The 144,179-nt window shown below is 37.1% G+C and overlaps 1 long non-coding RNA gene and 1 pseudogene across 1 annotated transcript; both read left to right on the top strand.

The window, feature by feature from the left end:
- The first annotated feature begins 56,756 nt into the window (after positions 1 to 56,756).
- LOC134730944 (uncharacterized) lies at positions 56,757 to 98,669 on the top strand. The gene is made up of 2 exons (XR_010112878.1): positions 56,757 to 56,883; positions 97,473 to 98,669. It is a non-coding gene; the product is annotated as an uncharacterized LOC134730944 (long non-coding RNA).
- LOC134731020 (large ribosomal subunit protein eL33-like) lies at positions 60,566 to 61,267 on the top strand (annotated as a pseudogene).
- Positions 98,670 to 144,179: the final 45,510 nt, after the last annotated feature.

Raw genomic sequence — 144,179 nt, 5'->3', positions numbered from 1 at the left:
TCTTAAAGGATTAGTTTCAACTCTTCTTTCCAAATTTTAGGAAAAGATAAAGAAATGCCACAGACCAGAAGAAAAAAATATTCGCAAATCACACATCTGATAAAGGATCATATCCAGTATATTTAAAGAGCTCCCTGAACTCAAAATTGAGAACAAATAATCCAATAAAAAATAGGTAAAACATTTGTACAGAAAGCTCACCCAAGATGTACTAATGGCAGTAAGCACCTTAAAGATGCTCAACATCATTGGTTATCAAAGAACTGGAAAGTTAAACCACAATGTGCCACCACTACACACCTACTAGAATAACTAAAATAAAAAGACTGACCATACTAAGTGTTGATGAGGATGTGCAAAACTTGAACACTTATACACTGTTTCTGGGAATGTAAAATGGTAGAGCCACTTTGGAAAACAGTTTGACAGTTTCTTAAAAACTCAAATAAACACCTCGCATATGATCCAGCCATTCCATTCCTAGGTATTTACTAAAGTAAAAGTATTTGTTCATACAAAGACATTTGCATGAATATACCTAACAGTTTATTTTGTCATAACCAAAAACTGGAAATGATTCCAATGTCCATCAACAGGTGAGTGGATAGCCAAATTGTACATATATGGAATGAATACTACTCAACAATAAAAAGAATGAATGCTTTACACATGAAACAACGTGGGTATATCTCAATATGATAGGAAAGAAACCAGGCCAAAAAGAGTCCATACTGTATATTTCCATTGGTATAAAATTCTAGAAAAATGCCAACTAATCTATAGTGACAGAAAGCAGATCAGTGGTTTCTGGGGAGGAGAAGGGCGAGGGACTACAAAGGATCACAAAGAAATTTTGGGGGTGATGGATATACTTACAATCTTGATTGTGGTGATGGAACACATGGGTATATGCATATGTCACAATTTTAAAAATTGTACACATATGTGCGCTTTAATGCAGGCCACTTATACCTGAATAAAGCAGTTAAAACAAATCTGTACTTGCTAACTATTAAATTATAACTTTTATATACACATATATGTATTTAGGGTAATATGTATCAACATATAGATTGTCTTTCTCTGATGTGTGGGAAGGTCTTTCTCTTTCCTTGAGTTCTTTAAAGGAAGAAACTTCTTTAAGACAATTTTTTCATAGGAGGAAACACTGTATCTTTTGCAATACTATTAGTAAAGACTGTTTTTCCACATTTGTTGGAGCTGACTTGGTATCTTGCTGAAATCTGTTGAAATCTGAGGGCGAATACAAAACTCTGATATTTGAAAATATCAGCTACCAAAAGCCTAGAGGGCATGTCATGACATAGCTTCATGATCTGTTATCAGAAGTAGAAAGCAACAACGTGAAACACCTGTGTGCCCCTATGGGACAGTCGCTAGTATCCTTGCAGTGTCTCGATAGAATCACATGTATGCTAAGGTAAAAGATTCATTCTTTAAGAAAATGTTATCAGACAATCTTATTGTCATAATTATTGACATAATTATTGTCATACATTAATAATCAGATGGGATAAAAATTCTGGATTTGCAAAACCTAAAAATGTAACTAAGAAAAAAATACGTAAAATATACATAAATATACATAAAACTTCTCCAATTTTACTAGTATCCGCAATATAAACATTTAGTGGTATTTATTACTATACATAAATATTAGTACATATATTACTAAAAATATTTATAACACTAACATATTACTAATGCAAATTAGTAATATATATTACTAATTGGTAATATGTTAGCAATATAGATATAGTAATATATATTGCCATTAACTAAATATATATTAACTAAATGCTAATTAGTAATATATTAGTAACATCAATAATGGGTTATTATGTGTATATAACAATATAATTATATCATAAACAATTTATATCATTAATATATTAGTTATTTTATATACTGGCTACTAATATTACTGTTAAATAATACTACTAATATTGATAAGAACAATAATAATAGCTACCATTTGATTATTACTATTTACAGAGTGTTATTATTCCTTTTATTTTATAAATGAGTGGGAAAGTACATTCAAAGAGTTACACAACTGTCTCAAAAACACACAGCTAGTAAGTAGTGGATTTGGGATGCAAATTCAAGAAGTCTGATTCCAGATCCCAAGGTTTTAGCCTCATATTTGTCTGATGTGTCACTTGCGTCAATAAATCTGAATTTCTGGACAGTGAGAAAAACTAAATACAAAGTCAAACTTAAAAGTAACAAGGGATCCCAAATACCAAGTACTACATTTTTACCTTGGTCAGAAGGAAAAAGTGAGTTTTCTTTTAGTCATAGGAGGTCACACTAACTGTTGAACACACACTCTCATGCCTCAATATAATTATGCCTAATGTTTTCACTTACTTTTTGGACCAGAGCATGTTGGAGCCAGGGCACCTGCCCCAGGCAGTCACTTAGAGGTAGAAGCTCCTTGCACTGAGTAATTCCCTTATCTCCGGTGTTCTCAGATTGTCTTCTGCATGGTCTACATCTGGCTGATAAATGAGAAAAGGTTGAGGGCAAAGAGGATTGCCTGGGTCTTCTTATGGGCCTGGCCTGGGTGTGACATTGATCACTCCTGTCCAGAAATCAGTTCCATAGTTCAACTGATTTTAAGGCCAGAGGGAAATGTGGTCTGTGTTTCTAGAGGGAAAATAAAATAGGACTTGGTAACTACACAGTAATTCTCTGCCATAAGTTTCTGTTGTATTTTCACATAGAATTGGATAGAGGACAAGCAGCTGACATCTGGAAGGACAAGAGCAGTTGAGTTCCTAAATGTTCAATGAGAACTGCTGAATCAGAGCCCCTGAGTGAGGGAAGGTAATAAGCCCTTTTAAACTAGCGTGCTGTGTGATTCTGTACACACACTGAAGATTGGGATCTATTGGCCTACAAGTTATCAGGGCCCAAGCCAACTAAGCGTAACTAGTTGAAGATGAAGATGTTCATGCTAATTCTGAACCTTTAGGCCCCCATAACTTATACCCAACCTGATCTATAGTCATAAAAGCAAGGTAGTACCTCTGCCTCTGCTGAGGGATTCTACTTCAGAACCCAGGATAGGATGAGGTGAATTAGGCAGCCAGGGTTGAAAATCTAAGGAGGGTTCCTCTTAAGTTCATTCAAGAGCAGACTTGGTATATGAAACATTACAAGAACCTTGCAGGAACTGAGAGTGAGTGTCTCCTTAAATTTTTTGTTCTAGGTAACACTTGCCTATCTTCATATCCAATCCAGTCCTCCTGACTTTGCTCCCAAGAGTTATCTTCTGCTCATGATATCATTCATTCAAACATGAATTTATTAAACAGATTATCTACTTATTTATCTATCTATTTCCAAAAAAAAATCAGTAGCTAGTGTGATCTAGTAATAGAATACAAGTTTAAAGCTGTATCTGTGTGTTTCCTTTACAGATTTCTATGGCTATATTTATAATGCCATTTGATGGGAATGTATGAATATGTATTGAGAACTTTGTAGTTGCCATTAAATATCTATATTGTGCTGAAGAATTCAGACAAAAGTGCAAGTAAATATATATTAATTAAATGATTATAAGTAGTGCCAAGTGATTGATGCTGGGAGAGAAAGTTGGGGATAGGGATTTACTTAGGTAGAGTGGCCCTGTAAGACTTTCCTGAGAAAGGGACACTTAAGCAGAGATCTGAAGCATGAGAATATTTAATAGATATCTTTTAATACTGATTGTCAATATTATAAGATATAGGATCATGTGAACACATTGCTAGGGTCACTTACAGTGCCCTAGAGTACATCTGCCTCTGGGTAGGGGAGGGGACATTTGCTTCTTTTCTGCTTAGAGGAGATGATTTTTCTAGACCTGGAAGATTTAATGGAGCAAAATATCATTTTGGAATCACAGGATGACACATCTTTGGGAGCACTGGGAAACTGTATTCTTGATATGGTAACCAGGCTTTCTCAGAAGTCACAAGCAACAAACAGTGTGACCTACCACCCTAAAGTGGTAACTGCATTGGCAGGGCATCTAGTGGAAGATGAGGGGCATTTACTGTGAAAGTGCATGAGTGAGTCATGAGAAGATTATAACAGAGATGAGACACCCCCTTCCTCCAGGCTTTCCCAGAAATTACTGGGGGACAGGTCTTTGTCCTCAACTATGAAATATGTTATTTCTGTTAATATCACTAAATTAATGCCTATGGGAAATTTGGGTAATGCCACTTTATTTTCAAATCCAAGAACCAATCTGCAGCTTGTACCAAATGAATATAGACAGTGACAAATGCCAGGAAGTTTCATTCACAACCCCATGTCAAACAGATGTTGTGCTCTGGATCCAATCATCTCCCAAAAGGCAGCCAGGCACCTGTCCAATGTTGGCCTTGGCCAAATATCGAACAAAGACCCAAACAAAGAATACGTAGTTGTGGCCTTATATATGACCAAGTTCTCATTCCTAAGTTCCTCAGCTACATGAAATGCTGCCTAAATTAGCAAAGTTTGCAGATATAGTACCCAAGAAGCAACTGTGAGGCCAAATGCATCCCATCTGAATCTCCTGGAAAAATAGTATGTATGTCTGGCCTTCAGAAAGACCTGTCTTTCCTATCCTATTACTCACCAATAAAACATGGTTCTGTTCTACTCTCTTTTCCTAAAAGGCAACCTAAAAATTATATTTCAAAATTTGTATTCTGCCAATCAAATTTTCATTGCCCTATCATTATTTACCAATCTATCCAATCCAACACTAGCCATTCCACCGTGAACTAGCCCCATTGTGTTTAGCTATTTGCCATTTTATTGGGTGAAGAACAAAGTTTCTACTTTTATATACACAGAGGTATCCCTAGAAATACTAAGAGGATAAAGAGGCAAGTGAGGGTGAAGAAAAGCAAAATTGTAGCAAGAGATATTTTTTTCCTTCAGACTGAATTTTGATCTCATATTTTCCTTTCCACCAAATAGTCTAAGTTTTTCATCATCACAGTGCAACTACATTATCATTTGGTTAGCATCTACTGTAGGCCAGTCGTGTCACTTATATCATACCATTTGGTTTTCAGGACAATCTTGCTAAATAAATATAATTATTATATCCATTTCAGGAGGCCGAGGCGGACTGATCACTTGAGGTCAGCAGTTCGAGACCAGCCTGGCCAACATGGTGAAACCCCATCTCTACTAAAATTCAAAAATTAGCTGGGCGTGGTGGCAGGCACCTGTAATCCCAGCTACTCGGGGGCTGAGGCAGGAGAATTGCTTGAACCCTGAAGATGGAGGTTGCAGTGAGCCGAGATGGCACCACTGCACTCCAGCCCAGCCTGGGTGACAGAGTGAGACTCCATTTCAAAAATAAATAAATAAACAAATAAATAAATAAACAAAAAGGCATAAAGTAAGGCTCAGTGATTTTAAAAATTAAAAAATATATACCTAGTAGGTTAGTAATGGTGGAGCTCCAGGGCTCTATACATACTGCAGCCTCTGGATTTTAATTCAGATAACTCAGCACTATCCAATGTTAGAATTGTTTGCTTTTTAATGTTGGCCAAGGGCAGGAAAAACATTTTAAAGAGATTTTAACTGAAAAGCAAGTATATAAATAAATAAGTTTCCTGCCTCATTCTGAGCCATATGCTGCCAGCACTAAGCTTCATTCTTTTTTATATTTCTTTAAAAAGGTCTTTCAAAAGCAGAAGAGACATGTGCAATCATAGATGTTCTGTAAAGATATACAATTTTAAGCTACCATTTATTTCTAGAGGACTTACTGAGTAATCTAAGCAATTTAAATATACTTCCTTCTCACAACAGCCCTATAAAATAAATATGACCTATTGTATAGAAGAAGGAATTGAGGTTTACAAACATTAAGTATTTTGTGCAAAGTAGCTAGAAGAAGGTTGAGAGAGTGAACTAATATTCGGGCCTGTCTGACCTGAAAATTTATTCACTGAACTATTACACTAAACTTCTTGCATTCATAAAATGACAGGCGTATCTTTCAAAGTTACTCTTTTTATTCTGGTTTAGAAGTTAAAACATTTCTCTCCTTTACTCACCTCCCAAACACTACCTAGTGCAGTATAGTCTGAGTATGGTGTTTGGAGCCAGGATGTGTGAATTTAATTCCCAGCTACAGCATTTACTAAATGCGTGAACTCAAACAACTGAATTAACCCCTCCGTCTCAGTTTTCTCTTCTGCAAAAGGGACATAGAACTAGTCATAAGTTACTGTCAGGTTTTAATGACCTAGTTAGTAGGTGGAAAGCACTAAGAAGAATGTATGATACATAGTAAGTACTATATTAATGTTTTTAGAGAAGAATGTATGATGCATAGTATTATGTTAGTGTGTATATATAGAAAAATACATGATGCGGCTGGGCGCAGTGGCTCACACCTGTAATCCCAGCACTTTGGGAGGCCGAGGCGGGTGAATCACCTGAGGTTGGGAGTTCGAGACCAGCCTGACCAACATGGGGAAACCCCGTCTCTACTAAAAATACAAAAATTAGCTGGGCGTGGTGGCACATGCCTGTAATCCCAGCTACTTTGGGGGCTGAGGCAGGAGGATCGCTTGAACCTGGGAGGCAGAGGTTGTAGTGAGCAGAGATTGTACCATTGCACTCCAGCCTGGGTGACAGAGTGAGACTCTGTCTCAAAAAAAAAAAAAAATGTAGATGATGTATTTCTTTAGAAAAGGAACAATAATGTAAAAAAACTCACTGATGGCAAACACTAAAAAAAAAAAAAAAAGAAATATATGATGCATAGTAACTACTATATTAGCGTTGTAAAGAATCTATCATACATAGTAAGGTCTGACTTCTTTTGCTTCCCCTCATCTCTCTTGGCATGCCCTACTCCATCTGTTACCTCAGTATCAGGTTGGTTTAGGCGTAGTCTGACAGTACCCACCTCAGCTATGACGTACATCTCTCACTTTCTGCCCTGGACATTCTCTGACATTATGGGGTGGTTCCGCTACTGGTACCTACCAGGAATTGTATCTGGAAGTGTGAGTGAATTATCTCCCCACGTGGCAACACCTAGCCAATGAGAAATGGGAGCAGGTGAATAAACGCCTCCCCTCTTCATCTCTCAAGAGAGACTCATTTCACGTTGGTCCTTGGGAGCTGAGGGGCATGGCAGTGAATAGAGCTCTTAGGATAATCAGTCCAAGCCTCTGGAACTTCATAAAGCGATATGCATTCCCATGCTTGCCCTGTGACAGTACTTTATTATTGATGCCAACATGCTTCTCACTCCATTTTGTGTATTATATGGAGCTAAGTAAAACAGAAAGGCACAGAAACTAACCCCATTGCATCACATATTATATAGATGGAATCTTGTTTGCTTTGGCCTAATAGGAGCTAAGTAATTTGCCTCCAGTAAGAAGTCAGCTCAATTCAACAAATAAAATATGATGCATGAGAACTCAGTTGATGTGGGCTCTATTTCACTTCTATGTTTAATTAGTTCTGAGATCCTAGGAAAGATACTAAATCACTTTAAGTCCCAAATATCTTATTACAAAAAAATTGGTAGATGTTAGTTGATTTTTAGATTCTTTTCTTGTAAGATTAAAATTCTAATTATCAGTGCCTTTTCACAGCACTTCCTACACTGTACAAGTGATTTGGAGCATATATAAAGAAAATAAATTCAAGATTATTAAAAATCTTATAGTCAATCTTATTTGAAATGGATTTGATAACACTTTTATTCATGTATTTGCAATTTTTGTAAATTTAAAATAAATTTAACATAATTACAATATAAAAATAATCTAACCATTATCTATATGGTATACAGGCTATAGTTTGAAAAATTCTTCTTATAACAGCATTCCTATAATTTGATTCTTATACACCTCATAGTATTAATACTATTCATAGTTCCTATTTGGGGAAAAAGAAACTAAATTCAAAGTGACCCTATGATTTTCTTGCAGCTACATGTTTAGTAACTAGTGGGCACAGAGCTCTTTTCATTGAGAAACTTGTCTTTATAAAAACCGGTTTTCTACTAGAACCATAAAAAATAAAAACAAATACTGAAAGCTAGGAATTTTAAATGTTTAACTAGACAGATGAAGATAAGATAAATATCAATATGGGAACCACTCTTATTTGTAGAAATATGCATGCTTCTTGCTTGTCTATTAAAATCCTTGAGGTCAGAAATAAGTGTCATATTTAATGTTTTGTGTTCTCACTTCTGACTTGCACACACTAAGTGCTAAATAATTAACAACCAGATATATGAATAATTAAGAGACAAATTGAGAATATGAGAATGAGAATTAAGTGTGTTTCCTTCAGGATTCCTTCTCTAACTCCCAAGCCCCAGTCAGGGCAAGGTGCTTCTCTGCTCTGACGATGCCGAGATCACGATGACATTTATCGTGGGATATTGGAATGCTCTCTTCTATGGCCATGTCTTGATAGCTTGAGAACTACATGAATGGAAGTATTGAGACTTAATTATCTATTTGTCCTGTGCCCCAAGCATGTGGTAAATACAAGAAATACGTGGTGAATCACCAAAGAAATGGACAAGAATAATTTGGAAGAGAGAGAACAATTTTGTAATTTGGGATTTATTAATATTGTGATGTTATTTGAAGCTGGGGAGAGGAGTGGCATTAAAAACACAGGAACTAGACCTCAGGGAATGTTCAAAGTTAGGAGGAGAATGGAGAGGAGTCACTGCAGATAAACTGGGAGAACCACAAAACGTGGGATTATGCAAATATAGAAAAAGGTGGTAAACCATTCTCGTGCTCTCTCCATTATGATGCACTTCTTTTACCTTATAAAAATTTATATTTGGCATGGATACTTAGAGTACAGCCTAAAGTTGTGATTTCATTTCATTTTGAGCTTGTATAGTCATAGCTGTCACCTCAGAGATGCTAAAGCAAGTGAGGCTCTGAAAATATGTAACTTTGAATCTGAAATTTCTAATCTTTGCTGTGTGGGCTGGAGCAAATGCTTAGCCTGAATATGCTTCAGTTTTGTTTGCGCAGTGAAAACATCACCATTTTCCCTCATTGGGCTGTTGTGTGCAGTCACTAATAAAACACTGTGATAAAGTCCTTTGCAAATATGAAGTGCTATTGAAATGTAGAGTAATACACTGGACATCTTTGTTTTCCATCAGACACATCCCACGAGACGTTTCCTTCCTTCCAGAACATGTACACTCAATGAAGTGTCCATCTGGCAAGTAAGACTCTGCCAAAAGTGGAAAGGCAAATTATTATAAGGTAAACAGCTGAGTGCTAGTGTGCAAAGGTGGTAAAAGACTTGTAGTCCTGCCTCTCTATAAGGGTTAAGATAGGGGTTAGGATGCACCAGAATGTACAATATACTCAGTATTTTCCCCAGGGAGAATGAAGGCAGGGAACATTTCTGGCTACCTGGGCCCCTTTGCCTTCCCTCTAAAAACATTACACTTGGCTAATGGAGCTGTAACTTTGTTTTGATTTCCTGAGTGGTCTTGAGTTACCTAATATCTGGCCTGCTTCCCTAGATGCATGCCTCTTAGATCTCTACAGTAAAATCATGCTTAAACCATTTTCATTAGGAACGGAATACTACACGATCATAAAGTACCCCATGAAATGCCTTGATTAGTAGAGATCAAAGGCTGAGCTTCATTAGTTTTGCTTTCTTTCCCCTCCTACTTTGCCTCTGTGTTAAACTGCATTAACCTGACTAAGCCAAGCTCTCCCAAGTTTGTACAATCTGGAAAAGATAACTTCTCCTGAGAAGTCTGGCTTTTCTTTGGAGCACATGGCTTGCAGGTTTTCTGCGGCTCAGGGTAGAGTCATCAAGCTGTCTATTTGGTGGAGGGAACCAGCCCCTACTCCAAAAGTAGCATGGCTGTGGTTTCTTCTGTAATACCTTCTCTGGTTCAAAAAGACTTGGATTAACACTATGGCCAAAGGTTAGGAGTCTGTGAACCTGGCTTTCCTCACCAACTGAGTCATTTCAAATGCAATCAAGGGCCAAATCCCTTAACAAAACTGTTCACCACAATGTGGCGGTAAAGGGTGCTCCGCTAAGGCAGACTTGAGTTTAAATTCTGGCTCCTTCACTTATCTCAGCTTCAGATTTCTCATATGTAAATTGGGATGTCAGTGCTGACTTCACAGGATTGTTGTAAAGACTAAGTGAGATAATGATTACAAAACACCGAGCACAGCGCCCAGCATACGAAAAGCACTCAAGAGATGGTGACTGTATATACCCACCAAGTCAATGCACCCTTACAGTTCTAGAGAGGAGAAGAGCTGATGCAAACACTGTGACACACTATTTTCTGGAAAGTGTTTCCAATTGCTCAGCTCCAGCAGCCTCCAAATTTCTTTTGGATAAATACCCAAAAGTGAGGAATGGAAGACGTTTCCTTGGATTAGCTATTTGGAGCCAGGCAAACCTCAAACTTTCCCACAAGCACATAGAAAAGGATGTGTACTCTTGGTGTAAGTGCAAGAGACACAGTGGAAAATCTGGCTTTCTGCACTGTGGGGCTGAGACACACAGCATAGAGGCATGGTAAGCTTTTTCTTTTACTCCATTTTTTAAACTCACAAATAAAAATTGCATATACTTGTTGTGTACAACATGGTATTTTGAAATATGTATAAGGATAAGGTTTTTTTTTCTATATAAATCTAAAGTAGAATTTGGCCATTTCACAGTGGAAAAGTGGAACCTCTTCGTGACATGTTGGATAAAGTCTCATTTAACAGTATCAGTTCTTTCCCCCATCTCTGTAGTAGTCATAAATTTTCTATATTATGATAATAGTACAACAAAATAAAAGCAGCTGCTCTTATTATATTACCCAAATTTACTCTCACGCACTTTGTTTACTCTCTAGAGTACTTACTACCCTGTACTATTGAAGTGGGCATTTTCATTTTATTATTTGAAAAGACGAACTAAATGTGTCTACTCCCTTCACTTCCCATTCCCACTGCCCTAGATACTTGTGGAGAAACTGAAGTGAAATCTTACGCTTATGCCTCCAAATCTCTCTCTCCCAGGAGGTAATTAACAACATATCCAGTGGGACATCATTGAAGAGACACACCTGTGGCATACACCCTACAGGAGATTCCAACAGAGAGAACCAAAGCTCCCAGAAGTTAACTAGTGCTTTTGTCCCTGGACTTCAAGACTTCACCTATAAAAATATAGCACAAGCTTGGCTTCCATTTATAAAGTGTAAGACCTTCATATTTTAAGCATATAAAACACTTAAGGTTTCAATTATTAAGGATGATAGACTGCTTTCTGAGAATTTTTTTATATTATATTATAGATAACAGTTGTTTATCCATCATTGCCCCAATAGACTTTGAACTTTTGAGGACCAGATGATATTTATCTTTGAATATTCAGCTTGCTATAGTGCCTAGCATATGAAAGGCAGTAAAATGTGTCCTGATCTACTGGCTGAATGAATACATGATTGAATGTAATCAATGTATAACTCAGCTACCTAAAGGCTTACTGTGAGGGTGAATTTTATGTGTCAACTTGACTGACCAACTGAGTGCCCAGATAATTTGGTTTAAACATGACCTCTGGATGTGTCTGTGAGGCCGTTTCTAAATGAGATTAACATTGGAATCAATAGGCTGAGTAAAGTAGATTGCTCTCTCCAAATGAGTGGTCTCCATCCAATGCACTGAAGGCTTGAATAGAAGAAAAGACTGAGTTTAAACAAAGTCCTTCTTTGTACTGACTGTCTTTGACCTGGGACATAGGTCATCTCTTGCCTCAGACTCAGACTTGAACTTTGACTGAAACTTACACTGTCAGCTCTCCTGGTTCACAGGTCTTCAAACCAGGGCTACAAATATACCATTGGTTCTTTTGGGTCTGGGCTTTGTAGCTTCAATAATTATGTGAGCCATTTTTTAATAATATCGAGAAGAGATTATAATATTATATAAAAAATTAATAACATATATTAATAACATGTAATATTATCATATTAATAATATATAATATGTTATGATAATGTATTATATATCATATTATATAATTATTATATATGATATAATATATAATTCTATAATATATAATTCTATATAACATTTTAGATTGATATTACTGACTATATATTACTCTATTTATAGGACTATATATTACTACTATATATAGTCCTATAGAGTATATAGTCCTATATAAAGAGTAAGTCAGTAATATTAATACTAATTAGCAATATATAGTACTAAATATTACTAATATATAATCAATAATGTTAATCTATATATAGCATTTATAATAAATTATTAACATTCTTTTTGTTAGGCTAAAATAAATTTTTATTAAATGTTAGAAGAGATTTATACACCGTTCACAAATTCTTTACAAAGAATTGCCAATCCTTGTCCAATTTTGTGGTAGTCTCTATACAGATTTGGAAATTCTGCTGTGAAATAGGGTTTATAAGATATTCCTTTTAGAAAGCATCACAATGCTAATTTTAGGCAAAACAGTGTTTAAGACTGAAGTCTGCATAGAAGTGAAGTCAAACACCATTAGCCTTTATCCCAGTGACAAAATAATATAAAATAAACATTAAGCTGACTTACTAAGAAAACAATGAATAAATATTCTGTAAACTTCTCAAATTCACCTACAATTTTTGATTACTTTTAGAAGCAGTACTACTGCAAGATATCAACAACCACACTATGTACCCAAATAAAATGAGTGTTAAGAATAAAATATTATATAATTCTTTAATAGAATTATATAAGGTGTATATAAGTCCTGTTGTTTCTGATTCTCTGAAGAATTCTAATACTGTAACTTTATTGATTTGTTTGTAAACAGAATCATCCATAAGCTTATGTAATAAATTCATAACATTGTTTATTATTATATTGTGACTAATATTACAAACTCAGGCATGCCTATATGTCTTTGAAAGATGATATTAGAGTTGATGGCAATTTAATTGGAATTGCAGATCGAAGTCTTCATTTTTGGTTTCCTAGAAATTTGCTTTCTTACAAGTCACAGATTCAAGCCAATGTTTCTGAATCCTGTGGTGTTGCTGTGGTGGTTGCTCAGACACGCAGACCACTCACTTTCACTAAAACAGACAGGAAGGAAGAAAGTCGCAGTCCTTATCAACAAGAGGGCTACATCTCTATAAGACAGACTGAAACAAATCTGAGTAAGCAAGTGAACTCCTGTTGTTTAAGAGAGAGGTGTGCACGGTTTGCTTTGAAATTAATGATCCTCCCGCTTGGGGCAGGCTTGCTAGCACAATGGGCAGTGGTAGTGGTGTCAGCTGCCTCTAAGCTTACCCCATTATGCAGAGAGGGTTGGAAGAAGAAAAATAAAGTTCTTGGAAGGTAATGTGTTAGGCAACGCTTACGCACCAGGTTCTATATAAAGCATTTGAAAACACACTAATTTATGTAAGCCTTCTGATAACTTGAATTGTCTTTTTTTGCAAATTAGAAAAATGAGATTGAGAGAGATTAATTATATAATCTCATGGATCTGAGAAGAGAACAAGCCAGATTCAAACTCAAGGTTGATACCAAAAGACAGATTCTTTCCACATCACCATTAAAGGGAGACAGGCAAGTGAAAGGGCCAAGGTACAACATTTAGAGTCAAAGACACCGAGGTTTAAATCCTGGCTCAACCAATTACTACCCAACGTATCTTTAGATAAGTTCTTGAGACACATCTTCTTCATCTGAAAATGCAAATAATGCTGTAAGTCATAGATCTGTTGGCAGAAAATAAGACATTTTCAAAGCACCATAAATACCAAATGATTTTGGCTTTAAAAGCGACCGCAGACTCAGCAATGACCTCAGCTGGACTGCTTTTCCCAGGTAGAGAGTATGCTGCCATGGAGTGACCTCATGCCTGATGCTCTAGCAGAGGCTGGTTGTGACAGAGTCAGTTTCTACACACCCCATGGTGTGTCAATAGCGCTGCTGTTGAAAGGAACATATTTGCAGGGGAATCTTGCCAAGAAGCAAACATTACAGTTTGTGCTCCTTGAAAACTGTAAAAATAAGATTAGATTAAAAGGACTCCAGGGGTTGTTTGGATCTCAGGAGGGAATGGAAGTTTGTAAGTATTTGAATGACTTAGTACATGTTCCACTATTGTCTTCTAAGACCTCTAAGGCTCCCTTTACCCCCATTGTCTTGATATCTTTTAGGATATCATAATAGGTGACCTACTTATTCATAAGTAATAATTTTTTTGTGTGTATACACAAAACTCTCTCCTCCAAAATTTATACATGTTAAGAAATATCAAGGGAAATCTGGTGGAGGGAGAAGGAAACAACAGAGAAATTACAGAAAATTTTTACTAGTTTGTGGATATTTAAAGAATGGGCACATTCTTTGTCTTCTTTCATGTATCTTCACAGTGACTGATTTTTGAATTTTAAAATTATGACTAACAATGATTGATAAATGTCCCTTTGAACATGATTGAATTTTATTGACTGCAGCTTCAAGCTACAATTCAGTAAACTGTTTCGGTAGCCAAGACTTCTTATTCCTAGGAGGTGTCACTTCTAGGAAATATAAACGGGAAAGCCAAGCCTCGTAAAGAAAAAAGAAAGAAAATACTAAAATATAAACTGCTCAAACATTAGATGCGATGAGAAGAAATCTTCCAGAAACTATCTCTTCTTTCACTGAATACTGATGGAACTAAATGTCTGTCTTACTCAATTACCAAATTATTTCAATTTAAATCCTCCATTATATTCAGAAAAAATATTAACATTGGTTATTCATGTAAACCTCACAACACCGTGAGAGCTTTTATTAACTCCCTTCTATGGATGAGGAATATGTGGTTCAGAGATTTTTAAAGATTTACCAAATCTACACTGGCAATAAATGTAAGGTTACAAACGTGCTTGTCAGTTTCCTAATTGCAAGTTCCCTTTCTTATTCCATGCCACCACCATTCTGTTGTAGGATCTCTCTTATTTGTGCTTGTTTCATTTCCTTATTTAGATTCTAAGCTCTCAGAAAGTAGGCCGAGTCTTCACTTTTGTTGTATCCTCCCAATTGTCCAAAGTGATTGCTTCATGAGTATCTGTTGACTGATTTGTTTGATTAAAAAAAAGTCTTGCTATTTTCATGGTACAGACACATGTTTTGTTAGATTCGTACCTAAGTATTTCATTTCCTTTAGAACAGTTGTAAATGGTCTTGTGTGTTTAATTTCAGTTCCACATGTTCGTTTCTATTATAAAGAAATATAATTGAATTTTATGTTTTGATCTTGTATCCTATGACCCTGTTGAATTACTGTAGTTCTAGGAGGTTTATTTGTAGGGGAGTAGATTCGTTGGGATTTTCTATGTAAAAAATCATGTTATTCACCAGTAGTGACAGTTTTATTTCTCCCTTTCCCATCTGTATGCATTTTATTTCTTTGCCTTCCTTATTCCAATGGCTAGAACTTTCAGTACTTTGTTGAGTAAGAGTGATGACAGCAGGTGTCATTGCCTTGTTCCTAATCTTCAAGGACAGCTTCCTATTTTTCACCATTAAGATCGATGTTCGCTGTAGGAATTTTGCAGATTCTCTTCATAAACTTTAAGAAGTTCCCTTCAATTCCTAGTTTGCAATTATTTTTTTCTACCATGAAATGGTGTTAGATTCTCTCAAATCCTTTTCCTGCATCAATTAATGTTATATTATTTTTCTTTTTAGCCTATTAATATGGCAGTATACATTGATAGATTTGTGAATGTTGATGGAGGCTTCATATTTAGAGAAAATCCCACTTAGTCATGGTGCATAATTCTTTTCATGCATTGCTGTATTTGGTTTGCTAATATTTTAAAGCATTTTGGGTCTAAGTGTATGAGATGTTGGTTGGTAGTTTTTGTTTCTTTTTTGACCATCCTTGTCTGCTTTTGATAATACTAGCCTTATTAAATGAAATGAGAAGTATTCCTACAGTTGATGATTTGTTGATTTGTATTCCCCTTCTCCTTCTCTCTATCAGTCTTATTGGATGTTAATCAATGCTGTTATTTTCAAGAACTGGATTTTTCCTTCATTGCTTTATTATTTTCATGTTTTCAACATCATTGGTTTCTGTTCTTATTTTTATTTCCTTCCTTCTGTTTCTTTTGGGTTCATTGTGCTCTTCCTTTTTTTCTTCCTTTTTTTTTAGTTTTTTTTTTTTTCAGGTAGGAACTTAGATTATTTATTTGAGATATCTCCTCATTCTAATGTAAGGATTTAGTATTATAAAATTACCATTCAACATTGTTTTACCTGCATCCCACATGTTTTGATAGTTGCACTTTTACTTTCATTCAGTGCTATGTGTTAACTGTTAATAGTTCCATTGAGATTTCTTTTTTGGTTATTTAGAACTGTGTCATTTAATTTATAAGTATATAGAGATTTTCCTGTAATCTTTCTGTTACTGACTTCTAGTTTGATTCCATCATGGTCAGATAATGTACTGAGTGTCGTTCAATTATTTTAAATATATTGAGGCTTGTTTTATGACTCAAGATATTGTCTATCCTGATGAACATTCCATTGGAGTGTAGAAAAAAAGTGTATTCTGTTTTTGTTGGATGGAGTATTCTATATATGCTAAGTAATTGATGTTGACTGACTCTTTTTTTCAGATCTTCTATATTCATGCTAATTATCTGTCTAATAATTCTCTAAGTTGTGGAGCAAGAGGTGTTGAGGTCCACCAGCTACTATTGTAGACTTTTCTGTATTTCTTTTCAGCTCCGTCAATTACTGCTTCATGTACTTTTGAGGCTCCATTGTTTAGTGCATACACATTTAGGATCATTATGTTTTCCCAGTGGATTACTTCTTTTTTTATTTTATTATTTTATTTTATTTTATTATTATTATACTTTAAGTTTTAGGGTACATGCGCACAATGTGCAGGTTAGTTACATATGCATACACGTGCCATGCTGGTGTGCTGCACCCATTAACTCGTCATTTGGCATTAGGTATATCTCCTAATGCTATCCCTCCCCCCTCCCCCCACCCCACAACAGTCCCCAGAGTGTGATGTTCCCCTTCCTGTGTCCATGTATTCTCATTGTTCAATTCCCACCTATGAGTGAGAACATGCGGTGTTTGGTTTTTTGTTCTTGCGATAGTTTACTGAGAATGATGATTTCCAATTTCATCCATGTCCCTACAAAGGACATGAACTCATCATTTTTTATGGCTGCATAGTATTCCATGGTGTATATGTGCCACATTTTCTTAATCCAGTCTATCATTGTTGGACATTGGGGTTGGTTCCAAGTCTTTGCTATTGTGAATAGTGCCACAATAAACATATGTGTGCATGTGTCTTTATAGCAGCATGATTTATAGTCCTTTGGGTATATACCCAGTAATGGGATGGCTGGGTCAAATGGTATTTCTAGTTCTAGATCCCTGAGGAATCGCCACACAGACTTCCACAAGGGTTGAACTAGTTTACCGTCCCACCAACAGTGTAAAAGTGTTCCTATTTCTCCACATCCTCTCCAGCACCTGTTGTTTCCTGACTTTTTAATGATTGCCATTCTAACTGGTGTGAGATGGTATCTCATTGTGGTTTTGATTTGCATTTCTCTGATGGCCAGTGATGGTGAGCATTTTTTCATGTGTTTTTTGGCTGCATAAATGTCTTCTTTCGAGAAGTGTCTGTTCATGTCCTTCGTCCACTTTTTGATGGGGTTGTTTTTTTCTTGTAAATTTGTTTGAGTTCATTGTAGATTATGGATATTAGCCCTTTGTCAGATGAGTAGGTTGCAAAAATTTTCTCCCATTTTGTAGGTTGCCTGTTCACTCTGATGGTAGTATCTTTTGCTGCACAGATGCTCTTTAGTTTAATTAGATCCCATTTGTCAATTTTGTCTTTTGTTGCCATTGCTTTTGGTGTTTTAGACATGAAGTCCTTGCCCATGCCTATGTCCTGAATGGTAATGCCTAGGTTTTCTTCTAAGGTTTGTATGGTTTTAGGTTTAACATTTAAGTCTTTAATCCATCTTGAATTAATTTTTGTATAAGGTGTAAGGAAGGGATCCAGTTTCAGCTTTCTACATATGACTAGCCAGTTTTCCCAGCACCATTTATTAAATAGGGAATCCCTTCCCCATTTCTTGTTTTTGTCAGGTTTGTCAAAGATCAGATAGTTGTAGATATGCGGCATTATTTCTGAGGGCTCTGTTCTGTTCCATTGATCTATATCTCTGTTTTGGTACCAGTACCATGCTGTTTCGGTTACTGTAGCCTTGTAGTATAGTTTGAAGTCAGGTAGCATGATGCCTCCAGCTTTGTTCTTTTGGCTTAGGATTGACTTGGGGATGCGGACTCTTTTTTGGTTCCATATGAACCTTAAAGTAGTTTTTTCCAATTCTGTGAAGAAAGTCATTGGTAGCTTGATGGGGATGGCATTGAATCTATACATTACCTTGGGCAGTATGGCCATTTTCATGATATTGATTCTTCCTACCCATGAGGATGGAATGTTCTTCCATTTGTTTGTATCCTCTTTTATTTCACTGAGCAATGGTTTGTAGTTCTCCTTGAAGAGGTCCTTCACATCCCTTGTAAGTTGGATTCCTAGGTATTTTATTCTCTTTGAAGCAATTGTGAATGGGAGTTCGCTCATGATTTGGCTCTCTGTTTGTCTGTTATTGGTGTATAAGAATGCTTGTGATTTTTGTACATTGACTTTGTATCCTGAGACTTTGCTGAAGTTGCTTATCAGCTTAAGGAGATTTTGGGCTGAGACAATGGGGTTTTCTAGATTTACAATCATGTCATCTGCAAACAGGGACAATTTGACTTCCTCTTTTTCTATGTGAATACCCTTTATTTCCTTCTCCTGCCTAATTGCCCTGGCCAGAACTTCCAACACTATGTTGAATAGGAGTGGTGAGAGAGGGCATCCCTGTCTTGTGCCAGTTTTCAAAGGGAATGCTTCCAGTTTTTGCCCATTCAGGATGATATTGGCTGTGGGTTTGTTATAGACAGCTCTTATTATTTTGAGATATGTCCCATCAATACCTAATTTATTGAGAGTTTTTAGCATGAAGGGTGTTGAATTTTGTCAAAGGCCTTTTCTGCATCTATTGAGATAATCATGTGGTTTTTGTCTTTGGTTCTGTTTATATGCTGGATTACATTTATTGATTTGCATATATTGAACCAGGCTTGCATCCCAGGGATGAAGCCCACTTGATCATGGTGGATAAGCTTTTTGATGTGCTGCTGGATTCGGTTTGCCAGTATTTTATTGAAGATTTTTGCATCAGTGTTCATCAAGGATATTGGTCTAAAATTCTCTTTTTTGGTTGTGTCTCTGCCTGGCTTTGGTATCAGGATGATGCTGGCCTCATAAAATGAGTTAGGGAGGATTCCCTCTTTTTCTATTGATTGGAATAGTTTCAGAAGGAATGGTACCAGTTCCTCCTTGTACCTCTGGGAGAATTCGGCTGTGAATCCATCTGGTCCTGGACTCTTTCTGGTTGGTAAGCTATTGATTATTGCCACAATTTCAGATCCTGTTATTGGTCTATTCAGAGATTCAACTTCTTCCTGGTTTAGTCTTGGGAGGGTGTATGTGTCGAGGAATTTATCCATTTCTTCTAGATTTTCTAGTTTATTTGCATAGGGGTGTTTGTAGTATTCTCTGATGGTAGTTTGTATTTCTGTGGGATTGGTGGTGATATCCCCTTTATCATTTTTTATTGCATCTATTTGATTCTTCTCTCTTTTCTTCTTTATGAGTCTTGCTAGTGGTCTATCAATTTTGTTGATCCTTTCAAAAAACCAGCTCCTGGATTCATTAATTTTTTGAAGGTTTTTTTTTGTCTCTATTTCCTTCAGGTCTGCTCTGATTTTAGTTATTTCTTGCCTTCTGCTAGCTTTTGAATGTGTTTGCTCTTGCTTTTCTAGTTCTTTTAATTGTGATGTTAGGGTGTCAATTTTGGATCTTTCCTGCTTTCTCTTGTGGGCATTTAGTGCTATAAATTTCCCTCTACACACTGCTTTGAATACGTCCCAGAGATTCTGGTATGTTGTGTCTTTGTTCTCGTTGGTTTCAAAGAACATCTTTATTTCTGCCTTCATTTCGTTATGTACCCAGTAGTCATTCAGGAGCAGGTTGTTCAGTTTCCATGTAGTTGAGCGGTTTTGAGGGAGTTTCTTAATCCTGAGTTCTAGTTTGATTGCACTGTGGTCTGAGAGATAGTTTGTTATAATTTCTGTTCTTTTACATTTGCTGAGGAGAACTTTACTTCCAACTATGTGGTCAATTTTGGAATAGGTGTGGTGTGGTGCTGAAAAAAATGTATATTCTGTTGATTTGGGGTGGAGAGTTCTGTAGATGTCTATTAGGTCCGCTTGGTGCAGAGCTGAGTTCAATTCCTGGGTATCCTTGTGAACTTTCTGTCTCATTGATCTGTCTAATGTTGACAGTGGGGTGTTAAAGTCTCCCATTATTATTGTGTGTGAGTCTAAGTTTCTTTGTAGGTCACTCAGGACTTGCTTTATGAATCTGGGTGCTCCTGTATTGGGTGCATATATATTTAGGATAGTTAGCTCTTCTTGTTGAATTGATCCCTTTACCATTATGTAATGGCCTTCTTTGTCTCTTTTGATCTTTGTTGGTTTAAAGTCTATTTTATCAGAGACTAGGATTGCAACCCCTCCCTTTTTTTGTTTTCCATTTGCTTAGTAGATCTTCCTCCATCCTTTTATTTTGAGCCTATGTGTGTCTCTGCACGTGAGATGGGTTTCCTGAATACAGCACACTGATGGGTCTTGACTCTTTATCCAATTTGCCAGTCTGTGTCTTTTAATTGGAGCATTTAGTCCATTTACATTTAAAGTTAATATTGTTATGTGTGAATTTGATCCTGTCATTATGACGTTAGCTGGTTATTTTGCTCGTTAGTTGATGCAGTTTCTTCCTAGCCTCAATGGTCTTTACAATTTGGCATGATTTTGCAGTGGCTGGTACTGGTTGTTCCTTTCCATGTTTAGTGCTTCCTTCAGGAGCTCTTTTAGGGCAGGCCTGGTGGTGACAAAATCTCTCAGCATTTGCTTGTCTGTAAAGTATTTTATTTCTCCTTCACTTATGAAGCTTAGTTTGGCTGAATATGAAATTCTGGGTTGAAAATTCGTTTCTTTAAGAATGTTGAATATTGGCCCCCACTCTCTTCTGGCTTGTAGAGTTTCTGCCGAGAGATCCGCTGTTAGTCTGATGGGCTTCCCTTTGAGGGTAACCCGACCTTTCTCTCTGGCTGCCCTTAACATTTTTCCTTCATTTCAACTTTGGTGAATCTGACAATTATGTGTCTTGGAGTTGCTCTTCTCGAGGAGTATCTTTGTGGTGTTCTCTGTATTTCCTGAATCTGAATGTTGGCCTGCCTTGCTAGATTGGGGAAGTTCTCTTGGATAATATCCTGCAGAGTGTTTTCCAACTTGGTTCCATTCTCCCCGTCACTTTCAGGTACACCAATCAGACGTAGATTTGGTCTTTTCACATAGTCCCATATTTCTTGGAGGCTTTGTTCATTTCTTTTTATTCTTTTTTCTCTAAACTTCCCTTCTCGCTTCACTTCATTCATTTCATCTTCCGTCACTGACACCCTTTCTTCCAGTTGATCGCATCGGCTCCTGAGGCTTCTGCATTCTTCAAGTAGTTCTCAAGCCTTGGCTTTCAGCTCCATCAGCTCCTTTCAGCACTTCTCTGCATTGGTTATTCTAGTTATACATACGTCTAAATTTTTTTCAACTTCTTTGCCTTTGGTTTGAATTTCCTCCTGTAGCTCAGAGTAGTTTGATCGTCTGAAGCCTTCTTCCCTCAACTCGTGAAAGTCATTCTCCGTCCAGCTTTGTTCCATTGCTGGTGAGGAGCTGCGTTCCTTTGGAGGAGGAGAGGCACTCTGCTTTTTAGAGTTTCTAGTTTTTCTGCTCTGTTTTTTCCCTATCTTTGTGGTTTTATCTACTTTTGGTCTTTGATGATGGTAATGTACAGATGGGTTTTTGGTGTGGATGTCCTTTCTGTTTGTTAGTTTTCCTTCTAACAGACAGGACCCTCAGCTGCAGGTCTGTTGGATTTTGCTAGAGGTCCACTCCAGACCCTGTTTGCCTGGGTACCAGCAGCGGTGGCTGCAGAACAGTGGATTTTCGTGAACCGCGAATGCTGCTGTCTGATCATTCCTCCGGAAGTTTTTGTCTCAGAAGAGTACCCGGCCGTGTGAGGTGTCAGTCTGCCCCAACTGGGGGGTGCCTCCCAGTTAGGCTGCTTGGGGGTCAGGGGTCAGGGACCCACTTGAGGAGGCAGTCTGCCCGTTCTCAGATCTCCAGCTGCGTGCTGGGAGAACCACTGCTGTCTTCAAAGCTGTCAGACAGGGACATTTAAGTCTGCAGAGTTTACTGCTGTCTTTTTGTCTGTACCCTGCCCCCAGAGGTGGATCCTACAGAGGCAGGCAGGCCTCCTTGAGCTGTGGTGGGCTCCACCCAGTTCGAGCTTCCCAGTTGCTTTGTTTACCTAAGCAAGCCTGGGCAATGGCGGGCACCCCTCCCCCAGCCTTGCTGCCACCTTGCAGTTTGATCTCAGACTGCTGTGCTAGCAGTCAGCGAGACTCCGAGACTCCGTGGGCATAGGACCCTCTGAGCCATGTGCGGGATATAATCTCCTGGTGCGCCGTTTTTTAAGCCCGTCGGAAAAGCGCAGTATTAGGGTGGGAGTGACCCGATTTTCCAGGTGCCATCTGTCACTCCTTTCTTTGACTAGGAAAGGGAACTCCCTGACCCCCTGCGCTTCCCGAGTGAGGCAATGCCTCGCCCTGCTTCAGCTCGCATACGGTGCACTGCACCCACTGTCCTGCGCCCACTGTCTGGCACTCCCTAGTGAGATGAACCCGGTACCTCAGATGGAAATACAGAAATCACCCATTTTCTGCATCGCTCATGCTGGGAGCTGTAGACCGGAGCTGTTCCTATTCAGCCATCTTGGCTCCCACCCCCAGTGGATTATTTCTGTTATCACTGTGTGATGGTTGTCTTTGTCTATAGCATTTTTTTTGGTTCTGAGTCTACTTTATCTGATATATTTATAGCCACTCCTGCTTTCTTTGATTAATGTTTGCATGATATATCTTTTTTCATCCATCCTTTGTCTTCAGCCTACCTATGTCATTGAATTTGAAGTGAGAACCTTTTAAACAGAATATAGTTTGGGGTCAAGTTTTTTTTAATCCACTCTCTTTTATCCCCTTTCCTTTACCCTGTAATTGGCATATGTGGACTATTTACATTTAAATTGATGTATTAGGGCTCAAGTCTGCTATTTTACTATTTGCTTTCTTTCTGTTTCTTATTCCTTTATTCCTGCCTTGTCTTTTGTTGCTGAGAAATTCCTGTAAATGACCAAAGTATTTTTTGAATCCCACTTAATCTGTTTATCTTATTTTTTAGTGTATTGCTTTGTGGTTGATTTTCTTGGTAGTTGCTCTGGGTATTACAATATGCCTATGTGACTTTGAATAAAGTATGAAAACCTTACATCTATTCAGGTACTTTTACCCTCCCATTTTAAAATATCACCGTTTTGAGTGTTACATGGTGCTATAATGTTTGTTTCAATCATCACATATGATCTGGAAAATTCATGAGGGAAAGGGTAGTCTATTGTGCTTACTCATATTTCTCAACTTTCTGTTATTCTTTCTTCATTCTAGATGCTCCAAATTATTTCTTTTATCATTTTTTTGTTTGAAGAATTTTCTTTTGTCATTTTTTTAAGGGTAGGTCTGCTAGTGACAATTTTTTTTTTTAGTTTTTATTAATCTGAGAATAATTTCATTTACTCTTCATTGTTGAAGGACATGTTTTCTTGGATATAAAATTCTCAGTTCACAGGAGTTTTGGGTTTGTTTTTTTCAGAAGTGGAAAAATATTGTGTCAATGCCTGCTGGCCTCTATCAGTTCAGAGGAGAAATCTGCTGTCACTTGAATTGGTGTTCCCTTATAGACAATATGTTGTTTTTCTCTGGTTACTTTTATTTCATTGCTTTTAGTTTTCAGAAATTTAATTATGATGTGTCTTGATGCTTCTTCAGATTTATCCTCTTTGGAGCTGTTTTTAGTCTTACCATTTCCATTTAATTCTTTATTATAACATAAATATTTGCTGAGATTTTATTACTCTTTTATGTGTTTAAGAGAATTAGTAACTGCTTGTTGAAACATTTTCATAAGAGGTGCTTTGAAATCCAAGTCAGATAATTTCAACATCTGATTTTTCTCACTATTTAATGTTATTTGATTGTGTTTTCTTATTAGGATTAGATTTTCCTGGTGCTTGATATAATGAGTAATGTCTTGGAACAGTTAAGCTACTATATATGTTAGGGGACTCTGTTAAAATTTTCATTTAGCAGTTAGTCACCCTGTTTTGGTTTAGCACATAAGCCCTGTTCTACTTTGTGAGCTATGGTTTCACGACAGCCTAATTTTCAGAGTCTTCTTGGTGCTATTTTGGTCTGCTTGTTTTATCCGGTGCCACTGTGGCTCCTACTGGTCCTTGCTGCTTTAGGAGAAGTTACTGGAAGTTACTGCTGGTTGGGCTGCCTGATGCCTCTAGGTTGGGGAAGGGAGTTTCTGTCCTGCAGGAACAAAGAGCCATTCCCAAGTGGGGTACTTGTTTTTGCTGACTCCCCATACTTGTGGGAGAAGAAAAATGTGTTTCCCAAGCTAGGGACATTTGTTGTGGCATAATTCCCATTGTCGATGCCCCTGGCTACAGAGTTCCTCTGGTTTGGGGAAGAGGTGTCAGGTCCAAGAGGAAGAAGTGTGCTTCCCAATGGCTGCTTATTGTCAGTGGAGCTTCCCATTCAGTCTCCTTGCCAGTTCTGCTAGATTCACCTGGTGTAGTTGGCAGAACTTGTATTCAGTAGGGTAAGAAACAGGCCTATCTCAACCACCTTGTGTTGCTATGTCGGTGGTTGTGAAATGTCCCGCCTGGATCACCTTCTGATATCATTTGGACAATTGCCCAAATTTCATGTTGAAATGTAATCCCTAAAGTGGAAGGTGGGGCCTGGTCAAAGGTGTTTGGAAAATGGGGCAGATCCCTCATGACTAGCTTGGGCCATCCCCTTGGTGATAAGTGAGCTCTCGCTCTAAATTCACGTGGAATTTGGTGATTTAAAAGTGTGTAGCATCTCCCCGTGAACTCTCTCTCTTACTTGCTCCAGTTCTCACCATATGATGTACCTGCTACCCCTTTGCCTTCTGCCATGAATGGAAGCTTCCTGAGGCCTCCTCAGAAACAGATGCCACTATGCTTCCTGTAAAGCCTGCAGAGCCTTGAGACAATGAAACCTATTTTCTTATAAATTACCCAGCCTCAGGTATTTCTGAGGCTGGTTATAGGACACTCTTCTGTGGTGCTGTTCTTCTCGTGCTGGGATCCCTACCCAGACTGTGCTCTCCTTTCCACCTTTGAAAATTCTCCTTTGGTGTCTCTTGCATTATTTTCTGGATTTAGGGTTGTACTTAATGGGGAAAAACAGAAAGAGACAAGTCTATACTATCTTAACATATAGCTTTATCTATGCTATATGTTAAGACTGGAAGTCTCACCTTCATTTTTAAAAACTTATTTTCACTGATGACACACATTTAGAATTTTATCGATTCTGACCAGAAGTCTGCTGCCATTCTTATCTTTGTCCTCTGTATGTTTAGCATGTCTTTTTCCCTCTGACTAATTTAAGACGGGTTGTTTATAACGAATTTTAAGTAACTTGATAATGATGTGCTTTGGTGCAGTTTTCTTCATGTTTCTTGTGATTGAAATTCATTGAATTTCTTGGATCTGTGGATTTTTACTTTTCATCGAATTTTGAGAAATTGTGGCCCCCTATGTATTTAAACAAATTTTCTGGTCTCCTTCACAGTCTCTTTTCTTTTGGGAACTACAATTACATTTTTGAGAGCCTGCTTGCAGTTGTCCCACATTTCACTAATGGCTTGTATTTTTGTTTGTGTTTCAGTCTCTACTTCTCTTTGTGTTTCATTTTTGATAGTCTATACTGTTGTATCTTTACATTCATTAATCTTCTCCTTATGGTGTCTAAATACTTAATTCCATCCTGTATATCATTCATCTTAGTCACTGTATATTTTATGTGTAGAATTTCTATTTGAGTCTTTTATATCATTCATGTATCTCCTTAACATGTTCATAATTTTCTCTGCTTTCTTAAACATATGAAATATATTTGGCCGGGTGCAGTGGCTCACACCTGTAATCCCAGCACTTTGGGAGGCTGAGGCTGGCAGATCATGAGGTCAGGAGATCGAGACCATTCTGGGTAACACGGTGAAACCCTGTCTCTACTAAAAATACAAAAAAAAAAAATCAGATGGGCATAGTGGCAGGTGCCTGTAGTCCCAGTTACTTGGGAGGCTGAGGCAGGAGAATGGCATGAACCTGGGGAGGAGGAGCTTTCGGTAAGCCCAGACCAGGGCACTGCACTCCAGCCTGGGTGACACAGCAAGACTCCATCTCCAAAAAAAAAAAAAGACATATATTCACAATAACTGTTTCAATCTCCTTATCCACTAATTTTATCATCTGTATAATTTTGGGGTATGTTTCTATTGGTTGAACTTTTCTCCTTGCTATGGGTTCTAATTTTTTTTTTTTCTGCTTCTGTGGATATCTAGTCATTTTTACTGATACATTTTACTTTGCTGGGAACTAAGTTTCGCACGAGCTTCTGTGTTTTTGAACTTTGTTCTGGGACACAGTTAAGTTACTTAAAATATTTTATTTCTTTGTTAGGTAGAAACAGAGCAGCCTTAGGTCCATGACTAATTTTGTCCCAACTACTGAGACGACATTTCTGAGTACCCTACGTGATGCCTATTAATTATAAATGGCTTTTCCACATTATCTACAGAAAACTTGAAATATCCTTGATCCCATTTGGGCTCCAGGGACTGTTTCTTTTAATTTTACCTGTGGTTCTTTCCCTAGTTGTTGGTAGTTTCCTTACACTTAAGCAATGATCAGCACTAAACTGAAGACTCAAATAACTCTGCAAATTTCTGATTCTCTATCTCTCCGCAACTCTCTCTTTACTGGTACTCTGCCCTGTGAATTTTAGGTACTTTATCCTGTGCTCTGAACTGTATTTAACCCAAGAAGACTTAATTCCAGTGCCTGTTTGGACACCCTTTCTTCCTGCATTCACTGGAAACTCTCCCATACATTAGAAAGGTAAGTTAGAGATGGTGCTCGTAGCCTCCCTTAAAGAGGAACAAGAAACTTGCCAAATAAATGGAGTGAACAAACTGCTCGACATTGCACAAATCTCATCTAGGACTTGTGGTTTAATTATCCCACAACAGGGAGGAAGAAGAGCAGAAGAGAAAATACCCAAACTCATGCAAGTGGAGAAACTCATGATTAGGTTGACCTCTATTTATCGTGATAGTAGAAGATACACCACTGGGTGGGAAGTTGAGATGGTAACGAGTCACATGATATATGTGCTAGCATGTACAGTCATTGCACATGTGCACTCAGGAGACCAACCACAACATGCTTAACAGCAATGCCCATCATCACCTTCTTATGAATAATCATATAAGCTTCCCATAAAGGAAATTTCCCCAGTGGCAGACGTGGCTGTCTCATTCTCCAGCAGCCTGCTCTGACCCACCTATCAGAGTATATTTTTGCTTTGCAATAAGCTCTTTCCCCTACTCTACTCTTACTTTGGACTCTCAAATTGTTTTTTGCAGCAAAGTCAAGAACCTGGACCAGCCTAAGGTACAAGATTAGGGCAATCAGCAGTCACCTTGTTTGTTTCCCTTTTTCCAGGGATCATTGTTCTGCGCAGCCTGCTGTAGGTCTGAAAATCATTCTTTTGTCTATCTTGACTATTTTCATAGTTGTTTAAGATAGAGGAAAAATATAGTTTCAGGTTTTTCTCATCCTGGTTGGATCTGGAAGTCCATTACTCTATATATGAATGGCATTGTGATGTTAAAAGTTGCATTCTGGTTATTATTTAATTGCTAAAAGTAGTTGGTTTCTTTTATTAATAAAATTAACAATATATTTTCTCTTTAACAGTGTTTTTAATGATGAAATAAGATACTCTTGTAAATTGCTAACCATTGTGTCTGATGTTTCAGTAAGAAGTAGACTTCATTCTGACACCAACAGGGACTATCTTTGTAATTTATTGTACACATAAAAATAACTAAAGTATAATTGGAATGTTTGTAACACGAAGAAATGATCCATGTTTGGCCGGGCGCAGTGGCTCACACCTGTAATCCCAGCACTTTGGGAGGCTGAGGTGGGCGGATCACAAGGTCAGGAGATCGAGACCATCCTGGCTAACGGTGAAACCCCGTCTCTACTAAAAAATACAAATAATTAGCTGGGCGTGGTGGCGGGCACCTGTAGTCCCAGCTACTCGGGAGGCTGAGGCAGGAGAATGGTGTGAACCCGGGAGGCGGAGCTTGCAGTGAGCCGAGATCGCGCCACTGGACTCCAGCCCGGGTGGCAGTGCGAGACTCCTTCTCAAAGAAAAAAAAAAAAGAAATGATCCACGTTTGAGGTGATGAACACCCCAGCCTTGCCTCAAACATGCTTCCACCTGTGTGCTTCCATCACTTTGAAGGGGGCAATCAGGGATACTTGTATTGCCATCAGGGAAGAATTCAGGAAGCAACCCAGGGAAGCTGCATGTGAAGTAAGTAATATAAAGATCTATAAGAAATTATGGTGGATGTTTGAAAGTCCACATAATCAAGTGGTTAAGATCGAACTCTGTTCAAGCAACCCAATAAGAAAATGTTAACTAATGTCAACGTTTTTCAGTGTCTCATTATAAATGAGCAAAAAATCTGAATAGATGTTTCTCAATAGAAGACATACAAATGGCAAACAGGTATATGAAAAGGTGCTCAACATCATGGATCATCAGAGAAAGGCAAATCAAAATTAAAATGAGATAACATCTCACCCCAGTGAAAATGACCTTTATCTAAAAGATAGGCAATAATGAATGCTAGAGAGGATCTTGAGAAAAGGGAAGCTTCATATACTGTTGGTAGGAATGTAAATTAGTGTAGCCACTAGAGAGAACAGTATGAATGTTTCTCAAAAAACTAAAAATAAAACTACCATATGATCCCAGTAATCCCACTGCTAGGTATAGACCCAAAAGAAAGGAAACAGTATATCAAAGAGATATCTGCAGTGCCCTCTCTATTGCAGCACTGTTCAGAATAGCCAAGACCTAGAAGCAACGTAAGTGTACATCAACAGATGAATGGGGCGGGGCATGGTGGCTCACGCCTGTAATCCCTGCACTTTGGGAAGCCGAGGCGGACGGATCACGAGGTCAGGAGATCGAGACAATCCTGGCTAACACGGTGAAACCCCGTCTCTACTAAAAATACAAAAAATTAGCCGGGAGTGGTGGCGGGCACCTGTCGTCCCAGCTACTCAGGAGGCTGAGGCAGGAGAATGGCATGAACCCGGGAGGCAGAGCTTGCAGTGAGCCGAGATCATGCCACTACACTCCAGCCTGGGCAACACAGCGAGACTCCGTCAAAAAAACAAAACAAAACAGATGAATGGATATGTAGTACATATATACGTAACGGAGTACGAATCAGCCATTAAAAAGTGAGATCCGGGCCAGGTGCGGTGGTTCACGCCTGTAATCCCAGCACTTTGGGTGGCTGAGATGGGTGGATCACGAGGTCAGAAGTTCGAGACCAGCCTGACCAACATGGTGAAACCCTGTCTCTACTAAAAATATAAAAATTAGCCGGGCGTGGTGGCATGCGCCTGTAATCCCAGCTGCTTGGGAGGCTGAGGCAGAAGAATCGCTTGAACCTGGGAGGTGGAGGTTGCAGTGAGCCAAGATCGCACCATTGCACTCCAGCCTGGCAACACAGCGAGACTCTTATCTAAAAAAAAAAAGTGAGATCCTGTCATGTACAACAACGTGGAGGAAACTGGATGACATTATGCTCTGTGAGATAAACCAGGAACAGAAGACAAACTTTGCATGTTCTCACTCATTTGTGGGAGCTAAACATTAAAACAGTTGAACTCGTCATGATAGAGAGTACAAGGATGGTCAACAGAGGCTGGGAAGGGTAGTGGGGGCAGTGGAGTGGGGATGGTTAATGGGCATAAAAGTATAGTTAGATAAAATGGGTAAGATCTAGTCTTTGATAGCACAACAGGGTGACTACCTTCAACAATAATTTTTTTGTACATTTTTAAATAACTAAATGAGTGTAACTGGAATGTTTGTAACACAAAGAAATGATACGTTTTTGAGGTAATGAATACCCCATTTACCCTGAGTGATTATTATGCATTGTATGCCTGTAACAAAATATCTTATGTACATCATAAATATATACACCTACTATGTACCCATAATTTTTCTTTTAAAGATTGAGCTCTGGAGTCAGATTATATAGGCCCATGTTTTACTAGTTGTGTGACTTTGTACAAATTGCTTGATTTCTGTCTCAGTTTTCTCACCTGTAAATAAAAATAGCATTAGTTTCCATTTCATAGGATTGCTTTAACAGTAAGAATTATTATAGTTTCTGTACCTGGAACATTTCTTACACATAGGAAGAGATGAATAAGACGAGACACCCAAGGCTTAGAAAAGTCAAGCAACTCGCCCATGATAACACACTTAGGGAGTGGAGGAAGTAGGCCTTGCACCCGGTTTTATTTGATTCCAAAGCCTGTGTTCTTTTTATTATTTTTATCAATTTTCAAACCTGAGTAATTAACAGATACCTTTTAAAAGAAACAAAAGTTATGTTTAATAAATACCAGTGTTGCCTTAAATGATTTTTATTAGCATGTTGCTAAAATATGTGCAAATCAAAACCTGCTTATAACTCCTTATGCATGTAAATGACTTAAGCTATAACATTCAAACACATTTACTAATTCAATGCAGGTGAAAGATGCAACACAGTTAAATTCCGTTTTCTAACATTTATTTAACGTGATGGATGTTGTTGTTCTCTTGAAACTAAAAACCACTCACAAGTGAACATCATACTCACAGCTAAGGTTCAAGTTCTCTTGCGGTCATCATACCCATACATCTGTGTGCCATGAGATCTGTCAATTTTTCCACCACTTTGCTCTGTTCCAACCACTGCAAAACCCTAACATGATGTCATTTGGCCCTCACTTAGCAGAAATTCACCGTTTACACAGTAATTCTTCCTCCATTTTTTTTTTCACTTAAGCCAATGATAAAGTAGAACTACTTGGGTATAACATACTGAAAAAAACAAACCAAAACACTATGAAGATTCTCCCATATAAGGGCAATGATTGATTTTGAGATTGCCATCGGGTGGTCAAAAATGTGCTTATGTAAATAGTTTTAGTTTACCATTGATATGAAATTCCTAAATTGAAAAATCTCATGAACCTTTGGGAATACGCCTGGGGATCCCCAGAGGACCAAAGATCCTAGTTTAGGAAATTCTGAGTTGTTCTATCTTGGCCTAACTGCTGTCTCCTCCTGCCTGGAAGAAGCTTTAGCTTATTCCACACACGAATTATTAATAAAATAATGCTTGTGTCATGATGCTACCAAGTGGAACTGGCTAGAAGGAGGTAAGAAGCAAGACTGAATTACCTTCTCAAACTTTTATTTATCTATTTTTTTGAGATGGAGTCTCCCTCTGTTGCCCAGGCTGGATGGAGTGCAGTGGCACAATCTCGACTCACCGCAACTTCCATCTCCTGGGTTCAAGCGATTCTTCTGCCTCAGCCTCCTGAGTAGCTGGGATTACAGGTGTGCACCACCACGCCTGACTAATTTTTGCATTTTTAGTAGAGACGGGGTTTCACCATGTTGGCCAGGCTGGTCTCAAGCTCCTGACGTCAACTGATCCACCTGCCTGGGGCTCGTGAAGTGCTGGGATTACAGGCATGAGCCACCATACCTGGCCTCAAACTTTTATATGACAGAAGGTGACAATGTTATTTCTGAAAACGTAGAGTTAATGATGTTAGAAAGGAATGATTTTCATTTATGGTTTCAGAAAAAGGTAGTCATGAACATGGATGACTCTTATTATTTCACTCACTTCAAGGACACAATCAATAACTGATGCTTATCTAGCATGTTTTCATTTACAGAGAGCTTTCCCTCACTTGATTATCTTCCGTCTTTAGCCACACACAGATGAAGACCCTTCTCAAAGCAATAACCATAACCTGGGGGTTCCTGTTTAAATTATGTGTTCTAAACTCTAAGTTCTCTACTTTCTGCTGTACACCAAACCATCTTCCACAAAGACTATTGCTGCATGAACTCTCACCTGAGCACAAACAGAAGAAAATGCACCGTATACTCTACGTCATCCTGAGTTTCTCCCTTAAACTAAAAATATTCTTTATTTGGAGGCAAGGATGCCTGCATTTTCACAAAAGTTGTAACAAAATGTTAGGAGCAGGGGGCTCTGGAATTACATTCCATGTTCATCATTTACCAGCTCTGTGACAGTGGGAAAGCAATGTAAACTCTATACTGCAGTATCCTCCTCTGTAAAATAAGGATGATAGTGACCTTCTCATGGATTTATTTTAAAGATTAAATGTGTGTGGGAGGCATGAAATCCTAGGTTACAATCCAAGTATCCAAGTGATGGATACACTAAAAGCCCACACTTCACTCCATTGCAATTATCCGTGTAACACAACTGCACTCATCCCACTAAATATATTTTAAAAATTAAAAAATTAAAAATGTATTCACACCCCCTCCCCACAAACAGTTTGCCATCATATCTCTGTGTAGCATTAATATGTTTACTCTTGGTCAGATACTGTCTTTCACATGTTTTACACATTAAAGCAATTAATCCTCATCTTTGCATTAATCTTTTTTTTCCCCATTTGACAGATGGGGAAACTAAGGGACAGAGTAATTAAGCGGGTTATCTATACTCACACAGCAGGTAAGTAATGGAGGTGGAATTTGAACGCTGACCCAAAGCCTGTGTTCCAGAGTCTGTGCTTATTGGAAGGCTGTATACTCTCTCCATGATTGTAAGCTATTATTATTGTAAGGAGAGCAAGAAATTCTCTTTAGTCTTCACATCTTGCCATATTTTCTCAACCACTGTGGCCACGTTTTCAGAACTTCATCAGTTCTTTTTTTGAATACTGCAATATCACTCAAACTTCTTACTCTGCGTGTAGGTTGAGCCCCATTTGATGCATTCTCCACATTGCAGTCAGCATGATACATATTAATAGTATAATCACTCATTTTCCTCATAACAATGTTTCTGAGGTTAATCATCGTTTTCAAAATACTGCCATGATCTAAGCCCCGCTTTCCTTTCCAACCTCATCCCCTTCCGATTCCTTTCAGGTTAGACATTTTGGAAATCCAGAATAGTTGAAATTTCCTAAGTATACCATGCATTTTTTTATGCTTTGAAGTATTTTTTTCTGTTGATTTGATCATGTTTTTATGCATGGCTAAATCCTTTATACCCTTTAAACTCATTGTAAGCATCCTCTTCTACAGAATATTTTCTGGTATCTTCACTTGTACCTCCTGGATTCTAGATGTGATTATATTCATAATTACTAAGCAAGAACGGTATAGAAAGTATTCTGATTAAAAAAAAAACTGCAGCCAAAGTCATATCAGTTACTATGCAGAACTGTCCTAGGGGGTCATGATATCAAACTTGCTTTGGGCAAATATTAAAGAGCAACTGAACCAAATATGGTCAGAATTCCTGCTGGAGTAATAGCAGTGCTGAGTGACCCCAGCTGTAGTTGTATTCATGTATTAAGAAATTTTTGTATAACGCTTTGTGATCAGCAAAACTCAGTAGATGTTTTCCTAAGACCTCCCCACCATTTTCTTCTCCCTAACCCCTATTTCTTGTTATTAAGCTCATGTTTGTCAAGAAAAATTTGGCCTCTGTGTATCTGATTCACTTAACAGTTGACTCATCAAAATATTTTGTAAGAGAGGTTTGAAGTCCAAGAAGCCTCTTGAGCCTCCTTTGTGGATCTTTAAGACATTCTTTTCTGAGAACCAAGAGGTTGTTTCTGGCCAAATCCAAGTAAATGGAAACTCCAAATGACTTAGAACTGTTAAAGGGGTCAAAATATATGCATGAACATGCTCCCTTGTCCTTAGGTGATGTATCCATGCATGAAGAAGGTTTTCAATTTCCCCTGAAGGTAAAGTTGAGGAAGTGAGTAGTTGCATAACATGACCCAAGAAACCCTCCTTAAAATATTACATATTTCCCTGTGCCCTACTGGGATTTCCTTGTCCTTGGTGTCTCTGACATTTCAAAATCAGAAGGCACCACCTGCCAGACAACAGCTAATCTGAATTAAGGATTTCTGTCAGAATGACACTTGGCTTACTGCCAGCTAAGGTAGATCAGAGTCTTTCCTGCCAAGCCACCTGGATTCCTGTTTCCCGGCTGTACCAAGTAGACAGGCCCAGTGTATGCAGGAGCAAGCGAGCCTTAGAAAAGATAATGCAATCCATGTGTCCCACCATAAATATCTCTGTTTTTACTACATGGCCACAAGTCATTTATTCAAAGATTGCAAATTTTATTTTAAAAGTACAACAAATAGTTCATTGTACAACTGACTTGGGCCCTTAATTAGAAACTGCAGTACTTCGCTCATTGTATATAATATTATAATGGCCCTTTTCTTCCATTATCCAAATGTTGTAGCTAATTTATTTTGTAAGATTGCTTATGCAGTACACTCAGAAGTACTGTGACTGTACAACTGACTGAACATAAACAATTATAGTCTCATTTGAGAAAAGAATTTTCAAGAGCATTTCATTAATAGTTCTTCTTGGCCACTTCCTCTAATCCGTACCAAACCACAGGATGTCCTAATTTGAAAACCTACCACAGCAAGAACAAAGCCCCTGTCTGGTAACTAAATGCTCTTGGAGGCTTCTTTTTTGGAAACTCATGATCAGTTCTCTGCCATTGCAAGTCACTAGAGGAAAATTATCTCACTGATTCAAAGCCAAAGAAATGGAATCCTCACCTCTTTAGATGTGCTGACACCACGACATCCTGATTTATCAACTCTGAGCCTTATTACCTTCTTGTACCATTTACTAACCCTTAAAAGAGAAAGATATGGCCACATATTCTCTGCCCTTAAATATCTGAAGGAGAACTAGAAATTCAGTTACCTAATGCCAAACAGCTGCATTTGTGATGTTTCCCTTCTTTATTTCATTTTCAGCCAGATGTTTGGAATCACATAGACAATAAGACAATACTTAATATTTCTAAAAAGAGTCTCAAAAATATCATGACTCTTCAGATTGGGACCATGAGAAGACAAAGACATAGAAAGATATAATTGGAGCTTATGCAATCATGAAGGGTCTAAATAAGTTGAATATAAACTCATTCATAACTTTTCAGAATACCAGAAACATTGTCTGAAATTTGAGAGAGACTTCAAGCTACAAACAAAAGGACAACTCAGTTGAGAACAAACATATGGAACTTGTTACCCCAGAGGTACAAAATGAAGATACACATACTAATTCGAAAATATTCATGTACGTTCACAGATGATTGACGGAGATATTAAAGGTAATGAAAATATTTTGGATACATTGCTAACTTTTTAATTTCTGTGTCAGAGAGGACAGTTCTGACTTTTAGAACACTTTCTGTATCCATACACAGTTTGTATCCATATGCTGGGTTGGTTGAAATCAGTGTGGCAATTGCTACTTGCATAGTATCTGCTTATAATTATTTGTTAAACGAATACTAATATTTAAAGTACATAAACTCTTGCATATGCATCCTTATTTTATCCTTTTTATAATCCTTTGATATTGAAATGAAGACGATTCCCAAGAAAACTGAAATGGAGGTAATATGTGTAGTGAGGGACCATGGGAGAATAATTACAAATTCAAACTCTGGAGCCAGATCTGTTCAGAATCCCAGCTCTACAAATCACAACGTTTAGCATTTTACACAAGTAAACTAAACCCTCCAAACCTTAGTTTCTTGATACGTAAAGTGAGACTAATGATAAAGTCTAAATCTAAGGTTGTCTGTGAGAATTAATGAGATATCTTATATAAAGTTTACTTACCAGTGCCCAGCACATAGCAAATGTTCAACAGTTGCTATTTAGAGTTAAGAAAAAAATTTGTTTGTCAATGTATTATGTTGTCTAATTATTCTACAATACATAGCTGGTTCATTCTAGTACTGAGAATCAAACAGCATTCTTCTGACTAAGCCTTATGTTCTTTCCATATGCAGGGTTAATGCTGTTTGGTCAAAGACAAGCAGACTAAGTAGACTAAGAGTAGACTAAGAAGAAAGAAGCCTGGCATTTGGGGTCTGAATGAGTTGTCCCATACAATCACAAATATAAAGTCTATAACTCATTAAGTATTGTGTGTTTTAAATGGGCTTTTGTTTTCTTTATGATAAACATAGCCAATTTATTTTTGATTGATGGAAGTCAGCTATGTTTGAATTTACGAGCTCACCACAATTTTCTTGGCAATGCCTGCCATTTATTAAATAGGGTCTATCCACAGTTATTAGTAATAACAAATATTTGCATTTATATTAGATGTTTTATGGTTAGAAGAGGATTAGACCAAATGATTTGGAGGAAGCATAATAGAAATGTTCCTTAATATCTATTCTTTAATGAGGCTTACATTGCCAAACAAGTTTAGCATGGGAAGTAATTAAGATTCTTTCCAAGAAGTTTTACAAAATAAGCTAGGCAGTATGTTTAAATAATAGAAGAAAAGATCTTCAATAACATTCTCTTCAGTAAAAAGCTGTCACCAAGAAATATTTTATCTACAACATAAATATTTGCTATTAAGTGTAGACTGTGTTTAGCCACAATTGATTTAATATTTCCTTCCCTCTCAATACAAAGTAAATAAGTTGATTGCGTAGTGCTGGGCAACTTGATCCCAATTGCTTGTCTTATCTTCACTACTACCACCTCCTTCTCTGCCATAACCATAGCACAGAACATGTATCCAGTGGTATAAAGCAAAAGAGAATATTATAGGGAAATCTCAAGTGGGAACTGTGTCAGTTAATTCTTGCTGTGTCGTGATCGCCCCAAAATATTTTGACTTAAACAACAAAATATGTTATTTTTGATAATTCTGAGTCAGCTGAGCGGTTCTAGTCTGGGCCCACTTAACTGCTCAGCTGGGTCAAAATGTCATTACTCCTAGGTCTGGTGGTTGATTCCATACCAGTGGTAAAAGGCCATATGTCTCCCATTATCTCACAGCGTTGCCCAGTCTTGTTCACTTGGTGATGGTTGCAGTATTCCCAAGAGCAACAACCAGACAATTTCTGACAAACAAGTGATTTTCAAGGCTTTGTGTCACATTGTCCATTGTCCTGTTGGTCAAACAGGTCATAAAAGCAAGGTCAGATTTGAGAAGTGGTTAAATAAACTTCAACTCGTAGTGAGTTGCAAGGCCTCAATGCAAAGAATGGGATATTGAGAGGTGTGAAGAGTTGAAGTGATGTTTCCTTCCTACTACAGATAATCTATGACACTGTTCTATGAGAATTCTCTACCAGAGGTTGTCCTGTACTTTATGAAGAAATTTCAAAATCTTTCTTTATTTCATTCTTTTAAAAATTCTCTGAGGAAGGTTAGCAATGAAGACATGTATTTAAATTCTAACCCTTATACAAATTAATTCCATGACTTTAGTCCAGTCGTTTAACATTTCATAATAGGTCAAATTAAATTATAACAGCTTCTATGTCATGGCACTGCTAAGAGAATTAAATTAGATAAAGTCATGTAAATTATTTATTAAAAATTCAAAATATTAGTTTTAAGCTTTAATTTATTCATTTAAAAATAATATTTGAGCACTTATTACATTCCTATTAATATAGGATATTTCTAAGAAGCAGTTAAGAGAACCATATGGAGCCAAATTATCCGCACCTTATTCTACCTTTTATTTTGGAGTAAGTTACTTACTGTTTTGAACACTCTGATTTTTCCGCACCTGTGAAATAAGCATAAAAATAATTTTATCTACCTCATAAAATTGCTGGGAGAATTACATACAAATGCCTAGATAAATGTCTGGCACATCATCAATGTCCAACAAATGATAACAATTATTATTATGTCACAGCACTGGAGTAGACATTAGATATATTAAAAATTCATTAAATGTGTCCTCATATATATTACAGTATATTGGAGGAGTAAGACACTGAAAAGGGAATAGGTCAATAAATAAAAAGTACAAATTGTGATTGGTGCAATGAATGAAAATAATACAGTGACAAGGTAACATAGAAATGAACTTCTGATCAAGTGGTAGCAGCAGTTCTCTCTGCAGGAATGATATACAAACTGGAAATTTAAGAATTCAAGAAATTTGAGATTTTTCAGAAAAGAAAAATTATGGTCAGAGGGGTAAAGCAACTTGCTCCAGGTTGTACAGAGGAGAAGTCAACAGCCCGGAAAGATTCTAAGCAATAATACAGCCTCTGCAAACCTTCCTGGCCCATGAGGACAGAAGTTGCTGGAATGAGTGAGCCTGACAGTCTCTCAGGATGCAAACTCCACTCCTCTGTGTGTTGCCCTCCTATTCAACTAATCCTATTTAGGAATCTTTAACCTGATGGCCAAACACAAGAAAACAAAACAAAACAAACAACAACAACAACAACAACAACAAAACCCAACTCATTGATTCTGGCTTTTGAAATTAAAAGTCAGTAATTCTGTTTTTTGTTTTGGTTCACAATTCTACCATGTTAAATTTAAAAATATTCTTCAGACAAACATCACAGGCCAGGATAGCTTTTGATTGCCTTTTTAATTACAAGTGCAATATTCTGTGATGTTTCCCTAAAGAATATTTTTAAATTTTGTAATTTTGTAATATCCTGTGGGATCGATCTTTTTTCTTTTTTTTTTTTTGAGACGGAGTCTAGGTCTCCTCACCCAGGCTGCAGTGCAGTGGCGTGATCTCGGCTCACTGCCACTGCCTCCTGGGTTCAAACAATTCTCCTGCCTCAGCCTCCTGAGTAGCTAGGATTACAGGCACGCGCCCTCACACCTGGCTAATTTTTGTATTTTTAGTAGAGACGGATCTAACTTTTTGTATTTTTAGTAGAGAAGAGGTTTCACCATGTTGGCCAGGCTGGTCTCGAATTCCTGGCCTCAAGTGATTGCCCACCTGGGCCTCCCAAAGTGCTGGGATTACAGGCGAGAGCCACAGTACCCAGCCCGGTGGGATCCTGGAACAAAAAAAAATAACATTAGGTAAAAACTAAGGAAACTTGAATAAAAGATTAACTTTAGCTAATAATAATGTATTGATAATTGTTCAATACTTGTAGCAAATTTACCTATTAACATAGATGTTAATATTAGGGAAAATTGGCTGTGGGTTATATAACTCTCTGTACTATCATCTTAATTTTTCTATAAATCAAAATTTTCCCAAAATAAAAAAATCATTTTTGAAAAACAAGAAAGTATTTTTTAACCAAACAATAGTGAAAACACACATCAAAATTTTGGGGCCTGGAGTGGTGGCTCACGCCTATAATCCCAGCACTTTGGGAGGCTGAGGTGGCTGGATGACTTGAGGTCAGGAGTTCGAGACCAGCCTGGCCAACATAGTGAAACCCCATCTCTACTAAAAATACAAAAATTAGCTGGACATGGTAGTGCGCACCTGTAATTTGGAGGGTGAGGCAGGAGAATCACTTGAACCCAAGAGGCGGAGGTTGCAGTGAGCCGAGATCACATCACTGCACTTCAGCCTGGATGACAGAGTGAGACTCCCTCTCAAAAAAAAAAAAAAAAAATTGTGGAATGTAGCTAGCTAAAGCAGTATTTAAAAGGAAGGAACCATATAGCTTTACAAACTTTTTAAAATAGAAAGATCTCAAATCAAAGACTTAAGATTCCACCCTAAGAAGCTAGAATTTAAAAAAAGGAGAATAACTCAAGGCAAGTAGAAGGAAGAAACTTACAAAGACAACAGCAAAAATCAATGAAAAAGAAAAGTCAGGACAAGTACGGGGGCTCATGCCTGTAATCCCAGCACTTTGGGAGGCTAAGGTGGGTGAATCACCTGAGGTCAGGAGTTCGAGACGAGCCTGGCCAAAGTGGCGAAACCCTGTCTCTACTAAAACTACAAAAATTAGCCTGGCATGGTGGTGGGCGCCTATAATCCCAGCTACTTGGGAGGCTGAGGCAGGAGAATTGTTTGCACCTGGGACATAGAGGGTGCAGTGAGCCGAGATAGTGCTACTGCACTCCAGCCTGGGTGACAAAGTGAGACTCTGTCTTGGGGGGAAAAAAAAGAAAAAAAGAAAAAAAGAAAAGAAAAGAAAAGAAAATTCATGTAATAGAGAAAATGAGAAAATTAACAAACTCGGCTGAACTCTCCTATCTTGTTTGTGGAAATACAAAATGAAGCAGCCTCTTTGGGAAAAGATCTGGCTATTTTTAGTTGTGTTAAGTATACACCTACCCTATAACTAAAACATTTTACTCCTAAATAGTTCCTCAAAAAATGCGAAATATATTTTCACAAAAAAGATTTGTAAAAAACTGTTCATTTCTATTTTATCATAGCCAAAAACTAGAAATGGCCTAAGTGCCAATCAATAGGTTAATGAATATAATGAATTATCACTAGGTAATGAGAAAGAATGGACTCAGGATACACACAATCTATGTTTCCATGTATTATCTCCTTCAATCTTCATAACAACTCTATGATGTATTATTATACCCCGCTATTTGAGATATGAGGAACAGAACCACAGAGTTGTATAACTTGGTGAGATAGCTATTGAGGGGTACCAGGACTCAAATAACTGGTGGTGTAGTGCAAAATGCTTGCTGTTAAGCAATATATTATACTTCCTTATGTTCACCTAAAACAATCAAATGTATGGAGTGGGTGTAGTATGAAATGGGTATCTTGGAAAACTGTGTTATAAAATTTCCATCATCTACACATTGCTTCCAAGCAATCATAAATGCAGGGTGAAGACAATTCTGTAGAATAGAACTTTTCCACTTGCTCATAAATGCACAGACCTAGTCAGCCAAGGAAATGCCTAAGAAAGATTGAAATACTGTCAGTTGTTTTAACTTTGCTGCTACAACTACCAGAAAAAGACTGCAGGAAGAAGATGTGCTGGCAGATTGGCAGATTAGATATCAGAAGCCCAAGTTCTTATACCAGCATTGTGACAAGGTATCCAAGAAAGAGAAGACATATCACCTCTCTGGACTGCATCAATTGATTAAGGAGGCTGGACCTAATAAGCTTAAACTTTCCATTAAATTAGATTCTGTGCCTGTCTTCCTAATAGATGGAATGCTACTTAAATTTTTAAAAAATTGTTATTGCCCATCTTTAATAACTCATTCATAATAAACTATCATCCACGAAAACATAGTTTACATAGAATATGAAGAGTTATTTACAATTCAATATCCAAGAAGTCTTTCCTTTATTGAGAGGTATTTGTTACCAGGAGGTGATAAAAATAAGGACTAGCTTGGGAATCAGATATACCTGGTTCAGATCCTAGTTCTGAACTGCCTAGTCATATGAACCTGAGCAATGCACTTCCTCACTGTAACTCAGTATCCTCATCTGTAAAATGGTAATATATAAATGCATATCTCGATGACCTGTTTCTCACTCTGCCTGGGCAGCCATTGCCAAAGTCTTTCTCTGACCCATCCTTTCCCAAAGTAACTCCCACTTGCTGCCAGGAAACTGCCCTTACTGTATCTTCAGTCCAGGTCCCAGCGCCTTCTATGTGCTTTAAGTTAGAAGGGTTCTAAGTGAGATGTAAAAGAACTTTATTAATAGTATGTATAAAACCAGGTAGGCATATTGAAAGCAGGGAGATACACTGCAAACCCAGCAGGTGCAATCGTATTTGTAGCATCACATCTTTAAGAGTTAATGAATAATTTTAATTTAAAAATAAAAGAAATAAGAAATGGAAAACTTGTGTGTCCCACTACTGTTTCAAAATTGAGTAGAAAACTATTGTATTGCTACCTATAAAACAGGTACTATATATTATATATTACCTATGAAATAGGTAGCTATAAATTAGGTTCAAGAAAAGAATCCTAGCTTTCAAATGCTTAAACTATTTAGCTCATATCTCCTCCTCTTCTGTTGCAATTTGTGTTTGTTCTGCTGTTATAATGTTTATCTCTGTGGAAGTCATTTGGGATCCCTCTCCCTCCCTATTTCTCTCTCCCTGACTCTCCCCTGCCCTCCCTCTCCTGCTCTTTATCTCTCTCTCTTTCTCTCTTTTTCTCCTTTCTCTACAACTGCAGTTTGAGCCTTTAAAAGGCTGATCCAATATTTGGTTCCTTGTTTTGTGTCCCACAAATTAGCACAGACTCAGTCATATAATAGGTGTTCAATCACTGTCCACTCATTTAAATTAATCATTATAAACAAACTTGCCACTGATATGGACCAAAGCCTTTTCCATCCAGAAGTTCCTTCTGAGAAACCCAGAGCATGGGGAAATGAGGACAGAGTAAGTAATCTAACCTAAAAGATTGTGAAGCTTCATGACACGCCCAGAATGCAACAGTCCAAATATGAATTCAGTCCTTTGTTTTTCTTTCTTTTTTTTTTAAAATTGGCTTCAAAACTGACCATGAGTCATAGGCCAGACTGTCATACAAAGAGAACAATTTTTCATTCTCATATTTTCTTTTTACATTCTATACTGAAATCCAGAATGTCATATCAATGGCTCACTGGAAAAAAATCATGCTAGAATATTATGGTAAAAAATCAAAATAAATAAATACATAAAAATACAAACATAAATGATGTTACTTAAAAAGTAAAACACTCCAGGGTCTTAGCAGAACCTTCCAACATCTTAACTGAGACCCACACTCTGACATCTATACCCTTACACTCAGATTTGTATAGTACAAGAGAGACAATAGATATCATTTGGGTTAGATAGAGGATTTCAGCATGAATGGCCTAAGAAAGAATCAGGACATTGAATTTTTTGAATAGAATAAAATTTGTGAATCTATCTATATGTATCTATGTATTTATGTATATTTTTCTACACTATTCAGTAGTACTAGTCATTAATAGCAATAATATAAGTAATATATTAGGTATACATTGTATGCAGGCACTGTACTCGGCCTTGCATATTATATTATTTAACCCTCAAAATGAATCTATGAACTAGAAAATTGAATCTAAAGAACACTAAATAAATTGTAAAAACTGTGCACATACAAAATAGGAAGGCAGTATTCAAACCTATAAATTCTAACTTCAGGGCCCCTGGTCTTAATCACAACAATATATTTAATAGATACAATAACATTTTACCCAAAGTATTGTAAAATCCAGATGCAAGTTTAGGAAATTCACTGTGTACATGAATACTATGAACATGGTTACTTCTTCTTTTTTAACATCAAGCTGGATGGACACTACAGCACAACACCGTACTTTTTTTTTTTTTTTTAACAAAATCTGCCCGCGAATGGGCAGTCAAAAGCTGAAGCAACCTTGATTTTGATACCTGGGCAGAAAATAGCCTTACTGGCCAACAACTGCCCCATGCTTTATCCCTTATGGTTCTTCTCACTCCCTCCCTTAAACTTTTCATTAAAGAGATAATTCACCCAGGCTAATATCTAGGGCCATATTAGGACTTGAGGATACTTAAATTCTGAAAGAGTTATGGTACACCATGTAGTGAAAATAGTATCAAACTGAAAAAATAATATTTACACATAGGCAACAACAAACCATTTGGTTTATTTTTCAAGCATTTCTGCATGAAATTTTTGGGATTAATCCATTGTAACATCTTTTATCCTTTCAGAGAGGTACCCATCTGCTGGTTCCTAAAGCTGAGTCCTCAACCGTGGGGTGTACATACTCAGAGAATGTTCAAGATGCCCCATTGAGTTAAAGGAAGAAAATGTTAGAACTTCTACTTGTATTTATTTGTAATTATAAGTCAATTATTTTATACACATTTAAAATATAGATGGACATGGAAGATCTCATCCTAGCCCCGTATCAGATGGTCACATATTATTCACTCAACATCTGGAGGGAAGATTGGGATGTCCAAAATGTCTAGGGATTGGAAGTCGAATTTTCCCTCATTTTTCTCTCTTGTAGTGTATAGCAATCATTTGTAGTTTACTTGTGTTCACCTGAGTGAATTTATAAATTATATTATCTAGTTTTAAACAATTTAACGATAATAAAATGTGTAAGTGGTTTAAAATGTTTCTATTAAGAAATTTCAGATTGAAGATAACATTAACAATGCAAGCCCAACCAAACTGAGAACATAGAGAATCTAACCATTTTAACAGAACAAGCTCCCTATTAGCCTTGCTGCAAAGTAAAAATAAGACGTTAACCTGAAAGCATTTAAAATTATTAGGGAGACTATTCAATCTATGGACTTATGTTTATTCTAATTAATTATGAACCTCTTCCTAAGGACATATTGTGCCTTGATGGTTTCTAAGTAAATAATAGTCTGATGCCATCATGACTAAGAGGTAATTATTTAATTTCTCTAACAATTGTTTTAAGATATAGTACTAAAACAAGTACTTTTCAAAATTTCCCTCAAGGTAAAATAAGTGCTTAGGAATCACTTTTGAAATTCCTTAATCTCAATTAGAGAAATACTTATTTTGCCTGCTGCCTACAAAAATATGGTCAGAAGCTAAAATACACTCCTTGGTTGGACAAAAGAATTTTAAGGCCCATAAAGCATAAAAAATATAGTTTTCAAATTATCTTCCCCCATTTGAATCTACATATCTTCATAAAGTAAATTTTTCAATAATCACAGCTTTTAAAGCCAGTTTTGAAATAAATAGAATTTAAACCCCGATCTTGGAATTTCTGTAATATAGTATATTAAACCAATATTTTTTAAAACCTTAAGCTTATTAATTTTTTTGCTCACACTAAGTTAAAAACATGTTAATAATATAGTAATAATATTTTCAAAGTGATGGTGTTTGTCTTATTATATCTTTTTCTTGGACACATAAAACATCATTTTTCAGCCTCATTTGCAGTAAGATCTGGATCATTTGACTGAATTCTATTGAAATGTAAGCTGAAATGTGGTGTATCATTTCTGAGCCTAGCTCTTAAAACTTCATGTGCAATATTTCAGATTTTACTTTCCTTTTTTAAAGTGACTTTGGAGGCAAATGTGGCAACATTATAAGATAAACTCATCCTGGAATTACATGAGAGAAAATAACCTATGGAAGCACAACCCACCTTGGACTCTAATGCGAACAAGAATAAACTTTACCATGATAAGCTAGTGAGAGCTCAGTATTGTTACCACAAGTGAGGCAATTCTACATAGACTAATGCAATTATTAATAGCATATTGAGACCCAATTTTTTTGTACCATTAAATATAATAAAAGTATTTATGTAATATTGTTTATTTCATCTTTTTGTCACAATTTTAAATTTCCATTTTCCATGTCTTATAATATATGTAATGTATTTCTACAGTAGTGTAACTATACATCTGTTTGGATTGCATGCTAAAGGTACTTTTTCTTGATAACCAAATAATAGAAAACATTTGGAGATAATTAACTTAAATATATGCTTTATAAACAAATTTTCATCACCAACTGCTTAAATAGCCGTAGGATACCTTTAGACTTATTCTCACAAAACTGTATAATATATTTAAGCTCTAAGCAACAAGAAGTGAATGTCATTTACATCTTACATCCACACACCTCTCCTAATCTTTAGTTGATATGGGTCACCACACCCCAAACCGATGATTTACTAAAAGTAGAAAGTATTAGTACCAAGGAATTAAACCAGTTACTCTTTGTAGCTGAAGAGAGTATTCTTTAGAGCAATATGTCTCAGAAATACAATGATTAAATTTCATAAGGAAAAAAGTTAAAAACAAGTAAACCCAAATTTTTATCTAGGATATATCTATGCATACACACACACACATGCATCTATATACATAGATAGATGTGCACATACACAAATGTGTGTATATGCTTAACATACATATATACGTACAGTGGGTATTTATTTTTTAGAGTCACACAAACTTTTTTAAATCTTAGAGCCTATTTGACTATCCAAACTGAAAGTAACTGGAAGTGAAATTAAAATAAACATTAACTACAGAACAAAATAAAGATCTTGGGTATCATTTTGTTGAATTAAATCAAGATCACATGTTCATTTCAATGTTTCAATAGAAATTTTCTGTTCTTAGGTACCAAAGCTAGAGAGTTAATTCTCTAGTTCTTAATACCTATACACATTGCAGATGTAGCTGGTAAACTCAAAGAGAATGTCTTCCTGTGGGTTGTCTTCAAAATGTACTAATTTTGAGAAGTTTGTGACACTTAAAAGTAGGATTAAAAGCAGTAGGAGGCGTGGCCTTTGAAATATTTGAAACTGTTGACAGCTATGAGCTCCCTGGGACCTCGTGGCCATAATATCTCCTGTGTGTGCTGTTGGCCACATATCATAGCATCTCTCACTCTATCATTCAATCAAAAGTTTAGTCTCTCAGATCACTTTGTGAGAGTTTCAAATGCTTTTTAGAAAGCCAAGGCCAACATTTCAACACCACAAAACCTCCACGAAAGTGGGGGAAGTGATGGCTCCTTCTCAACTCCAAGGAAAACCCTTCAAAATAGCTCATTTACTCATTATTTGTCAAAACAGTCATGCAATAGACAGAGTGTTTATGTTCCCCCAAATTTGTATGTGATCCCTAATCCCTAATGCAATGGTATTTGGATATAGGGCCTTTGGGAGGCAATTAGGTCATAAGGGTAGAAACTTCATGAATTGGGATTAGTGCTCTCATAAGAAGAGACACGAGAGAGATGATCTCTTTCTCCACCATGTGAAGATACAGCAAGTAGTTGACAGTCTGCAAACCAGGAAGAGGGCCCTCCCAGAAACCTCATTGACCAGCACTTTGATCTTGGACTTCCTAGCCTCCAGAACTGTGAGAAATAAATGTTTGATGCTTAATGTACATAGTTTGTGGTATTCAGCTGTAGCAGCCTGAACTAAGACAAGAGGTGATTAAGCAACCCAACTCTTTTAACATAGCAAGTTACATGGATATGAAATTTGTGTTGTAAATGTCCTAGGCCAATAGCACCGTGTTATGAAATCTATTTTGTAACTCTGCCGTCATTACTTCTTGGGGGTAATTCAGTCCATATCAATACTTCTGGCAAGGTGAACTCTAAATCTCCCCTTCATCTCTCTTGGTCAGTGGAGTTGCCTATTGATTAGAGAGATGACATTTAGGGATGTCATGTATTATTAGTCAATGTAGGAATCTTTGTAATGCATAATGTAACTCAGGTCAAGGAAGGGATAAATGCTCTCTTGGAATAATAAGGTCATGGCTAATCATTCATAAGAACAAGTAACAAGTTTTCACACTAGAGGGCATGTGAATTTTTTATATCTTAGATTATTAGGGAAGATGTATGCTGTTTCAGAAAGACGTGGCAAGATGTGCTTGATTTTAGGTACTCTATAAAATATCAGTTGTAGCCCCAAGTGACTATTCACCTCATTTCACACTTGCCCCTGTATACAGGAACAGGATTCACAAATCACTGAGTTCAGCATGCTTCTCTGGCACTTACAGAACTGTGATGATTAAGCCAGGAAGGAATAGCCAAGAAAGCCACCGAGGCTGTGGCATTCTCAAAACAGGAAAATGTGTGTTAACATGGACTGAGATGTTATTATTTGTATAAAAAAGAGGCATAGCCCTTAGGATTTGTCCTCCACACACCCCATACTTTGCCCCACTCCACATTCACACAACAGGTACAAGAGGGAGATTTAGTCAAAAGGAAAGAGAATTTCTGAACATGAGAATGATCCAGATAAACCTCTCAGACATATTTCCCACTCACACCAATCTCTCTAAGGTTGGGATCGGGGGAATACAGATATTCTCAGGGAACAGGAAAAGAAAGGATGGCCAGATGGCTACACAGTGCAATAGATCTCTCCTACTTTAAAGGATTGACTGCTGAAGAAAAATAAAAAGATACATTGGCCTACACAAACTGCTATAGCAGATTTCCACAGACTGGGTGGTTTAAACAATGGAGATTTATTATCTCACAGTTCTGTAGGCTGGAAGTCCATAACCAAGGTGGCAGGAGGCAGGATTGGTTTCTGGTGGGGTATTTTTTCTTTTCTTTCCTTTCTTTTTTAAAAAAATTTTACTTTAAGTTCTGGGGTACATGTGCAGAACGTGCAGGTTTGTTACACAGGTGTACATGAGCCATGGTGGTTTGCTGCACCTATCAACCTGTCATCTGGGTTTTAAGCCCCACATGCATTAGGTATTTGTCCTAATACTCTCTCTCCCTTTGCCTCCCACTCCCTGACTGGCCCGGGTGTGTGATGTTCCCCTCCCTGTGTCCATGTGTTCTCATTGTTCAACTCCCACTTATGTGTGAGAACATGTGGTGTTTGGTTTTCTGTTCCTGTCTTAGTTTGCTGAGAATGATGGTTTCCAGCTTCATCCATGTTCCTACAAAGGACATGAACTCATTCTTTTTTATGGCTGCATAGTTTTTCATGGTGTATATGTGCCACATTTTCTTTATCAAGTCTATCATTGATGGGCATCTGGGTTGGTTCCAAGTCTTTGCTATTGCGAATAGTGCTGCAATAAACATACGTGTGCATGTGTCTTTATAGTAGAATGATTTATAATCCTTTGGGTATATACCCAGTAATAGGATTGCTGGGTCAAATGGCATTTCTGGTAGTAGATCTTTGAGGAATCGCCACACTGTCTTCCTCATGGTTGAACTAATTTACACTCCCTGGTGGGGTAGTTTTTCTTGGCTTTCAGGGCACTGCCTTCTTGCTGTGTTCTCACATTGCCTTTCCTCTGTGTGAGTGCAGAGAGAGAGAGAAAGATCTCTGGTGTCTGTTTGTCTTCTTATAAGGGCATCAGCCCTATTGGATTAGGGCCCCACCCTATGACATCATTTACATTTAATTAGCCCTTTAGAGACTCTGTCTCCAAATACAGTCACTTTGATGGGTTAGGACTTTAACATATAAATTTTGAGGGGACTCAATTCTGTCCATAACAGGAGATATCATATGTAAAGAACCTAAAACCTTATAGAATAAAAGGGCAAAATAGCAAATGAAGCCAGGGGTGAAGTTATGCAAATACATGTATCTTGTAAGGTTCTGACCAAACCTACACTGGCTCAACTTTAATTCTGAACCCAATGGACAAAGCCAAGAGGTAAACATCATCAGTTATGGAGCCCACCATGTCAATAAACTCTTATTTGCTGCTCAGGAGAAACAAAGTTTTTCTTAGAGCCAAAGCCTGAAAGGTATTTTCTGTATTTCAATTATACCTTTAGAGTTAAAGTAAAGACTGGCTTAATAACATTGTGTCTAATTATATTTTTTATTAGAAGTTTAGAGAATAAATGCAAATCAATTATTTAGTAAAAGTGATTCTATGAAACATAACGTAGGCCAATCACATTTAATAAAACTTTCAATCAGTTAAACTTAACAATTTTTGTTTTGTTTCGTTTTGTTTTTTGGTTTTTTGTTTTTTGAGATGGAGTCTCACTCTGTCACCCGGGTTGGAGTGCAGTGGCAACCTCTGACTCCTGGGTTCAAGCGATTCTCCTGCCTCATCCTCCGGAGTAGCTGGGACTACAGGTGTGCGCCACTATGCTAAGTTTTGTATTTTTAGTAGAGACGGAGTTTCACCATGTTGGTTGGCCAGGATGGTCTTGATCTCTTGACCCCATGATCCACCTGCCTCGGCCTCCCAAAGTGCTGGGATTGCAGGCGTGAGCCACCGTGCTGGGTCGACAATTGTTATTTTATAGCTCTAAAATAAGTAATGAATAGTATGAAATTGATTTTCATTTTCTAACCTTTGCGTATTAGAAAGGTACATTACCATGCATACTTTTAACCAAAAGAAAATGCCAACATTTTCAGATAATATGGATACAAAGAGGCTTTTTCTTCGTATGTCTGTTCGCCATCCAAATGCTTAATTTTGTTTTTATTTACACATTTTAAAAGTTAGTTTGACACTTTGGGAGGCCGAGGCGGGCGGATCACGAGGTCAGGAGATCGAGACCATCCTGGCTAACACGGTGAAACCCCGTCTCTACTAAAAATACAAAAAATTAGCCGGGCGTGGTAGCGGGCGCCTGTAGTCCCAGCTACTCGGGAGGCTGAGGCAGGAGAATGGCGTGAACCCGGGAGGCGGAGCTTGCAGTGAGCCGAGATCGCACCACTGCACTCCAGCCTGGGCGACAGAGCGAGACTCCGTCTCAAAAAAAAAAAAAAAAAAAAAAGTTAGTTTGAGGACTTCAGAGCAACAACTGACTTACTTAAACCATATCTGAAATTCTTAGAGTTGTGTAAAAGGGTAAAGAAATAAATATATGGGTAAAATTATTTACCACAAACAGACTTCATCATAAGAAGGGATGACTGTATGGCCCACTAGTCCTGTTTGTAAATTAAAGCTTCTGAACTCAAGGATTGGTTACTGAAAAGAAAATGACTATTTCTGTGTTAGTTTAATAAACTCCAAATTAAAATGTTATGTCAGTTGTCATGTGTGCTTAAAACTTCAGTAACCAATAGGTACTGGTATAAAGGGTGATATTATGCACAAAATAGGCTTCTGAATATAACCCAGGGACCTCAGGAGGGTCTCTTTAACTTCAACATTTTACCATCTCTTTTTCAAAGGTAGTCATCTCAACATTTTACTACCTCTTTTTCAAAGGTATTCTTCTTCCCTGCCTATGAATGCTTTTATCAGTGAGTACATGGCTTCCTAGTCTTTTAACATTTAATTTCCATTTATTCAGCTAACAACTATCATCTTAAGATGCAGGGAAGTCGGCTGGGCACAGTGATGCATGCCTGTAATCCCAGCACTTTGGGAGGCCGAGGCAGGCGGATCACGAGGTCAAGAGGTCAAGACCATCCTGGCCAACATGGTGAAACCCTGACTCTACTAAAAATAGAAAAATTAGCTGGGCGTGGTGGCGGGTGCCTGTAGTCCCAGCTACTCAGGAGGCTGAGGCAGAAGGATCGCTTGAACCCGGGAGGCAGAGGTTGCTGTGAGTTGAGTTCATGCCACTGTACTCCAGCCTGGCGACAGAGCTGGACTCCGTCAAAAAAAAAAAAAAAAAAAAAAAAAAAAAAAAAAATTGCGGGGAAATCCTTGAGTGTAAGATGGGCAATGGAGAATATGCACAGATGGTTCCAAAGTACGTAAGCATTTCCCAAGTCGGCAGGATACACCCATCAGAAAATTCAGACCCGAAGTGATGGATCAAGGCTTTCTTCAGTCCAGTCCCAAACTTTCTCTTCTCTCTGTTCTCTCTAAGTGAAATATCAGTTAGGAATTAACCTATTTGAATTTTCACCTCCAGAACATATATTAAATATTTCCACAGTCAGAATTTTCTTTGAAATTTTGATGTTAAAGACACTACTGCTGCTTTGTTACATTTTAGACTATTTCAATATTTCGTTGTTATTTAATCAATATGTGTTTACGTCTTGTCTCCTGAATGAGAATGAAACTCCTTCAGGGCAGTCATCTAGCTCACACATCTTTTAACTTGCTGTAAAAACTAAGAATGTTGTCTTGTACATAGAGAAACAACATGGCAGACAGGAGTAGGCTTGGGTGTTGGGATAGATTCTAATCCTCAGTCTGTTAGTCCAATCTCTAGCTATATGATTTCTGGCCATTGATTTAACTCTCTTGAGACATAATTATTATTCTAAGGACATACTGGGGTGTGTGGGAGAGTGGAGGTAGCTGACTGGCTACTAGTGAGAAACAGGTTCAGAGCAAACAGCTGATCCCATTTACATGGGTTTGAAGTTTTAGTGTTCTTGGCCTTGTTTGCAGAAACCTTTCTTCAGAGAACTTCAGCTTTCAATACCTTTAAGAAAATGCATTGAGAAGATCAAGGGAAGGATCACTATTAAGCTGAGTGCAAAACCCAAAGCTCACTTAGATATCCCCAGCTTATTTCACTATTCGATAGACTTATGTTCTTGGGCAAACACGATTGTTTTTCCTGGCTCTCCCTCTCAAATATGCAGACAAATCCTCGATGGCAGTAACAGTTAGAGGAGAGTTTATAGCCAACACTGTTAAAGGGAAGTCAGCAATATGAGTCCTGTTTACTGGTGCCAAACTGCATAGTCTGTCCAATATTAGGAAAAAAAATAGTTCAGCATTCAAGGCTTGCTGTTGATCACCATGAGTGATTTTATTCTTCTATGAATTGAACTTGTTTGTTGCAATGGTTAGGGTAGGGTTTGTCCAGAGTAATTTTGAAAAAAATAATGAATAGAGGTTGTTTTGTTTGTTTGTTTTAAGAGCTGCTTGTGCAAAGAGAGCATTATAGCTACTAACACACAGAAAGAGATTCTGTTAGGTACATTGGCAGGGCTGCTGGAAAAGTTGCAGACATTAAAAATGAAAAAAAAAGTATAGAAGAGGTAGAATATGCTATACAATGGTACATTTTATATTGAACCGGTATAAATAACTGATAATAAATGGGAATTCTGTGGAAAATCTTTATTTTTGTCTTCTGGACCCAGTCTTCCATACTCTTTCAGCCTTGGTCTTACAAATTCTCCCTTCCCCCACCATCATTTCAGCTGTTGTTTCCTGTTATAACTATGAGGGTTCTGCAATTATAGGTTAAATATGTTATGGTAGTTTAAGATTGGATTTTTTTCTTTCTGTAACTATTATGTTGTCATAGCAAAAGTCTTGTGTAATATGAGAACCATAATTTCAATTTCACAAAGAAAATAATGACTCTTCAAGCTGACTTAAGAACTCCACAATTTAAATGAAGAGCAAGGAACCCCTCCCTACTTAGGTATGGAATACACCTGGAATATACTTGATTTGTATACATCTAAGGAAGTATGGATAAATGGTCATTAATCAATGTCCTATGTTATAATATAACCTCAGCAGCCTCAGCATTTGTGATGAAAGAATTTGTTCATCATTTCATATCATTAGATCTTTTAACAATATGGAGACTGTTTTATTAGGAAGTTCAGAACTTTCTCCAGGATTCATAGAAAAATGCATTTCTTAATGCCTTGGTTTTAAAATTTCTTATGGAATTGGAATCAGTGGAATTTTCATAGCTGAAGCAACTGTCGTAAAAGAAACATAGTATACTCCTTGATAATCAATCCACTTTGTGTGCTGGAGGAATGAAAAATTAATGACTTTAGTGACAAATTATCAAATTTGGAATTTATGGATATTTTGCCAAAAGTACTATCTATAGATGTAAAATAAAATAAAGTAAACATTGCTTTTATTATGCACAGGATAACAAGGTTCAAATAATTTTTTGCCTCCCGTTTGTTTGGGGTACACAGACTGCAAAGAGATCTATTCTTTGAAGAACAATTTATTTTTTCTCACAACTCTGTGAGCTGAAGCATGGTTCTCCTGGTCCTGCTTGGAATCACTAGGGTAGTTGCTATCAGATGGCAGCTGTATGGACTGGGCTGAAAGGTGCAAGGTAGCTTTATTCATATATCTGGTGGTTAATGCTCTCTGTCAGCTGAGGTACCTTAGGTCTTCTTATCTGGACTCCATCTGAAAGATCTCACTAGACAGTTGTCCGTCTTCCCATATCCTCTTCTTCTATATTATTTTGAAGTCTCTTATTCCTCAGGCTGCTTGGGATATTTTGTAACTTCTCTAGTCTGTTTCTTATCTAAAGGATGTAGATACCTAATCCTTTAAAAATTCTTTTCCTCTAGCACTATGCTAGAGCCATTCTGTTTTTTTTAGCTTTGTTTTTGTCACTTATTTTTATAACTTCTATCATTTTTGTGACCAGTTTGTATTTCTGGTTTGTGTATATTCATACTTTGGAGTTAATCTGCAAAACAGAGTAACATAGAATTCTCCATAACAAAGTGTTTAATTTACATAGTCCTGAATTATGCACTGTGATTCTTTGCAGACGAACTTTTTACTTCTGTGCCCTATAACGGACTCTCTTTTATTTTGTTTGTTTCTTTTTTAATGTCAAATACATCTGTCTATTTTATTTTTAAATGTATACTTCTTGATATCAACTAAAAACATCCTAGAGTTTTACTGTCTTCCTTATATGTTTTTTCCTCTCTTAATAGAGAAATATGATCCAATGATCCAACTCCAGAAAAACTCACTGGATCGAGGTGAACACAGCCTCTTTAAAGCTCTTGCCAATGAGCTGCTGGTTACTTTTTGCTGCTTGTCATTCAAGCACTTTGACACGGACCTGAAGCTATTATCACAAGTGCCTATTCCATACTTCATTCAACTTTTGGGAGTCTACCAATGGTGTACAGGACCGAATGTAATCAATATCCCAAGAAGCAAAAGAGATGCGCCTAGCAGAAACATCTTGAAGGTGTACTATATCTATCACCATGAAGTCTGCATTCTCATTTTTTTTTTTTTTTTTTTTTGGCTTGGGAAGATAACTGCAAAAGTTTTTTTTGTTTTTTTTTGTTTTTTTAAAGATCATGTTTCTAACTAGCAGGTATGAAAACCTCAAATTATTGAATAACAATAGAATTGTTAAACACTTTTTAAAAAGTCCTGTTAAGTAATATTTCCCCTAATCACAATTAAAGACAATAAATAAATGGAAATTACTTCTTTGAATTAATTGTAGTGAGATGTGGTTTATATGATCATCTTATCTGAACTTTATTGTTGCTATTTATCTTTAAATTTCCTTGAATACACTCTGTCCATTTTCTCTTAAGTATAATTCATTTCTCAATTCTCAGTGAAAAATTTGGTTTAATTTATGATTAAAATAGCATGGATAATTAAATATATGCTTTTCATCTAGGGTCAAAATAGGTTGAGGAACAGTAAAAGGGAGAAATTTTAAAACTTGACTTAGTTTTGGTCTATTGCTTGGAAACTGCAAAACAACTTTATCTGGGGAACTTACCAAGTATTTATTATTATTTATGTTTGTTTTTTTCGGAGTGACTTTTTTGAAGAGAAACACAAGGATCTTATAACAATTTTCATATTTTCTTTTCTTTCTTTTTTTTTTTTCTTAAGACGGAGTCTCACTCTGTCGCCCAGGCTGGAATGCAGTGGCGCAATCTCAGCTCACTGCAAGCTCCGCCTCCCGGGTTCAGGCCATTCTCCTGCCTCAGCCTCCTGAGTAGCTGGGACTACAGGCGCCCGCCACCATGCCTGGCTAATTTTTTTGTATTTTTAGTAGAAACGGGGTTTCACCGTGTTAGCCAGGATGGTCTCGATCTCCTGACCTTGTGATCCACCTGTCTCGGCCTCCCAAAGTGCTGGGATTACAGGAATGAGCCAGCGCGCCCGGCCAACAATTTTCATATTTTCTTAGTGAAAAAATATTAAATATGCTAGTCTTTGGTTTGTGCTGCTATAACAAAATAGCACAAACTGGATAATTTATGAACAATAAAATTTGATTTGACACATAATTCTGGAGGCTGGGAAGTTTAAGATAAAAGCGTTGCATCTGGTGAGAGCTTTCTTGCTATGTCATAACATGGTGGAAGACATCACAATGGCAAAAGAGAGTGTACAGGAGCTGAATTCATTTTTATAACAAACTCCCACCGTAATGTCATTAATCCATTCATGAGCACACAGCCCTCATGAACTAATCACCTCTTTAACAGTTCACACTGTTGCATTGGGGGTTTAGTTTCTAACACAAGAACTTTGTGGGACACATTCAAACCGTAGCAGTTAGGACAAGGAAACTGATAGAAGGAGACATTAAGAGTATAGGAGAAAAACCAAACCAAACCAGACGTCAGCAGGACAAAGAAGAGAGTTTGAAATTCACTGGTGATTGAGGTTGGAGGCTGCCCTAAGAATGAACAAAGCTCTGAGAGTGGATGGCCTCTCAGAGGTCACTTAGTCTCCAAATTGAGAACAAAAAAAGACCTTGGTTTCCTGAGGGATAATTGAACCGTTTCCACATCAGACTACACTGCCTCCTTGCAAGTTATATGACATTTTCATGCTAAGCACTGGCACACTTCTGAAGTCTAGGGTTGCCTTCAGGTCCTTAAATTTGGTGGGTGGTCAGTATTGTTTTACAGAAAGAGAAACAGAAGCTCCAAAGGGGTTAAGTGACTTGCAAAATGACAAGCAATACTTCAGAGGGCTGATTCTGAAACTCAGGGCTAATCTGCTTATTCAAATGTTCTTTAGAAAAAATAATTTTATTTATTTTCAAGAAAAATAGTTTTCTTATTTTCAAGAAATATTGTTAAGAAAAATAAATGTGAAAGAGTTAAGTTCTATGTTTACAAGGGATTATAAAACAGAGCAATGATGACTTTGCACATAACTTCTCTAATTTAAAACGTGTGGGGGTTGCACATTTTAAAAAGCCAAATTAATAGTTTTCTCAAGTTTTTGAGGAATGGTGTACTCACGTGGAGAAATTTACCTATGACAATCATCATTCCTATGACATCTGTTCTGGCCTGCAGAGCTGGTGAGTGGAGAAGACACATTACTTATTATTCTACAAGAAAATTGGAAATATCCTAGCTTTGAGTTCTAATATTTCCAGATGGTAGAAATCGAAAGCAGGCTTCCTCTCTTTGCCTGCTCCTCCAAAGTTTTATGCAGCAGTAAATAAACTCTTATTTGCTTGTGCTACGTTTTATTGCAGAGTACAGAAGGATTGAGGCAACCTATTTCTCAGGGAATGATTCTTGGCTGAGTGTACTTTTAATGTTGAGTTCTGTTTCTGTCTTAAAAAGGAAACACATAGCTCACAATTTTAGCCTCAAGAAAACTATAGAATTGTGTTGATTCTTTGGTTTTATTAACTTTTCCAATGAGACATTTCTAAAACTTGCAGAAAATGCTCTCAATTTCTATTTCCACAGAATATGGTAGAAAAGTACAATGATATTTCTTCCCCATAATCTTTAAATATTAAAATTGCACTCATGTAAGTAAAAACTTAGTACATTAATTTTTCTTGCATATTGAGTAATGAATCTCATGGCAATTTTGGGAAATATCCTTGGAAATCTAAATTAACTCCAAAAAATGCTGACTTCTAGTTGGGAATGTGATCATAAAGGAAACAAAATTGACAAATGAATTGGGGAGAAGTTTGTTTAGAAATATTTAATTTCAACTCATTTTCCCACCTGTAATTTCTATCACATGTATCAGTAGAAACTGTATTTCAGCCATGGTCTTTACTGGATAGTGTTCCTGGGCCTTTCTTAATATACTGAGAAGAGACTATGTCCTGTTTATTCAGAAGAGCTGAAAAGAATCTGCTTATTAAACACCCAGAATGTATGTAAAACCTGGTTCTAGAACATGATAAAATATAATAAAATTGTTTCATGCTGCATTATGTGTTCAACTCCTCCAACTTATCTTTGACATAAAAAATAGAAGGCAATATTGTTGCAGAATCATTTCAATGCTTTTTCCTTTTACCACTGTGCCTGCTGAAAGTAAAAAATTGTTTTCTGTATCTCCAAATGTGTGGATAATAAGTATTATAAAGAGCAAGAATATTCCCAGACCTGTGGGCTTGAGGTGCCTAATCTGGGGTGAAGCAAGAGTCAGTGTTTACCTGAGAATGGTACTTGGAAAAAATATTGATTATATTCATTAAGATTTAGCTATAAATATCCTCCTTCAGTAGGCAAGTGGGAGAGAAATGGGATAGGGACTACTGACTTGGGAGAGATGACAGAATCTGCTAACTTCTCTGGTTCGTTTCTGCAAATATATGCTGAGTGTCAATTGCATTCTAGGTATTGCCCTTGGCACCTCTATGCAGTGGTGAAAATAACACAAAGACACAATACTTGGTCAAGGAATGAAAACCCCAATGTGTTTGCTTTCAGTCCTTCTTAACTTGTGTCGGGGTTGTCCTCCTAGAAGCAGTGATTCTTGAAAGGTAAACATCAGACAGGAGATGAAGGGTGGAAGGGGTTCTAGTAGAGAGGGCAACCTGCACAAAGGCACAGAAGTAGGAACATGGTGTATGCATAGAAGAGTAGTGCCTACAGGGAAGTCTAATTAATGTGGCATAAAATCCAGAAGCAAAGAATATGGGAAGTAACTGAAGAGGGAAGTAGAAGCCAGTTACCAGGGAGCTTAGATTGACCTTATGAGTGATGGCACAGGGGCATGGGAGACTTTAAGCAAGATCATCAAATGGTCAGATTTGCTTTTGGATGGGTCAGACTGCATTTTGTGCTCAACAGATTGGCATGGAACAATACTAGAGGCAGGCAGATCAATGAAGAGGTTGTTACAGAAGTCTAGGCACAAGATGATAGTGGCATTTTCCCTCATAGCACTTGTCACTGTCAAATAATTATTTTCTTATTCTGTACATATGCATTCAATGTTGTCTTCCTTATGGAAATAATAAGCACCACTGTGGTGGTGAATGTGACTTCTTCACTGTGATGCCCTCCAACATCTCCCACATGCCTGATAGTGACTGATTACTGAATAATTGTTTACTAATGTAGGAGCTAGTGACCTGAATGAACACAATGGGACTAAGTTCAGAGCAAGGGTTAGGTTTTTTAAATATTCAAGAGGTAAATGTGCCAGGACTTGCCAACCCAAGTTGACAATGACATCTGGGTGCCCATATTTTTAAATTATTTATTTATTTATTTATTTATTTATTTATTTATTTTTGAGACAGGGTCTCACTCTTTCGCCCAGGCTGGAGTGCAGTGGCACAATCTCGGCTCACTGCAACCTCCACCTCCCAGTTCAAGTGATTTTCCCACCTCAGCCTCCCGAGTAGCTGGGATTACAGGCATGCACCACCACACCCAGCTAATTTTTGTATTTTTGGTGGAGATGGGGTTTCGCCATGTTTGTCAGCCTGGTCTCCAACTCCTGACCTCAAGTGATCTGCCTCCCTTGACCTCCCACAGTGTTGGGATTACAGGCATGAGCCACCGCGCCTGGCCCTGGGTGCCTGTATTAATTAGACTGCATGAATCTCCAGGGCTACGCATAGCATAGTGTTAAAAATATTAACTATGAACTTCCTTTAGTTCAAATCCCAGCACTTTGACTCCCTAGGCATGTGTTCCTGAGTCAATGATTTAATCCATTTTGGCATTCAATGTTCTTTGGTTGGCTCAAATGCAAGATGAGAATGAATATAGTACCTGCCTTATCATGTCGTTCTGAAAATCACAGGAGTTAATGCGTGTAAAGCACTTAGAACAAAGCCTGGCAGACAGCATATGCTCAATGAAAACCTCAGATTAAATTCTCATGAAGTCATTAGTCACTAGTGACGGTTTCATTGCAGGGAGGTGATTTTGCTTTTAAATCTCAACCATACCACTTCATTTGATCTGCACTCCTCCCTGAAAGGTTTTACTGTCTTTATTTAACAAACGGCAAGTCAGAAGCTCCAAACGAAGTGGTGTGATAAAGTTCACACCGATTGTTATCGCCCAAACTAGCCTCAGAGCAGGGAGGCTTTGATCCTCCAATAGCGCTTTCTACTGAATATCTCCAAGGGAGAACTTACTGCTGGCTGTGCAGTTGTAAAGAGCTTAAAAGTTAACTTTTACCTATCTATAAAAACAAGATCGATAAATCATATCACACCTAAGACCCATTTAGCTAGTGTAGACATGCCTAGTTACCCGATTAAAACACTAAAGCTTTAGGAAAGTTCTTCAGACATGGGATTTTTGTTACAGTCCATTGAAGATCTCTCTTCCACAAATTTTAGTGAAAATGTTTTATATCTAAAGTTAATTTTAGGTAATTAATTTTGCTAACTATGAGTTCCTCCTTTACTTAAGATTCTCATTTATAGAGGTTTTCATCAGTTTACAACTTCAACTGGGAGAGTTTTGTGTTCACTAGGTACTAATTTTTATGTTGCTTTTCTTGTAGAGCATTAGAAAAAAATGAGAATAAAATATTGGAGAGAGAAAAATGGAGGGAAAGAGAATAGAAGAGTGGGGGTAACGGTTTTACATTTCAACTTTGGGAAAAATAAAGGAAATTAAATAAAAATTGTCCTGAGTCCTAGAAATGCCATTGAGAGCCTGTCTGGGAAGATGAACTGGGTATGAATGGAGGGAGCCTGATAGGGCTGCGACGTGTGCTCTGTGGCTTTCCAAAATCTGCTGGTCAGCAGAGTCAAAATGGGGAAAAGCATTTACCAACTAAATTCCAGCTATTGGTTTAAATCAAGGTCATCCAAAGCTTTATCTATCACAAGTTACTTTGATTTTCTAGGACGAATAAAGAAAGAATTTAAACAGGGTCCCAAAAGTGACAGTCGAAACTTTATAGAAAGTCTAAAAGGAATGGAATATATGGACAAGGAATCAAGCTCTGGAAGATGCCTATGCTCTGTAGATCAGAACTGATTTCTAAAGGTTTGTTATCTGTCTGCTGGAGGAGAATAGACATTGAGAATAAGCTTTAAGAAAATTAATAGCTCGTCTTCCTCTTTCTGCCATCTTGGATCCTGTGGAGGCCTGCTGGGAACAGGACTTCTAAAAGGAAATATTATCTGGAAGCCTGTGGTCCAAGGCCATTTTTGCTGTCTATAAGTGGGGTCTCCAGAACCAAAGGGTGCACACATCTCTTCTTAAAATTGAAGGTGTTTATGCCTGAGATGAAACAGAATTCTATTTGGGCAAGAGATGTACTATGTATACAAAGCAAAGAACAACACAGTGACTCCTGGCAGCAAACCAAACAAAACCAGAGTAATCTGGGGAAAGGTAACTCAGGCCCATGGAAACAGTGGCATGGTTAGTGCCATATTCCGAAGCAATCTTCCTGCTTAGGCTATTGGACACAGAATCCAAGTGACGCTGTACCCCTCAAGGATTTAAACTAGTGAAAAGTCAACAAGTAAAAGTGGATTTGTGCTCTTGTAAAAAGAAAGAAAAAAATATATATATAACAGTTTGTTTCTTTTGATTATAAAACATATTGACATAATTTGTATGTCTTTTTCTTTGTTGTTTTGTACCTTTTATATTATACATTTCTAGTGATTCGTTCTTTTGTTTTACAAAAATATTGGTTAAGGATTGATTTGTGGATAAAAATGACCTTTTCCACAAATAGTTTGAGAAGTACTGAATGATTTTTTTTCCCTACAAAATGTACCAAATTTACAACCATCTCATTAAAACTGTAGGAGAAGGAAATAGAAAAGTTTCTTCAAAGTAAAGCATAATACATGAAAATAAATTTTATTTTGTCCAACATTCCTAATTTAAGATGGGCAAAATGTCATTGACAATTTTATTAGGTAATGTATTGAAAATGTATCCTTTTTATTTTGACATACATGAAATATATAAGGGCTTTCTTTGATAGTTGCAATTATGTTTCTATTTACTAATCATTGCTTTATCTTAAAATTATATAATTTTTAACAGCAATTTGTTTTGCAACAATATGTTTGGGAATATAGTCCCTCAGTTGAGAGGAATATATAGCATTTTGTATTATCAAACTGTACCCTTGGGATAAGAGGTCCCATATATTAATTACCTACAAAGTAGTAGCACACTAATCCATTTGGATTTTTTCTGAACTTACTGGCTTTAAAAAGTATAGTAATGTTCATATTAAAGAAGACATTTCCTTCATTCTCTCCAGTGTTTTCAATGTCTGTAAACATTACTGTTTTGTTTCTTGTTAGGAGCTGCGAGGGAACTAGGCTTGGTGCTCAGTGATTTATTTCAAAAGAAAGACATATATATGAAAAATGTTCACCTCAGCTTTGAGGAAAGAATCTAAAACACTTTCCAATATTAGTAGTATTGAAATTAGACTTGGCCAAGTAGGATCCCTGTTTTTGGCTACCTCCAGGCGATGTGCTCACCCAGGGGACACACAACACACACACACACACACACACACACACACACACACACACACACACACAAAACCTTTTAGATCACGCTCTGAATGAGGGACCCTGGGGTTCCCTGCCCCAAAGGCCAGAGCCTGCTTCCAGGCCTGTGTGGCCACCATCCCTGAGTCTGTCATCTAGCAGGCGACTGGGTCACCAGGATGAGCACCATAGTCCCGGGGGGGAGGCCAAGGAGCATCTGTGAGGCGAGGGAAGTTGTGAATAGGGATTTGAAGTGCTAGAGGTAAAGGACTTGGTTAGTGGGTGGGAAAAAGTTTCTGACCCTATAATATTTAGCGCAGAACTGCCTGTAGGATTGGCAAAGATCAAAAAGTGTTGTTACTGGTTGAAGGCTCACCAAAATATGTTACCGGTTGAAGGTGTCCAGGTTCTTGGCGTCTTGAACAAAGAACTGGACAAAATGCACAAACAAAGCAAGGAAAGAATGAAGCAACAAAAGCAGAGATTTATTGAAAATGAAAGTACACTCCATAAGGTGGGAGCAGGCCTCAGCGTAGGGGCTCACGAGCCCGGTTACAGAATTTCCTGGGGTCTAAATACCCTCTAGAGGTTTCCATCGGTTACTTGGTGTATGCCCTATGTAAATGAAAAGGATGAAGGAAAGTTACCAAGTCATTTACTCGGTGTACACCCTGTGTAAATGGAGAGGATATTTTCTGTCATAGCTGAAGTGTTTCCATTTGATTTAGTTCTAGTAAGTCAGCATGAATTGGCCTTATGTTCCCTGCCCACAGACCCTATTCTCCTGCTCAGTGTCACATAAGGGTTGAAAAAGATGACTGAAAACAAGCCTTCTCCAGCATTCATGGTAAACTATACATTGGCACAGCCTCTCTTAAGGGACACGTGGCAATACCAGGAAATGTTTTAAATTCACATCCCCGCTTATAGGACTTTATCCCACGGGTATACTCTAAATAATATATAAGAATGTCTTTCTTCATTGATTCATTTATTCAAAAAACTAACTTAATATATCCTATATTCCAGACACTATTTGGGTTTCCAGGAATATAGCAATGACAGAAAAATGAGGTTCCTGCCTTTAAGGAGATTATAGTTTAGTGGAGAAAGCAGATCATCAATAAATGAGTTAAGAAATAAATAGGGTGGGCATGGTGGCTCACACCTGTAATCCCAGCACTTTAAGAGACCCAGGAAGGAGGACTGCTTGAGCCCAGGAGTTTGAGACCAACCTAGGCAATGTCGCGAGACCCCATTTTGAAAAAGAAAAAAAAATAAAAATAAAAATTAGCTGGGCATGGTGGCATGCACCTGTCATCCCAGCTACTCAGGAGGCTGAGGTGGGAGAATTGCTTGAGCCTGGGAGGTCGAAGCTGCAGTGAGCCATGATGGTGCCACTGCACTCTAGCGTGGGTGACAGAAAAAGATGTTGTCTCAAAAAAAAAAAAAAAGAACTAAATGTAATTACATAAGCGTATAATATAAAGGGAATAGAGAGAAAGGAAATTGAAACACTGATTGGAGACATTATATGTATATACATATATATACACACACACTATATATATATAAAATATATTTACTAAAATAGTGATATCATAGCAAAAAAGCAACAAACAACTTAAATATCCATTAATATGGGATCTATTGAAAAACCTAGGGTACAGCTAGGTAAATAATGATCTTTAGATGGCTGTTAAAAAATGAGGTAGAGCTTTCTGCATATGCTAATAAGACAATAGCTCCAACACGAGAAAAAAAACACAAAATATTGTATATTGTGTATAATGTGCTTCATGTATTTAAAATAAAAGAATATACATGAATGAGTATATATGCGTACACACACAAACACAATACCCGTATGAGCAGGGAGAGCAGAAACAGTTCAAAGTGGCTTCTTTGGCCAAATGGAGTGGGAAGTATGCTATTCATTAAAACCCCTTTGTCCGGTTTTAACTTTTTACCATATTTATTTGCTGCTTTTTAAACAAATGGTTGCTTTAAAGCCTCAGATTAGGTTAAAAAAGGAAGTGCTGAAATGCAGACCAAGTGGAATGAAACTCCAATCTGGGCATGTGAGTTGGTTGCAGAAAATAAAATGCTTTCTCTGGGTGAGGGAAGTGTGAGTGAGGGAGAGAACCCTAGGAGGTTGATAGCGATGAAACTCAGTGAATGTATTTCCAGAGATACACCTGAAGTGTGGAGAAGCAGCTAAGCTAGTTTTAAAATAAGGATACTTGGTTTGGGATCTAATTAGAGTAAATTAAAATCACCCAAGGAGTCAGGATGGAGAAGTAGGACCGCTGTAGTGAAAGCCTGTGGTATGGTGCTGAGAATGGTTGGCATGGTCAAGGGCTGTTCAGCATCTTCTCAACAAGCCGTGAGCCCAGAAAATAAGAATTGGACAGAAGCTCTGTTTCTAAGTTGCTGGGCTAGGTAGGCTGAGTGAGGCGGCAGAGGAGAGACGTAAGCCTTAGGATCAAGAGCCAGGAGTCCTTTTGCAGGCAGCATCCAGAGACAGTCCCTTTGAAGAGGCAGGAGAAGGAAGCCAGGTAGAGAGAATAAGGGATGCCAAGCAGAGCCCCAAGTTCAGAATGGTGGGTAAAAGGCAGACATGGAGTGGACCCCTGGGCCTCTGGGAACCTAAAGACCTGCTTGTGGGAAGAGTGAAATATCCGGGTCCCACACTGGTGCAGACAAAAGCATATGTTAGGAGGCTATGATTCAGCACCTGAACAGGGGCTCAAGGTACCTTTCACTTTCTGAAACTCAAGGTTGTGCCACTTTCTAAGCGTGTTATCCAGGGTTAGGCCAAAAGCAGAACAGCTGTAGGATGCCACTTGACAGAGGATTCAGGGTACCTGTAACAGGAAAAACCTATAGTGTGTGATAAAACACATGGAGGCTGAAGTCAGTCTTCTAGAGATCCAGCATCACTTCCCAGGTTCAGACCTCAGGCGAGCTATTTAACCTGTATAATTCTTAGCATCTTCATCTGTAAAATGGGATAGTCATGCTACCTACCTTATAGGGTGCTTTTGTCAACATTGAGGTAATGTCCACAACATGTCTGGCATGTGGTAAGTGGTCAACAAATGTGATGGAAAGAAGAAGAAGGAGGGGTATGAGGGAGGAGGTTAGGAAGGGGCAGAGAAGGAGGATGAGGAAGAGCCACATTGTATAAGCCAGACAATATATGCATGATATCACTTGTTTAATGCTAGCATCAACGTGAAAGTGAAATGTATTGGTCTCAATTCCTTAGTCATCTGACAGAAGCAGAAAGTACTAGAACTGTGGGTGAGTGGCAAGAAGAGGAAGCCAGCTGGAGTTCTTGCAATCTAGCCATCTAGCCAGTAGAAAGAAGCCACAAAATTATTATTCCTAGCTCTTTTCGCCCCATCCCACCCTCTACACTCTTGTTTCCCCTGACTGGGAAACACCTGTTATGTAATAATTCTCATGAATGTGGGAATATAGCTGTAGTTTTATGCATTGTATCCTTATTATCTATGACTATACAGAGCAGAAAACTAGCTGTGAGCTATCTTGATTAATCTTGCTAATTAGATTTTCTATTTCCTTTGATTGATTCCTGCTTTCCATTCCTTCAGAGCTGACACTGGGAAGTTTAGACCAGGAAATTGCAGCTGTATTCACATGCTATCATGCTTCGGGTACAGAGAGGCCTTCTATGCTCCGTGAGTTCAGAAACCTAATTTCCATGTATATTAATCCTTACTTTGTACTGGAGGAAACTCAAGCTTTCTGCCTGTCTGCGTGTTCAGTGAGTACTCTGTTGCTTGTTGTGGTTTGAAGACACTGAGATAGGGTATTTTCTCATGGTACTCACTTGTCAAGACAAATTTCCTAGGGAATTATTCAATTGTAGGTTAGTTTTCTTTTGCGGCTGTAACAAATAACCACAAACTCATAAGTTTAAAAGAATGCAAATTTATTATTTCAGTTTCTGGTGGTCAAAATTTGGGTATAGTATGGGTTAGCTGGTTCTTTCCTCAGAGTCTCACAAGGCTGATTTCAAGGTATCAGCAGGGCTGTGATCCTTTCTGGAAACTCTGTAGATAAGTTCACTTCCAAATTAATTCACCGTGTTGGCAGAATACATGTAGTTGTAGAACTAAGAGGTTCCCATGATCTTGACAATTGTCAGCTGGGGACCATTCTCTTCTTTCAGGGGTGACACACACTCTTTGGCTTATGGCCCCTTACCACCACCTTCAAAGTCAGCAACGGCAAATCAGGTTAAGCTTCAGGTGTCTCTAAGCTCTCTCTCTGCCTCATCCCTCCTGCCTTCTTCTATCACATCTTTCTGCCCAGGCTTCAGTTCCACAGCTCAAAAATTTTAATTTTGCCATTTCTCCATACGTTCAAGATCCAACAAATTAACAAGAGACTAAAACAGATGTGCAACTAGTTTCATCTTCAACTCAGTGCTACAGGTCACTTAGCATGCTGTGTACAGAAAGATACAAGTCTACAATGAGATTCAAGTCTACAGTGAGATGTAACCCACTAGGAGTATGTAGTAATGCTGTCTATGTGTACTTGGGAGGAGCTAGAGTAGGTAGGTGAAGAAGGAGGTCTCAGCATGTGTGTCATGCAAAACCCACTAGGAGTATGTAGTCATGCTGTCTGTGTGTACTTGGGTGGAGCTAGAATCAGTGGGTGAAGGAGGTCTCAGCATGTGTGTCATGCATTTTCAGCACAGCACCTAACATACAACTATAATGTCCACAAATATCTCTGGAAACAGACCCAAATGTTTACGTTCATAAAGCTCTGAATTCTCTTCTATATTGGAGATTCTTAGAAAATTAAATCAAAATAAGAAGGTTTCTCTAGTGATGCTGAGCAGCTATATAGCTTTTCTCTTGTATCTCACTGTTAGATTGTTTAGGTTGACACTTTTTTTTTTATCATTGTCTGTGCTATATAGTTATATGATGCAGATATAACCAGCTCACTAAACTACATTATGGCACCTTGATTGCAACTTTGGTCTTCCCAGATCCCATTCTTAGAGTCACACTTGCATTTTACCCTTTTCTTCTGTGTACCCAACCAAAAGGTCTTCAGTTTTATTGTTCAGTCATCTATAATATATTTTACCCACACTTCCATCTGCTGTAATTCTTTAAGAGTTCATCTCAATGTCACCTTTTCTGAGAAGCTAGATGCAAATAATGGTAATAGTTACTATTTTTAAAATAAAGGGTAGGTCAGACACTAGTACCTTTACATGACGCATAGAATTTACTTTTTAATTAAGTTTATAAGGTATTATCATACCCATTTTTAATATTTATTTATTTATTTATTTATTTATTTATTTATTTATTTATTTATTTATTTATTTATTTTTGAGACAGTCTCGCTCTGTCACCCAGGCTGCAGTGCAGTAGCTTGCCCAGGCTGGAGTGCAGTGGCGCGATCTCGGCTCACTGCAAGCTCTGCCTCTCGGGTTCACGCCATTCTCCTGCCTCAGCCTCCTGAGTAGGTGGGACTACAGGCGGGCACCACCATGCCTGGCTAATTTTTTTTGTATTTTTAGTAGAGACGGGGTTTCACTGTGTTAGCCAGGTTGGTCTTGATCTCCTGACCTCGTGATCCATCCTTCTCGGCCTCCCAAAGTGCTGGGATTACGGGCGTGAGCCACTGTGCCCGGATTATTATACCCATTTTAAAGTGAAGAAACAGACTCAATGTGATTAACTCGTTTCTTAGAGAGCAAAGTTTGCAAATCCATGTTGGTTCAAACACAAATCTCTTGTTCTAAATTACGTTGCAATGATAAATTTCTCCGTGACTGTGGCTTCTTAGGTTTAAATCCATTCATTTCTTCATGACCCATCTCAAGGTCACTTTCTGCACAAACATTTGTAATTCCCCCAAGCACATCACTCCTAGATTTTAAACCTCTTCTTTCCTTATTTACTTCACTCCTGAAACCCTTGTCATTTCTCTTCTTGTATTATTTGCCCTTATTTTCTATATTCCTTGATGAGCTGTTTGTGACTTCCCTGAAGACCAGGACCAAGTCTCATTAACTTTATTTTGTTTAAAAGGCCCAGCATTCTACCTAATAAATGACCAATAAGTAACTGAATTGATTAACGCTTCTCTGAGTGGATTTTCAAAGAGCCTGACATGAGAATGGCTCTGCTTATACTAGAAGAGTGTAGGGAAGGATGACTTAAATCATGTTTCAGTTACCTTTAATCTCTCTAATTGAGGCTTCAGCTTTGAAGCTAAATTCCAAAATGTTTAAAAGTGCATTACTGACTTCACACACTATCTTGGCTGTACGTCAATGCTCACCCACTGGGAGTATCAACCTTCCAAAGGCTAAAGCTAATGTTTGAGGGAGGAGCACCAGCAGTTAGTGGTGCCAAAAGATTCAGGCCTTGGGGATCTTCATAAAACAATCCACCCCTTTCTTAACACAGTGATGTTACCACTTGCTAATCAGTCAACAACTGGCCTCTGTAACAGAACTTCTCTAGATTCACACAGTTCATAAAAGCAGAAGCATCCATGGACTTTCCTTTACTAAGAACCATCTAGTTCCATGAAACTGTTTAGCTTTACTACGGGAAATTATCACAGCCCTAAAGATGGGGAGATGGGGCTATGCTGCCATTTTCTTTTTATTATTGGAGGCAAAAATTGAGAAAATAATATACTTCCGGATGTCATTTCAAAAACCTTTTCATACTAGGCAAACATATTTAATGGCTTGTATAATAACTCTTTTTATATATTTAGAATAATTCACAAGATGTTCCCCAAACTCTGTCCAAAATAAGAGAAGGCTCAGCTAGAAGAGACTCAAACATCAAAGAAAATTTGTGATCTCGTGTAGCAGCATAGCCAATATACAGGGTCAGCGGTTCAACACCACCACCAAGGATTCAGGTTTTTAACAGCTCTTTACTCTACCTCTCTGAGCATGGTGGACTTTGTCCTCTAGCTCCTCTCCTGTAATCACAAGGTGAATCCTGCGACTTCCACCTTCATGTCTTCCTATAACCGAGTCAGAAAGGACGAAGGGGAAAAGAGGATATATCTTGTCTCTAAGTTCCTCATTAAAGGCAATGAATATTTTCTAGAAATGTACAGCAGAAGTCCTTCACTACTGAAGCCAGAGGAATTAATTACCATTATTGGAAGACTAATTGAGATTCACCTCCAGGAGCAAAAGATGATTTGTCTTCTCTAATCATATACCTGTATATACTGGAATAAATCCTGTTTCAGTAACTAGGCAGAGGGAATTAAATACATTATTCATTTTTACCCTTTACAATGGTCCAGCAAGGAAGGTTAGTGTGGTAGATATTGATGATGCTCACCAATATGTATGGTTCTCTTCCTTTTAGCCGCAGAAAGGGATTACAATTTCATGCCTCTTGAGTCAGGTCATGTACCTCCTTTTAGTCAGTGACATTTAAGTAAATATGACTACTCCTGGGAAGTGAGTATTTAATGATTAATTGATAGCGTTCTCTTAGCTTGATGACATGTGGTGGTAGCTGGTGTTGAAATGGAGATACGAAGCTGAGCCACCTTATGAAAGACATCTCCCTTGGAGAGTCTTCCAGATAGATATACAGCGGAACATAAGCAAGTGAGAAATAAACCTGCACTGCTTTGAGCCACTGAGATTGTGTTTTTACAGCATAACAGCTTATGATTGCTACAGGTGGTCAAGTAGAATTATCTCCAATTTGTTTTTCTGATTCAGTTGGCCACAGAAATGATGTAAGTTACTCAGTTCTGCCTACTAGTACAGCCCCATTCCAACTTATAATTATTTCAAGCACCATTAGTTCACACATCAGCTTTGAGTGTATTTGTCTAAATTCTTTAATATTATTTACTCTCACTCATGATATCTTTTAAAGTAGTATGTCATTTGGACCTACTTTCCTTTTAATGAATCTTTTTCTAAATGGGCACTTCCCCCTTAAATAGGTAAGATTACTTTTACTATAGAATATAGTAAGCTTGTCCAACCTGTGGCCTGTTGGTCTCATGTGCCCCAGGATAGCTTTGAATGTGGCCCAACACAAATTCGTAAACTTTCTTAAAACATTATGAGATTTTTGGGGTGATTTTATTTAGTTCATCAGCAGTCGTTAGTGTTAGTGTATTTTATGAGTGGCCCAAGACAATTCTTCCTCTTCCAGTGTGGCCCCAGGAAGCCAAAAGATTGAACACCCCTCTGGAAACTTCCTCCACTCACATCAGCAAAGGCCAAGTGGGAAATTTAAACTTCCACACTTGTGATGCTGTAATGAGTTACCCAGCAGCTCCACCAGTGTGGGGTCAGAGAATGCTGGGTAGGGACTGTCAGTGGAAACTCCTGGGGAACATGGATCCACTTGCACATCACAATCATGAGGCATCTTGCTGCTTAGCCACTGAGGTGGTGTCACATGAGGCCTAGTAAAGAGTCAAGATTTCCACTATCACCTAGTGGTCCCTCATGGCCACTACCATAGTGGTGTCAGTGGAGGCCAGATGGGAATCAGGAATCCTCACCTCCGACCAGCAGTCATGAGGAATCCTCCTTCTTATGTGTGAGGCTGAGTGAGGAAAATGGATTTCTATCTCCACCTGGAAGTAACCATGTGCCACTCCTCTTCTGCAGCCAGGGTGGTATCAGAAAATGCCAGGTAAAACCAACGCTTCATATGAAATCCAGAGTCTTATAATACAGACATTTTCAGATTCTAATACGAAATCATGGGGCATACTGAGAATCAGGAAGACCTGAAACCACGTGAAAAAAGACAACTAATAGAGGCCAAGATAGAGATTACACAGATGATAGAACTATCTGACAGATGTTAAAGCAGCTATCATAAAAATGTTTCAATGAACAATGATAAATATGCTTGAGATAGAAAGTGAAATCCTCAGCAAAGAAACTGATTAGATAAAGAAGAACCAAAGTAATATTAAAATTGATATTAAAATTGACATATATAATAAATTCCAAATGTCCTCACTTTATGATAGGGTCACATGCCAATAAACCTATCATAAGTCAGCTTGGGAATGGTTTATCAGAACCTAGCCCCTTTGTAAGTGGAGGAGCATACTAAATGTACATCATTTTGGCACAATTTAATCAAAAAATCCGAGACAGGAATTGTCTGTAAAGTATCAGTGGATGTGTTCTGCAACAGAATATAGGAGACAGAGGAAAAGAATCAGTAAACCGGAGGAAAGAACATTAGACATTACCTAATCTGAACAATAAATACATAGAAAATAGACTGAAAAGAAAATGAACATGGAGTCTCAAGGGTCTGTGGGACAATAGCAAAAGATAATACTGGCATCCCTGGAGTTTCAGAAAAAAAGGAAAAAGAGGGCATTATTTAAGAAGTACTAAAAGAAACTTCCCAAATTTGCCAAGACATAAACCAATAGACTCAAGAAACAAACGCCAAATAGAATAAACTCTGAGAAATCCATGCCTAGACACATTGTAATTAAACCTCTGGGAACTAAAGACAAGAAAATCTTGAAAGCAGTCAGAGAAAAATGACAACTTTCCTATAGGGAAAATAGAATTTGAATGACAGTGGAGCGGAATTCTCATGAGAAAGCATGGAGGTGACAAAGCCATGGCACAATGTTCTTCAAGTACTAAGAAATTCTGAATATGTCTTTCAGAAATGAAGTGGGAAATCAATACATTCTCAGACGAAGAAGAATAAGAGAATTTGTTACCAGTAGACCTGCAGAAGAAGAATGACTAAAGGATGGTATCTAAACAAAAACAAGCCAAAAGAGAAGAAACCTTGGAAGGGAGAAAGAACACTGTTAGCAAAACTATATGTAACTACAATAGATTTTTCTTCTCCTCTTGAATTTTCTAAAGTATGGTTTCTAAATTATGCTGGTTGAAGCAAAAATTATAAAACTCTCTGCTGTGGTTCTAAATGTATACAAAGGAAATATTTAAGGAAATTATTTTATAAATTGGGGAATTAAAGGTAAATAAAAGGATAATTTCACAGGATGTAAAATGATGACACAAGTAGACTGTGATAAATTCATGTGTGTGTGTGTATATATATATATATATATAGTAATACACAGATCAACCACTTAAAAATTGCACTATTTTGTGTATAAAAGATACATTCAAAAACAGTGTAGATGAATGAAAATGAGATTTTAGGAAATGTTCAGTTACTACAGGAAGATAGAAAAATTCAAACAGAGAAACACAAAAACAGAGAGAACAAACTGAAAACAAAAATAGTTGTGAATTACATTGTGAGACAATGATTCCCTTTTCAATTTCTTTCAAACTTCTGATCAAATCAGGCAGAAGCCTCAGTCTGGTGACAGGAGTCTTTCAAAATTCCCTGGCATTGCTAAACTCTCTTCTTTAACCCAGAGGAAGAAGATCTCAAATTCAGAGCCTGGGCAGGTGACAGCATTTAGCCAGAACTCTATAACACTGCTTGCACTGAGATTATTTTTAAAGTCACTTTTTTTGTGGCAATTGATATGTTTTCACACACAGGTGTTATACAATATTTCTTTTATGATAGAAAATACAAAATGATGGGTCAATATATGGAAAGAATGTTAAAGAAATTATAGTTCATATATCCAAAAAGAGCAAATATCAGGAAGATGGTATCCAAATGACTGAAATTGGTGAACTCATTTAGGCAAAGTGCCAGTCACTTTCCATCTTATCTACTTTAATGAAACATTTATTATACTAAATATTTATTATTATTATTATTATTACAATTTTGAGATGGAGTCTTGCTTTGTCTTGCTTTGTCACCGAGCCTGGAGTGCAGCGGCATAATCTCTGCTCACTGCAACCTCTGCCTCTCGGGTAAAAGCGATTCTCTGCCTCAGCTGGGAGTACAGGCGCCCACCACCACGTCCAGCTAATTTTTGTATCTTTAGTAGAGACGGGGTTTTGCCATGTTGGCCAGGCTGGTCTTGATCTCCTGGCCTCAAGTGATCCACCCGCCTTGGCCTCCCAAACTGCTGGGATTATACGCATGAGCCACCATGTCCAGCCTTATTATTTGTTGAAGTACTTATTTAGCCCACTATAATGTGAGCTCCTTAAAATCAGGAAAGATGTCGATTTTGTTTCTTTAGCATTTGGCACTATATTTGTCACAACATTCTCAATGTTTGGTGAATGTTTGATTGAACAGCTCTAAAGGGAAGGCATAGAGAAATGACTAAATTCGGCCCCTTTGTTACACATTGTTTATGGTGGGCCAGGGAAATAAAAGTTGCAAATAATGTATTTGGTTGAACTTTTTTCTAATCATGTGTTTATGAATGCATTGGGGTAGTGGATATAAAACTAAAGGATGTGAAAATGGGTGGTGTGATATCATTTCATCAAATTCAACAACAAATATATGAGACTGCTGCCAGATATTTCAAATTCAGTTTTCAGTAAACTACATTTTGCTTTCAGGAAGACTAAAATTTTAGCATAGGCATGTGCCTACTTATTTGTTCTTGGGTTTTTGTTTTGTTTTGTTTTGTTTTGTTTTTGGAGACAGAGTCTCACTCTATCGCCCAGGCTGGAGTGCCGGGGTGCAATCTCTGCTCACTGCAACCTCTGCCTCTGGGGTTCAAGTGATCCTCCTGTCTCAGCCTCCCAAGTAGCTGGAATTACAGGCATGCGCCACCATGTCTGGCTAATTTTTGTATTTTTGGTGACAGGGGTTTCACCATGTTGGCCAGGCTGGCCTTGAACCCCTGGCCTCAAGTGATCCGCCTGCTTTGGCCTCTCAAAGTGCTGGGATTACAGGCGTGTACCACTGCACATGGCCGTGCCCATTTACGTTACAATTTTTATCAACTACTTTACACCAGGATCTTAAATGTATTTTTTTGCCTTCAGATATGGGGTCTATTCTTGAGAAATACTGTCATAATTTTATAAAAATTATTATTAGCAAAGCTGAAAACAATTATTTATGTGTATGTTTGTATATATATTTGTATGCATGTATTTTATCTGTATACTTTAAGAATGTTAGAGCTCTTCTTTTAATCTTATTCTTTTTACCTACCTAACTAACTTGAAAAGCTGAAAGAAAATATCTCAAAGGCTTGGCTCCCATTTTTTCTGGAAATTACAGATTTTCTCGCACATGTAAAAAATGCTTGAGGAGGTGAATAGTCATTGTTTACGTGCACTCAATGAAACCTCACTTCTCTTGTGCATGTGTGTACATGTGTGTGTAAATAGCAAAGTTAAATTTATGACTTAGATTATATGGCAGGACTTTCTTACTTAAACTTATTATTACTCTCAGACAACAACAGTAACAGGGACTAATGATTAAATTTTCCAGATGTGTCCTGGACAGATATGCATTGGAAATAGATAAGAAACATAGAAGTTAGCATATTATCTTGCTGTACAAATAGCTATTGAGCAAGTGAAATCAGCTGCTTTTCCAAAATCTCCTATTTGAAATACTCCTGACATTGTTACATTTTTGGCAACCTCCTATTCAACAGATAAACACAAAGATAAATTTTGGGCTGTGCTTATTCAAATGATCACAGACTTGGAGTCTGTGGTCTCCCCGAAATTTACTGTATTGCTCTAAGAATTTTTGATGTCTTAGAGAAACAAAATTGGTATTTTTTAGTTTTTAAATATTTCTAATTGATAATAATTATACATATTTATGGCATACATGGAATATTTTGATACATGCACACAATATATTATGTAATAATTAAATCAAGGTACTTAGGTTACTCATCACCTCATATATTTATCATTCATTTTTTAAATTTATTTTTTATTTTTTAATTTTTGTGGATACATAGTAGGTGTATATGTTTATGAGGTATATGTGATGTTTTTATACAGGCATGCAATGTGAAATAAGAACATCATAAAGAATGGGGTATTCTTCCCCTCAAGCATTTTTCCTTTGAGTTACAAATAATCCAATTACATTCAAGTTATTTTCAAATATACAACTAAGTTATTATATTATTAACTTTAGTCACCCTAATGCTGTATCAAATAGTAGTTCTTATTCATTCTTTATTTTTTGCACCCATTAACCAACCTCACCTCTCCCCACTCCCCTCCACAGCCTCTGGTAACTATCCTCCTCTCTATGTCCACGATTTCAATTGATACGATTTTTAGAATATTTCAAATCTTCTCTTCTATCTATTTTGAAATATATAATACATTTTTATTAACTATAGTCACTCTACTCCACTATTTAATACTAGAACTTCTTCCTTTGGTCTATATTTATACTCATTCACTGACCTCTCTTCATCCCCTACTCCCTACTCCGTTCCCAGCCTCTGGTAACTATTTTGAATATTTTTGAAGAATAAATTAAGAAATTAGCAATTCTTATATTTCACTAGTTTGAACTTATAAAGAACAAGGAAATCTTGTGATACAATTTATATCAGGAAGAAAAATGGTTCATCATGCCCTCCATCACATATTCTGGCAATGTCATATCCTCTTACTTCAAGGAACAATAGTTTGTTTCATCTTTCACACTAATACCCATTTCAGAAGAATGAAAGGCCATATTCGTGGGAAATGACATTTGAAAACTGGAAAAAAGGGAAGAGCATATTCATGAGGAGAGAATGATTCATTTTAGGGGTGTTGTTCTTTCTGATGCACAATAAATCAAAGTTAAATATAATTCATTTCTTCATTCAATAAACACTGAGTGAGAGTCTAATGTGTGGCAAGCTTTGGGTTGTCATAATTACTTTGGTGAATACAGAAAAAGTGTCTCCTCTCATAGGAGTACTTATATTTTAGTCAGTGGAGTCAGATTATAAACAGGGAAAACTATAAGGTAATTTCACACGAGAAGTACTATAAGGACAATAAAAGAGAATGACAGAAAGTGACAAGGAGACAGAAGAAGTGACAGTTGTACTGAAGGTTAAGGAAGGTACTGTGGTCTGACTGTAGTAACTTATACCTGGGCGAGAGGACCCCCTGCCTTAGGCTCTGTGCTTTTGAGAGCCTGCATATTATAATACATATGCATACATACACGCATTTATTTAAAACACACAAAAATAAATGAATGCATGTCTAACTTTGCATCTATCATTGTAGGCACAGCATGGGCTTTAATTTTAAACTCCTACCCTCATGACTAATGACATTCAGTTTCTTTTCTTTTTCTTTTCTTTTTTTTTCTTTCTTTTTTTTTTTTTTTGAGACAGTCTTGCTCTGTAGGCCAAGCTGGAGTGCAGTGGCATGAACTGGGCTCACTGCAACCTCTGCCTTCCGGGCTGAAGCAGTTCTCCTGCCTCAGCCTCCCGAGTAGCTGGGATTACAGGCGTGTGCCACCACGCCCAGCTAATTTTTTTTTGTATTTTTAGTAGAGACAGGGTTTCACCATGTTGGCCAGGCTGGTCTCGAACTCCTGACCTCAGGTAATCTGCCCGCCTCAGCTTCCCAAACTGCTGGGATTACAAGCGTGAGCCACCGCGCCCGGCCAGCATTCAGTTTCTAGGAAAAGGGTTCTCTATCTCTTTTGGCCCCATGTCCTCAAAAAAAGACAGTGGAGATTTGTGCATTGCTCATTGTTGATTTCAGAAGTGGACACCGTGTTGGAGTCTATAAAATATTTGAGCAGCTGACTTGCTTAGGTAAGAAAAAAGACAAATTTTTGTCAGTTAAAAACAAATGTCCAAATTCTCTGCATAGAAAAAGAATTATTTCCCTATACTACAATAGGTCCATTTTCTTGCTATATTTTTCTTCTAAATTTTGGAGAGCTATTTGCAAAAGCTCTAGAAAATTTAGAAGAAATTAAGAATCAGGATGGTATTTTGCAATATATAACTCATAACTATATAACTCATATATATATGAATTACATAGATGAGTGTGTATTTATACGTGTGTGTGTGTGTGTGTGTGTATATATATGTAGGTTTAGATGTAATATGCATGGAATCTTATACCATTTCTTTATATTGGTAACTAGATGGTCATTGAACTTTAGAATTGCAAAAAGTTGTAGTTTTATTTAATATTTATTTAAATATATATTTAAAATACATGTGTTTATATAAATATATTTAAAATGTTATATAATTTTTATTTTAAATTGATCATTAGCCATTATTTGCTTCTTGTCTTTCTAATTTTAATAGATAATTTTAAATAGTGAAAAATCACTCTTTGAAAGCCTGACTATATTATTACCGATTTTTATTCTTTTTTACAAATTTGAAAGTATATTCACATATATTCAAATACTGTATAATTCAAAAAAATTGAATTTTATTTTTGATTCTTCTAATCATTACTATCAATATATTCCAAATTATGCAAACATATTAATTAAAACAATACAATGAATGATATTACTAAAGTGAAAGCAAGAAATTTAAATTTATGGAATTATTATACAAAAGTTTATAAAGTAGGTATGCCTTTATTCTATTACTCACCTAAACATTGTCAGCCCTTCATCTTGAACACTGTCACATGTGTAATAATAATTAGATTAGATTCACTTGTCTGATATTTCACCCACCTGAAATCAAATTAACTCTATAGGTCTACATATGCACAATTTAATTTCTTTGTTACAAAGCTATGTTTGGAAGATTAACATGATATAATACATTCCATTTAATAGTTTGTTAGCTGGTCATTTGGACATGATGTCTGTGGCTTTCCATGTATCCTCCTGTCCTAACCCCAAGGAATGCTTGGTGTGGGTCTGTCTGAAAGGCAATACATCAACCATGCCCTGTTTGAAGAGTGATGAGAGAAAGATGCTTGATATTAGAGAAACAGCAAGAATATGACTAAAGTCTGGATCACTGGGGAGAACAGAAAAAGGCCAAAATGAAATTATTATAATAATTCAGGTAAGATATGACAGCAGTTGGCACTGAAGTGGTAGCAATATACATGGAAAGAAGATAGAATTAGTAGGTATTTTGGAAATACTGTTAGCAGTATTGCTGAAAGATTCCATATGGGATATATATGAAGAACCAACTTGATTCTTAAGTACTGTTGTATGAATAAATGGGAAATAAACTAGAATAATGCATCCATTTACTGATACAGAAGAAATAATATGCTGAAGATTGTCTTACTATAACATGGGTATTACTGAGTAATATTTCATTATATAATTTTACTACAATTGGTTCATCCTTTGTCCTAATGGTAGGCATATGTTTCATTTCTCAAGAAATGGAATTTCTGAGTTAAAAGATTAATGCAATGAACTGTCAAAATAATTCTGCAAATTATTGTACAATTTAACTATCACATCAGTTGTTCCAAATTTTCACGAAGGCTTGATATTGCCAGTTTTTACTTTCAGCTATCCTGTTGGGTGTGAAATGGTTTATCGTTTTATTTTATTTATTTTAATTTTATTTATTTATTTATTTTGAGATGGAACCTTGCTCTGTCGCCCAGGCTGGAGTGCAGTGGTGCGACCTCCACTCACTGCAACCTCCACCTCCCAGGTTCAAGTGATTCTCCTGCCTCAGCCTCCCGAGTAGCTGGGACTACAGGCACGCACAACCATGCCCAGATAATTCTTGTATTTTTAGAAGAGACAGGGTTTCACCATGTTGGCTAGGCTGGTCTCATACTCCTGACCTCAGGTGATCTGCCCACCTTGGCCTCCCAAAGTGCTGGGATGCAGGTGTGAGCCACCATGCCCAGCCTATTGTTTTATTTTAATATGCATTTCCTAGATGATTAATAATGTTGAATACCTTTTTTTTTTGCAGTTATAGGACGTTCATGTATCCTCTCTGAGAAGTCATTCTTCAAGTATTTGGGCCAGTTTTTTTTTTTATTGAGTTATTCTTTCTATTGTTGGTTTGTAGGCATTCTTTACATTTTCTGGATATGATCCTTTATCACATATTTGTCTTGTACTTTTTCTTTGCCCCAATCTGTGTAATGTGTTCTCATTTTTAAGAGTGTCTTTTGATGAGCAAAACTTTTTAACTTAGATAAAATCCATCTTATCCTTTTAAAAAATACTTTATGCTTTTTATGTCCCATCTAATGAATATTTTCCAACTCCAAGGTCACAAATGCTTTCTCTCTCTTTCTTTTTCTTAGAAGCTTACAGTTTTGGCTTTTACACTTAGTTCTAGCATTTATTTCAAGTTAATTTTAATGTATTTTTGTAGTGGAGGTTGAAATATCTTATTTTTCCATATGGAGATTTATCCTTATTCCAGTAGCATTGGGTTGAGAAAACTATCATTTCCCTTTTAAATTTCTTGGCATCTTTCTCTTTTTTTTTGAGACAGAGTCTTGCTCTGTCGCCCAGGCTGGAGTGCAGTGGTGCAATCTCTACTTACTGCAAGCTCCGTCTCCCGGGTTCACGCCATTCTGTCTCAGTCTCCTAAGTAGCTGGGACTACAGGTGCCTGCCACCACTCCTGGCTAATTATTTTTGTATTTTTAGTAGAGACGGGGTTTCACCGTGTTAGCCAGGATGGTCTTGATCTTCTGACCTCGTGATCCACCTGCCTCTGCCTCCCAAAGTGCTGGGATTATAGGCGTGAGCCACCGTGCCCGGCCTCTTGGCATCTTTATAGAAATAAGTTGACCACATACATTGAGATCTATTTCTAAACTTTCTATTCTCTTCTATTAAGCTAAAATTCTATTGTCTTGATTACTATAACTATATACTAATTTTTGAAACCAGGTAGTGTGATACATCCAACCTTGTTCCTGTTTTCTGTTCTTTTGGTTATTCTCAAACCTGTTTTCCATATATATTTTTTTAATTGGCTTGTCAGTTCCTGCTTGTCAGTTCCTGGTACTGAATTGAATACTGAAAGATCTATCTGAAAAGGAATGACATCTTCATAATATTTAGTCTCCTGATCCACCAACATAGTATATTTTTCCATTCGTTTAAGTATTTTCAATTTTCTCTCAAAAAATGTGTTTTATAAGTTTCAGTGTTCTGGCCTTGCACATAGTCTTAAAATTTTATCCCTAAGTATTTTATACTTTTTCATGAAGTTGTGAATAACATTTAAAAATTTTGTTTTCTAATTGGTAACTATTATTATATAGAAATGCATTTGTTATTTTTTTTTTTGTATATTTACCTTGTATCCTGTAACATTAATAAATTTGCTTATTTGTTCTGGTAGATTGTATGTGGATTTCCGAGAATTTTCTCTACACAAGATTATTTCATCTATGAATAAAGTTTTAATTTTATCTTTCTAATCTTTATTTATTTTGCCTGTTATTCTTGTCCTATTACATTGGCTAAAATCTATAGTACAATGTTGAATAAAAATAGTGCAAACAAACATCATTGCTTTTTCCCAATCTTTTGGGAAAAACACTCTATCTTTTTCTCTATTAAGTATCATGTTAGCTTAAGATTCTTTTGCAGATCCCCTTTATAAGATTAATAAAGTTTCTCGTTAATTGGTCTTTGCTGAGATATTTTATCATGGGTAGATGTGGACATTTTAAAAATGCTTTTTCTTCATCCAGTTGAAATGGTCATTTTGTTTTTCTATTTTTTAACCCCCCTGTTATTTGGGGAGTTGCATTAATTAAATTTTGACTATTAAGCAAAACTTGCATCCCTGGAATAACCCCAATTTGGCTGTGATATATTCCCCTTTAAAATTATTGCTAGGATTAATATGTTCATATTTATTTAAGAATATTTGCAACTGAGCTCATTAGAAATACTGGTCTGTGATTTTTCTTGCTTGTAATATCCTTGTCAGATTTGGTAATCTAGATTTGGCTGGAATTTTAAAAACTAGTTGGAAAGCGTTCTGTACTGCTATATTTTCTAAAAGAATTTATCTAGAATTGATGTTATTTCTCCCTTAGATATTTTATAGAAAAACCAGAGAAACTCTCTGACATAGCAGTAGTAGCTTTATTTTAAAATCCCATTTTCAAAAATCAGAGGTAGAGCTATTCATATTTTTAATTTATTTTTGGATCAGGTTGGATGTCATATTCAAATAATTGCCTATTTAAACTAAGTTTTCAAGTGTATCAGCCTAAAGTTCTTTATAAAGTTATTTTAACTTTTAAATATCTATAGGATCTGTAGTGATGTCTTTTTTATTGCCAAAAGTAAACATTTGTCTTCTGTCTTTTAACTAGTCTTATTTATTAAGATTTTTAAAATTTTTCAAAAAACTAATTTTGCCTTTTCAAAATGTCTCTTATTATTCTACCACTTTATCAATTTTGCTATTTGTTTAAAAGTATATTCTTCAGCTTGTGTAATTTCTATTAATTTATCTTTAAGTTCAATGGTCTCTTCTTCTACAGTGGCCAATCTTCTGAAAATTCATCCAGTGAATTATTTATTTCTGATATTTTGTATTTTAATTTTATTGGTTTCACCAGATTGTTTTTCATACAAGCCTCCTTGTTTTCGACTACATCACAGCTAATTCTAGAATATATTACATGCCTTATCTATAAGAATTAACAGATAGTTGATATTGATTTAAGTCAGAAGTGGAGACGCTGACTGCTTTTATCAGTGTGTATTAGATATAAAACAAACAATAGTTCTTTTCTAATAATATATGTTATACTCTGTTCAGAAAGGAAGTGGGGCAAATAGCATTTTTACAATACTCATGTATTTTCAGGGTTGAATATACACAAACATATACCAAAAGGTGAAAAGCTAAATCAATTTTGAGAAAGAATAAAAATAAAACAACAAAAAAAGATCTTGCAGGATGTAAAAAACGTCTTTAGGCAATGATTTTTACAAACATCTGTTTCTAATATGAGATACAGCTTAAGAAATCACTTACATTAGCAACAAGAAGTTTTTTCAAAAAAAAACTTTTTGTGAAAAACTCATGTATGGCCCAACACATTACAAATAATGCAAGCCAGCCAGACCTAACATAAAGGGTAAGTATGCATTAAAGAGAAGATGATTAATTTCAATACAGGCTATAAATAAATAAAAACATCAAGATTTATTTAGTTTTTACCTAGTGGAACTCAAACTTGAATCCAGAGAAGTATCTGGAGAATTTATCATGCAGATTCCTGGGCCCCCTCAACACAGAGTATGATTCAGTGGTTCCAGAGAAAGTTCCAGGAATATTCACTTTTCACCAGCTCTCCAGGTTATTGTGAATCAGGGGTTCTCAAACCATATATCCTCCAACAATTGAGCCAGAGTAAATTGGTATAACTCCTTTTGGACAACTGTATGGCAGTATCTCCTAAAGCTAAATACACCACATACCTGACAATTCAGCAATTCCACTTGTGATAAAAGTCAATATAATGGTTACATTTGATGGGAGGAGTATTGATCACGAGGAGCATGAAAAAGCCTCTCTTGATTTGGGTGATGGCTACATGAATATATATATTTTTTAAATCACCAAGTTGTAAAAAGTTGCAGTGAACTATGGTAAAGCTAAAAATTATGCAATGAATAATATGTTTTTTAAAACTCTAGGAATATAAGGGTAAGATAGAAAATTCTAAATCACCCATCAGCATCTGGGAAAACCTTTATGATGAGTTTTAAGTCCTCGGTATGTGCTTATATAACTCCCTAAACTCTGCATTTATATTAGTTATCATTGGTATATTTATTTATTTATTTGTTTATTTTTTGAGACAGAGTCTTGCTCTGTTGCCCAGGCTGGAATGCAGTGGTGCAATCTCTGCTCACTGCAACCTCCACCTCCCTGGTTCAAGAGATTTTCCTGCCTCAGCCTCCCGAGTAGCTGGAATTACAGGTGTACTCCACCATGCCTGGCTAATTTTTGTAATTTTAGTATAGATGGGGTTTCACCATATTGGTCAGGCTGGTCTCGAACTCCTGACCTAGGTGATCCACCTGCCTCAGCCTCCCAAAGTGCTGGGATTACAGGAGTGAGCCACCGCGTCCAGCCATCATTGGTACATTTATATATAGCATATTATGTATGTAATTATTTATGTAATATTTCTTACTATCCAGCCTATACGCTATTAGGAATGAGACTGTGTTTTACTGTTCATGGCTTTGTTCCTATAATTGAGCCCAGTGTCTATCACATAGCATACATTCAAAAAATGTTTGAAGATGGGAGAGAGAAAAGGAGGGAGAGAGAGAAAAAGAGAGGGAGGGAGGGAGAGAGGGAGGCAGGTAGGAAGGAAAGGAAAGGAAAGGAGTCTGAATGGACTTTTCCACCAAATAATAGGGTGCTTAGGGATGGAAGTTGGAGGTTTGGGGGGAGTAAAGGGGATAAAGGTCTTATCAACTATTTCTAGATGGAAAAAAATAAACCAACATATCTCCATCTTTGTGCAAAATGTTAGTTCTTTTCTTTCAGAATAGGTCATTCATATTTACAAAAGTTGGTCATGCTTTTAAAATTTTTTTAAATTTTAATTTTTATGTCTGGGATCTAATCTGCCTACTTGCACATCGCTTAGAAATGGGTTGTGGGCAGCCATGGCTGAACAATAGCTGCTGGGATTTCTAAATGCACAGGCAAAAGGCTCTGAGGAAGTAAGAAGCATGAATTTTATTAACCTAGAGAAAGCGACACTAATATTATTAATTCCTTTTGCTTGTAAAATGGGAGGATATAAAGGTGGTAAAAAATAGTTTTGCCGGTCTATCTTCAAACGGGTAACTGGGAGGCTGGTAGGAATTTTCAATCATAATATAACAAAATCTAGAAACAAAAAAGTTCCTTTTCATTTGCACAGAGGCTCTGTTGAAGCTGAAATACTTGTGGGATATTAGGAATGAAAAATGTCAGCATGCACACTGCCCAGGCTTGCCTGGTTTATGGCTCCCACCTCGTGGCCGTCATTACTGCCCAGAAAAAGAAACTCTTTGTCCCTGGAGCATTACTTTTCAAAGACAAGAAACATCCAGAAGCGTCCTCTCACTTTGACATATAGGTCATGGCATTCAGAGAATAATGTGAGGAATCACCAAGTGCCAGCTCCTTGAATCATTGGGAGATGAAGCTATTTAGTGTGGGTCCTGCTAAGCTTTTTTGCTCCTATGAATTTCCTTCCTTAATGGAAAGTCACTTTTTGAGTGAACAAGATTTGGGTTCTTCAGTGGCTTGAAATGCAAGGCTTGTAAACAAATAAAAGGCCAAAAAGGGTGGTAGTTGGCAGGGGGAGAATATAGGAAATGAAGAGAGAGGGAAATGTCATTTAACATCTTAACCTAAAGCCTGTATTAGTGACCTGCATGTGTGTGTGTGTGTGTTTTGCAATCCACAAGAGAAATACCAATCCTCTAACTCAAAGCTGAAATGATCCAGACTTTACAATGAGTGCATTTCCTCATTTTCTAGTAGATTGAGAGGATTGTTGGATGGAGAAAGAACACCCACTAATTCCTACCCCAAACCCAAGAGAAAGACAAGACTGGCATGTGTATCCTGCCCTCTGTCAGGAATCCCCTTACATCTCCAGCCTCAAGTCAGGCCCAAGAGAGGAAAGATGAGTTTCTGGCACAGCTCTGGAAGCAGTGGTCTATTTCTTAGAGGTGAGGGTGCTGTAACCTCCGCTTTTTCAAAGCAAATCATTTTAAGCCCAACTTCGTGGTTTGTATTTATTAAAATAGTGGTACTGAAGGAGGACAATTGGTTCTTTTCCTGGATATCTTACATGAATTCCAGCCAAGTCATTTTGTTGAAGTCAGATCTAACCAGAGTTCCTGTGTACACTGTGCCTAAAATACACAGCAAATAAGAAAAGCAGATTGTTTTGCATGAGCTCAAGTCATGACTGACTCACATTGTCCGGCTTGAGGTGGCATGTACTTGTGACATGTGGTAGAGAATATGATCACCGTAAAACTTAAAAACTTTGAAATGAATTAAAGAGCTAATAAAGATACAGTGTGAGAACGAACAAGTGCGCCCTAGGCACAAGCCCTGAACTGCACTGGGCATTTTTGTATGAGTACCTTTAGACAGCCTCTTCTCCATGACTGAGCTTTTATGCCTTCTCTTTCCAAATATCTTGTTTTCTATGAGAACGTAGAGACCAGGGTTTCCTTTCTGTTATTCTTCACATTACCTAACGTATTAGCAAACATTGTGTACCAGCTATTGCTCTAAAATATTTAATGCCCCCTAAAACCTTATAAGGTGAAGTTCTTTGTTTAGTTTTATTTTTGATTGACAAACAATAATTGTGTATATTTATGGGGGACAAAGTGATATTTTAATACACATATACACCATGGAAAGAGCAAATCAGAGCAATAAAAATCAGGAAATTCTGTCATTGGCCACAACATGGATGAACCTAAAGGACGTTATATTAAGTGAAATACACCAGACACAAAGAGTCAAATGTCATATGATCTCACTTATATGTGGAATCTAAAAAAGATGAAGTCATAGAAGTAGAGAGTGGATGGTGACTGCCAGAGGCGGGGTGGGATGGTGGACTGGGAAAGGGGAAAATTTTCATCCATATGTACTAAGTTGCAGTTAGACAGGAGGAAGAATCTCTGGTGTTCTATTGCACAGCAGGATGACTAATGTATTGCATATTTCTAAATAGCAGGTTAATAATGTATTTGTATATTTTTAAATAGCTAAAAGATAGATGGTGAACTCTTGTTCCCTCTATCTAACAAGTTCATAGGACATAAATGGCAGAGCAAGTACTCAGCTCTAGGCACTCTGTCATCACAGTTTGCTCTAACAAATAAGCCATAACAAAGCTTGTCATCTTTTTCTATTAAAGCCACAATTACTTTTGCACTAACCTAATACTTTTCCCTTACTCATGTCATTAAAATCGCTCTTGAAAGTACAATGCATCTTCATATATATAGGCAAAGGGTATAGGTGTTGAGGTATCTTAAGTTACCTTTACCACCTCTCTGCCTAAGTGAAAATCATTCATTCATTCATTCATTCATTTGTTCATTCATATGCGAAGTCTTTTTGTAAAGAAGGTGTTACATGTTTTTCAGGTCTTATTAACTTGGGAAGTGAAGGAAAGATGACTGGATGACATTTAAATAAACAGCATTAAATCTGTTCTCTAAGTGGAAAAAAAGAATCGAAGTTGATAGGCTTAAGATAGCATAAGACATTCTGGGTTTAAATAAATAGTCCTGGTATCTCTAGCAGGATTGGGGAGGTTCCCAAGGAGGAGCTTCCACTGATCTACTAGGGTAGGGAAGAAGAGGATCATGCTAGGAGAGAGAACACTCCTCTTATTTTACCTAGTATCACAGGCAGAGAGAAGGTGGTATCTGGCTTTCAGAATATTCTCCTCCAGTGAAGCACTAAACAGAATGACTGGGGGTATCTGGTCTGGTGTAGTGCAACTTGGAGTTTTTCCATTCCTTAGAAGAGGTAGACATGTCCATGTAAAAGGAAGAGCACACTGCATGCTCACCATGCATAGATTTACATCCTGCTCACTTCTTCATGTATTAATTTCCCCTGTCTTTTTGCCTACTGACCTCACAGGCTATCTCACGTCTCCATTTTCTAAATATTATCTCACTTCTACATTTTCTCTTGGCTCTTTTGTCTACCAAACTCAGCAATCTTCTTAGACAGAGTTTTCTTCTTTCTTTTTCAGCTCTGTGGTTTTACCAGGGACCCCTTGGGCAATACCTTTCCTGCCTTGATCTGATTAATTCCTCAGGATCTCTCCTCTCTGACTCTGTAGATGACCCCATTTAGTTCAACCCTGACTTACGGGTAGTGCCTAGGCAGTAAAACCTTGGGTAGAGGTTGGCCAAAATATGCTCAGTATTTATCAATTTCTAAATTTCTTATACAGGAATAATAAAGAAAGTACTCTCTTACACATCTAATTGAAAGCATTCAACAAAAATTGTGCAACTATTATGTCCCAAGTACTACATAAAGCTATAGGTAAAAATACTGAACAGGTTCCAGTTGATGGGAAGCTTACAGACTAGTATACTTGATCACTAGCATTATCCAGTTACTTGCAACACTTTTAAACAATTTTTGAAAAGGCTTTATAAGAACTGGTGCTATAGAAACGACAACAATGTTATTTTTATTTTGTTAAATTTTCTTTAGATCCAGAGAGACAGACTGGAGACAACAAATTTAATAGTAGAAAACTATATGGCAGCTTTTACTTCTAGTCATTGTAAAAAATATTGTGAGGCTCCTCTAGTCTTAAAAGTCTCAAATTAGGCCGGGTGCAGTGGCTCATGACTGTAATCCCAGCACTTTGGGAGGCCAAGGTGGGCCGATCACCTGAGGTCAGGAGTTCGAGACCAGCCTGACCAACAAGGTGAAACCCCATCTCTACTAAAAATACAAAATTAGCTGGGCGTGGTGGCATATGCCTGTAATCCCAGCTACTTGGGAGGCTGAGGCAGGAGAATTGTTTGAACCCGGGAGGCAGAGGTTGCAGTGAGCTGAGATAGTGCCATTGCACTCCAGCCTGGGCAACAAGAGTGAAACACTGTCTCAAAAAAAAAAAAAAAAAAAAAGTCTCCAATCAACATATGGCTTTCTCCTTTCCTCCATCATATCCATGCCTTGAATTAAAATGTGTTTTAAAATGCCTGGTGAAAATACCTCTATTTACAGTTGGTTTAGTAAAGTTTAATTTTAACCAAATCTAATTTTACAAACCAAATTGAACTTTAAGTGGTTATTTTAGGTTTATAATTTTATTCCCAACATAACGGCATAGCTGTGCTATTTGCTAAACTAATGTAAAAAAATAGAAACCTACGTAGATTTGCCTTATGAACTATCTGTCTTGCCTTGCATATTTTCTTGAAAACAAACAAATAGACAAAAATGTAGGTCAGGGCATATAAAATGCTTAATTCCTTGACATTAGAAGTAGTTTTCAATTTTAGAAAAATCTATAGTTGTCATATAGGTTTTATGGAAATAGTGCAACATTTCTTTGACATTCTCAGTGAATCCAGTTTTTCTGCTAGGGTGAAGTGGGGGACACCTTGGTGTTTACTGAGTTTTTCATTTCTTTATCTCTGGCATGGAACAAGGTGACAGGCATGAGGCAGGTGTTCAGCAGATGCTGGCTTCCTTTCCCACCATCTGGTTAAGGCAGAAATTTTTTATGTTATACCTGCATATATCACAATACCATATTAAACACATTATACTAATACAGGTACTTTTGAGTTCTAGATTTCTTTAATTACCTTTATTCTGTTTCTAGCTTTTCTGCTATCTTTATTTGAACAGTGCTAGGACTATGAAGACAATGGTAAATATATCTAGGAATCCTGTTCATTCATTGTCCTGCACTAGAAAATCCAAAAGTAGAGAAGAGGACAAGGAGGAGTCAGTAAGGAATAGGTCTTCATTCACCTTTGCATACATCTCCTCTGAGTCCTGGGGCATACAATGGCAGGCTCGTTCTGTCTTGGATGAAATAATCAACATTTCTCTGGGATTTTGCCACTTCAGTTCTGGACTGCCTAATCTGTCATTTTCTCTCTCCCAAGCTCTTCCTTCATATTTCTACTCCAGTTCTGCTTTTTCTTACATTTCACCTTGGAATTTGTTTCCCACTAAGGAGCTTCTTACCCAATGTGTTTTTATAGCAATGCCGAAAGACCAATCAGATTCTTTCTAAAACTTGGTGCTCAGTAGCTATTAAACCCAATTTATCTCTGAAGAATTATGGTCTGCAGGGAAAAATCACACTGGATGCCTCTGCCTTTCCTTACTTCTGCATTTTTTGGAAGGCATATGGCCTGTTAGAGAGATAAAAAGAGAAGACTGAATTCAAATTGCGTTTCTCTCCTGAATTAGCTGGGCAAAGTCTAGGCAAGTTACCTAATGGCTTCTTGCATTCTTTTTTCAATAGTGCTGGTTCCTTGTGTCCCAAGATATGATTATTAAAATTTATAATATTGCATGGCTGTAAGATTCAAAGTGTGGTCTGGGCAGCCATATGTATCCTTGGGATCCTTTTATGGAAACTACAGGGACAAAAATATCTTTACAGTATTACTAAACCATGGTTTGCCTTTTCCACACTCATTCTCCTGTAAATGTACCAAGTATACAAAGTTCTTTAATTTCAGATTGCACATTGTAATTAACCTTTAAGAAAATAACATCTGTAGAGTTTTGATGTAGTACCAAGGAAGAACATCTACAGTCTTCTGAATGGGCTATTAAAATATTCTTTCCTTTTTCAACTATGTCTGTGTGGGGCCAGATTTTTTTCATATGCTTTAACCAAAACAACACCTTGCAACAGATTGAATACAGAAGCAGTTACAAGAATCCAGCTGTCTTCTATTAAACCAGGAATTAAAGACATTTGCAAAAATGTAAAACAATGCCACTCTTTTTACTAAACCTTTTTTGTTTTAAAAAATGTATTATTGATATATATGTTATTTATGTCCACATATAATAAACTAGTATTTTTATTAGAAATAGATGAAGAAAATTTTTTAAATCTCAGTTTTTAAAAATGTTGGGTATGCTAAATATCAATAGATACAATTTATATAAACAAACAATCTTTGGTTCCTTCATATTAAATATAGACGTAGTCCTGAACAAAAACCATGAGAACCACTGACATACGGAATAATTACATGTAATTTATAATTTACATCATCCTCACATAATTATTAAGCAAATATGAAAGACCTGAGCTAATATTTTGCCCTAGAGAGCAAAAGGAGTTATTTTAATCTCTTTTTCTAATATCCTTCTAATGTCTTTCTACCCCCTAATATTATCTAATATCATTGTATTCCTCATACCTTCTCATCTGTCGAATGTCTTCATTTAATTAAGTATATACGTGCAAACACACATAATAGGATTTTTGCCTGATTTGAATCTTTGTATGTTGTACCCCTAAATCTATTGAAATAAAAAAAAGGAAAAGTAAATTAAAAAATATATTTAGTGATTATTTCTTCCTTGGAGTCTAACTAGGAAATATTATTTTGAAAAACAGTAAGATTTGAATTTTTGTTCCTGGGCATTGAATTAGGCTTTTTATTCAGCTAACTTAGGAGGGCTGCTCACCATGCAGCAAAACTCACAATGAAAGTCATGCTTAAAAGCCCAATATGAGTAAATAAATAAATAAATCTTTATATGTAAAAAAACAAAATAAGCCAGTACAAAGACTCCAGATTTAATTACAAGAATAGGTCACTCAGTCTTTCTTGAGAAAAGCTCTGCAGCAAAAGAAAAAAAGAAAAGAGGTCACTCAGTTGTATTAAAAAAGGAGTTAGGGATAATTCTCTATAAATTCTCTGTCAATCTGATCTAATAATATATAATATATGTTATTAGTGAGATATTAATGAGATGAAATTACAAAACAGCTGTAGGAATAGGAAAAACTATCCCGTCACTTTTTAAAGGGAAATCCTTATATCGCCAATTCATTGGGAGAAATAAAACAGAGGGGATAAGATTAGAACATGTTCTATTTGTTTCTCTACTTTAAGTACTAAGCAAGTTCTGAAATAGCACCAGGTATTTGCAGAAGTAGAGTTCAGAAAAGAGGACCTTGGAGGAGGGAGATTTAAAAAGCACTGGAATTATAACAGAGGAATTTTACAGAACTGTAAAACCAGTCAGTAAAACTTTCTGAGAAGTCCTATTTGTCATATAAGCTAAGTGAAATGTAGTAAGGAACCTATTGGCATTCAGATGTCATGGATATGTTCTTGTTTTACACACACACACACACACACACACACACACACACACAGAGAGAGAGAGAGACATCCAAAAATTCCTACATCTTCATTGTTCAATTACTTATTTAGAAGTTATTGTATTCTCTCCTTCTATATAGCACAATGAAATTGATAGATGAAATATAGTACAAAATAGGAAAGTAGAATAGAACTGGAACCCAAAGTAGTGATCAAAGGACACAGCAGTTACCAGAATCCTAGGACTCAAGCCATTCGTCTATATTATTATAATATTGGCAACAGTTAACTGAGCAGCTGATATGTTTTAGGTACTTTGCACATGTTATCTTTCTTTATTCTTATAGCTGACAAGCATCAAGTTTAATTATCCCTATTTCTCAGGTGAGGAAACTGAGGAAAAGAAATCTTTTGTAGCTTGCAGCAGCTCAAAGCATAGCTGTAAAGTGTTGGCCGTGAGCACTTAGTCATTGTACTATGCTGTTCTTTATGGTCAAGTATCTGTAGCAGGAGCTGAGATGCAGTGGTAGGGGGTACCAGGGCCCTTACCTCAAAGAGCTCAGAGTCTCATATACTAGCCAGTTAACCAAATAACTGATACAGACTATAATTTGTCCTGTAATCAAACTATAAATAATGAGTTTTAGGAAGAATGAAAAGAGACTAAATAATCCTTTAAAGCACACTACGTTTTTATTTGTGTAGCTCGAGTACCTGCTATGAACGATGACAAGGCTATTGGAGAATATTCACAGCAATAGATATTTGAATTTGATTTTTATGAATAAATTCAATTTCCTTAGATAGAGAATGGGAGAGACCACTTCTTTTGGACATTAAGGATGGATAAAAATGCACATAACTACTACTAATAACCGAAAGGTAGTATTCACTGAGTCACGGCTATGTGTGCAATGCTGTCCTAAGCATTTTATTTCTATTTTCTCATTTAACACTCACAATAAGGTAGGTAAGTACTATCATCACTCTTCATTCATAGACAGGAAATCTCAGGCTTGGCAACAATTGTTCACAGCCCAGGCTGTTTGAATCCAGCATCCATACCCTTAGCCACAGTGCTATGCATTCTTTTGAGAACATCAAGTTTTCTATCATTTTCTCTTTTCCTATTGACCCTCTAACCTCAACTCCGAGGTCCCACCATAGGGTTAAGTTGAATCTTGGCATGCACAACCCCAGGAAGCACTAGTGCCCTCTCTTGCACATGGTATTAGATTTATTACACGTTAGTTATACTTTGGCTTGGATCCCTGCAGCTCTCCAACTGAAGGTGTTAGAATAGAATCAAGGATAGGGGAACCCCAGTAGTAGCAGGAGCAGAGCTGTTTAGTAACTGGAAACCAAACAAGCCATTTAGCTTTGAAGGCACAAGAAAGGCTTCATTTAGATACCAGGCAGAAAAGATCAAAGCTGAGGAATACAAACATGCCTGTTGTCTGAGTCAGGCAGCAAGTCACCAAAAGGGAGCCCACATCCTTTACTACAGAGCAGATGCAATACATCTGAGAGGTTACCATAAGCCAAATAAATACTGCCAGAGAACCTCCCCTTGAAGTCTCATGGAAACAAAAGCACGAGCTTTCACCTGAAACAGAGAAGGGCTTGCTCTCTCTACAGCTGGCACGTGGCCTTCTGCCCCATCATGTGTATCGTGTCTTAATGAAAATTGAACATCTACTAATAAAATTTCCTAAAAGCACCAAACCACTTTACATATGTCTTTGAAGAAAACAAAAAAAAATTCATTCAAAACATTCCCTGGGCAATGATATATAAAGACTTCTTTGCAAATCACAACGGTTTCAAGTTGATAGTGAGCAATAAAGCGAAATACTGTGCTCTATGTAAGTGAACCTATGGCTCTCATAAATGAACAAAGTGAAAGGAAGCAGTGTTTTCACTTTTCTAGTCAGGAAACTTCTTGATTTAAAAGGGAATCATAAATGCATTCAACAGCTACTATATGGCAAATGCTATTCTAGGTATTTTACATACGATGGTATCTGATTGCTATTACAATCCTTTAAATTTAGTCTTAGGTCCATAGATGAGAGAGTATATTGAGTCTTTTTAAGATCATATAGCGAGTGGCAGAACTAAAACATGAACTTTCTTCTTCATGGCAGTACTAGATTTTATTAAAAATTACTTCCTAATAAATTCTACCAGTTGACAAACTGAAACCTCCATCTGAGAATTCCGTAAAAATTTATAAAAGTGACACAAAAGAAATTAACTGTAGAAATAAACTATTTCATTTGTTAAATTTGAAGGAAAAAAAGAGATGGATTTAGGACCTTAATAATTAAGGATTGCTAACAAAAGCAGGAGATTGAGCAAAAGAGCTCTCTGCTCCTTAAACTTCATTTAAAAACCACATTTTTGAGTGCACACTAGAGTGACCAGCTCATCCTTACTTGCCCAAGATGGTTCCAATCAGACACTTTGTTTTGTGCTGGAGATACACACTGAATAGGAATAGTTTGTTAGTCTGTAATTAATTAGATGAGATGCAGGGGTGATGAGAGTGATGCAGTTGGTTATATGAGTTCATTAACAAGGGGCCTTTAATTGTCTTGGGAGTTTAGGGGCGCCATCCTATGGAAGTGACACATGAGAGGAAATGTGAAGGCTGAATAGATATCAGTCAGATATAAAGGGGGTTGAGGTAGGGGATCCCTACAGGCAGAGAAAGAAGCAGGTACAAAGCAAATGGCAGAAGAGGAGCGGCTTTGGCCCATAGAAGCAATTGGAGAAAATAATGATTGCAGGAATACAGAATGAGGATGAGCCAGTTGCTCAGGCGATACTCCCAGGTAGGCAGGGAAGACAATTCAAAGGCTTGCAGACTGAGTTAAAAGTTTGGGGTTTTGTCCTAAGAACAGAGACAAGTCTTCAAAGGGCATATTTCTGGGGTAAAAAGGTCACTGCACTGAGAGGAACAGAGTGAATGATAGGAGAACATTCAGCAGATGACTGCTGCAGGCCAGACGGAGGCCATAGTAGCCAGATTTGGTGGCCATAGGGGAGACTGAAAGAAGAGGGTGGACTATAAACACCTAGATAGGAAAACTGACGGCTTTCAGCAATAAATTCCACATGACCTGAAGTGGAGAAAAATGTCAAAGATAATGCCTGATGTTTCTAACTCTTGTATATAGATAGATGGCAGAAATTTATATAAGGTTTAGTTTTATAGCTTAATAATTTCTATGTCAGCTGTTTCAATAAAGATGCTCTTGCTTTTGTAATAATACCAGAAAATGAATGGATCTTTTCCCTTACAAAAGATTTGTAGGCCCCTGCTACCACCTGTTGACTGCGTACCTTAATGGTGGAGAGACAACACAGAAGGCTGAGGGACCTTAACTCATCAAACATCAAGTTATAAATTATAGTGCACACCACACATGAATGAGGATAAGTAAAGTACAAGGGGATAATTAACTTCAAAGTCCACTCAAGCTGAGTCTGGAGGCAGATCCATATGAATAAAAACTTTTAGAACAAATTCGTTTTAACTAATCTTCATGACTTTGTAAGTGATAGGAATTATAGAAGCCCAATCTTTTTATTTATTTATTTATGGTTGGCATTTTACTGTTATTTTGCATATGCTTTGAAGACATGTTCTTTTTAAAAATTTTTTATTTCCATCGATTTTTGGGGAACAGGTGGTATTTGGTTACATGAATAAGTTCTTGAGTGGTGATCTGTAGATTGTGATGCAACTATCACCTGAGTGGTATACACTGAACCCAATTTGTAGACTGAAGCACACTCTTTTTAGAATATTACTTTTTGAATAGTTTTCATAAGATACAACAAAATGATTCTGCAAATCTCTCTGCTCATCAGACTCTGCTACCATTAGTAAAATTATATGTTCACACAGCTTATAAAAGTATTTGCTTATGCTCACTAAGTTTTTATCTCAACAATAGTATTATTATTTTTTTCTATTACTGTAGTTTATTTCATGAAAAGTATAACTTACCACTATGTCTTTTTTTATTATTATACTTTAAGTTTTAGGGTACATGTGCACAATGTGCAGGTTTGTTACACATGTATACATGTGCCATGTTGGTGTGCTGCACCCATTAACTCATCATTTACATTAGGTATATCTCCTAATGCTATCCCTCCCCGCTCCCCCCACCCCATAACAGGCCCTGGTGTGTGATGTTCCCCTTCCTGTGTCCATGTGTTCTCATTGTTCAATTCCCACCTATGAGTGAGAACATGCGGTGTTTGGTTTTTTGTCCTTGCGATAGTTTGCTGAGAAATAGTATTATTATTTTAAAAAGTAAAAGCTACTTTAAAATCATTTTCCCTCATCTCATGGTCAGATTGCCTGAAAAATATACTATAATTATATCAAATAACAACAATAAAAGTAACCATGCATATATAATATGCCCTCATATATAATAGATAATACATTAATAAAATATAATAAATAATATATTATAGGTATCAATGTATAATATATAACGTATAATATATGGCACATAATATATATCTACTATATAACAGAACACATAATATATAATTATTCATATGTTTTAAGATATTAAAGTACTAATAACACTCGTGATATATGCCTCATTTTATAATTTACAAAGTGATTTTACATGGAGCCTTTCACTGAGTCTTTAATTAGATGTAACTATCAGTGTGCCTTCTAACATAAGGAAGGAAATGGTGGCTAGGATTAGGTGGTCATAGTGAGTTTGAGAGTGAAAGATGGATGATGTAATATTTCTATAATGTATAATACATAGTACATAATATAGGATACATTATACATTGTATATTACATCATATGCATTCCCTTGTATTCTCCCACTGAATGTGCCTTCACACTGTGATGGAAGTATTACTGTGCCCTTTGAACAGAGGAAGAAAATGAAGTGGCTCAGTAACATGCCCAAATTCTCTCAACTAAATTATTGGGCAGGTTTAGGACTCACAACCAGCTTTTTAAAACTGCAATTCCAGTACTCTTTCTACCACATCACAGCTGCGTTAGATAACTGACTTTTGCTTTATAGTGTCTAACCAGTTTCTAACTGGCAGAGTGATGGTAATATGCCTGCCAATATCTGATTAAAAACGATTCAGCTAATAACATCCAGAAGCAGTCAAAAAGACATCAAAAGTGGTTCACGTGTAAGCCCTGAACAGGGAGATTGAAAAGTCCAGTAAGCATTTGCATGCAGAATCTTCCAGGCAAGGACCAGACTCCATAAGCCAGATTGTCAGGGCTGAACTGCATCTGGTACAAGCGGTTTTCGTCATTCTTTCCCTTTCAAGTAATATAAGGAGCAGCTATGTACTCCAGGCTCATGGAACCAGGACTGTCCTTGCAGATGGGAAGCAAGGAAGCAAGTGTTCTGGTCTCACAGCCTGGCAGGGTATACTCTTCTATGGGAAGCAAAGGTCACTAAGGTTTAATGACCTCCAAGGAGCCCACCCACTCAGAAGAACAAAGGCTTCTCTAGGTTCCCGACAGATGAGAGGAGAGGAATCACGTGCACACTGGGTTTTTGTATGTGTGTTGGGGTGAGGGGAGTGGGCTTAGCGTGACATCATTCCCTGACTTCACAGTTTAAGCACGGCTAACCCTCAAGAACGCTAAAAGGTGTATTGAAGCACCCAGCAAATTCATGGGCCATAAAGGAAACATCATTTTTAACCTTGGTCCTTACTTTCACCCATGTGGTGCCCCCTTCTAACAGTAAAAAAGAAAAAGAAAAAAAAAAGGAAAAACGAATTGAATACACACACACACATATGTTTATATGCATGTTTTTTGAAAAAAATTCCCCTCTTACTCTAACCTCTAAAAATGTAGATGATGGGCCAGGCGCAGTGGCTCACGCCTGTTATCCCAGCACTTTGGGAGGCCAAGGCGAGCAGATCACCTGAGGTCAGGAGTTTGAGATCAGCCTGGTCAACATGGCGAAACCCCATCTCTACTAAAAATACAAAAATTAGCCGGGTATGGTGATGGGCGCCTGGGGCACCTGTAATCCCCACTACTAGGGAGGCTGAGACAGGGAGAATCGCTTGAGCCCAGGAGGCAGAGGTTGTAGTGAGCAGAGATAGCACCATTGCACTCCAGCCTGGGTGACAGAGTGAGCCTCCGTCTCAAAAAGAAAAGTAGATGATGTATTTCTTTAGAAAAGGAACAATAATGTAAAAAAACTCACTGATGGCAAACACTAACTTTGTTAAAGGTTATTGAGAGGATTAAGTAAACATTTTCTATAAAAAGGAGAGATGACTTTGAGTTATAGCCTCTGGTTTGGTCCTGCCTGCCTCCATTCTATTTTCTTTCCCAGGAGTTCTCAAGGTATAGTCCCGAGATGTGCAACATCAGCATCACCTGAGAACTTGTTACAAATTGTTTTCTCAGGTCTCATCCAGACACAGCGAATCAGAAATCCTGGGAGTAAGGCTCAGCAAACCCTGGGTTAGCTAGCCCTTCCGGTGGTTCGGATGCATACTACAGTTTGAGAACTATTACGGTGAGTACTTTGTCTGAGTGTTTCTGCAAAAATATATATTTATATTACTTCCCTGCTCAGAACTAGATTTTAGCTACCCATTACTTTTAGGAAAAATTTTGAACTTTTAATGTGGCCTATCTTTTTTTTCTTTCTGACATAAAACCTACATAACTCCCCTGTAATTATACAGAACTACTTACAGGTTCCTTAGACCTTTGGAAAGTCTAATCTTTCTGTTCACAATGCTTTTCATTCCTGTCAGCTAGAAGAGTTGTACCCTTCTACATGAGGAAATAAGCATTACCACCTATGTGAAGACTGCTCTGAATCTGTAAGCACACATAAGCGCTACCAGTGACCTTGTTTCATACCTCCATTGTATTTTTTTATTATTTTAGCAATTTGTATAGGTCTCCTTCCCACTCCTTGAACTCTTTTAGGGCAGAGAGGGCATGTTTCATACATAACTATGACATCAGAGCTTTTCACTCTCCTTAGCACACAGTCAGTGATCAATAGTCATTGCATAACTCAATAGATAATTGAATCGAAGCTAAGTGTGAAACACTAAAATTTCCACTAGGTAATTTATGGTTCTGGTGACATTAAGTTACACCTAATGAAATTATTGAACATTTATTTCCACCAAGGATTACAGATCCTCTGTTTTTTCCAATTTTCTCAATCCCTTTTTATTCTTATTATTTATTTATTTATTTTTACAAATAACTCTCCTTTTTAACTATGCCTTGGGCTTGCCAATTACACATAAAGGCTGTGATATCACCCATAAAGAGAGGTTATTTCTCTGAACCAGATTTTTTCCAACTACCAAATCCCTGTTTTTTATCCCCCCTTTGCCCCCTGCTGTTAATGTTTTCATGTAATCTTATACCACCAAAGTAGAATCATGAGACTAATTACTTTAGGAAAATGGAGGGCTGGGACTGCCTAGAACAAGTGTTCCTTCATCAGCTTTGAGTCTTAAATTCTCTAGATTCTAAGCTACATGCGAGGGGTGACCTTGTTTTTATGTTCACTGCTCTGTCTTTGCAAGTAGAAGAGTGTCCAGCACATGGTATGTGCCTAAAACTTATTAAATGGATGAATGAATGCATGAAAGGTGATATCCTTGATTTCTTTAGCATGACAAAAGTAATGATGTCTGAACTGTGTTGAGGAAGAAAGGATTTTCTAAACTTTCTTCTACTTTCTTTTGAATGCAACAAAAAGGCAGGCTCATTAGCCAGATTATAGTGCCAGGTATAAGAAGAAATTGATGATGACATACAGGAAATAGCTTAAAGCCTACACTTTGTGATCCCAATAAATTGTTTGGAAGACAAGGGAGAGAAAACAAAGGGAGATAGGTGATTGGAAGTTTTTTCCCAGGCTCCCTTGTGCTGGACAAAATCAGAGAGAGAAAAAATAGGCTAGAAAGGTTGGTGGTCATCCCAAAGGCAAAAGAGCCTCTGCCTTCCTTCTTTTTGGATGTTGGAAGGCAATCTTCTGGTAAGCTCTCCCCTCAGCAACCTGGAAGTAGTTGAACCAAATAGAGTGATTCACTGTGATTAGGGAAAGAGAAAATCTGAGCTTAGTTATACAGAACTATTTTCTAGGGTTGCCAGATTTAGCAAATGAAAATATAGAGCACCAGTTAGATTTGAGTTTTAGATCAATCAATGAGCCCTTTTTGGTTTGTTTGTTTGTTTGGTGCAAATATATCTCATGGAACATTTGGAACAGGTTTGCAGTAAAAAAAAGTTCAATGCACTTGCACCAAAAAAAAAGTTCAAAAAAGAACTCTAACATATTGCATACTACCTGAGCCACCTTAGTAGATAAATCATTTATTTTTCAACTATTTTTCATGCCAAGAAAAAGTTTACATACATAATACATTCCATAGATAATGAATTCATGGCTTTCCATGGGGTCCCCATGAGGGTATGTAAAAGTTAGCTGAGATCTCTCTGGGGATCTCACCAGAGCATGACACAGCATACTGAGAGCCAAGGTAGGGCCAAATTCCTAGGAAAGATCAGTAAGTCCTGACCAAGACAAAGGAGAAAAGATCCCAAGTTATGCCAGCCTCATTAAGAAAGAGCAGTAGACTTCCTAAGAATGCTACCAGTTGCCCCTCAGCAGTGTCATCTGTTAAAGGAAAAACAACTGAAGCAGAGAACAATAAAAACCCAAGAGTCCAAAGAACCTGTGATAGCAACCTACCTTCAAGAAAGAACTCTCCATTTTGAAACAGTGTGGAGATTCCTTTAAAAAATTTAAAATAGAATTTCCATATGATCTAGCAATCTCACTTACTACTGAGTATATATCCCACGGAAATGAAATCAGTATGTTGTATGAGTATCTGCCCCCGCGCACCCCATATTCATTGCAGCATTACTCACAATAGCCAAAATATGGAATCAACTTGTCTCCGTGAGTGGATAAAGAAAACATGGTATACATGCACAATGAAATACTATTCAGACTCGTAAAAGAAGACGATTCTGTTATTTGTGTTAACATAGATGAATCTGGAGGACATTATGTTAAGTGAAATACACCAGAAACAAAAAGACAAATACAATATCATCTCTCTTAAGTGTATCTAAAAATGTTGAATTCACAGAAGTGGGAAGTAGAATGGTGGTTTCCAGGAGCTTTGGGAGAGGGAAAGGAATGGGGAGATGTTGGTCAAAGGGTAGAAAATTTCAGTTATACAGGAGAAATAAGTTCCGGAGGTCTATTGTACAGCATGGTGACTATAATTAATAATAAGGTATAATATACTTAAAAATTGTTACGAGTAGATTTCAAATGTTTTTATCACAAATAAGTATGTGAAATGATGGATATGTTAGTTAACTTGATTTAATCATTCTACAAGGTAGATACGTATCAAAACATCAAGATGTATGCCACAAATGTATACATTTTTGCATCTGTCAACTTAGAAAATGAACCAAACTAAAATAAAACGTGCTTATTAAGCCATCAAATAAAAAAGAATTCTCCATTCAGTTGCAATAAGTGCAGTTAACTGACAGCTTTCATAATGGATTAGGTATCACCTTTTTGAAACAAGAGAACACTCTTCCTGGGTAGCCCCTAGCAATGACTGAATGCAGCAGGGACTGGTTATTTCTGCCAAATGTGGGATCCTTCTAACAATCATTCTTTTCTCAAAAACTTGCTGTTGAATTGGCAGAGCCTTTGTCTTCCTGCCCAGGCCTGCTTCCTTCCATCTTTCTTTTCAAGGTGTCATATGTCCAATCCTGCTTCCTCCACCTTTTCGTTTTCAACGGCTTTGCCTTGCAATAAATCCCTCGAACTCCTACTCTGGTTCAGCATCTACTTCCCAAAGGTTTCAACTAACACAATCATGTTATTTGCTGTGATGCTATTTAAATTTTCATCCTCCCATAATCACAATTGACTCCATGGAGAGAAAGAGAAGAACTCTAACATATTGCATATTACTTGTGTCACCTTAGTAGATAAATAGTTTATTTTTCAACTAATCAGACTGAGAATACCTGGCTGGAATAAATCTACCTGGAATAAATTGATCTCTCCAAGTCATCTACTCAACAGAATTTGGACTCATGGAGATCAGACTAGTTATACAGAAATTTTAAACTCACATTTTCTTTGTATATTTGATTGCAGTGTTGGGGAATTTACAACCTTGCCCCATCTACTTAAGATAGGGTCATAAAAGATTAATGAGATAGGAAAACAGAGGTTAGGGAGAGGTGGAAGAAGGAGATGAGTTACAGGGAGGAGAAGATAGGCAAACTTCATAAACATTTGAAATTTCAGTGTCTTTCAGGGGAGGATGCTTTACCTCTGACCCTTCATTAACTTCAGTGCTAATTTCTTATCTTGGGAAAACACTGATCAGGTTGAGTTAAAAATCCCATCCTGTACTTTGTTCTGGGAAAATGACCAAATGTTATTTCCTAGCAGGTACCTAAAAAGGAGGAGGGGACTAACTTCCTGGTAGCTCTTAGAGTGTGAAGGCTCATTTTCCTTCTGTCAACTAAACTTCTTAGAAGTGTAATATCCTCCCAGTAGCAATTTACTGGGGCTGGGTTGCTACCCTTTCAAAAAGTTTTAGTTTCATCCCACCCAAAACAAGGCAAATGTCTTGAAACCAAAAAGATTCTAGAATCTGAGCTCTTTAGCTAGCATCTCAGGGCACTTCATAAGCTTAACCTAACCCATCTTTGTCCCTAAAGGCTGGTTAAAGTGATTTCATACCTGTATTAAACCCTGTCTAAATCTCAAGTATATGACAAAGCTGCTTCAATATTTATATCTTCCTTGGTCAAATAGTCACAGATTCATCTCTCTGTTTGTATCATTATTGTATTTATTTTCTATTTTTTTCATTTATTATATACCTCCTTATATTTTGTAAGCACTTTTTCTGCATAAGTATCTTATCTCATCAATACATATTAGATTTATGAAGGAAAGATCACATACTTTTTTCTAATGTCTAGTAAATGCTTTAAAGTAACTGTCAGGTGATGCTGGAAGTACTCTTGCCATCAAAACAATTATTGCAGGAAAATTGTAGGCATGAACGATCAAACTGGGGTCAAAGTTAAATAATGTCATTTTGTAATATATGAATACTGTGCTCCTGTGCTCTTATTCTTCAAATCAAAGAAGTTTAGAAAATGGACTTTAGCCAACTTGATTATGAACAACACTCTGGTCTCTGCTAGTGACTAACAATGAATATGAGGTGAGTCAGAGCTAGTTACTTCACCTATAACCTTACTCCAGTTATAATGAAACAGGGTCTCAGTCTAAATTCTGCGTCACATACAAAACAATCCTTAGAAAGCAAGAACACAAACCACTCATACAACCTATTCTGTTGTCTCAGGGAAATCTCAGCTCACTGTTCTTTTAGGCACTATGATCACAAATTGTGAGAAAAGTTCCCTTAAAGCAGACAGCAATATTCTAGAAGCAGACATAACAACATTCCAGAAGCAGGACTCTGTCACCATGACAGCTGAATCAGACAACCAGAATCCTCCCGAATCCAAGGCTGGACACGGGAATCTTTGGGGATTTAGATTAGGACATCTTTTCCAAGGGTGTAGGCCACAAACCCTCCCTGAATTTCTATTCATGCATGCGTGGGAAGTATCTTCTAAATAGGTTAGCCAGTACACATAGATTGAATATTTCTTATTTCCCTAAAAAGGACCCATTTTTGACATTGATCATTCTTGTCAGTAATCCACTATTTTTATCAATAAATGTCCCATTTCCAACATCCAGTCTATTAATTAGTGAAGTAGCAGTTATAGATCCAGATACAAGTAAAGCAGTTGAAGGAGCCACTTGTGAAGGCTAGGCTTCCTGAGGGTCAGGACCCAGCTCTGGATCTTGAAGAGCACATTCATTGACAATCTCTGGATTGTGCATTCTTTATTAAATACTAGAATCATTGTGTTACAGGCTAAACTAAATAATATGCATGTTCTTACACATAAGATCTGCTGAAGTACTTTAAAATAATTTACAGATATCATAACATTTCTGCTAATGTTTTTTTTTCAAACTAGGTCCTCCAGTGCCCTAGTTTAAGCTCCCCATCCTTACCCACTTGGGAGCCACTGTATCCTTAAAACAAAGCTACTTTTAAAAAAATTATTTGACTCTTTTTATTGGGCCTTCATGTAAGATTTTATTTGAAGGGCCAAAATGGTTACTGAAAAAAAAAATTTTAGAACTAATTACTCTTCTATCCAGTACTGTTTTTTCTCGATGAGAGAACTGCCACCCAGAAGGTGTAGAGATAAACTTTGAGGTCAACTATGTGGTAGCAGAGATAGGCCCAGAATAGCATTTATAGTAGGAAAAAAATGGTACATAAGTACACAAGCGGCTGGGTGCAGTGGCTCATGCCTGTAATCCCACACTTTGGGAGGCCCAGGCAGAGGGATCGCTTGAACCTCAGAGGTCAAGGCTCCAGTGGGCTCTGATTGAGCCACTGCACTCCTACCTGGGAAACAGAGTGAGACCCTGTCTCACTAAAAAAAAAAAAAAAAAGAAAGAAAGAAAAAGAGACACGAGAGTAGACACAAGATGTTTTAATAAAAGATAAAAGACCAGCAAAGTAAATGGTTTGCTGAATCAAAGTCTGTTAGTAAAGTGGGCCTGAAGGACCAACTGTGGTGTGTCTCTAGTATTTTGATACATCTTAAATTAGGTATATGTACAGCATCCGTTCCATAATTGTAACTGACCTGTATGATCATCTAAGTCGAGATGATGTGTTTACAAGAATAAATTCTCTGTCCTTGGTGCATGCAGAAGACTATATACTACAAGAAGCAAGGCTAGGACCACCTGGAAAGCAAGATTTGAAGACATATTCTCTCAGTGACACCACCGCAGTTCCGTTTGACTAATTGGGTCACGGGCCTTTGACATTTTGGTAGGCTGAGGGAGCAAGGGGTACTCTGGCGATATCTTTCTTCCCTTGCCCAGGGGTTCTTAAACCTCTGCTTTGGTGGACGCTTAGGAAAGGGAGAGGTTTCTGTAGTGGAAACTGCTGATTCCTTCTCTACTTTTCTTTGTATCCTGGAGGGTTTCCTACATGTCAAAAAATGTGAAAAGCCACAGACATTAAACTTGGACAGACAGTGGTATACAAACTTTTGTTTAGTGTAGTTAATAATCTTTGCCATCCCACTAATATTTTTCAATTGGCAAGTACTTCTATGGCACACAATCTAAACAACTTGTTAGATGTGGGGCAAAGAAGTAACTCAACATACAAAATTTGAGGACCTTGTACTATGTGTCAAACTAGTGGTTAGCTCTATCTAAGCAAGAGTTCTTAACTTTTTCTAAGCTATGTTTTTGAGGACTAGTAAAACCCTCAGCTGTTTCCCCAGGACAATGCACACATGCTTCCAATTTTACCAACTATTCAGTTACATGTTGACCTCTCCAAAGTCCATCCACAGATAGTTCTCCCTCCCTCAGGTGGCCTCATTCTAAAGAATAGGCAGCCTGAGGCTACATGTCCACCAGGAATTCAGATGTTGTAGGTGGTAAGTAAATTCATTGAAAGGATTGAAATTAAAGGTATTATTGGAACAACAACAAAAAATAAATATGATGGTTGACTCGCTGAAAGTGCTCTGTTAGAAGTTTCTTCTCTCCCACTTCCCATTGTGTTCCTGTGTAAAACTGCAAAGACTAAGAACACCCTACTACCTCTCAGTTAAAATTTCCTTGAGTTGTCCAGGCGCGGTGGCTCATGCCGGTAATCCTAGCACTTTGAGAGGCCAAGGGGGGTGGATCACCTGAGGTCAGGAGTTCAAGACTAGCCTGGCCAACATGGCAAAATCCTGTCTCTACTAAGAATACAAAGATTAGCTGGGCCTGGTGGTGGGTGCCTGTAATCCCAGCTACTCCTGAGGCTGAGGCAGGAGAATTGCTTGAACCTGTGAGGCGGAGGTTGCGTGAGCCAAGATTGTGCCACTGCACTCCAGCCTGGGTGACAGAGGAGACAGTCTCAAAAAAAAAAAAAAAAAATTCCTTGAATTAGCCCTCAGGCATATTTTGGCTTACATAAGGCTATTCTGATAATATAAAATAAACCACATGAAAGTAAAGTTATAAAGCTATTTGAATCACTTAATGACATATTTGTTTCTAGATTTCATTTTGAGTTTACCACAACCTTTCTCAGATTATGTAAAATGCTTTCCTAAAAAATGGTTGTAATTTACCACTTTACTAGGATTATAGTATTTTTCTTTTACTGTGTGATGTTGGTAAATTTTAGCAACCCCGAAGTCAGCTCATTATCATGTTGCCAATTTAGATTTTAAAGGAGTACCTAGTGTAGGTTTCTTTGAGATCTCTAACACATAATCGACTATATTGTTTAACATTTCCACCTCTATGATGAAATGAGTGCACAAGGGAGAAGGTGAAAGTGAGAAAGGTCAGGGGAATAACGTTGAATCCATCTTACCACCAAATTACATCCATGTCTTAAGAAGCCTTGTTCCAATGTGGATTGGGTTTCCTCTGACCTACGGAGAAAAAATAAACAGAAATGTTTTTCAAAGAAAAGGAAAAAATTTCCAAGCTGTAAACATTTAATTGTAATACAATAACACAAGTTAATTTGCAAGTAAAAAACACATTTTAGTGATTTAAAAAAAAAAATCGAACCTGGGAAACCACCCAAAGCTTTCCTCCAAAGAAAGTATTCTAGTGAAGCCTGGACGGCGCAAACACACCCTGTGATTATCACCAACTGGGAACTGTGGAAGCCCCTTAATGCCAAAGCATGAAAAAGCATTTTAGCAACACATGCCAGCTACTTGTTCCAAGCTATTTCACAAATTCAAAGAGGGCAGTTTACAAAAAGCATAGTACATACAGTGTTTGTTTCAATGTCATTTATTCTTTTAGATATTTATTTGAGCTCAAACCCACTGTGCTTATTGGATATAGCAGAAGCAGGGAAGGGACAGTTGTAACCTTTCCTTCTCAAAGCCATTATAAGGTCAGTTTTACCAAACCAGTTGTCTCTTATAAGAATAATTGACTTGAATGGTTTTACCCACTTTAAAAAATTTAACATAATGGCAGGACCCCCAAACTTACCTTGACGAACACTCTATTCCAGTGGAGAACATCCTATATGCCAGCTGGCTCAGGTCTGTTAAATTGTATACCATTATTACAATGCCTAGTTCTTTATAAGACCAAATAAAGATCCTGGTTCTAAATTATTATAGGTAAATATATGGACCATGCAGCATGAAGCCTGTATGTAGTTATAAATAAGAGGACAATAGTACAATCTACAAAGCCCCAAACTCAAGATTTTATAGAACAGTCCTCATAATTAAGCTCAAATATTATTATTTATTGGTAGATGAAGTGCACCATCCTTGGCTTTCTTTGGTCAGTATTGGCCCGGCAGGAATGAAAAAAGAAATTGTTCTGGTAACATATAAAAATCTGACATCTTAAATCAACCTTTTAACTTCCCTAATCTTGAAAATAAATTTTTTTGGTGGGTAAGGAAGATGGCCGAATAGGAACAGCTCCGGTCTACAGCTCCCAGCGTGAGCGACGCAGAAGACGGGTGATTTCTGCATTTCCATCTGAGGTACCGGGTTCATCTCACTAGGGAGTGCCAGACAGTGGGCGCAGGTCAGTGGGTGCGTGCACCGTGTGTGAGCCGAAGCAGGGCGAGGCATCGCCTCACTCGGGAAGTGCAAGGGGTCAGGGAGTTTCCCTTTCCTAGTCAAAGAAAGGGGTGACAGATGGCACCTGGAAAATCGGGTCACTCCCACCCAAATACTGAGCTTTTCCGACGGGCTTAAAAAACGGCGCACCAGGAGATTATATCCCGCACATGGCTCAGAGGGTCCTATGCCCACGGAGTCTCACTGATTGCTAGCACAGCAGTCTGAGATCAAACTGCAAGGCGGCAGTGAGGCTGGGGAAGGGGCGCCCACCATTGCCCAGGCTTGCTTAGGTAAACAAAGCAGCCCGGAAGCTGGAACTGGGTGGAGCCCACCACAGCTCAAGGAGGCCTGCATGCCTCTGCAGGCTCCACCTCTGGGGGCAGGGCACAGACAAACAAAAAGACAGCAGTAACCTCTGCAGACTTAAATGTCCCTGTCTGACAGCTTTGAAGAGAGCAGTGGTTCTCCCAGCACGCAGCTGGAGATCTGAGAATGGGCAGACTGCCTCCTCAAGTGGGTCCCTGACCCCTGACCCCCGAGCAGCCTAACTGGGAGGCACCCCCCAGCAGGGGCACACTGACACCTCACACAGCCGGCCTGGTACTCCAACAGACCTGCAGCTGAGGGTCCTGTCTGTTAGAAGGAAAACTAACAAACAGAAAGGACATCCACACCAAAAACCCATCTGTACATCACCATCATCAAAGACCAAAAGTAGATAAAACCACAAAGATGGGGAAAAAACAGAACAGAAAAACTGGAAACTCTAAAAAGCAGAGTGCCTCTCCTCCTCCAAAGGAACGCAGTTCCTCACCAGCAATGGAACAAAGCTGGATGGAGAATGACTTTGACGAGCTGAGAGAAGAAGGCTTCAGACGATCAAATTACTCCGAGCTATGGGAGGACATTCAAACCAAAGGCAAAGAAGTTGAAAACTTTGAAAAAAATTTAGACGAATGTATAACTAGAATAACCAATACAGAGAAGTGCTTAAAGGAGCTGATGGAGCTGAAAACCAAGGCTCGAGAACTACGTGAAGAATGCAGAAGCCTCAAGAGCCGATGCGATCAACTGGAAGAAAGGGTATCAGCTATGGAAGATGAAATGAATGAAATGAAGTGAGAAGGGAAGTTTAGAGAAAAAAGAATAAAAAGAAACGAGCAAAGCCTCCAAGAAATATGGGACTATGTGAAAAGACCAAATCTATGTCTGATTGGTGTACCTGAAAGTGACGGGGAGAATGGAACCAAGTTGGAAAACACTCTGCAGGATATTATCCAGAAGAACTTCCCCAATCTAGCAAGGCAGGACAACATTCAGATTCAGGAAATACAGAGAACACCACAAAGATACTCCTCGAGAAGAGCAACTCCAAGACACATAATTGTCAGATTCACCAAAGTTGAAATGAAGGAAAAAATGTTAAGGGCAGCCAGACAGAAAGGTCGGGTTACCCTCAAAGGGAAGCCCATTAGACTAACAGCGGATCTCTCAGAAGAAACTCTACAAGCCAGAAGAGAGTGGGGGCCAATATTCAACATTCTTAAAGAAACGAATTTTCAACCCAGAATTTCATATCCAGCCAAACTAAGTTTCATAAGTGAAGGAGAAATAAAATACTTTACAGACAAGAAAATGCTGAGAGATTTTGTCACCACCAGGCCTGCCCTAAAAGAGCTCCTGAAGGAAGCGCTAAACATGGAAAGGAACAACCAGCACCAGCCACTGCAAAATCATGCCAAAATGTAAAGACCATCGAGACTAGGAAGAAACTGCATCAACAAATGAGCAAAATAACCAGCTAACATCATAATGACAGGATCGAATTCACACATAACAATATTAACTTTAAATGTAAATGGACTAAATGCTCCAATTAAAAGACACAGACTGGCAAATTGGATAAAGAGTCAAGACCCATCAGTGTGCTGTATTCAGGAAACCCATCTCACGTGCAGAGACACACATAGGCTCAAAATAAAAGGATGGAGAAAGATCTACCAAGCAAATGGAAAACAAAAACAGGCAGGGGTTGCAATCCTAGTCTCTGATAAAACAGACTTTAAACCATCAAAGATCAAAAGAGACAAAGAAGGCAATTATATAATGGTAAACGGATCAATTCAACAAGAAGAGCTAACTATCCTAAATATATATGCACCCAATACAGGAACACCCAGATTCATAAAGCAAGTCCTGAGTGACCTACAAAGAGACTTAGACTCCCACACATTAATAATGGGAAACTTTAACACCCCACTGTCAACATTAGACAGATCAATGAGACAGAAAGTCAACAATGATACCCAGGAATTGAACTCAGCTCTGCACCAAGTGGACCTAATAGACATCTACAGAACTCTCCACCCCAAATCAACAGAATATACATTTTTTTCAGCACCACACCACACCTATTCCAAAATTGACCACATAATTGGAAGTAAAGCTCTCCTCAGCAAATGTAAAAGAACAGAAATTATAACAAACTATCTCTCAGACCACAGTGCAATCAAACTAGAACTGAGGATTAAGAATCTCACTCAAAACCACTCAACTACATGAAAACTGAACAACCTGCTCCTGAATGACTACTGGGTACATAACAAAATGAAGGCAGAAATAAAGATGTTCTTCAAAACCAACGAGAACAAAGACACAACATAACAGAATCTCTGGGATGCATTCAGAGCAGTGCATAGAGGGAAATTTATAGCACTAAATGCCCACAAGAGAAAGCAGGAAAGATCCAAAATTGACACCCTAACATCACAATTAAAAGAACTAGGAAAGCAAGAGCAAACACATTCAAAAGCCAGCAGAAGGCAAGAAATAACTAAAATCAGAGCAGACCTGAAGGAAATAGAGACACAAAAAACCCTTCAAAAATTAATGAATCCAGGAGCTGGTTTTTTGAAAGGATCAACAAAATTGATAAACCGCTAGCAAGACTAATAAAAAGAGAGAGAAGAATCGAATAGATGCAATAAAAAATGATAAAGGGGATATCACCACCTATCCCAGAGAAATACAAACTACCATCAGAGAATACTACAAACACCTCTATGCAAATAAACTGGAAAATCTAGAAGAAATGGATAAATTCCTCGACACATACACCCTCCCAAGACTAAACCAGGAAGAAGTTGAATCTCTGAATAGACCAATAACAGGATCTGAAATTGTGGCAATAATCAATAGCTTACCAACCAAAAAGAGTCCAGGATCAGATGGATTCACAGCCGAATTCTACCAGAAGTACAAGGAGGAACTGGTACCATTCCTTCTGAAACTATTCCAATCAATAGAAAAAGAAGGAATCCTCCCTAACTCATTTTATGAGGCCAGCATCATCCTGATACCGAAGCTGGGCAGAGACACAACCAAAAAAGAGAATTTTAGACCAATATCCTTGATGAACATTGATGCAAAAATCCTCAATAAAATACTGGCAAATCGAATCCAGCAGCACATCAAAAAGCTTATCCACCATGATCAAGTGGGCTTCATCCCTGGGATGCAAGGCTGGTTCAATATACACAAATCAATAAATGTATTCCAGCATATAAACAGAACCAAAGACAAAAACCACGTGATTATCTCAATAGATGCAGAAAAGGCCTTTGACAAAATTCAACAACCTTTCATGCTAAAAACTCTCAATAAATTAGGTGTTGATGGGACGTATCTCAAAATAATAAGCGCTATCTATGACAAACCCACAGCCAATATCATCCTGAATGGGCAAAAACTGGAAGCATTCCCTTTGAAAACTGGCACAAGACAGGGATGCCCTCTCTCACCACTCCTGTTCAACATAGTGTTGGAAGTTCTGGCCAGGGCAATTAGGCAGGAGAAGGAAATAAAGGGTATTCAATTACAAAAAGAGGAAGTCAAATTGTCCCTGTTTGCAGACGACATGATTGTATATCTAGAAAACCCCATTGTCTCAGCCCAAAATCTCCTTAAGCTGATAAGCAACTTCAGCAAAGTCTCAGGATACAAAATCAATGTACAAAAATCACAAGTATTCTTATACACCAACAACAGACAAACAGAGAGCCAAATCATAAGTGAACTCCCATTCACAATTGCTTCAAAGAGAATAAAATACCTAGGAATCCAACTTACAAGGGATGTGAAGGTCCTCTTCAAGGAGAACTACAAACCACTGCTCAAGGAAATAAAAGAGGATACAAACAAATGGAAGAACATTCCATGCTCATGGGTAGGAAGAATCAATATCGTGAAAATGGCCATACTGCCCAAAGTAATTTACACATTCAATGCCATCCCCATCAAGCTACCAATGACTTTCTTCACAGAATTGGAAAAAACTACTTTAAAGTTCATATGGAACCAAAAAAGAGCCCACATCGCCAACTCAATCCTAAGCCAAAAGAACAAAGCTGGAGGCATCACACTACCTGACTTCAAACTATACTACAAGGCTACAGTAACCAAAACAGCATGGTACTGGTACCAAAACAGAGATATAGATCAATGGAACAGAACAGAGCCCTCAGAAATAATGCCACATATCTACAACTATCTGATCTTTGACAAACCTGAGAAAAACAAGCAGTGGGGAAAGGATTCCCTATTTAATAAATGGTTCTGGGAAAACTGGCTAGCCATATGTAGAAAGCTGAAACTGTATTCGTTCCTTACACCTTATGCAAAAATCAATTCAAGATGGATTAAAGACTTAAACGTTAGACCTAAAACCATAAAAACTCCAGAAGAAAACCTAGGCATTACCATTCAGGACATAGGCATGGGCAAGGACTTCATGTCTAAAACACCAAAAGCAATGGCAACAAAAGACAAAATTGACAAATGGGATCCAATTAAACTAAAGAGCTTCTGCACAGCAAAAGAAACTACCATCAGAGTGAACAGGCAACCTACAAAATGGGAGAAAATTTTCGCAACCTACTCATGTGACAAAGGGCTAACATCCAGAATCTACAATGAATTCAAACAAATTTACAAGAAAAAAACAAACAACCCCATCAAAAAGTGGACGAAGGACATGAACAGACACTTCTCAAAAGAAGACATTTATGCAGCCAAAAAACACATGAAAAAGTGCTCACCAACACTGGCCATCAGAGAAATGCAAATCAAAACCACAATGAGATACCATCTCACACCAGTTAGAATGGCAATCATTAAAAACTCAGGAAACAACAGGTGCTGGAGAGGATGTGGAGAAATACGACACTTTTACACTGTTGGTGGGACTGTAAACTAGTTCAACCATTGTGGAAGTCAGTGTGGCGATTCCTCAGGGATCTAGAACTAGAAATACCATTTGACCCAGCCATCCCATTACTGGGTATATACCCAAAGGACTATAAATCAGGCTGCTATAAGGACACATGCACACATATATTTATTGTAGCATTATTCACAATAGCAAAGACTTGGAACCAACCCCAATGTCCAACAATGATAGACTGGATTAAGAAAATGTGGCACATATACACCATGGAATACTATGCAGCCATAAAAAATGATGAGTTCACATCCTTTGTAGGGACATGGATGAAATTGGAAATCATCATTCTCAGTAAACTATCGCAAGAACAAAAAACCAAACACCGCATATTCTCACTCATAGGTGGGAATTGAACAGTGAGAACACATGGACACAGGAAGGGGAACATGACACTCTGGGGACTGTGGTGGGGTGGGGGGAGGGGGGAGGGATAGCATTGGGAGATATACCTAATGCTAGATGACGAGTTAGTGGGTGCAGCGCACCAGCATGGCACATGTATACATATGTAACTAACCTGCACAATGTGCACAGGTACCCTAAAACTTAATGTATAATAATAATAAAATAAAATAAAGAAAATAAATTTTTTTATTTTGCTATATATATATGTGTGTATATATATATATATTTGTGTGTGTGTGTGTGTGTGTGTGATGAGACAAGCCAATACACTCTAAGAACTTAAAAGTCTCCATCTTTTAAAAAAGACTCTGAAGACCAAAAAGGTTAAATACATTGTCTGAGGTTACATTCTTAATTAGTGGAACAACCAGGGTCAGGATTTAGGTCTTCCGATTCCAAGTTTAGAAATCCTTCTACATATCAAATACTAAGCTATATTTTGTATTCCTAATGAGTTCAATTTTCTAAAACCTCTCAAAAGACATGGCCATATTTAACAGCAGTACTATCACATAAAGAAAAAAAGTATTTTCTTGCATATTGAAATTTTTTTTGTCCCTGCAAATGAAATAATTGTCAAGCAAAAAATAAGCTCATAGAAGTAAATATCACATGAGACAATGTAAAAGCCTAATGGATTCGATTCGAACTGCAAAAGTGAGGAATGAGGTATATGTATATTTAAGGAAGAATAAAAACAATTTTCTTACTCATAAGTTCCAAGTTACCACATTCTAATGACTGGAGTGTGAAAATCTTGGGTATCTGGGAAGGAACGGAATAGTGGTGAGAAAGGACAGCTCATTTCCTAATATAATCCTCTTCCATGCAAATGCATGACTACAGTCAATGAAGAACACCCATCTGCAGTTACTGCTTTATATAATAAGGTTTTTTGTTTTGTTTTGTCTTGCTTTGCTTAATAAAAATTCCAGTGACAGTTTCAAGCATCTTATTCTCCCTTTTTACTGGACTATTTCTCCCGTGTGTCTATAATCACTGAATAAAGGGCAGACAGAGTCTCTTACAAAGAAGCATCCATTAGAGATATTCTAAGAGGCACTACTATCTATGTCTTACACTTTTTTTGTGCCTAACAAAAGAAAGGAGAATAGTCAGGGACCACCTTGCTTTTCCAGGTCTTATAAAATTGGCCTTGCCATAACAATATGAGCTGTTCATTCATCCTGTAAAAATGCCTCATATTAGAAAGCTGCTTGGCTTTTGCTGAGCTTTGGAATTGGGAGCATGGTATTTACACTGTGCCCTACTATAAGCTAAATAGGCTCACACCTGAGAAACAGTTATTGCTTAATGAAAGTAATATGTTTTAACCAAGACTATATTAGTATTTGACAATCAGACATCCCTTGTACTAAAATGTGTCTATTCTAATACAAGTATCTGCAAATTTAATTCTATTTTTCTGGTTTTACTCCTGGGCAGTATATATACCATCACTCTTTTTCATACCTTTCGTCCGAAATCAAGAACAAAGCATCTGATGATCTTTCAGAATGTTCCCTGGTTTGGAAGGAAGCCATAGTCTTTAGTAGCAGACAGAGCTGGGTGAGGATTTGAACTGTACACTTAGTTGCTGTATCATTGTATAAAAAATTATTTAACTTCTGTCGGACATAGTTTTCTCATTTTATCGTACATACCACGTGGTATTTTTATGAGACTTTAAGGCAATATCAAGTACCTAGCTCAGGACTAGAAAAATAATGGGTATTCAATGTGGTATCATGGTAAATATCAAAGGTTTGGGAATCAGTTTAAGTTCAAAGTCTTGTTCCACTATAAGTGTGTCTAAATCTTTGATTTTATAAATTGGGCATACTAGTAATAGACATTGAATGGGTTTCATTAGAAGGATTGAGTAAGATAATCTACATACAGCAGTTAGAAGAAACCTAGCACATAATAAATACTCTACTCATTAACTCAACAAGCATTTACTGAGCATCTACTACATGTGAGACAATTTTTGAAGAGCTGGGTATTAAACAGTGAAAGAGTAAAAAAAAAAAATCTTTATCTGTATAAGCATAATAATTTCCTATAAAGAAATACTACAAACAAGATAAGTAAAATTACTATTATGTAAAATACTAAAAAATTCTTATGGGCCGGGCACAGTGGCTCATGTTTGTAATCCTAGCATTTTGGGAGGCCAAGGCAGGCAGATCACGAGGTCAGGAGTTTGAGACCAGCCTGGCCAATATGGTGAAACCCCATCTCTACTAAAAAATACAAAAATTAGCCAGGCTTGGTGGCACGCACCTGTAGTCCCAGCTACTCGGGAGGCTGAGGCAGGAGAATCCTTAGAACCTGGGAGGCAGGGGTTGCAGTGAGCTGAGATTGTGCCACTGCACTCCAGCCTGGCCACAAGAGCGAGCCTCCGTCTCAAAAAAAAAAAAAAAAAAAATGCTTATGGGGACATTTTAAAATGGAGGCAAAGATAAGATAGTCAGAAGGCACTTACTAAAAGATGTCATTTGAGGAAAGAACTAAATGTTCACAGTTATTAATACTATTACTTTCCTTTATTTTTTATTTACTAATTTGTAATAGAATCCAGTAATCAGAACGAGAAGGAGAAAAATATATCAGCTACGATTAGTCAAGAAAATAGAAACCACTCAAGCTAGAAGGCACTTAATTCAGGGAACTAATTAGGTGCTTACGAAACCACTGACAGTATGAAGAAGTGAAGTTTAAGTTAAATTACTGTGTTTTTTTTTCTTCAAGAAATTTGGATATTACAAGATTTTCTGGAAACCACTGCCAATGATCTCAGCTACCTACCATCCCAAAATGATAATTTTAGGGAGAACTCCTGGAAGTCACTGACAAAATCTCCTATTTGTCCACTACCTGCTAGTAGTAGGTAGTAAATGCAGGAGTAGTAACTGCTCCTACCTGCCCCTGGGAGAGGAGTTATATTAACTTCTCTTCTACCTTCAAAATTTAATGCAAATGAGTCTCACTAAAGGAATTTAAATCGGAGAACAGGCAGCAAGGGATTCGTAGTTTCTAGGCTTCCAGACCCTGCGACACAAAGGTGGCATAGGATGGAGTCTATGTAGATATCTATCAAAGAGAAAGAGAAGAAAAAACTGAAGGACAAACAAAACTGTTTATTATGCATTGGGCATTGTGCTAAATGTTCATTTACTCCCCACAAAAGCGTTTTATTGTTGGTAAGTATATTATCTTCCTCTTTTCACAGATGAGGAAACTGGAACTTGAGTGGATTAATTTGTCCGAAGTCACACACTAAATAAGTTACAGAGCTAAATTTTATTCCTGGGAAATATGATTTTAGGGCCTGCACTTTTAATCCTTTTGCTTTTATTTACCTATGTTCTTTATTCCTAGAGAAAGGGATAAAGAGTGTGGCTAATTATACAGTGGTCTAGATTAAATAACTAATTGTATTCATAGTATTTGTTGAGAAGGAGTTAGGGAAATTGCAATTTGAAAGGAAAAAGAGCTGGTTTTGAGGGTTACAAAGGAAGAGACAGAACTCAGTAAATATTGCCAAGAGGACAAGTGAAGAGACACACAAGGACATCCTGCTATGTATTTCTACTAATATTTTGAACTGTTCTTATTTTCAGACAGGACCCATTTTCCAAAGTAAGGTCCACAGACACTTAGAATATCAGATCTAGAGGGAATCTTAGAAATCAATTCACCCTGAGAAATGAGACCACCAAGAGTTTCAAAGTACAGAAACTTGTTCCAGTTCTCACACATGCTGACATTAGTCAAGAGCTTTTTCTTTTAGACCACATTTTAGTCTGTTTTTAAAAAAATTGTTTAATATCTATAAATTTTTGTGTGTCTGTTGGTTAAAACGGTATAGCAGAAATCTTTTTGGCTATTCTTGGCTCATCCGCAAATTTGCTGGCAGCCGTGGCACGTCTCATTCACTTCATCCAAGGTTCCAGAAACTCCATGTTCCCATGTGCGGAGTAGGAGTCTTACTAATCTTCATTCAGAATTTTAAAGGGACTGGATCATGAGTTAATTTGTGCAAAGCACTCTGAGATTCTGGGATAAAATCCACTGCATAGGCAAAGAAAAGGGGCTTTTTTTTTCTGAATTATCAACCAATATTTGGAGAATGGTGGAGTCTAGATTCAACAAGGAATGCAAATGTTCTTCCTCGAAATCTTGCAGTCAATATTGGGACAATTTCAATATCCATGAAATTTTAAATATAATCATAAAGTGAGTTTGCCTCCAAAATTTTCCCAAGTAAGAAGCATTTTAAAAGTACTTTTGGGATATTCTTATCTTGAGGCTGTGCTCTCCACTTAACTACATATTTCCATGCCGTCTTTGGAAAACTAAATACTATAATTTGCTTCAGCCATGTTGTATTAAAATTTATTATTCAAAGAATAAGAACAAATAATCACTAAATATTCTTTCTTCTTTCAGAAGCACTGTGTTTCTTAAATTTATGGGTGGAAATCTAAGTGTGTGTTTAGTTTTGTTTACTCATCTTTGTCAATCTCCAGAGACTGAATATATTTATATTTATTCTGTTAGAGTAAACTCCATATTGGTCATTGCACTTCAGAATTAAATATGTTATTTTAGTTAGAGAAAAACACTTATCCTTAATAGAAAAAAAAACATTTATTTTTCTGCTCAGGAAAATAATCCAGAGGCCTAGAAACAAATGATTTTATGTAAGGTGGAATTTAGCAAATGCCCACATTAAAAATCAGAGCAAAATTCTTAATTAGCTATCCTATGGTCCTCACCAGATTGTATTAGAAAATGTTCAAATAATTAAAATAACCTAATCTTAATAAACTATAATTGAAAAGGAGAGGCCGGGCGTGGTGGCTCATGCCTGTAATCCCAGCACTTTGGGAGGCCAAGGCAGGCAGATCACCTGAGGTCAGGAGCTCCAGACCAGCCTGACCAATATGATGAAACCCCGTCTCTACTAAAAATACAAAAATTAGCCAGATGTGGTGGCATGCACCTGTAATCCCAGCTACTTGGGAGGCTGAGACAGGAGAGTCGCTTGAACCTGGGAGGTGGAGGTTGCAGTGAGTTGAGATCACACCACTGCACTCCAGCCTGGGCAACAAGAGCAAAAGTCCGTCTCAAAAAAGAAAAAGAGAGAATGACATTTTTGCTTTAAATACAAATGATACTGGCTAACCTATCCCAAAACAACTTGGAGAATTCAGTTACTTGTGATTAAATTTGCCCGAAACATCTGCATAAATCAACCCATGGATATTACATCTTATTGGGCTTACTGGGCATCAACATCTAGCCATCTGGGTTCTTTTCTCACTGTGCCACTAAAACTGATTTTGTCAAAGTCATCAACAGCATCTTGGAAAGTAATGGCTATCTTCTCACGAAAGGAACTCTCTCTTTGGTATTTCTCAGGATTCTGTCCTAAGCTCTCTTCTCAATTTATAAATTCTCCCTGGGCAAATTCATATATTCCTTTCACTTCAATCATGTATATTTCTCCAAATTTATTTATAGTACAGATATCTCTCCTGAGCATAAGACCTTTATATTCAAATATGTGTTATATATCTCCATTTGGATATCTGTGAAGAATCTCATATTCATTATATCCAAAATTGAACTCATTACTATCCCCCACAAACTGCCTCTTCTGTGTTCTGATTATCAGTGAATGCCATCCATCAATCTGTCAGTTGCTTAAGCCATAAATCTTGCTGTTTTCATTACTACCTTTTGCTCCTTTCTCAACACCTAAAACCAATTACTGCATCCTCCCAATGCTGTCTTCTAAACACTTTTTTAGTCTGTTCATGATTTCTACTACTTTTATTGTTCAGACCACAATCACCTCTTCCTTGGAGTATGACAAAAAAAATTCCCAGTTGTACTTTCCGTATTCAATCTCATCTTTCTCTGATTCATTCTTATAGTGAATTAAAATTATAATGTGGGCATGGATTTTTCCTGGTTAAAATTTCAAGTCTATAAACTTCAAGATAAATTCCAAATTATTTAACATGGCATAGACTGTGTGAAAGGTGTAGTCAAACTGAATTTCCTTTTGGTTATTGATCAAGCCACACATGCTCTCTTGCACACTCCCTCTCTTCATCTGTCTATCTCTGGCACTCTGTCTCTTCCTCTCTTCTCTGAATAGTATGAGGCATCTTTGATTTCTCTTTTCTCTTCCTTCTCCAAACCCAAGTCCCATTGACTCAACATTTCAAATGATCATAAATATTACTACTTCTGTCTGTGCCAAGTCTGTGTTAAGTGTCCTTGCTTGAGTACTTCCATAGCATACTTCACTTCTACTAAAAGTGGTAGTGGTAAATATCACTCTTTGGTAAATATCCCTTTACTTTTCTGTGATCTCTAACTCACTGTAAACTCTTTAAGGCTTAGGGCCTTGTCTTGTTCAATGTTATTTACTTAGCACCTAGCTCTTTGCCAAGGCATACAATACGTTAATAGGCATATTAACCATTAATATGTGGTTTAAAAATGGAAGGAGGAATAAAAGGAAGGAAGGGAGGAAGGGAGAAAGGGAGGAAGGGAGGAAGGGAGGGAGAGAAAGAGGGAGGGAGGGAAGATGACAATTAGCAAAGTCATATTGTTTATTTTTTAGAAAAACAAGTTATATTTTTCAACTTGAAAGATTCAAGAAAAAAGTTATTTCTGATATGAGTAGATACAAAGTTGGATAAAGATGCAGTGCATGTGTGAAAGACACCCAGCAGTAGGGAGAAAAAAACAGTGGAATTGGAAAGAAAAGTGAAAAAAATCCATCATTCAAAGCTTTTAGTCCATCCCACCTTCCTTTTGCTTGTGCCAACAGATATCATTGCCCTGAGTATTATGGAACATTTCTATCTCTAGCAGAAAGGTACTTAAAATGTTGCCTATGACATAAGAAAAAGAGTTGACTATCACTACAAAAATGTAACATGAGAATGAAAACAAAAATAAACCTAAATCTTAGCTAACCCAACAATTTATGGTGACATAAAACTGCTGCTCTGAGCCATTCATTATTCATTCATTTACCTACTTATTTACATATTAAGGTTAGTTGGTCTAAACTGTGGCATTCCAACTGCAAGAAGGATGCCCAGTTCTACATTTTAGCACTCAAATCAGTCAGGGGAACCTTCAAAGAAATTAAGATGCAGGCTAATTGAATTTTTTTATTTTACAAAGTTGATATATTACCAAAGCACAACTACCTCCGTGGAGAGGTGATTGAACAGTAAGTACTGAAGAAAATATGGCAGGATGCAATGCTTCGTAATCATGAATGGGGGAACATGATTCACTTTTTTTTTTTTTTTCCAAACACAGGAAGCATGGGAAAAAAATCTGCAATTTGATTGCAAAGCAACATCCATCCTCTTCTGTCTCCCTTTTCTCGCTGTAGTTCTTGTCCTAGGGAAGAAATGCCAGATGTGCAGTGACTCACAAGCAACGCGAGGTGACAGTTCTTCCTTGTCTTAAAAGACTAAACATTTCAAAGGCACATTTTTAATTGTGGCAAAACCATTTGAAACTACCCTCCTTAAAAATGACGTCTTTTCTTGTTTAACTTTTTCCCCTTAGACTCAGTGTAACTCAGACAGAGCTCTCTGAGTATTTGAAACTGAAAACACACACAAAAAGGGGGCAATTTTGCAAACAATTCTGGGAAAGTCAGCCCAATTTATGCAAATATTTATAACTTTTATGTCCTTAGTTTCCTCTATTATGTCTCTCCACATATATTTCAGGATATTTGTCCAAAGGAACACTAAGTATTCTTTTTTATCTTCATTTTTCTGATTATATACATTATGAAGAACATTAAAGAAATTCTCAAATAAAAGTGACTTATCCCACTAGCTGGAAATAATTTTATTCTCAGACATTTCATTCATATATTTTAATGTAGTTAAGATTATAAAGCTCTCTATATAATTTTCACCCTTATTATTTTACCCTGAGTAATTTACATATCATTAAAATATCTTTAAACACATTATGTTTATTGCTAAGGTTTGATTTTTAGATGGTTCTCATTTTTTTGTTGTTGTTTTTTTGAGACGGAGTTTCCCTCTTGATGCCCAGGTTGGAGTGCAATTGCTCCATCTAGGCTCACTGCAACCTCTACCTCCCAGGTTCAAGTGATTCTCCTGCATCAGCCTTCTGAGTAGCTGGGATTACAGGCATGTGCCACCATGCCCAGCTAATTTTGTATTTTCAGTAGAGATGGGGTTTCTCCATGTTGGTCAGGCTGGTCTCAAACTCCTGACCTCAGGTGATCCGCCCACCTCAGCCTCCCAAAGTTCTGGGATTACAGGCGTGAGCCACTGCGCCCAGCCAATGTTTTTACTATTACAAATTATGCAGTCATCCGTTCTTGTACATTTCCTGAGCATTGAGTCATAGATGAGGAATTGCTGTATCAAAGAATATATATTATACATAATTTGAGGTGGTCGATTTCTATTTCTAAATAGCCTTTTAAAAGATGGTAAAAGTTGACTTTCTCACATACAATACATAAGAACAATCCCTCTCACTACATTTTAGAACACACAGGGCATTATTTGTTTACCTTTCAAATATGATGACCAAAATGTAATGTTCTTATTGTTCTAATTGGCTTTTTTGATGGATAGAATTATTGAAATTTTATATGGGTGTGTTATACATGCATATTTATAATATTATGTTTATATTTATCAGTTTCTACCAACTTGCATGACATATAAGCAGGTATGTCACTTATATGGTAAATTTATTTATCTTTCTGAGACTTCCCTTAGCATTCATGTTTCCACAAATGTAATCACAATCTTTCATTTGGTAGAGAACTCTACTCTGTATTTGAAGCCAGGTTCAAACAGGCCAGAAAAATGATCCTTCAAGAATTGATTCCTGACAGGACACACTAGAAATAGATCTATTTGGGCCTCTCTGTTCTCTGTATGCACAGCATTTACTCTCTCTGTATGCACAGCATTTACTCTAAATTTGTTCTAAAAAGCTAACCCATGATTTATGGAGCCATAGAAAGGGAAAGCCTTGGGAGGCCGAGGTGGGTGGATCATGAAGTCAAGAGATCGAGACCATCCTGGCCAACATGGTGAAACCTCGTATCTACTAAAAATACAAAAATTAGTCGGGCGCAGTGGGGGGCGCCTGTAATCCCAGATACTTGGGAGGCTGAGGCAGAAGAATCGCTTGAACCCAGGAGGCGGAGGTTGCAGTGAGCTGAGATCGTGCCACTGCACTCCAGCCTAGGTGACAGAGCGAGACTCCATCTCAAAAAAAAAAAAAAAAGAAAGAAAGAAAGAAAAGAAAAGAAAGGGAAAGCCAGAGTTTATTAGTTAATTATTCTCCAAGGAGGTGTCAGCCAATGCCAAGAGAGGATGAGATCACTCTCATTTCCTATCTGGACTTTTGGATCTGTCCACTCTGTTCCTTTGAGGGGCAATAAGATAAGGAACTGGAGCATCCTGAAAGACTTCACTTGATAGCCATGTGACCCCTTGTTTATTGCTAAGTATGCGATCAGGAGGCCATATGGACTGACTTGGGGGTGATTTTTGAAAGGAATTATTAAAATGAGTCATAGTAAGTACAATGGATAAACACAAAGACATGAAAACTTGGACCCTTAATAATTCGATAATGTTTTGGACAGAGCTACAGCTAATAATACACATAGAGATACCAAAGAAGAAGCAAAAAGTGTTTTAAAATAGCAGAAGACACAGTACCATCAAACAAATGACAAGAAAAAACTCACAGCTTTCAACAGATTCTCCCAAAGGCTCAGCTGTCCAAATTCAGTACCACTAGACTAGAGAGAGTAATTGTTAGCATTGTCGACGTGTGCCAATGCTAGTCTAACCCCTCGTCCTTACAGTAGTAGCACCTGCAAGACCAGTGTTGAGAATGTCTAAGCCTTTCCTAGTTGCAGGACCCCTGCTGGACTCTTTCTGCTTGTTACAAACATTCAATCCCATTTCTCACACTTCAAGGGTGGATTCCCAGTTTCACCTCCTCCATCTCAGGAGCAAGAAATTAAAGCATAGTACCAGCTTCTTCCAAAAATGCTTTTCAGCTCAGCATTCTGAAGTTTTCTCTGACTGCACCCTAACCCACCAAGCTATTCTCAATGGTAAATTAATAGTAAGTGATAAATACTCATGATAAATGCCCATTGTTTATTTTTATTATATAACAGTCACCATTAATTTGCATCTACTACACACTAGGCATTATTGGTAGTAGTTTTTAAGAAATATAAATATATATTTACAATCTATAAAGTAATTATATTAGGCTTATAATTATTATTACTAGTTACTATTTATTTCATGCCTACTTTGTCCCAGACACTGGATTGAATGTGTTATTATAACAATGTTTATAACCCTCTCAACAACTCTACATGATAGGTATTAAAGTCATTTTTTAAATGATGAAACTAAGATTCAAAGAGGTGAACTAACTTATATATGAGGCACTTATTACATTGGTTGACACCTAGAAAATGCCCAAAGTTACCATTTTATTATTAATATTACATATTTTGCTATCGATATTAATTTTGGGAAGTCATGGGACATGTTGCTTGGATGGAGATTTGGCTAGGGAAGGTATGCCATATACAAAAAAATTAATGTTTGTACCTTTGAGCACCATTGTATTAATAATATTAATGGTGGCCGGGCATGGCGGCTCGCACCTGTAATCCCAGCACTTTGGGAGGCCGAGGCAGTGGATCATGAGGTCAGGAGTTCAAGACCAGCCTGGCCAACATGGTGAAACCCCGTCTCTATTAAAAATAAAAAAAATTAGCCAGGCATGGTGGCGAATGCCTGTAGTCCCAGCTACTTGGGAGGCTGAGGCAAGAGAATCACTTGAACCCGGGAGGCAGAGGCTCCAGTGAGCTGAGATTGCACCACTGCACTCCAGCCTGGGCAACAGAGCATGATTCTGTCTAAAAAAAAAGTATTATTGTTAATAACATTAAAATAATACTGATAATACCATTAATGATGTTACTAAGATATACTGTATTACATTAGTATATAGTGTATTAATACTATTATGTTAATAGTAATATTAATTTATAGTATTATTATATATTATATAGTATATATAGTATACTATTATTAATAGTATTAATATATCAATGCAATGTGTTATACTAAAAAACTACTACTATTAATACTATTATATACTGTAACAATACTATTAATAAAATAGTTCAGTTTTAAGTACCTACTGTATGCCAAACAGACTAACATCTTTTTCAGTGTTTACTTTGTTTCAACCTTAAAAATCTCTGTGCAACAAATTATTGTGTTACTTCCTGATTTACAAATGAAGAAACAAAGGATAAGAGAGATGAATTATATAAGCTATATAGCTTGTAAGAATAGAGCCAGGATTAGAATGTTGGCCCTCTGATTTAAAAGCCTTAGTTCTTAATCATTGTGCATTTGAGCTAGAAGGAATCTTATGTATCATTTTGTATTTACCTTATTTTACATATGAAGAAACTAGGACCCAATAAGGAAGTAAAACTGCCCATGATTACATAGCATTTATTGGTCTAACTAAAATTTGCTAATAATAATAGCAGCCAAAACTAATTGCCTGTTCATCGTACATAGTCATGATGCAAATATTATCTTATTTACAGCCCCAGTATCCAAGTAAATTAGGATCCCTAGAGCCGAGTTTTGACTATAAAGGAAACAAAAATTCAGAGAGGTTAAGTAACTTGAATAACTTCGGTAGCATCTCTCATTCAATGTCCTTTCCAGGTCATCATGTTGGTTTCCATGTTTTCTCTGGGGATGTGCTGAATCCACCTCAGACCAATTGTTCAATTTTCAGAAATTTTGTAAGCTAGTGGTCAAACATAGCTATTATTTAAACCTATATTTTATAAACTAATGTTTTAATACATTACATTAAAAACAAAGTTAAGTCCTTTTGTACATTTTTTAGTCATTTTATTCACAATACTAACAATATTAACAGCATTAATAATAAAATTAATAAATAATAATGCCAATAACATATTACTGTTAACACTGTACATTTTACTAATATTAATATTATTAATATTAATAACTTACTAATATTAATCATATTATTTACTATATATTATACTATTTTACCACATCTCTAAATCCTAACTATTGTACTACATTTTACTATTACCTAGTAATAAAATACCTAGGCAAAATACCTAGTAATGAAATTATGTGTCTATGGTATCTGCATGATCAGAACACTATGTATTGTTTGGTTTACTGTGAGACATCCTCTCCCACTCTGCTTTTAATGATGTCATGTTAGTAGCTTGAAATTGGCCATGGGAGGATTATCTACACCACCTAAATGGGCAAATGCTACAAATCAGGGCATTTATCCGCCCCCGCCCTGCCCCCACATAATCAGTTACTAAAAAAAATTACTACTTCCATGGGTCATGAATATTAAAACAGAAGTCAAAAATGTTTTCCTGAATAAGTTAGGTCATATAAGGAAAACTCAAATTTGTGTTATACACAATCAAAGGATATAATATAGGTTCACTGAACTTTAAAAAATTAACTAGGTGATATGAGTAGTATCTTTTGAATACAAATACTTTAAAGTGACAATTCCCAGGAAATTCTAGCTGATATTCAAACTAAGAGGCTTTTAAGCATAACGAAACCTGTCTCTACCTCTCTATATCATGTAGTCAACTTATTGTAAGACAAAGGGTGGAAGGAAGATGATTCTAAATTTATACAATATACTGCAATGTAGAACCATGATCAACTACTATGGTTTGTATTGGTAGACTCCAACCTTACAAGGGACAAAATAGTGAAAGGTGATGCTAAACCTAAAAGTAAAAAAAAAAAAAAAAATGTCCATTCAAGTGTGAGAGAGTCCATTAATTAGTGGTGCACAGCCTAAGAGGTGGAAACCAGTCCGTGTGACTCACCCCAGACTTTGCCTGGCTTGGTAATGTGAAGCAAAGCATTTTACCCCGTGGGTCACTGGTTCAACCTGGCTTATACTGAGAGTAAATGAAAGCTGCTGGCAGAAGAAGGTGATTTAATGCTCTGAATGAAATGAAGTAGTTATCTCAGCTCAATCCTGAATGTTCTCCTATTCCTTTCTGTAATAGTTAGCAGTCATTAGCACCCTTGTTCGTTGACAGTTTTGGCAGAAAGGCCAAGATAATAATATGCCCAGAGATTAAAATCACATCTCACCTCGGTGGTCCCTCCAGAACAGAGCTGGAAAGGAAAATCTTGTTCTGCCACTTGTTCCCATTAGAGAACTTTAATTTCTAGTGTAATGTTTTTCTCAAAGAGCCTGAAGTCAAGAGTTCAAAAGAGCACTGGAGGGGAAAAAAAAATTGTAAAGCCTTTTGCTCTGTCATTTCCCTTTTGATTTTAGATAGGAAAATTCAACATTTCTAATGTCTCGCTCTTAAATCAAATTATTTGGAAGATATTTTCAGTAGGGGAAAATTTTGAACAGCTGAATTTTGTTTATGTTTGTAGGACCTATTTTGAAATTGTTAAGTTGGGACAATAATAAATTATAGTGTGGAATTTTAGAAGACCTCATAATGATAGAAAAGTGTAGCTGAGCAAAGTGACCTCTCTCAACTCTTTTAAATATTTAGATCCCTGGATAAAAGGCCAGGTGGTTGTCATAGAATCAGAGACTGGGACACAAGTCCAAGTGTCTAAGAGGGTGTTCACTCTAGTCCCTAGTCTACCATTTACCAGCACTCTGATCTTCAAATGATAGGCATGCTGAACTAGATGCACTCTGATTTCCTATAGTCCAGATCTGTTTTTAAGCAAATAAAATATTCTTACATTCATTTTACCAGTGAAGTACTTAAATGTGTTAATAGATTTAAAGTACTTGAAGCAAAGTATGAAACGTAATAACTCCTATTTAAATCTGTGTCCTTATATTATTAACATTATTATTATTATTTAAAGAATAAAATAAATTTCCCAAAGTAAATTGTAGAGGAAAAACTAAAACTCCAGGCCTAGACCTGTTTTATTTATTGATTTTTTTTCATCAAAATACAGAAGATTAAGCTGTCACATGCAATAGGTCATCATTTCCCAAAATGTTGTTTTCAGGAACAATAATCCTTCAAGACACTCCTTTGTAAAATTATTCCTTGGATAAAAATATAATATGGGATATGCTGCCTACTATATCCCTTCTTAGAAAAGAAGAGTGCACATTAGCTTATTAAAGACTCTGAAGGTGGGCACAATGGCTCAAGGCTACAATCCCAGTGACTCAGGAGGCTGAGGTAGGAAGATTGCTTGAGCCCAGGATTTTGAGGTTACAGTGAGCTATGATTACAGCACTGCCCTCCAGCCTGGGCAACAGAGTAAGACCCCATCTCAAAAAAGAAAAAAAAAAGACTTTGAGTAGTCTTTCATGAAGTAAATCTATTCAACTGGGCATATACTGTGGTTTAAATGTGTCCCTCCAACATTTATGTTGAAACTTAATCCTCAATGCAATAGTATTAAGAGGTAGGGCCTTTAGGAGACGATTAGTTCATGAGGGCTTTGTTCCCATGAATGGAATTGGTGCTCTTATAAAAGAGGCTAAGATAGCCTGTCTGGTCCTTTTGCCTTTCTACCTTTTCTAGCATGTGAAGATGCCAGAAAAAGATTCCATGGATGGAACAGGTTTTCATAAGTACCAGATCTGCTGGTGCTGTGATCTTGGACTTCCCAGCCTCCAGAATTGTGAGAAATAATTTTATATTATATACAAATCACCCAGCCTAAGTTATTTCTGTTATTGTCACAGGACTAGACTAAGACAGCATAATTTGATATTCTCAAACTAATTTGACACAAACTTTATTAGCGCATAATATCTATATGGTTCTCCAAATGAACTATATAGGCCTCCTTTTCCAGATGTATAGAAATTAAATCTTGATCACAGCATTCGACCATTTATACCACTTTAGACAAGTACTTACTAGGTGCTGGACTCCATGCTAAACTCTTTATAGCCACTACCCATTTAATTCTTATAACTCTGGAGGTCAGTGCCTTCATCATATCTTTACAGAGAAGCAAGGGGAAGCTCATAGATAATTAGTAATTTGTACAAAATAATACAACTAGTATTTGATTGTAGGTTTGTCAGACTGCAGGACCTAGGCTTTTAACCTCTAAGCTCTTTGGAGTAACTATAAGTAAATGAGCAGATGCTTCCTGACTAGAGCTGGGGTGCGGGCTGAGGTTGGACGGAGTGCCCCACTGAGAGGAACCTTGAACAAATGCCTCCTAAGTGACCCCAGATGGTGGAGCTAAGACAGTGAGAAGGGGAAGGGGAAGCCAGAGTACAGATTCCCTATGTCACAGTCAGAGCCACTGAAGGGCAGGCTACCCTAGTGAGGAGTGAACATTCTTTCTGAGAATAGTATAAGTAGGAGTTGGATACACCTCCACTTTCATACATTTCTCCCCATCTGTCAGCATGTGTGTTCTATGTATGTTTGCACTAAACTATTCAACCCTTTTCCTACATATGGACATTGGTATTGTTTGACATTTCTTATAATTTAAACATTCTGCAATTATTTTTCAAATGTAATAAACTGATTCTAAAGTTCATGTGGAAAAAAATGCAGGAATTGTAGGAAAGTCTTAAAACACAATAATGGTGATATTGTGAGGGCTTTGTTGCTTGTTAAACTTAATATAATGTTACTATGTTCAAAATAATAAAGCACTTTTTCAGGCATATACAAATAAATTAAGGAATAACATTCAAAACCAGAAAAAAATTCTATCTGTAGAATTCAATAGATGAAAAATCTGAGCCCTACAAGTCAATGAGGAAATGACAGATTTACCAAAAATTGGTTTTGGGAATGATTATTTATTAGAAGAAAATAAATGTAGTCAATTATGTGCCCATAGACAAACATGAATTCAAGACAAAAGTTCCAAACATAAAAATAAAAGCATTAAAAGAAAAAAATACCTATGTGTATTAACTTGGGAAAGAGGGAAGCCTAGTAAAGAAGATGAAAACAAAAAGATGTAAAGGAAAAATAAAATATCAGAAGAACCTACAAGACAACAAACCAAAAATACCTTTGGATGGGAAGAAGCAACTTAATAAAATTAAAAGAAAAATTACAGGTTAGAAGAAAACATTTTCTACACAAATAAAACATGATTAATACTCTCAAGATACAAGTAGTTCTTCAAATTAGTAAGGAGAACATACAACTCAAAAAATTGATATTCAGGGAAATTATAACAAAAGCAGCAAGAAATGATGTTACCAAAATGACAGAGTAGGAGATGCCAGCCTTTATCACCCCACAATAAAACAAACATAGATAGCCAGCCCAAAACCAAAATAACACTGAGAGGGCTCAAGGGCTCAATTAAGAATCTCCAGCAACATAGTGAGGCCAAAAATATGTAGAATATTCACATAGGAAGAATTTCTGATGAAATTAGCATATCTGAGATGCCAGGAGACATCTAGGAACAAAGTAGAAAGTTGGAGGATATTAGTATCAGCCATGTGGTGGAAATCAACATTGATGCCCAGTGACCTGCTCCACAGAGGAGGATCTTTTGCCATTGAGCTAAGCAACAGCCTTTCCCACTGTTGAACCACAGAGAGAGAGAGATACAGCTGCACATTCTTCCCCCATCAAGAAGCAGCCAGTATCAAGCCACTTCAGAAATAGAGTAACCACCTCTCCCAACCTCATGCATGCTGTAATTCTCAAGTCTTGGCCACCTCGAGAGTGCTCACACTCCAAACAGGCTCTGTGGCTGCACTAAACCTTCTCACATCTCAGAAGCTGGAGCCACAACCATAAGAAGTCAGTCCACATTCTGGGCCCTGAAGGCCCTGAAGTCCTATCTGAGTACCTCCAGGAAGCAGCTCAGCTAACGTAGAGAGCTAGGCCCTGCACTGATCCTGGAGCCACTATAAATCTGTGGATGCCTGTACTCCAGTTCTTGGCTCCCTGACCACTTTATAAGCACCCACGTCACATACAGTTACCGATACAGTAGCCAGGTGCCTACATCAGTGACAGTACTGCCCCAGATTCCAGAGCTGTAGTCCCTCCATGCATGCCCATGCTTCAAGCCTCAGCCTCATAGATGCTCCACAGATGCCACCCATCAGACTACTGCCAACAAGAGCAGGCCTACAGCAGGACGCAGTTCTAAGAGCGATCCACTCAGTCAGAACTTCCCCAGCGAAAGAAAAAGACATCAGGAAGACCTCAGTTGCTATTATCTCCAAAGACTCCAACAATTTTTTGCTGCCACTGCAGACATCCACAGCACTGATGCTGAGGATTCCTGTGATGGTTGCCAACAGCAACCTTAGCAGACAGATCTGCACAGAGACTACACAGTAGGCACCCCCAGTGTTTCCAGAACTTTTGCATTTCAACAAGGAGTGCCCTTGCACCCCACTGTAGGGGAACATCTTCCACAGTCAAACTAGTTTTTAAAGTCTGCAAGAGTTGACTGTTATACCATATGAGCAGACATCAATGTAAGTCAACAAGAAACATGAAAAAAAAAAAACTAAGAAGACGTAACACCACACACACACACACAAACACAATCTCCCAATAGCTGATCCTAAGGAAATGAAAATATACAAAATACTTAAATAAATAATTCAAAATAACTGTTTAAGGAAGCTCAGCAAACTTTAAGAAAAATACAGACAAACAATTTTATAAATTCAGAAAACAGTAAACCACCAAAATGATAAAGTTAAAAGAAAGATTCAAATTATGAGAAAAACCCAGAAATTCTGGATTTTAAAAATACAATAAATGTAATAAGAAATGCCATAGAGAGGTTGATAGCAGAATTGATCAAGCAGAAAAAAAAATCTGTGAACTTGAAGAGAGGTTATTTGAAAATATACTGTCAGAAGAGAAAAAACAATGAATAGGAATGAAGAAAGTTAGCAGGATTTATAGAACAGCATTAAAAGAACAAATATTCAAATTACAGGAGTTTAAAAAGGAGAAGAGAAAGACAAAGAGACAGAAAGATGGTTAAAAAAAATAACTGAACACTTTCCAATTTGGGGGAAAGATATAAATATCGAGGTACAGGAAAGTCAAGGGTCTCTAATCAGATTCAATCCAAACAAAACTACACCAAGATATAAGGAAACTATAAAAAATCAAAATAAAACTATACAAAATCACAAAATAATTTTAATGGCTAAAGCATCAAGAGAAAAGAAGCAAATTACATAAACAGGAATTTTAATAAGGCTAGCAGCAGATTTTTCGGCAGATATCTTAATGCTAGGAGAAAGTAGGATAATATATTCAAAGCAATGAAGGAGAAAAACAACTGCCAATTAAAAATACTGTACCTGTGGCTGGGCATGGTGACTCACACTGTGGGATTATACCTGTAATCCCAGCACTTTGGGGGACCGAGGTGGGCAGATTGTTTGAGCCCAGGAGTTTGAGACCAGTCTGAGTAACATGGCAAAATCCCACCTCTACAGAAAAGACAAAAATTAGCCAGGTGTGGTGGTGCTTGCTGGTAGTCCCAGCTACTTGGGAGGCCAAGGTGGGAAGATCAATTGAGACCAGGAGATTGAGGTTGCAATGAGCCATGCACTCCAGCCTGGGCAACACAGCAAGACCCTATCTCAAAAAAAATAATGTACCTGGAAAGGCTGTCTTTCAGAAATAAAAGAGATAAATGATCTTTCCAGGCAAATAAAAGCTGAAGGAGTTTGTCACCATCAGACCTGTTTAATTGGAAAAAATAAAGGGAGTTCTTCAAGCTGAAAGAAAAAGATTAGTAACTCTAAAACATATTAAAGTATAAACTCACTAGTAAAAGTAAATACTCAGTAACATTCAGAATTATCTGATACTATAACAGTGGTGTGTAAATTGCTTATATCTTTAGTATGAAGGTTAAAAGACAAAACTATTAAAAACAATAATAGCTACAACAACTGATTAAGGGATGGATATACAATGTAAAAAGATGTAAATTATGACAACAAAAACATAAAATATGGGTGAAAAAAGTATAGTTATTTTATTCAATAGAAGTTAATTTGTTATTAGCTTAAAATAGCTTCTCATAAGTACAAGCTATTGTATATAATTATCATGGCAGCCATAAAGCAAAACCTATAATAGATACATGAATGATTTTTTAAAAAGTAAAGAATGAAAGCATGCCACTACAGAAAATCATCTAATCACAAAGGAAGATGACAAGAGATGAATAAAGGAGCAAAGGATCTATAAAACAACCAGAAATTAACTAACAAATGGCAGTAGTAAGTTCTTACCTATCAATAATTACCTGGAATATAAGTGAATTAAATTATCCAATCAAAAGACATAGAGCTGAATGGACCAAAAACCATGACCCAATTCTATGCTGCCTACAAGAGACTCACTTCTCTTTCAAGGACACATATAAATTAAAAGTGAAAGAATGGACAAAGATATTCCATGCAAGTAGAAACCAAAAGAGAAGAAATACTTATACTTATATTGAATAAAATAGATTTTAAGTCAAAAACTAAAATGAGAAAAAGAAAATTATTTTTTGTATATATATTATATAATGATAAAAGCATCTATTCATCAAGAGGATATAACAATTTTAAATATATATGTGCCCAACATTGGATCAGCTAAATAAATAAAGCAAATATTAATTGATCTGAAGAGGGACAAAGACTGTAATACAACATTACAAGGAGTCTTCAATAGCTCACTTTCAAAAAATGGACAGATAATCTTAACAGAAAATCAATTTAAAAAAAACATTCGATATGAACTACAATTTGGACCAAATAGACCTAACAAAAATATACAGAAATGTCATTCAATAGCAACAGAGTACACATTCCTTTGAAGCACATACAGAACATCACACACACAAATTAGTATATTTTCTTCATGATGTTAGCTGAACATCTACTGAGAACACATGGACACACAGAGAACAGCACACACTGGAGCCTATCAGAGGGTGGAACTGGGAGGAGGGAGAGGATCAGGAAAAATAACTAATGGATACTAGGCATAATAGCTGGGTGGTGAAATAATCTCTACAACAAACCCCCATGACACAAGTTTACTTATGTAACAAACCTGCACATGTATCTCTGAACCTTAAAAAAAAACCAGTAGATTTTCTATACATTAATAATGAACTATCTAAAACAGAAATCAAGAAAATAATCCCATTTAAAATAGCAACAAACAAAATATTCAGAAATAAATTTAACAAGGGAAGTGAAAAATCTGTACACTGCAAATTATAAGACATTGATACAAGAAATTGAAGAAGACACAAATAAATGGGAAGGTATCCTGGGTTGATGGATTGGAAGAATTACTATTGTTAAAATGTCTACACTACCCAAAGCTATATACAATTTCAATGAAGAAAATGTACAGGATCTCTATCAAAATTCCAATGATATTTTTCACAGAAATAGAAAAACAAATCCTAAAGTTCATACGGGAACATGAAAGACCCCAACTATCCAAAGCAATCTTGAGTAAAAAGAACACAGTCAGAGGATCACACTACTTGATTTCAAAATCTATTACAAAGCTATAGTAATCAGAACAGCCTGCTAGTGTCCTAGAATCAGACATATAGGCCAATGGAAGAGAATAGAAAGCCCAGAAATATATCCACACATTTATGGTAGTGGAGTTTTGACAAAGATTTTCAATAATACACAACAGCAAAATAACAATCTCTTCAAACTGTATATTCACATGTAACAAAAAAAAAACCCTTCATCTCCCACTGTATGAAAAAAAATCAACTCAAAATGGATAAAGAGTTAAGTATAAGCCTCGAAATAGTAAAACTACTAGAAGAAAAGATAGGGAAAATCTCCGTGGCATGGTCTGGGCAATGATTTTTTAGATATGACCTCAAAGGCAGAGACAACAAAAGGAAAAAAATAGACAAAAGGGATTACATCGTCTAAAAAACCTCTGAGCAGCAAAGTAAACAACAGAGTGAAGATGTAACCTATGGAACGACAGCGTATATTTGCAGACCATATATCTGATCAGGGGTTAATATCCAAAACGTATAAGGAATTCAGCTCAAAAGTAAGAAAACAGATAACCCAATTAAAAAATGAACAAAGAGATTGAATAGACATTCCTCAAAAGAAGACATACAAATGGCCATCAGTTATATGAAAAAGTGTTCAACATTACTATTTGTCAGGGAAATACAAGTTAAAATAACAATGAGATATCACCTCGTATCTGTTAGAATGGCTATTTTCCAAGAAACGAAAGATAAATGTTGGCAAGGATGTGGAGCAAAAGGAACACTTGTAGGTTGTTGGTAGAAATGTAAAGTAGCGGCGGGGCACGGTGGCTCACGCCTGTAATCCCAGCACTTTGGGAAGCCGAGGTGGGCGGATCACGAGGGCAGGAGATCGAGACCATCCTGGCTAACACGGTGAAACCCCGTCTCTACTAAAAACTACAAAAAATTAGCCGGGCGTGTTGGCGGGCGCCTGTAGTCCCAGCTACTTGGGAGGCTGAGGCAGGAGAATAGCGTGAACTCGGGAGGCGGAGCTTGCAGTGAGCCGAGATCTTGCCAGTGCACTCCAGCCTGGGCGACGGAGCGAGACTCCGTCTCAAAAAAAGAAAAGAAAAAAAGAAATGGAAAGTAGCACAGCCATTATGAAAAACAGCCTGAAGTCTCCTCAAAAAACTAAAAAGAGAACTAGTATATATTTCAGCACTCCCACTAATGGGCATATATCCAAGGATATGAAATCAGTATGTTGAAGAGATATAGATACCTGCTCTCCCATGTTCACTGCAACATTATTCACCATAGTCAAGGTATGGAATCAAATTAAGTGTCCATGTACGGATGAAGAGACGAAGAAAATGTGGTATACATACACAATAGAATACCGTTCAGCCTTTAAAAAGAAGGGAATCCTGTTATTTGTGATAGTGGACATTATATTAAGTGAAACAAGTCAGGCACAGGAAAGCAGATATTATATGATCTCAGTTACATGTGGAATCTAAACAATTGAACTCACAGAAACAGAGATTGAAAATGGTGATTACCAGAGGCTGGGAAATGGGAGAATTGGAGAGATATTGGTCAAAGGACACAAAATTTCAGTTACACTGGAGAAATAAGTGTAAGAAAACTATTGTACATCATGGTGACTGACAACAATATAGTATATGTTTGTTAATTGCTAACAGAATAAATTTTAAATGTCACCACAAAAAACCATTATTTGAATTAATATACATATATTAAATAGCTTGATTTAGCCAATGTATACACATATCAAAACATCATGTAAGATACCATAACTATGTACTATTTTCATCAATTAAAAATAAAATTAAATAAACAAACAATAAATAATAAAAGCAACAACACAATAAAACGTTTGCCCCTTCATATTGTCAAACATTTAAGATCATGTTAACACAAAATGCCCACGAGATTGTGGGGAAACAGCACTCTTATACACTAATGATGAGTCTGGCAATTTCTACACATTTTGAAATGTAAATCTCCCTATATTTATTAAACTATAAGCATGCATATAATTTGATCTAGCATTCCACTTCTGGAAACTTTCATTTTCAGAAAATAAACTCATAAATGTAGAATGATATTCTTTTCAAACAGAATTTTGGTTTATCAGGTCCTGTATAAAAAAGATAAATACTCAGAAAAGTATGAGCCAGTTTGAGCCTATTTGAGCTCCCACACTTCAATGTACTTTCCATTTGATGTTTCCATTTCTCTGGATAAGAAAACCATAGGAGAAAAAAAATGTCCACAAAGTAGAGCCTGTACTTTCTTTACTTAATGGAAAAGCTAGTGAGAAAGGAGCTAAAAAAAACAAACAAAAGCTAAGCAAGACCAAATGAAGGTGTGGGGGACTCAGGCAGGAAGCCATGGGTAAACAAATGAGTAAAGTAATTCTGCCCCCCCAAGGTTTGCCAACTTAGTGGGATGCAAAGACAAGTGCACATATTAAGCAAGGGATACACAAAAGATTGCAGTGGTATAGTGGAAGAGCAATCACAGGACAAATACAAGCAAATCTCAGGGTTAAATCCTCAGCAGTTTAATTTCCCAGTATTTATCATTGAAGATATATAATAAAGGTCAATCCAATTTTTGGTCTTACTTTGTATAAACATAAAAATAAAAATAGTTTCAATGTTCAGCCACACAGTGTTTTAGACCTGGGTATTAACTACATCTGTATAAGCTGAAGGGAAGAAGATCGAGAAACACACACACACACACCCACGCACACAATTGTGCACGTTTCTTAACTACTACCACCCCTCGTGGTGTCAAAAGGAAAGCATTATCTTTCTTAGAATTTTCTACAAAAATATGAAATATATACACACCAAACAACCTGGTTTAAAACCAGTTTCTCCTATACGATATTTTAGTTTGATCTCCAATTCTCCAATTTCTCTTCAAAAAACCAAATTATCTAATGATTATTGAATAAAAAAGTGGCGCCAAATGTATTGCAGTGCTTGTGTAAATGCAGTTGATGAAATACTTATTGAATAACTGTATTTCATGCATTTTGTTAGGCATTAAGGGAGAAACATGGAGAAATATATGATACATTTTATCATATAATATCGAAAAAGAGTAATATCAAAAAAGAGTATAATATAAAAAAAGAGTAATATCAAAATAGAGTCATATATCCACATCTGCTGATTTCTGACAAAGGAGGAATTGAGGAGTTGGGACTCAGAGTTGTCAAGATCTAAAAATAAATTTGCCCCCTTATTACTGTAATATGTCTGCTTTGGCACTTTGCTCCATATGTATTTTTTAGGGACATAAGACACATTATTGTTTTCTAAGAGACGTAAGACAGCATGTGTCCCTCTCCTTGCCAAAAAACACATTTTCTACAGTTCTCAGTCTTTTACATGATTTACTGGTCACAAATAATGGTAACAAAACAGCTGCTCTTTATTGAGTGTTTACTGGGTGTCAGGCGCTATGCTGAGCATTTATATAAGTGGCCTTCTCCAGTTTTCATGACAACGCTGTGAGGTATGTATTTTTGTTATTTTATAGATTAGGAAAGCTGTAGGCTCAAAGTTATTAATAACTTGGGAAAGATGTTACTATACCACATGGCAGAGATGGTTCTTAGACCCGTGCGTGTTGAACTCCAAAGCACATTGTTATTCTACTGCCTAAAGACAGAACTTTTGGGAATATAGAAGTCTTATAATTTTTGCTACAATATTCACTTCTCCACTTTATGACATGTTTTTGTTGTTGTTACTTTTTTCTGCCTGACAGGGCCTACAGATCAGAGTTAATTTGCATGACTATTTCATTTAGGAGTCAAGAAACTAAATATTGGCCAGGCACAGTGGCTCACACCTGTAATCCCAGCACTTTGGGAGGCTGAGGCAGGTGGACCACTTGAAGTCAGGAGTTTGAGGCCAGCCTGGCCAACATGGTGCAACACCGTCTCTACCAAAAATACAGCAAATTAGCCAGATATGGTGGTGTGCACCTGTGATCTCAGCTACTTAGGAGGCTGAGGCAGGAGAATCATTTGAATCCGGGAGGCGGAGGTTGCAGTGAGCTGAGATCATGCCACTGCACTCCAGCCTGGGCAACAGAGCGAGACTTCATCACAAAAAAAAAAAAAAAAAAGAAAAAGAAAAAGAAAAGGAAAGAAAGAAGCTAAATATTACCTACTGTTATTTTGCTTTTAGAGAATCTAGCATTCAAAAATGCTATTGTATGTACAGGAATGTAAAGTGAAAATAACTCAAAATTGGTAAATACAGGTCTTCTGTTAAGAAAGATTTGATTTGCCTTTGTCCCTGTTTCTGCAAAAGTAAGAGGGCATGGAATGCCTAGGCTGGTTTTTATGTCTATTAGATAGATTTCTCCTGAGAAGCTGGGATAATCTCTTATATTTATATAGTGGCTATCATATCCCTGGCACTTAGCAATTGTCAGAAAGTGATTAGATAAGAGAACCTTAAGAGATTAGTGTAATATAACCCAGACTTCAATGCATCTGTTCTCTGTTGGCCTTTGAAGTCAGGCCTACATGCCATTTTTTCACAGTAAATCCAAGAGTAAATGTAGGTTTCTATACTATGATTTGTTTTTCTATTCAGTTGGTTTTAATACTGTCATCTTGGTGTGTGGATCTTCTTTGCCACACAGTGTTTAAACACTAGATTCTCCTTTCTTTTGCAACTTCAGTATCATAAAATGAAGGCTCATCAATTACATACCAAAGGTTGACCATTATTGAGGTGGACCTCTATCTTAACTCACTTTTTTAAAAGAAAGAAATGATTAATTAATCTCTTCTCCTAATCCCCAGACTCCACATTTTTCCAGAACGCTCCATTTCTCTTCAACCCACTCCATTATTCTTAAGTCCATAGGACTTGGGGCAAAAAGGATGCTTAGTGATTGGTTGTAAATATTGGGATAAAAAGCAAGCCTTTTTCACATCCCTTTGATTATTTTTACAGATTGCACAATGTTCCTTTTTAAAGACTGTTAACGTTTCTTAAAAGCCCCAGAATGATTGCTGATACTAATCCTAATGCATATCTAAGCATATTGGCCTCTTGGCTGGGTTTCAGTGTTTGAAATTGAATGCACATTGAACCCTACCAGTTCCCCTTCTTGCTCTCCTATTCTTTTATATACCCATCCACACATACACACAGTCTTTTGGTCTTAACATGGCCCGTAAGGTTCAAAGCATGTCATCAAAATACTTAGGCACAGTTCTTCACCACTACCACCTTTCCTTAATGTCAAATGAATACCTTGCCTTTCATAGGCTTTTCTTACAAAGATAATAAATATATACACACCACACACTTGGCTTACAACCAGTTTCTCCAATACAATATTCAGTTTGATCTCCAATTTATTATCATCTCAATCCATATAGCCCTTCCTATCTGAAACAATGTCTTTGATGAAATGTTTGATATGAGTTCTGAATTCTAATAATATTCTAATCCTTACTTCCAACTTACTTATTCTTTCACATGGCCCATCTCTTTATTTTCATTATATATATGAGGTATTTTGTTATTAATCAAAGAAGAGTTACTAAGTTACTAAGAGGAATACAGAATTATTATTAGAGTTACTAAGAGGAATATAAAATCATTAAAAAGAGATTATTCTGAAAATTCTTTAATCTGCATAGACACCTCCCCCAAAACACACACACACACATGCACACACACAGCCTCTGCATTTTCCTTTTAAGACTGAAAAATGGAAGAATACTAGAATCATAAAATTTCTTTTGTTGTCTTCACAGTACATTTCCTTGATTGGCTTGAGTTGTCTCTTAAAATTGAAATTTCTTAATTAAATACATGGAGTTTTAAAATATAGAAGTACAATACACTAAGCAAAGTAATATTAACTGGTGTTTTTATATGGCTTTTGTCTTATATTAAAATTTTTGCCCTTAAAGATCCAGGAAAGAACTAAGGTCATAGTGGAAATATTTTTAGAAGAGGGTGGGTTGCAAGATGTTTAAAACTCTGATATGTAATAGAACTTCATTGTGAAGAACATAACTTTATTTCATTTTGTATTTTAATCCAGAGACAGATGATAGTATTCTCTTGAAGACTAGGCCTTTCTTGTCAACATGGTCCTGGCTGAACAAGCATGCCAAATTGGTCACATAACCTAATTTCAGCAGCCTTCTAAAGCTACTAGTAGTTTTGTAAGATTTTTCCCTGAAGATCTCTGCTTTCCCTTCTGCCTAGTTAAGATGAAAAGAGAAATTCATGTGTTTGCAGTCCTAGTAAGTGGAGAAATCACTAGTGCAAATCAAGGAGGTCAGAACAAAGAAATTCAGATTCACAGACCTGGTTTGAATGAGGAAAAGAGTCTATTTATTTTGCAACTTCTCTGTATTAGATGTAAGCTCCATGTGATGTTAACTTCATGGAAGAAGAACATTGATTTAAAGGAAACCATATATTAGTTTTTAAATTTGTGTGTCTGCAAATCTTCAGGAATCTTGTTTAACTTCAGCAAAGAGAACACTAATTGTTTGTCCTTTTCATCAGCGATTACTTAGGTTGTCATTTAAGTTGTCATGGAAGTTATTTAAGTTGTCATTTAAGTTATCAGTTCAGTTATCAGTTCCATATTTTCAGTGATATAATCTCAAATTTGTCCTTTCAGGAGTTCCAAATTTAAGGTTAATTTTGCAGTAAGTTGTCCTACCAAAACCTGCATTGTCCAGAGGGCAGTTCAGATTTAATTATTTTATAAGATTAACAGTAAGAAAAAGGTATGACCATAACATCGTATACGACTCACACCAATTTTGAATGTAAAAAATGAAACATCAAAAATGGATCACAGAGAAGGAAAAGAGAGTCAATGTAGGAACATAACTGAGAGTGGACACCCTACTGGAAAAAAATGATAACACAGTGTTCAGGTTTTTTATTCCTAATAATTAATTTAATAAAGTACTGTGTTAAGTATAGAAACCACAACCATGACACAACTGAAAATTTCTGTTGTTTGTCAAAGGTCCTCGGCTGAGTGACTTGGTCAAGTCACTCAGGTTTTATCTACCAACTAGAGTGTAAGCTCCTGTAGGTCAGAAATTACAGTAATTTTTCTGCACACCTCTTTTAGAAGGTGCTCAAAAGATACTCTCTGCCTCACAGAGTCCTAAAACGGCCCTGCCAAATCCTTCTTCACTCAAGTCCCTAGACACACTCTTGATTGGGAGCAGAGGGCAAATTGGACATCAAAGAGTTGCTAAAGGCTTTTCGGCTGTGGAAGGCCGAGGAGCTGATGATTCTTTGATCTCCACTTCCCCCTACACACACTGCTCCCACACATACCTCATAGCTTCTTCCTTCAGGTCCCACCCTTCATCTCTGCTCTTCTCAGCTTCACTCACAGAAGACCCCCTGACATTCTGGTCCACATTAAGGAACAAAACTAAACAACAGTGCAAACAATCAAATTTCTAATCCAGACAAGTTGCTCTTATAGCCTTTAGCTCCCTTGTCTGAATAAAGAAAACATTTGGTGAGCTCTTTTAAATCTCAGTAAAAAAATCAAGAGCAGTTTTTATTCTCATTTAATACACAACCCAAATTCTATTGCTAGTGCTATCTTCATTCAGCTCACCTCTTGAAGAACTAAAAGGGAACATTTCTAGGAACCTAATCTGAAGTTTAAATCCCACAAGCTGTATAATTCTTGAAAACCAAATTTTTAAAATTAAAATTTAAGCCTGTTCTAAATGAATCTGTCCTAACAGTGCAGAATTTCATTAACTGCAATGTAAAAGCACATGGATGGCTTATTTTGGGAACAAACTGATAGAATTATGGTCTGAAAGTGTCTCAATGTTAAACTCTCTTACATACTCAAACACACAATGAGAATAATTGGAAATAAACATCAACTTCATCAGAACAGGTGTGGTTCTTAATGTACTATTGTCTTAAATGTATATGATGTTTTCAAACATACATTAATGAAAGGGAATATATAATACTAGCTTTAATGTTTTAAGTTTCAACTGCCTAGAGAAAGGGAACTGAACCCAATGACCTTCTGGGGGCTCTGTGTGGGAAGGTCAACCAGGTCCTGGAATCAGCAGATTGTGTCAACACTAGACCGAGCCCCTAAATGAAAGCTTGCATACTGCATCATTCAAGTCTATTTTGCTAAATGGTAGTTACATCGCCTAAGTCATCCATACACGTCTCCAAAGTTCAGGCATTGATCACTCAATTTTAATTCAACGAGCACGTTTGGATACTTTCTGTATGTCAAGTTCTATGATTGAAATGCTGTTAAATATAAGAAAGAATATAGCAAAATTGAGAAATCGATTCCCAAATTATATTTACAACAGCAGTTTCATCTTTTGAGTTTTTCTATATCACATGAGAATTGAAGGTTCATAGAAGACTCATGGTAGGTGATTAGTTCTTCTTGACCAATCTAGGGAGAAAATGGAAAGTGTTGAAGAATGGAGATTTACAGACCTGGACCTAATTCTAGACAGGTAGACATTTTAAATCAGATTTAAAAAATAGTTTTTCCATTTCTAAGTGAGTAAAAAGTCGCTTCATTTGTTCCTTCTTAACTATTCTTCTACCTTTAAGCCATTAAAAGATGGATGTTTACCAAAATTCTACTTTTGTCTATTTTGTCTGTTTTGCAGCTAATGTATTTAGAATGTCTAGAGAAGCTCCTGGCACACAGTAGGTCCTAAAAAGTATTCTTGGAATACATAAACAAATCAACATTAACTTCAGAGCCAACTATTATTATTTTTGTTATGGGTTTTACTTTCTCATTAGGCTCAATGTTTGGGTTCTATATCTGATTCCTTTTTCATTTTTCTCCATATATCCTACGATCAACAGGTTCTAGCTTTGATTCACCAATGACTCTCATAGCCTTCCTTTGAATTTTTTTTTTTTTTTTTTTGAGATGGAGTCTCACTCTGTCACCCAGGCTGGAGTGCAGTGGCACAATCTCAGCTCACTGCAACCTCTGCCTCCTGGGTTGGAGTGATTCTCCTGCCTCAGCCTTCTGAGTAGCTGGGACTACAGGCGCATGCCACCACACCTGGCTAAATTTTGTATTTTTAGTAGAGACAGGGTTTCACTGTGTTAGCCAGGATGGTCTCGATCTCCTGACTTCGTGATCCATCCACCTCTGCCTCCCAAAGTGCTGGGATTACAGGTGTGAGCCACCACGCCCAGCCCCTAAATTCTATGTGTACTGCCAGAAGCCTACTTAACTTTCTGTTCTTTCTTGTCCGTGGAACACAGTAGCCTCCTGCCTGGTTTCCTTTTCTCTAGTCTTTCTTTTTCATAACTCATTTTATCCTCTATTGCATTCCTAAAACATAGCCTTGGCCATGTGATGGCAATTCATTAATTTATTCAACAAGTATTTATTAGGAGTTAGATGTATGCCAAGCAAGGATTGAAAAGAATGAAAAGGGTCTTCCTTTATGAAGCTTCTATTTCTACCTCATTCGTCTTATAACCCCTCATTGTATACAAAGTAGTGACTAGACTACTACATTGACATCAAAACTCTCCACAATCTGACCTCGTCAAACTTTCAAGCCTTCATTCCCATTAAAGCTCTTTCTGTATTCATGTCCTCATCAAATCAGACTAAGCCCATGAATGATTAATGTTGTCCCATATCTCTGAGTTCATACTGGCTTATCTCTGGGTAATAGACTCTGCCCCTCTCTATCCTATAAGAATCTTACACATATCTGATTTTGCCACCTTCATGAAACCTCCTTGGATTTGCCTCATTTCTTTGGAAACAATCTTCTTTTCTTTGCGTTTGTTTTTGCCTCTCTAAGGATACTTTCACATAATAATGTGTACGCTATTTATCAGTTTACGTGTCTTACCTACCATAATACATTAGAACTTCCTCAAGGTCAGAGGCACTGCTTTTGTTTTGGACTCCCTACAGCAACTGGTACAATGCCTCATACTTGGGCACTCAGTGAATGTTTGTTGAATAGAAAAAAATATAGAATATCTTATAACTCCTTCATTTTATATTATACTCATTTTCAAATTAGTGTTAATGCTTCACCTTTGAGTAAATATCACAACATCCCAATTCACATATCCTGAAAGGCAATAATTATAGCGTGGTTAAGAATCCAAGTTTTGGCCAGGCACGGTGGCTCACACCTGTAATCCCAGCACTTTGAGAGGCCAAGGTGAGCAAATCACTAGGTCAGGAGTTCAAGACCAGCCTGGCCAACATGGTGAAACCCCATCTCTACTAAAAATATGAAAAATTAGCTGGGCGTAGTGGTGGGTGCCTGTAATCCCAGCTACTTGGGAGGCTGAGGCAGGAGAATTGCTTGAACCCGGGAGGCAGAGGTTGCAGTGAGCCGAGATCGTGCCACTGCACTCCAGCCCGGGTGACAGAGTGAGACTCCGTCTCAAAAAAAAAAAAAAAAAAAAAAAAAGAATCCAAGTTTTGTAAATCAAAAAAATTTCAGATTTATTCTGGCTTCATTGCTCATTATGTATCTTGAACAATTTATTTAACTTCTATGTGCCTTATTTTCCCCATTAGTAAAGATGGGCAAACAATAGCTAACTCACAGAGTTACTCAATACCTAAAATATGATAATGAATATATGACAACTGGCACAGTATCTAACACTTATTTAGTAATTGTATTTATTATCACTGCAAAAACAGAGCATCTGATTATCTCTTCACTCATCATCCGTCTCCTTCCTCGCATTGTTCTTATTCCTGTTTCCATGATTGTGTCCCCACTCTATCCTATCCCTCCTCTCTGTCCCCTCCTCAAACAAACAAACAAACAAACAAACAGACAAACCTTTCTTTTGCTCCTATTTAAGGCATATGTATCCAGTAGAAGCCACTTCAAGTCTTACCTTCTTCATAAAGTCATCTTGGCTTTTTCAGCCCATATCTAGTTTGCACTTCTGTGAA

This window comes from Pan paniscus, chromosome 7, assembly GCF_029289425.2.
Source record: "Pan paniscus chromosome 7, NHGRI_mPanPan1-v2.0_pri, whole genome shotgun sequence".
Taxonomy (NCBI): Eukaryota; Metazoa; Chordata; class Mammalia; order Primates; family Hominidae; genus Pan; species Pan paniscus.
The sequence above is the reverse complement of the archived record's forward strand: the minus strand, read 5'-3'. Positions and strand labels throughout refer to the sequence as shown.